Source organism: Hemiscyllium ocellatum, chromosome 12 (genome assembly GCF_020745735.1).
Source record: "Hemiscyllium ocellatum isolate sHemOce1 chromosome 12, sHemOce1.pat.X.cur, whole genome shotgun sequence".
NCBI classification, from domain to species: Eukaryota; Metazoa; Chordata; class Chondrichthyes; order Orectolobiformes; family Hemiscylliidae; genus Hemiscyllium; species Hemiscyllium ocellatum.
Genome location: NC_083412.1, coordinates 28,478,524 through 28,622,702, shown reverse-complemented (window position 1 = coordinate 28,622,702; position 144,179 = coordinate 28,478,524). Strand labels below are relative to the sequence as shown.

Sequence of the window (144,179 nt, the reverse complement as noted above, 5' to 3'; positions counted from 1 at the left end):
CCCATTGGCTGAACATGCACCATTTTCCAAAACAATCTCCCTGAAAAGTTCCATGTGTCTTTACGATCATAAAACCTCTCAATCAATGCGCTTTGGAAAGGATACGTTTCTGTACAATGATGAGTGTGTTTGATTAATTGGAATTAGAGAACGATAATGATAAAATAAGGATTAGATGTGATACAGGATTGTCACTCAAAGTTCGCCTTATTGTATGTGCTTCAAAGCCTATTATTTCAAGAAAATTCTAACTATTGCTTAGTCACTAAATCACAACAGGTTTGTTTTATATGGCAGATGATATTTATAGATTTTCATTTTCATTATATCCAATACCAAGGGGGAAGCGCAAGAACATGATGTCATCCCAGGAGTTGTTGACAAACTTTTCAGCAAACTTTTGGTATTACAAGAAGAAATGACAAAATATTGACTGTGAACAGGCAAAAATATCAATGTAAAAATTAATTACCAGAATGTTTAACCTGGTTGAGAGGGAAAACAGTATTATCAGTGTCAAATAAAGTCAACGCCTGGCTGAAAGTAAAGCTTGGTATAATCCATATAAGTAGCTTTGTTTGAATGGCTTTGACCTCCATGCACTGACTTTCACGGATGTATTTTTCCATAGTTAGTCAAACTTTTTGGTTTACTATTCAATTGGTGGCTGGCGTCATTGGCAATCTTGTAATCATTATATATTTTTAGCGTACTTAGACTGACAATTTCAAAACACTTAACCGTGAGGCGTATGAATCACTTAAACACAGTAAGAGCAATGAATTGTAAAGAATATGGTAATTTGCAATTTAACAAGCAACAGATGTGCTAGCACATTTACCTCAGAAACTTTTCTGACTGATAAAATGAAAGAAGCCTTCTTTCAACAGCTAACTGCCTCTCTATAGAACAAAGTTCCTAAAACTGTGGTGGCAAATTCTGTTCAAAAGGTGCTAACGCACTGTTTTTGCATTAATGTTCTATCAACCCATATCTGTACTAATCCTAACAATGTTATCTGGTAAATTTGATAAATTAAATAGCATGAGTTTTAAATCAACACCTTTTTTTTGACCTTGATTTTTGGAAAAGATTTAGAGGGACAGTGCAAATGACAGTCTGTTGGTACTGTATTTAGGCCACAGTAAAGATTATATTGGCTTGAACAATAAACATTGCGAAAATATTGGCATGTGTAATGAAATCATCTCCTCTGTACCTTCGGTTTGCTACACTGCAAGTTTCTCCTGGCATTAGGGAATGTTGATTGGTGAACCTGAAGGCTGGCATTATACACTGTTGTTTTGATGTTAATTCAAGTCAAATTTGGGTGATAAAGGTTTCAGTAAAACTGGAGAATCGGGAGAATGGATTAAAACAGGAATCATGCAGCCACCTTCTCAACTCTTTCAAGTTCACTGAGTCCTCTGCTTGAGTACATTTCAAAAGTGCCCAGATTCTGTATTAATCTTCCTGGTATTTAATAAACTGCTCTGGATTATTGGAAGAGTTATAGCAGAATGGCTGTGAAAGCCACAATTCGTAATATTAAAGAGTAGCAGCCTGCTGATTAATGCACTGCACACTTGCTGAAAACATGCATGCACACTGCTCCTTTGTTACTGAGTTCAGTGTGATTATCATAGAATTCAGGTTTGCTTGCTGTAAATGTTTTTCATGCAATGTAGATATCGCTGGGCAGGCCAACATGTATAGTGCATTCTTAACTGTCCAGAGGGCAGTTAGGGGTCAACCACATCGCTTTGGGTCTGAAGTCAAATGTAGACCAGACCAGGCAAGGTCTGTGGGTTTCCATCCCCAAATGGCATTTGTCAACCACATGGGTTTTTAATGACAACTGACGATGTTTACATGGTCAGCACTGGGCTAATTTTTTTATTCCAGATTTATTTTTATTAAAAGCAAATTTCATCATCTACTGTGGTAGATTTCAAACTCATGTTCCCTGGGGTTTGAGATCACTAGGCTAGTGATGTTACTGGACACTGCTACATTAAGAGTCAATATTGCCATGTGTTTGGGGTCATATGCAGGTCAGATCAGGTAAGGATGGCAAAATGCCTGCTCGAAGAGACATTAGAGACCTATTTGAGCTTTTACAATGTTCCTGGTTTCTGTACTTTTAAAACTTCAGCTAGTTTAGCTTCAGCCCTGTACTTTGAAGTACGTTTTGCTATGTCAGTAGATGGTGTACTAGAGTGAAAACCTACAACTGAAATTTGTTATTACCATAAGATTGCCGCTTTATTCTTCACATTGAGTAGGAAAGGTTAGGAAATAAAATTAAAACCGTGTGCGATGATCCCATTAGAGACTGGCAACTTGTTTTGAAATCCGAAAACATAGACACTTAACCAAAAGAAAAGTGGTTTAACATTTCACGGTTCAATTTTTTTTAAAGCAAGAAAAAATATCAAAGAATAGTCAATCTTTAACAGTCAATTACGTTAAAGATAATCAAGTATACCTCCACTCTAAAGCAAACATTTTAACTCAACTACATCGTTTTGACATACAACCCAATAAGCTCAAAAAAGACTCTTACTAGCAATTGGAAGGTGAACCATTTCTTCTCAGTATTGTATCAAAGATACATATCAGGATTGAGATTTCTTAGATCTTCTATTTAAAAAAGTATGGAACAGTACAGCATAGTACAGGCCCTTCGGTCCTTGATGTTGCGTCGACCTTTTACCCTATTCTAATCAGAATAACCTACGTACCCTTCATTGTACTTATGTGCCTATCCAAGAGTTGCTTAAATGTACCTAATGTATCTGGCTCTACTACCACTGCTGGCAATGCATTCCGCCCATCCACCACTCTCAGTAAAGAATCTACCTTTGACATCTCCCCTAAACCTTCCACCAATTATCTTAAAATATTGCACCCTTGTGATAGATATTTCTGCCATGGGAAAAAGTCTCTGTCTATCTACTCTATCTATGCCTCTCAATATCTTGTGCACCTCTATCAAGTCACCTTTCATCCTTCTTCGCTTCAATAAGAAAATCCCTAGCTCCCTCATCCTTTCTTCATAAGACATGCCCTCCAGTCCAGGCAGCATCCTGCTAAACCTCCGTTGAACCCTCTCGAAAGTTTCCACATTTTTCCTATTATGTGGTGACCAGAACTGAACATAATATTCCAAGTGTGGTCAAACCAGGACTCTCTAGAGCTGCTGCGTAACCTTGTGACTTTTAAATTCATCCCCCTACTAATAAAAGCCAACATTCCATACGCCTTCTTAACAACCCTACCAAACTGGGTGGCAACTTTGATGGATTTATAGACATGGATCCCAAGATCCCACTGTTCCTCCACACTGCAAGAATCCTGTCTTTAACCCTGCAATCAGCATTCAAATGCGATCTTCCAAACTGAATGACTTCATACTTTTCCAGGTTGAACTCTATCTGCCACTTATCAGTCAGTTTTGCATCCTGTCAATGTCCCGTTGTAACCTACAACAGCCCTCCAAACTATCCACCACTCCACCTACCTTCATGTCATTGGTAAACTTACTAACTTACCCTTCCACTTGCTCATCCAAGTAATTAATAAAAATCATAAAGAGCAGAGGTCCCAGAACTAATTCCTGTGGAACACCACCGGTCACCAAGCTCTAGGCTGAATGCTTCCCATCTATCACGATCCTCATCTTCAACGGGCCAGCCAGTTCTGTAGCCAGACAGACAGGCTTCCCTCTATGAAGAATGCTATGCTTTCCTGATGAAGGGCTTATGCCCGAAAAGTCGATTCTCTTGCTCCTCGGATATTGCCTGACCTGACGTGCTTTTCTAGCACCACACTCTCAACTCTGGTCTCCAGCATCTGCAGTCCTCACTTTCTCCTAGGTTTCCCTGTGTCCCATGCCTCCTTACTATCTGAATGAGCCTACCATGGAAAATCTTATCAAGTGCCTTGCTAAAATCCATGTACACCACATCCGCTGCTCTATCCTCATCAACGCGTTTTGTCACATCCTCAAAGATTTCAATAAGGTTGATGAGGCATGACCTCCCCCCTCACAAAACATTTATTTCCAGAAATGTTGCTCCTTCAAATCTCCTCCAAATATCCCATTGTTTCAGACTCCCAGTTCAAACTATTATCAGTAAGCATAGCCATCTCATGTCAGAACTCTCAAGTCTAATTTCTTTTACTCCAGAACCTTACATTTTAAACTGTTTTGCATATCTCAGCCCAGCCTAACGCATCTTTAACACTCTTTTGCTGAGTAAGGCTTTTACATCTTTTTAGCCAGCAGACAAATTCCTTTGAATCTTGCTTGAAAGATCTGTTTCCCGCTCTTCAGCCAGATTAACATCCTTGAAAGAGAACCAAACACAGGCCCATATTTTGACTTCCTAGATGGGTGTGCGGGATCTGGAAAATTCCTGGTTCAAATGTAGCACTTCAGGAGAAGCAGCCTCAATTGATTACAATTTTGCTTTAGATGAGGGGGATGCATGCTCCTTGCTACAGGAAAAAATGTACAGCTGAAATAATTATATCCTGCCCATTGTCTCCCTGCCTTGGAGAAAATAGGATCTCACAGAAGTAGGGGTGCGACTCCCAGATTCAGAGTCCGAGTGCTATTTTTCCCAAGGCATAAAATGTCTCCATAACCCCACAAAAATTGGGATCATAAACTATTCTTCTTATATAGTTATTGTTGATCCTTTCTCTGTTGTTTGCACCCCAGGCAACTTGTACACTTCTGGAAAAATAATCTTTTTACAAGAAATAGTCTCCCAGAGAAATGTAACTCTGAAAATGCATCAAGGCATGTAGTTTATATAATGTGGCAATAATGACACCACCTAAAAAAAATATTGGTTTCTGGTCGGGATACACAATGACTTCAGTATAAACACAGCCAGTGTGAGATCTGCCAGAAGCTACTGAAACTGAAAAACAAACTCTAGCAGTCTAATGCATTCCGTGTCTCACCATCATTAAACATTGGATGAACAGTCAGAAACTTCAATCACAGGATTAGAGATGTAGACATCACAGGAAGAGACCATTTAGCCCTTTATGACTGTGTAGGCATTTTAAAAGAGTTATCCAAGTAGTCTGCCTGCTTTGTTCTTTTCTTCATTTTCTTTTTCCTTTTCCAGCACATCTCCAATTTCCTTTGATAATTGACTATTGAAACTGCTTCTACTGATATATCAGACAGTACATGCCAGATCATCACGACTCAACCATATAAACATTTGCTTCATCTTCTCTACAGTTTTGCCTATTATCTTAAGTCGATGTCATTTGGTCACTCATCATCCTGTCAAGAACAATAGGGTCTCCTTATTTTCTCTAACAAAAGCCATCATTATTTTTCATACTCCAGGAAACCTGCCTTTCCACTTCACCACTTCAAAGGGAACAATTTCAGCTTCACAATTCTTTCCAGATAATTGAAGCCACTCAGTGATGCCACCATATGTAGTAAATCTTGGCAATCGCTCTAAAGCTTTGGCATCCTTCCTAACATCTGGTACTCAAAATTGGACAAAATACTCCAGCCAAACACAATTCTGTGATTTATTGTGGATAACAACATTCTGGAACCTGAATTCAATGCTCAATAGAGAAGCAAATATCCAGTGAAAGGTTTGATCATCTGATATACGTCCTTCCGGAATATGTTTTTTATTTCCCTCTATCGCCACCCTGCCCACCCCCCCCCACTCCATCTGGGAATGATAGTTAAAAAAATTCCTAAGCCCTCTGTAAGATTTCACTCCTCCCAGAACCTAAATACAAATAATTGATTCCACAGATGTGCAGACTGTGAATAGGAGATAAATGTGCATTCCTATTTCAAACCATTATCTTTTTCTGTTTGTACTGTGCATGGTCCAAAGCAAAATAATGGATGAGAAACATTGTGTTTCTGGCATGGATATCTTGGAATATTCATACGAAGTAACAGACACCCATCATTAACCAGCACTATAGCCATAAAGCAGTTATAATTTGTGGGGAAGGAATGTGACACACAGTGAAATACAAAGTTATGCCTTGTGACAGTCGGTGTATTCACCTTCATTATTATTAGACAGACTGAATATGCATGTTACAGTTTTAATGGATTTCAGAAATATCTTGGGAATAGATAAGAAATTTGATGAAGGGTAGAAAACATCAGAAGAATTATGTTGTGGTTGAGATAAATGGGAAGTATCTTGGCTTTATTATTGGAAATGTTACAGGTTCTAATTTACTTCATCGGCTTGGAATCTCAAAACTCAAGTCAGGGAGAGGTTGAATAGACTAGGACTATTTTTCCTGGAAGGCATGAGGGGTGACCTGATAGAGATGCACAATCCAAAGATGTGCAGGTCAGGTGAATTAGCCATGCTTAATTACCCATAGTGATAGATGCATTAGTCAGGGGTAAATATAGGCCTAGGGGAATGGGTCTGGGTGGGTTGCTCTTCAGAGGGTCGGTGTGGACTGTTGGGCTGAAGGGCCTGTTTCCATACTGTAGGGATCCTAATCTAATTTAATGTATAAACCATGAGGGGTGCAAATAGGGTGAATACTTAAGGTCTTTTCCCCAGGATGGGGAAGTCCAAAACTAGAGGGCATAGGTTTAAGGTGAGAGAGGAAGGATTTGGACAACTTCAACATTACAATTGCAACATTAAGAGGCATCTGGAGAGTATAATAATAGGAGAGGTTTAGAGGGATATAGGTCAAATGCTGGCAAACGGGACTAGATTTATTTAGGATATCTGGTCAGCATGGACGAGTTGGACTGAAGGCTCTGTTTCCTTGTTGTACAACTCTATGACTTTTTAATTGGTGATATTTACAAGTGATACCAAATTAAGAGAACCAATGAAATATGAGACATCAGTTCATAAAAGAAATTCAATGAAGTGTGTTGTTGGACAGAAAAATAGTGAATTAACAATGTAAACAAGCATAGAGTTCTCTTAAGATTTTCAAATCAGTACACAATGGAAATTTCCACCCATTGGCATTGCAGCACACATGGTCTCCCTGAAAAAACTGTGGATGTTGGGTTAACTGGAGCTTGCAAGCCAAAGAAAGGTAACTCTTTTTTTAAGGTGAAGACATCAAGGGACCTTCAGCAAGTGAATAGAGCTAAAGTAAAACCAGAAAGAGCTTGGGTAATTCAGCAGTTCTGGCAGTTCTGAAGAAGAGTCACATTGGATTTGAAACGTTAACACAGATCCTCTTTCCACAGATGCTGCTAGACTGGCTAGGTTTCTCTAGAGCTTCCTGTTTTTATTTCAGATCTTCGGAGTGGTATAGTGGTTAACACTAATACCTCACAGTGCCAGGGACCTGGGTTTGATTCCAGTTTTGGATGACGGTCTATGTAGAGTTTGCATGTTCTTCCCAATGCATGGGTGTTGTCTCACAGTCCAATGATGTGCAGGTTAGCCAATGTGAATACTCCATGTTTGGTTACAGGGACTGGGGGAGCATGATGGCCTGGGTGGGACCCTCTTCAGAGGATGATTCGAGGGATTGAATATCCTCTTTCTTCACTGTAGGGATTCTTGGATCTCTGGCATCTGTAGTATTTTACTTTTATTTGAACAGAACTGAAGTGTGGATCGACCATGATCTGATTGAATGGCACAGTAGACTGATACAACTGTGAGTCCAGATGATATAACGTCTTTGATCTTGCTACTTCTGACAGTTGTTCTCTGTTTTTGCTTACTCTCTGCTATACCACGTATCAAGGCGGACGAAGAACACGAAGAGAATTTTAAAACAAACATGCTGACTGCACCGATACTGTGATTTTGCAGCCACCAGCATGTGAGAAAGTATCTCGGCTCCTCATTACCAGATTACCCACATCAAATGTTATGAATTAGAATTTTTGTGCTCCCGTCACAGCGTTCCTCATGACAGTCAAATATCAACAATCCTGAAAGTAATGAATATGAACAACAATGCACAAGATAAATGCAACAATACACTACAAACTGAAAACTGCAGCAACAGTTTCAAGGCGGGCAGAAACTTGGCAGAAATGCCAGACCACGCAAATAGATGGCAAGTAATACTCAATTCCTGGCGGCATTAACCTTTATCCTGACAGCAATTTCTCAAGCACTACTTCAAACATGCTCCATGCTGACTGTTTGTATTTAAGCTTTGTCAAAACCTTCGAGCCATTGGCAAAGGGGTTGCAAACAAATTTGCGTATGCAAAATTCTTGCTGCTGACTTCAGTTTCTTGAATTATTCATTGCTATCCCTTAGCATTCCTTTTTACTTTATAGTCCAAGTTTGCTTTCTCTGCTAGGCATTCACAATGCGATCATGTACAGCTGATTTCAAATCTGCAATTAGTTAGATTAGACTAGAAATTCCCATTCTCAAATATCATTAGACGTCTCAATATTTAAAAATGTATTTCAACTACTTAAATTAATAATTTGAGACTAAGCATGTAAAGGCTGGATACATTATGAACTGAATTCACAATTCTTTTTAAATCATGATAAAATCAATAGAAGCTCATTTATTATGGCCATTAATTTCATTTGAAGGCAGTGCTAATGTTTGTGATAGATGAGTGCTAATTTCATAATTAATCAAATAGTACTTGCACTGTAAAGTGCCAGGCATAACCTACAATGCAGAACTAGATTAGCGTAAAAGGAAATCAGATAGGTTTAATTTTTTCACATGGAAAGTATTTAAGGTATGGTAGGCACTGCCTGGAAGGAGGTAGGTAAAACTGAGTGATGCAAGAGGTCATTAGATTATAATGTGGATAGAAATGGTATGCAGGGATATGGGGAAAAGGCAGGAGATTGACACTAGGAAACAGAAGATGCCATGGGCTGAATGACCTCCTTTCTATGCCATAGCAAATCTGTGAGGTCAGATTTCTTAGCAATTTTGAAACACTGAAAGCAGCAGAGTATGTTATCAAGTAAAACAACCAGACCAAAAGCTTGCACCAATTAAGATGCAATTTTGAAAGAAGTTATTGGGTAGAGTATTCTTCTAATCAAAAACATAATTGATAACAGCCTCAGTGCAAGGAACGTTGAAGAAAGTTGGAATTCCTCCAAGTGACAATGTCTTGTGCCTTGTTTTATTGATGGTCGGGTCGTTGTTCGCCATTAGTATTCACATTTTTGGCCCTTAGATTTCAGATAATCATATATAATCAAATCACCCTGAGAATATGAGGAGCAGAATTGCTTCTATTAGAAAAGTAGCAAACAGAAATAAATTGTCAGCCTTCCCAAGTTATGTTCTCATTTATGAAAATAGATTGATCCCAATCACAGCACTATGGTCAGTTGTGGACACGACCACATTTTAGGAAGACAGAAAGATATGGAGAGAAGATATTTACGAGAATAGTTCCAGGAATAAGACGTTACCATTTTGTCGATAGATTGGAGTAGATATGGTTGTAGTCTTTAGAACATAGAAAATCGAGAGGAGATTTGATAAAATTGTTTATATTCATGAAAGATTCAGGTAAAAGAAGGACAGATTGTTTCCAAAGTCTGAAGAGCCAGCACTAAGATTTAAGGTGCTTGTCAAGAGCTCAAGAGATGTAATGAAGAGACACCTTTTTAACACAATAGTGTTTGGATTTAGTCGGTGTGATGATACTGCTGAGTACTGATTCAATTGTGGCTTTCATTGGGCAATTGTGTAAATACCTGAAAGAGAAAAAGGTGCTATAATATGCGAGGGGTGAGGCATAGGTGGGACGAAGAAGATTATCCTTTGAAAAACTTCTATGCATTTGATAGATTGAATGGCCTTCTTCTGTGCTGTGCTATTCTGTTAGGGGGTTGGATAGCTCAATTGGCTGGCAATGCAGAATGATGCAAACAGCGCAGGTTCAGTTCCCACACCAGGTTATCATGAAGGACTTCCCTTCTTCATCTCTTCCCTCACCTGAGGCATAGTGACCCTCGGCTTAAACCATCTCTCACTCTCTGTCTCTGCCTCTCTCTTTCTCTTTCTGTCTAGTGGGAGCATAAGACCATAAGACATAGGAGCAGAAATTAGGCCATTCATCCCATCAAGTCTGCTCTGCCATTCAATCATGTCTGATAAGTTTCTCAACCCCATTCTCCCACTTTCTCCCCACAACCCTTGATACTCAAGAACCTATCTCTGTCTTAAATATACTCAATGACTTCGCCTCCACAGCCTTCTGTGGCAATGAATTCCATAGATTCACCACACTCTGGCTGAAGAAGTTTTCCATATCTTCGTTCTAAACACTCTTCCCCTTACTCTAAGGCTGTGCCCATGAGTCCCAGTTTCTCTTACTAATGGAAACATCTTCCTATCATCCACTCTCCCCAGGCCATTCAGTATTCTGTAAGCTTCAGAGGGAACAGCCCTGTAGTCAAATAAGACTCTAGCGACCTTACCTTTACTTGACTATTCCATGATATGATGAAGGTACTATAAATACATTTCCCATTACGTAGTTTTATAAAATATAAAATGTCATAGGTGCTGAAAATAAAATCAGAAAATAGATCAAACACTATAACAAACATCAGTATATTTGGTCACAATTCAGTTAAATCTTAAGCATAGACCATTACTGAGAAAAGAAAGATATCCTATGATATTGAATACAGGGCAGTCCCTGGACTGCTAACAAATTTCACTTGAGCTTGTTCACAAGTTAATTTTGTACATAAGTCAGAACATGATGCTGGACAACATAAAAAAAGACATTTGTGAATAGGTTGGGTCTTTGTTAATTTTTAAAATTAATATTCATACACCCCTAGAATTGCCTACCTTACGCTGAAAGACTGGAGCGACTGGGCTTGTATACCCTTGAGTTTAGAAGACTGAGAGGAGATCTGATGGAGACATATAAGATTATTAAAGGATTGGACACTCTGGAGGCAGGAAACATGTTTCCGCTGATGGGTGAGTGCCGAACCAGAGGCCACAAATACGGGGTAGACCATTTAGGACAGAGATGAGGAGAAACTTCTTCACCCAGAGAGTGGTGGGTGTGTGGAATGCTCTGCCCCAGAGGGCAGTGGAGGCCCAGTCTCTGGATTCATTTAAGAAAGAGTTGGATAGAGCTCTCAAGGATAATGGAATCAAGGGTTATGGAGATAAGGCAGGAACAGGATACTGATTAAGGATGATCAGTCATGATCATATTGAATGGTTGTGCAGGCTCGAAGGGCAGAATGGCCTACTCCTGCACCTATTGTCTATTCTCTATTGCCTCTGCACAGGATTATATTCCTAAATAGGAGCATTTCGTAGAGGATATATGTAAATCATGACATCTGTACTCTCTCTAAAAGGAAGAGAAAGATAAAGGAATATTATATTATTTCACATTCAGCACATTCACGGTCAAAAAGTAGGATTTAATCATCCAAACTTTTTTGTTCTGCCTAGTGACACCACTTTAATTTTTGAACTTTTCAGCTAAAAAAAAAGGAAGGCTTGAGGGAAACAGCAAATTAAGGGAAGTTAGATGTAAAAACCAAAAAGGTCAGGCCAGCAAAAGCAGCTAATGAGCTGCTGTGAGTTAAATCTGGTCGTGCCAGCTGAACACTGAGTGTTGTCCGTGATTCAGTCACTACCACTCTTACCTCTTGGGTCAAAGTGCGTGGGCTCATATTTTAGTGCAGAGACTGAACGCAAGTTCATTCAAGGCTGTCATTGCAATGCTGTACTGAGCATATGTAGGCTTTTTGCACAAGACGTTAACAGAGACTTTCTCTGTTTTCTCAAGTGGCCACAACAGATACCATGGCATTATTTCAAACAAAGAGCAGAGGAGTAATGTATCTATCCCTCAGTCCGTCATTTAAATTCAAGTCGCACTTTATAGTCAGTAATAGATGATGGAAGGCATTAAAATAGTGACTGTTAGTGGCTAGATTTTGGATAATGGGGTAACATTGACTTATTCAAATATAATATGGCTGATAGTGAATTGGCAGCCCATTTTACAATGCTCAGTCAGCTTTATTTCCAATGAGATGGAAGTAAAATAAGTTGCCAACTCATGATCACACACTTTACACAATTGCATTGGATCAATTCTATCCAAATATAGGGCAAGTCAGCAATTTGACCATAACAGTAGGAGCATTCAGCAGCCAACTACAAGTCCTGTAGGTAATTGTAAAGAATTCATTGCAGAATGCTTTCAGAAACATAACATTGTGGAACATGACTTTATAACGAGGCTTTACATAGATAATCATAACATGACTGCTTGCATAGTGTTGCAGTAAAGGCTATTCACATGTCCTAGCTACTCTTCCTAATAGAGTCAAAAAATGTGGCACTGGAAAAGCACAGCTGGTCAGGCAGCATCTGAGGAGCAGAAGAGTCAATGTTTCAGGCATAAGCCCTTCATTAGGAATTTGGGGGGTGGGGGGGAGAGGCCTTAGAGATAAATAGGAGGGTGAGAGGAGGGTAGCTGGGAAGGCAATAGGTAGATGCAGGAGGAGGGAGACAGCTATAAGTCAGAGCATATAGGTGGGAAAGAAGATGGACAGGTAGGACAGGTCAAGACGGTGGCGCTGAGTTGGAGGGTTGGATTAGATTAGATTTCCTACAGTGTGGAAACAGGCCCTTCGGCCCAACCAGTTCACACTGACCCTTTGCAGAGTAATGCACCCAGACCCATTTCCCTTTGACTAATGCACCTAACAAAATGGGCAATTTAACATGGCCAATTCATCTGACCTGCACATCTTTGAACTGTGGGAGGAAACCCACTCAGACACAGGGAGAATGTTCAAACTCCACACAGACAGTTGGCAAGGCTGGAATTTAACCTGGGATCCTGGCACTGTGAGGCAGTAGTGCTAACTACTGTGCCATTGTACCACTCATCTGGGATGAGGTGGGTGGAGAGGAGATAACGAAACTGATGGAGTTGACATTGGTGCACTGTGATTGGGAGGGTCCCAAGGCAAAAGCTGAGTGTCTTTCCTCCAGTCGTCGGGTGGCTTGGATTTGGCAGTGGAGGAGGCCCAGGACTTGCATTTCCTTGGCAGAATGGGAGGGGGAGTTGAAATGGTCAGCCGCAGGGCAGTGGGGTTGTTTTGTGCTCTCAGGAGTGTGCTGGAATATTCCCCACTTGCCTGGATGGGTGCAGCTATAACAACACTCAAGAAGCTTGACACCATCCAGGAAAAAGCAGCCCACTTGACTGGCACCACATGCACAAAAGTTCCCTCACTCCACCAGCGATGTAGTATGTAGTATCTATAAAATGCACTGCAGAATTCACTAAAGCTCCTGAGCACTTTACAAACCTATAACCACTTCCATCTAGAAGGGTAAGGGCATCAGATGGAGTCATAGAGTCAAACAGTTATTCCCCTGAAATATTCCGTGAGTTGATGCCCTATCTCCCCAATGTAGAGGAGTCTACATCGAGAACAACGGACACAGTAGATGAGGTGTTTGGATGCGCAGGAAAATCTCTGCCGGATGAAGTGTATAGATAATTGAATGGCATGTACCGTTTTCTTAAAAACCTCTAATCTTTAAATCCCCATTAAGGTAAGAGAAGAAAGATTTTAAAAAGACATGAGGGGCAACTTTTTTTTAAAGAAACACAGTAACTGGTTCACGTGTGGAATGAACTTCCAGGGGAATTGATAGCTGCAGGTACAATTACAACATTTAAAATATATTTGGATAAGGCATAAATAAACAATGTTTGGAGAGATATGAGCCCAAGCGCAAGTAGGTGGGACTAGTTTAGTTTGGGATTGTGGTCAGCATGGACTGGTTGGACCGAAGGGTCTGTTTTCATGATGTTTGATTCTGTGACTCCATCTGATGCCCTTAACCTTCTAGATGGAAGTGGTTTAGTGAGGGAACTTTTGTGGATGTGGTGCCAGTCTAGTGGGTTGCTTTGTCCTGGATGGTGTCAAACTTCTTGAGTGTTGTTAATAGCTGCACCCATCCAAGCAAGTGGGAAATGTTCCAGCACACTCCTGACTTGTGCCTTGTAGATAAGGGACAGGCTATGGGGAAAGCAAATTGGTTAATAATCCAGGGGAGAAATTGAGGACTGCAGATGCTGGAGATCAGAGCTGAAAATGTGTTGCTGGAAAAGCGCAGCAGGTCAGGCAGCATCCAAAGAGCAGGAGAATCGATGTTTCGGGCATAAGCCCAAAGAAGGGCTCATGCCCGAAACGTCGATTCTCCTGCTCTTTGGATGCTACCTGACCTGCTGGTTAATAATCCACATAGGTTTGTCCTATCCTAAAAGAAGTTGAGGACGCAAGTACTGAGTGACATAGTTGCCTTGTTTCCAAATAGTTGGATCATTCATTTGGAGATTGTCTGCAGATCTCCTTGAAGCGTAAATGACTGACTCATTCGTGACCAGGCATCTAATATCCATCGGTTCCAGGAGGCGCTGTGGTCTTTGTACGATAGTTACTGGTTTAAAAGCGTGCACAGCTAGTCTACTGGTGGTGTAATCTGATCTGCCTTATTTACTCCTCGGCACCTTTTTCAAAACAATTCAAATGAATCAAGAAAAGAATCTCAATAATTTGCTGTTTAGTGTCAGCAACGAACAGTAAGAGGAAAAGCATCACATTTACAACTGTGTGAAAGATATGTCAAAGCAATTGACAGCTGTGAAATGCAGTGTACCAAGATCATCCTCCCAAAGCAGCATTCCTGATGAAGGGCTCTTGCCCGAAACGTCGATTCTCCTGCTCCTGAGATGCTGCCTGACCTGCTGTGCTTTTCCAGCACCATTCTCTCAACCCTAAAACAGCAGCTTAGCAGAGCAGCAGATTATTTTTCATGGACGCAGTTTGATTTAATGTTGATCAGGACACCAGGAGAACTCTCATTCCATACTGTTGGGATTCTATGAAACATTATGATGAAACATAAAACGCAGCCACTCCTCCTAAAATAGCATCACAGGGCCATTCTCCAATCAAAACCCAATTACTGAATGTGCAACTTCACCATGGCGTTTCTCACGACAAAGTCACTGACATCACAGTTCCAGGCTGTCCAACAATTCAGCAGGATAACAGGTCCACTAAGTTTCTAATTAAAGGTACCGTACAATGGGTTACAAGGTTTCACTTTGATTTCAGAGGGTCCATCAAGCACAGTAAAGAGAAAGTAGATATGAAAAGGTCATTCACTGAGCCTCTCACTCATACCTGGAGGTTCTCCTGTGCAATTTAAAATGTCTCCAATGCAATGATATTTCATAAGGACAACTTCTCCAACCATGGAGGGAAGAGACTGAGGAACTCAGCAACAGAAGTGTCCTTTCTCCAATCTGGAAACAGAATACCAAGAGGATAAAGGACCTCAGGAGAGTGAGAAAGGTGAATTGTACTAAATTGTCAAGTGCCAACACCCGCACTCTACCTCTCCCTAGCATAACCCTGACACTATCCCTCAGTCACGCCCACCTTGTAGTTCAACTCTCTCCAGGCACCTCAAAATCCCACTTGAGCAACCAGAAGTCAGACTCACTCTTGGCCTTTTACCTTTTCACACTCATCCCTCACGGTCAATCTCCATAAATGGTATACTTGTGCTTTATCGTCACAAGACATCAACAACACTGTTATGGCTGAGGTCAAGGAATAAACTGATTCCTTTCTTAGGTCACTTTTCGATGAGCCACATCTGACAGAGCCAGGTTCCTTTAACAAATAAGGAACTAGTTTATTGCAGACAACACTCCTCAAGCAAACATGTAAAGGTTATGAACAAAAAAAGATTAACGTGTGCAAATATATGCAACCTTGCTAGGAAAAAGAAATACGCCCACATATGCACTCTCTCCCTCTCTGCTCCCTGCCACCCCCTTCACTCTCTCTCTCTCTCTCTCTCTCCCCCCCCAACCCCCTTCCCAAAATCTGAAGAGTTATTTCTTCAAAGTACTTTGGCAAACTAACAGTTAAATTCAGAAAAAACGAATTATTCACAAATAATCCAAATATTGGTATGTTGCTGAAGTCACTTTGGATCCAAACTGTTGATGCTGACATTTCATCATGTATCAGGTATGATTACTGAATTATTTTGATCTGAAGACAATAGTAGTAGGTACGTTAGCTCTTAAGATATGAGACACAGGGAACATAGTATTGAAGAATTCAATTAATTTTTATTACGGCATCTAGTATCTACACATGTGCGTTCCAATCACAGGCACTTACATGTCTGACCTCAATTCAGGTGTACCACAATATATTTCCCTCAGTATATTATGTTACAACAGAACATTGCTCAGTAAGATGGAGACTCAGAACTGTCTATCATTAAGTCACATATCATAATATGGTGATGACATCATTGGTAAGCCCCTTAAAGGTATATTTCATATCAGTTGCAAGACATAACATAACAGAAGGGATCATATAGGTAAAGATTGTCTGAATTAAAGCAAAATGACAAGGCAATAGTTCAAGCTTGTGATAAAGATAATGATAATCAATGTATTGCAGGAAGGGACTGCAAATGGAAACTTGAGTGTTCCAGCACAATGAATCAGAGCTTAAAAACAAATCAAAAACTGAAGTGAGGACTCTGTATCTGTACGCCCACAGTATTCCTAACAAAAGATGTATTGTCAGCTCTATAGGAAATTCATGTGTTTGCATTGATAATCATTATAAAGATATTAATACAAAGAAATCAAAGCTGAGACCTGAATATTCAACAACATGTGACATTCATCAATACAGTAAGCTGAATCAAGTTGGTGGGTTAGCTCTGTTAATTAGAAGGCATTTTCACAGTGGTGAGAGAAACCTTTAGTATTCAGGATGTAGAATTAGTTTGGGTGGTACTAAGAAAGAACAAGAGGCATAACACTTTACTGAGAATTATTTATAGGACAACAAACATTGATAGTATAAATCACAAAAATCAGGAAATTATGGTGTGCATAACAAGGAAATTACAAAGAGATTTCAATTTACATATAGACTTATTAAATTTAATTAGGACCAATGTTATGGCAAATGATGCTTGAATTGTATAAGAGAGAGTTTCATAGTACCTGACATTGAGGAACAAACCAAAGAATAGATTATTATTGATCTAATATTGTGCTGTTACAAAGGGCTAATTAATAATCTTGTCGTAGAGAAGCCTTTAGGAAATAATGACCTGAATATGATAGCATTTTTATCTAATTTTGAAAATGATGGGGTTTAGTCGGAAACCAGGATCTTAATGTCAACAAAATAAACTATAAATCCATGAGGGACAAGTCAGCTATGTGGTTTGGGAAACTAGATTAAATGGTTTAATGCTAGACAGGAAAATGCTGACAGTTAAAGAAGTCATATTAATATGATCACACTATTGAACTATAGGTTCAATGCCAAATGTAAGCATCTAAATATTTGTTATGATCAAGTTGGAGATCGAACTGTTCCCTTTTTTAGTCCTATGTTGACACTGGTCACAGCAAAGCTTAAATTTGAAAAGGGAGTCGATATTGCTAATTATATACAATTGGTTTTAACCCAGAATCAGTTCCAAGGTAGCCAAATTTATTTAGTAACAAATAAAGAACGCATTTATTGCAAACAAATCTTACCCAAGCCAATAGATAAAGGTGATTAACAAAAGATTTTAAACTGTGCCACTTCACTTCTTGGAAAATAACACATAATACACACACACCTTCTAAGAAGCTTATTTTCAAAGTATTTTGGCCAAGTAACAATTAGATTCAGATAATTATTCAGAGTTTGTACTAAATGTCGATGTTGATCACCTTTAACACAAGCTGTTGACACCATGATTTCTTCCTGAATCAGGGATGACTGGCCGGTGAGGACACAGTGATAGTCAATGTTGATACCCCTTTGGGGAGTCTCAGTTTCAATGAACATTTCTCCCTTTATGAATGAATGGTGAGTCCAAATTCCAGTGTTTTCAACTCACAGACTTTGATGAGAGGAATTTCAGAAAAAGAAAAGAGGAAGACGGAAAAGCCAGTCAGGACTCTTGTTTATCCTGAAATCATTAATGATCTTTCGTGTGCAGGAGACAATTTCAAAGTTTGCAGATGAAATAAAACTTCAAAAAATTGTAAAATGTGAAAAGGACAGTGCAGAACTCCACAAGGACAGAGATGTGTGGGTGGAGTGGGTGGGTAGGTTTCAATGCACAAAAGTGTACGATAATGCATTTTTGGAGGAAGAATACTGAAAGTCAATATAAAGAGCAAGGTACTATTCTAAAGGGGTGTAGCAGCAGAGGAACCTTGGTGACTGTGTACATGCATCATTGAAGATGACAGGATAGGTGGGGATAGAGTAAGTAAAGAATAAGAGTGTCATGCTACAGTTGCCTTGGCTCTACTGATTGAGGCATAGTGCATAAAGAGGTAAAGTTAAATAAAACTCGATGGGCAGGCTCAATGGGCAAAGGGCATCTTGCTGTACCGTTAGAGTTGATTGGTTCTGTTGGAACTAGTGAGTTATGTCTCAAATGATGTTCACTTGAACTTTCTGTTTGGAAATGTTGTAGACTAAGCCACTTCAGTTGATTATTTTGTTTGCAAATGTAACATTGTGTCCTGCTGCACCCAATCTTCATTGCTTTGCAAATTAAGTCCTTCAAAAAAGCCCAATGTTTGACTTAGTATTTTAAATTAATATTTCAGAGAATACAGCTTCATGACAATTTATGACACTGTTCTTACTTTCTTTGCAGTAGAGGAGACCACACAACCTAGCAACAGACTCCTAATAGGGAAAGTGCAGTGGATGGGACAGACCTCTTAGCAAACCAGATGTGTTTTTACAACACTTGACAGTGATTATGTGTCACCATTAGGCCAGCTTTTTAATCCTGTTTATTTTGTTTCTTTTTTCCCCACCAAACTTGCCCAAAGTAAAACAGCGACTGCTACTGAAGGGAGTCAGGCTTCTGCACAGTTTCTCTGCTCTGCTCCCTCTGAGGTTTGCTACTCTGAGTCAGTTCTGAAGGATTCTTCATTGGAAGATCACTCAAAAAGGATTCAGAGGGAGGTACGTATATTTGTTTGTCTGATCAAGGTCATAATAGGGGGCTGGATTTAACGGGGTTGATGGATGGCTTGGCACACCCCACACCCTCCCCTGACTGAAATGTTAGCCCATTCCACCCTGCCACATTATGGGTGGTATTAACAAGGCAACAGTCGAAGTTATGCCCCTTAACACATTGGAAGTCTCTCCCTGCAGAGCTGCTGGCCACCTGCAGTTCTGGCTGCATCAGAATTTGGTCATGATTGCCATCAGAACTGCAGGCAGTACCGTGAGGAAGGCAGCCATGGATTCTTGGAGGAGGTAGTCAGTAGTGTTGGACAAGGAGGGGCTGGGCATATTTGCTAAGGGGATGAAAGAGATATAGAGGTGAGTTTCACACTGTTGGAGGGAAAGATGGTAGACAGTGATGCTAGGCTCTGGGAAGGGGTGCCTCTGATGCTCATAGTGCAACCATTGAAGATAGAAACCCCCGTCCCATTCCTTGCATCCACTTTAAAAACTGGCATTCACTTTTACAAAAGCAAAGTATCACAGATGGTAGAAATATGAAATAAAGACAAGCATTCTGGAGAAACACATCTTGTCTGGCAGCCTCTGTGGACAGAGAAGAAAAGCTTTTTGAGTCCAATATCAGAATTGCTTACTCCTGCCTGCCTACATCAAGCCTGTTATGATGTGGTTAAGATAACATAGGTCAATTGAGCTTTTAACACATTCAATTGACCTGTGGTTATTTGTTTACATACTGCATTGGAGGGGTTCTCTGATTTTGGTGCCAACCCATAGCCCATATTGTTGGGGATGAGCTCAAGATTGGCCTGTCTCACCACTGGATTGATGCATTGCAGTGGTGCATAATGCACCATTTCTGATTCACAGTTCTGGAACTCCTAGACATCGATTTTTCAACTTTGTGATGTCCCCAGACAACTTCCAGTTAACTTGCACCTGAAGAAACAGTCTGGCTTCTCAGATTTCTTGGCGCAACATTGTGGTACAAAGGGCCTGTTTCTGTGCTGTACAGTTCTATGTTCTAGGTCTGATGTCTCACCCGGGAATCCAGTGTTCCAACAACAATACCCCCAACATCTCCCAAATTTTTCCAAAACCTGCAGTACTGTTTTCTTTTTCAACTGGGGACAGTCTCCAAAACACAAACTTAAAAATCATAGTCAATGCAGACAACACTTTGCAGACTATACATTTCATCATACTTACCAAATGCCCTTACAACTCCATCGAAACAAACCACTCTCCCTTGCAGCCTCCTGTTTCAGAGTACGCTTCTAGTATCAAGTGCCAATGTAACTACCTGTGCTCCATAAAACATTAAAACCACCAGCCTAACTTGAAAATGAGTCTTGTTGAATTCACATGAAGTTAATAATTGCAACAACAATATGCACAATCACTGGACTGTTGACATTATTTCCATTGTCCGGTTTGGGACATCTCATTTAAATTCTAATCTGTTTCTTCCAACCTGACTGTCTTTTGTTTGAAACGCACTGGGGACTTCATTTAGCTTTACAATAATATCTTTCTTTCTGTATATAGCATCAAGATCTTCCATTGCCTTATAGTCATCTGACATGGAAAAACCACAAGCGTTTGAACTTGTTGAGCTAACACAGTTTGAAAAGGCTGCTGATTATTCCTGATGAAGGGCTTTTGCCCGAAACGTCGATTTTACTGCTCCTCGGACGCTGCCTGAACTGCTGTGCTCTTCCAGCACCACTAATCCAGAATCTGGTTTCCAGCATCTGCAGTCATTGTTTTTACCCGGCTGAATAACCTATTCGCATTTTGCTCTGAAAGGCTGAATAATCGTAAGTAAGAGATTTGAAAAGCAGTGACTTTCATTTAAAACCAACTTCTGTGAACTGCTCATGCAGGAAGTAAACCATCAAAATCCATTGATGGTTTTGTATAAAGTAGAAATAAAATTCATAGATCTATGAAATAGGAAATAATTTGAAATTCAAATCAATAAATATCCTGAATTAAAGATCCATTATGTATAAACTAAAAGGAAAGGGACTGACTCCATTTCTCAGTGACAGAACTTTGGTATATTATAGATGCTGGCCTTGAAGAGCTGATGCCAGAAATTAAATAATGAAGGATTTTCCAAGCTTGCACTTAAGGGCTTCCTTCCTGAACATTCAAATAGCTAGTGGGATACAGCTAATGGGATGATTGTTGTCTTTGTATCCATTGTGTTCAGCCCCAGGGAAGGGTCTAACTCAACTCTCTCATAATTCTTGAGCTACCTACAAGCTAAGAGTAGCCAAATTAGTTTTTTGCTGCTTTCCTCATGTTTTGTTCTTTTTTTTAAGGGAATTATTTTCCACAGATGGGTTGCAATGAAGGCTAAAGGGCCTACCTTGTCTTTATAATGTTGCAACATCAAATGTGTCTTCCTTGGTTAAGCAAGTTCCTGATTCGTGAAGAAGGGCTCATGCCCGAAAAGTCGATTCTCCTGCTCCTTGGATGCTGCCTGACCTGCCGCGCTTTTCCAGCAACACATTTTCAGCTTAAGCAAGTTCTGCCCATTCAGTATTACTGCAGCTGTGGTTACATTGAGAGAATGTTATGTTTAATTCACATTTTACGCATTATGCCTATGCCAGTGGTTCTAAAATAGCATCTGTTAATTTTCAGACTTCAATAATACTGAATATATGTTGCACATTGCAGCACCTTTAAATTTGCCACTGTGACGGGAACAAGTTGAAGGACCTTTAAAAAAAAACTTGTACGAAATACAGAAGATACTTTTCCTCTCAGGTCTGACCATTCCACAGATAATATTCAAACCTCCTCAATCATGAACTTCATGCTACTCATTGAAGCTTCAGAGGAACAGTCTGTTAAGTGACTCTTTCACCTCCATCCCAAACAAAGGGGAAAATTGCTGCAAGATCTATCTAAGCAATTTCTACATTACTCACTGTTGGCTTGCTGCCTTCTCGGGCTGATTGCTTCCTTCTACAGATTTACAGATCTGTGGAATGGGCTTCAGTCAAAGCAGTTAATGCATTACCGTTGAAAGATCTTGATGATTATCTGGTGACGAATGAGATTAAAAGTTATGACGATAAATGCAGACACAAAAGATTGAACAAGTTGTACAATTTAATGCTCCTTAAATTGTGGTGACAATGGAGAATGACTTAGAAATTGTATGACAAAATTGTGCATTTGGCTGAGAGTCCAACTGTATTGATATTTTTGCTACAGATGAATTGAAATCCTAACTCCATGCCACATTCTCACAGTCCTTTAATCCCGTGCTTCTTCGACCTCCAGCCTAGAATGTTGACGTCATTTCTGCTTCAATCACTAACTCTAGCCATGCACTCAACAACCTTCACAATCCTCTTTGTAAATCTCACTTTATTGAATCTCTTACAACTAATTTTATATCTCTCCACCTTATTGGATTAGAGACTGCAATTGCTCCCAAAATCTGTTTTATTCTCCTGCTCAGTTATCAAAAAAGAAATGAAAGCAGGCCAAGGGAAAAGAGAAACAGTTCATGAAGAAAATTAACAAAATTTGACGCGTGGGTTTTTACTTGATTATTTAAGTTAAAATTCAAATAACATTATAACAGAGTCTGACTTTAGTTTGTCACAAAGTAGATGCTAAGGATAGAACCTTATACGGGCCTGAATGATGGGGCTATGGTGAGAACTGAAAATGTGTTGCTGGAAAAGCGCAGCAGGTCAGGCAGCATCCAAGGATCAGGAGAATCGACGTTTCGGGCATGAGCCCTTCTTCAGGCTATGGTGAGAAATATGGCAGAATTGTGTAATGTGTCCAGCAAGGTCTATCCCTGTATTGGGAACAACACGCTGCATCTTTTAACAAAGTTCTGGGAGTTGAGGTAAGATTATTGCTAGGTAGCAGTGGGTGCCTCTTCTTGGGGATTATTGCTTGGTAACAACCTTTCAATTTCAGTTATTACCTTTTTAATGTGCAGTTTTCTCCCATACCATCAGATGCTGAGAATTTTTGAAATGGGAGTCACGTAGGTACCTGGTGACTTCACCTTGCTGCTGGTTGCAAACAGCTTCCGTGTTGGTCATCACGCAACAACTTTTCTTCGCACAATCATCGAGCACCAGACACATGCACCCCCCACCCACAGATAGTGGCACCGATCATTGCCAATCCTCAAGATCCTCATGACATCTCTCCAATCCACTTGTAGCAGATTTAGGAAGTACAGATCTGCATTTTAGCTCACGCCAGCAACTAGCATCAGAAAGCTGCTGCAAGGCCACTTTACACACTGGAACCAGCTCACACATTTGAACCAGGCTGCATCTCAGTTCTGCTTGCTTGCTTTCTTCGTACTCACTCACTTAGCACCTACTTACATGCTTACAGCATCCATGCCTTGATGTGCCTTCTCATGCCATGCCTGTTAGGCCATTAGACCATAAGATATAGAAGCAGAATTGGGCCATTTAGCCCACTAAGACTGCTCTGCCATTCAATCATGACTGATAGGTTTCTCAAACCCATTCTCCAGCCTTCTACCTGTAACCCTTGATGCCCAAACCAATCGAGTACTGACCTATTTCCATCAAATACATTCCACAGCCTTCTATGACAATGAGGTCCACAGATTCACCACCCTCTGGCTAAAGAAATCCCTTCTCATCTTAGTTCTAAAGTGTCACTCTTTCACTCTGATGCTGTGTCTTTGGGTCCTAGTCTCTCCTTCTAGTGGAAACATCTTCTCCACATCTTCTCTAACCAAACCTCTCTGTACTCTGTAAACTTCAATCTTATCCCCCTCATCCTTTTAAACTCCATTGAGTACAGACCCAGAGAGCTCAACTGCTCCTCATGTGACAAGTCCTTCATCCCTGGGATCATTCTTACCAATACCCACACATACCTCCTTAGATACAGGGCCAAAATCTGCTCACAGTATTCCAAATGCAATCTGACCAGAACCTTATATAGTCTCAGTTCTTGTATTCAAGCCATCCTGAAATGAATTCTAACATTTCGTTGGCCTTCCTAACTTCTAACTGAATCTGTATGTTAACGTGAGGAGAACCCCTAACCAGGACTTCCATGTGCTTTTTATACTTCTGATTTCCAAAGCCTTTCCCATTCAGAAAATAGTCTACACCTCTATTCTTCCTACCAAAGTGCATATTCGTCCACTTTCCCACACTGTATTCCATTTGCCACATCTTTGCCCACTCTCTTAGGCTGTCCAAGTCTATCTACAGGCACCCTACTTCCTCTATACAAGCTGTCCCTACATGTATCATTTGGTCATCTCCAAACATAGTAACAATGGCCTCAATTCCTTCTTCCATTTCTTTGATGTATAACATGAATATTTGTGCTCCCAACATGGGACTCCACTAGTCACCAACTGCCATGCTGAAAAAGACCCCTTTATTCCTCCTCTCTGCCTTCTGTCAGTCAGCCAGTACTCTGTCCATGCCAGTACTTGGTTCTTAATACCTAGAACTCTACTCTTAATTAGCAGCTTCCTCTGTGGTACCATGTCAATGGCCTCCTGGAAATCCAAATAGACTTGGCATGCCTGTTAGGCCATAAGGTATAGCAGCAGAATTAGGCCATTTAGCCCATCAACTCTGCTCTGCCATTCCACTGGCTGTCCTTTGTCTAAATTGCTCATTACCTCCTGAAAGCATTTAACAGGTTTCACAGGCAGGAATTTTCCTCGATGAAGCCGCCCTGACTCAGCTGGATTTAACCAAGTACTTCTCTGCAGTGTTCTGGAATCTTATCCTTAATAATGGACTCTAAAATCATACCAATGACAGAGGTCAGGCTAACTGGCCTGTCTTCTGCCTCCCTTGCTTCTTCAACAGGAGAGTTACATTAGTCATTTGCCAGTCCTCTGGTTAAAAACAATGACTGCAGATGCTGGAAACCAGAGTTTAGATTAGAGTGGTGCTGGAAAAGCACAGCAGGTCAGGCAGCATCCGAGGAGCAGGAAAATTGACTTTTCGGGCAAAAGCCCTTCATCAGGAATACAGGCAGAGTGCTTGAAGGGTGGAGAGATAAATGAGAGGAGGGTGGGGGTGGGGAGGAAGTAGCATAGAGTACAATAGGTGGATGGGGTGGGGATGAAGCCGATAGGTCAGAGAGGAGGGTGGAGTGGATAGGTGGAAAGGAAGATAGGCAGGTAGGACATGTCATGGGGACAGTGCTGAGCTGGAAGTTTGGAACTGGGGTGGGGTGGGGGAAGGGGAAATGAGGAAACTGGTGAAGTCCACATTGATGCCCTGGAGTTGAAATGTTCCGAGGCGGAAGATGAGGCGTCGGGTGGTGAGGGAGCGGCGGTGAAGGAGGCCCAGGACCTCCATGTCCTCAGTAGGTTGTTGGGGGACGTGGACCTGACCAGGTAAACAACCCACCCTCCCGTCCTGGCACCTTCCCCTGCCACCGCAGGAATTGCAAAACCTGCGCCCACACCTCCCCCCTCACCTCCATCCAAGGCCCCAAAGGAGCCTTCCACATCCAAAGTTTTACCTGCACATCCACCAATATCATTGATTGTATACATTGCTCCCGATGCGGTCTCTTCTACATTGGGAAGACTGGACGCCTCCTAGCAGAGCGCTTTACGGAACATCTCTGGGACACCTGCACCAATCAACCACTCCGCCCTGTGGCCCAACATTTCAACTCTACCTCCCACTCAGCCAGGGACATTGAGGTCCTGGGCATCCTTCACCACTGCTCCCTCACCACCTGACGCCTTGGAACATTTCAACCCCAGGGCATCAATGTGCGCTTCAACAGTTTCCTCATTTCCCCTTCCCCACCTCACCCCAGCTCCAAACTTCCAGCTCAACAATGTCCCCATGTTGTATTACCTGCCTATCTTCCTTTCCACCTATCCATTCCACCCTCCTCCCTGACTTATCACCTTCTCCCCTCCCCCACTCACCTATTGTACTCTATGCTACTTTCTCCCCACCCCACCCTCCTCTCATTTATGTTTCCACCCTTCAGGTGCTCTGCCTGCATTCCTGATGAAGGGCTTTTGCCCGAATCATTGATTTTACCAGTCCTCTGAGATTCTCCCTGACTCCAATGATTCCTAAAAGATCACCAGCAATGCCTCTACAAACGCCCTGGCCTTCAGAATTCTGGGGTATAGTCCATCTGGTCTGGGTGATTTATCCACCTTAAGAACTCTCAGTGTCCTCAGCACAATCCCTTTACTGATGGGCACTGCACTTGCCTCTGCCCTCTGACTCTCTTGAAGGTCTGGTCTATTGTTGGTGTCTTGTGCTGTGGAAACTGATGCAAAGTACCTAGCACTTTGGTGCTTGAGCCAAAACCTAAAGGTTCTTTTGTGTAGACACATTGACAGGCTTTTGGTCACTCTCGTCTGTAGGGATCAGCCTGGGGAGGAGGGAACATCTTGCTTGATGGTACAATGAGAGGTCAATCTTACACTTATAGTGTGTGTCAGTTGCCCACACAGCAAGTAGAATGCATGTTTATTCATCATAATGGCCATGTAGGAAATTGTGTCGGGGCTGTTGCCCAGTCCAGTTGGGGGTGGGATGCTGTTGTTGGTCGGGGAGTTGGGGGTGGGGGGGGGGTGCCTGGTACTGTCACTCATGGCTACATTCTGCAGACAGTTCAGATGTTTCACCACGGTCAGTCTCTACTCATGCTGGTCACAACCAAGAGATAAAGGGCAAGGAGTGGTCAACAGTCAGTTCCCCCATGTTGGGCCAGCACAAAAGAGGTGAATTATGGACAAAAACCTATTGCTGCATTATTTAACCTGTATGTTTGATGATGGTCTCTATGAATGAAAAGAGAAGTTAAACGAATGAAGGAGGTTTGGAGTGGGAAGGGTTCAAAGCGCAGTGGGCACCCTCCTTCTGATGGAACATACAGCTCCCTCAGCTGGTGCCTTACCTTCCCCAGATTATTGCACACACTGAGGCTGTAGCTGAATGAACAATGAAGACATGTCTCTCATTATAAGGGCAATGTCTGTTTCACTGTGTGGAGGGGTGTGTATAGCCGTCAACTGCAGAGCATGACTGTTCCAGGAGCTAGGACATTTCCAGCAATAGTCCTGAACCCAGCTGTTAGAGGGTATTAGTCACTGCAGCTGCCTTCCTCAGAAGGTGATGCAGGAGGACAAGACTGATGGAAAACCCAGAGGCAGCAGCACGTAGACACGGAATTCAAGGAGCACCTCCCTCCAGGTATGACATGGACTTATCACACCACACTGACTCCATGCCAGAAATAAAATGAGCCACAGCCACTTTTTATCCCAATAGCCTGTTGAGAATATCACATGGATAAGTTCAACATTGGCCACCACCAGGAGCAGAACATAGAACATATAAAGATACAGCACAGAACAGTCCCTTAAACCCATGATGTTGTGCCAAGGATTAATCCTAATGCAAAATATAATAACTTAACCTACACACCCCTCAACTCCCTGCTATCCATGTGCATGTCCAGCAGTTGCTTAAATGTCCCCAATGACTCTGCTTCCACCACCACAGCTGGCAATACATTCCATTCATTCACAACTCTCTGTGTAAAGAAGCTACCTCTGACATCCCCTCTATACCTTTCTCCGACTATCTTAAAACTATGACCCCTCGTGGCAGTCAATCCTGCCCTGGGGAAAAGTCTCTGGCTATTAACTCTATCTATTCCTCTCAATATCTTGTATACCAATCAGGTCTCCTCTCTTCCTCCTTCTCTCCAGAGAGAAAAGTCCAAGCTAATTCAACCTTTCTTCATAAGACAACCCTCCAGTCCAGGCAACATCCTGGTAAACCTTCTTTGCACCCTCTCCTAAGCCTCTATATCTTTCCTATAGCAAGGCGACCAGAACTGGATACGATATTCCAAGTGTGGTCTCACCACGAATTTGTAGAGCTGTAGCAAAACTTCATGGCTCTTAAACCAGATCCCCCTGTTAATGAAAGCCAAAACACCATAGCCTTCTTAACAACCCTATCCACTTGCGTGGCAACTTTGAGGGATCTATGTACTTGCACACCCAGATCCCTCTGTTCCTCCACACTGCCAAGAATCCTGTCTTTAATCCTATATTCAGCATTCGAGATCGACCTTCCAAAATGCATTACTTCGCATTTATCCAGGTTGAACTCCATCTACCATTTCTCAATCCAGCTCTGCATCTTGTCTATGTTGCACTGCAGCCTGTAATAGTCCTTGATATTATCCACAGCACCTTCAACCTTTGTGTCATCTGCAAATTTATTAGCCCACCCCTCAGCCTCCTCATCCAAATCATTTATAAAAACTTCAAAGAGCAGAGGCCCAAGAACAGAGGTCTGCGGGACCCCACTCATCACTGACCTCCAGGCAGAATACTTTCCATTTACAACCACACTTTACCTTCTGTCAGTCAGCCAATTCTGAATCCAGATAGCCAAATCTCCCTGTATCCCATACTTCCTGACTTTATGAATGAGCCTACCATGGGGAACCTTATCAATTGCCTTGAAGTCCATATACACCACATCCACTGCTCGACCGTCATTGACCTATCTTATCACCTCCTCAAAAAACTCAATAACATTTGTGAGGCATGACCTGCCCCTCACAAAGTCATATTTTATTCCTGATGAAGGGCTTTTTCCCAAAACGTCGATTTCGCTGCACTTTCGATGCTGCTGAACTGTTGTGCTCTTCCAGCATCACTAATCCAGAACCTCACAAAGTCATGCTGACTGTCTTTAATCACACTAATCTTTGCCAAATAGTCATAAATCCTATCCCTCAGAAGTCTTTTCAAAACTTTGCTGAGCACAGACTTAAGACTGACTGGTCTGTAATCGCCAGGGAATTCCCTATTACCTTTCTTAAGAAGAGGAACAACATTTGCCTCCTTCTAATCCTCCGGTATGACTCCCATGGATAATGCGGAAGCAAAGATCTTCGCCAGGAGGTTAGCAACCTCTTTTCTTGCTTCCCAGAGCAGCCTAGGATAAATCTGGTCTTGCCCTGGGGACTTATCAATCTTAATGTTTTCCAAAATTTCCAGCACATCAACTTCACCATCTTGATCTGGTCAAGCCTGTATCCCAGCTCCTCAAAGTTTTCATACACAACAAGGTCCCTTTCCTCAGTAAAAATGAAGCAAAAAAACCCACTTAGGGTTTCCCCTACCTGCTCAGACTCCATGCACAAGTTCCCTACACTATCCCTGATCAGCCCTACCTTCTCCCTGATCATTCTCTTCTTCCTCACGTATGAGTAAAATGCCTTTGGGTTCTCCCTAATCCTTCTTGCCAGGCCTTTTTCATGCCCCCTCCTGGCTCTCCTCAGTCCACTTAGATGAGATTCTCTTCAGTGTGGAAACAGGCCCTTCGGCCCAACCAGTCCACACCGTGCCGGGCAGTGAGTAGACCCAGTGCAGGTTCATGGAGGTCAGTGAATGGGCCCAGCGCAGCTCTTGGAAGTCAGTTAAGGGTCCAGTGCAGGCTCATGGTGTTTGGTGAGTGGGCCTAGTCCAGCTGTATTGCCATCAGTGAGAGGGCCCAGCACAGGCTCATGGTGGTCAGTCAGTGGGTCCAGCACAGGCTCATGGTGGTCAATGAGTGAGCCCAGCACAGGCTCATGGTGGTCAGTGAGCGGGCCCAGTGCATGCTTGTGACAGTTGGTGAGATGGCCCAGTGAAAGGTCATGGCAGTCAGTGAGTGGGCCTAGCACTGTCTCATGGAAGTCAGTGAGTGGTCCCAGTGCAGGCTCATTTCGGTCAGTGAGTGGGCCCAGTGCAGGTTCATGGAAGTCAGTGAATGGGCCCAGTGCAGGTACATGGCGTTTGGTGAGTGGCCCAGTGCAAGTTCATGGAGGTCAGTTAATGTGCCCAGTGCAGGCTCTTGGAAGTCAGTTAAGGGCCCAGCACAGGCTCATGGTGGTCAGTGAGTGGGCCTAGCTCCGTCTCATGGAGGTCAGTGAATGGGCCCAGTGCAGGATTATTGCAGTCAGTGAATGGGCCCAGTGCAGGTTCATGGAGGTCAGTTAATGGGCCCAGTGCAGGCTCATGGTGTTCGGTGAGTGGGCATAGTGCAGCTTTATTGCTGTCAGTGAGTGGGTCCAATGCAAGCTCATGGCGGTCATTAAGGGGGTCCAGTGTAAGCTCATAGCAGTCAGCAAGTGGGCCCAGTACAGGTTCATGGCGGTCAGTCAGTGGACCCAGCGCAGACTCATGGTGGTCAGTGAGTGGGTCCAGCACAGGGTCATGCCGGTCAGTGAGTGGGCCCAGTGTAGGCTCATTGCGGTCAATGAGTGGGCCCAGCACAGGCTTATGGCAGTGACTGAGGGGGCCCAGTGAAGGCTCATGAACGTCGATGAGTAGGCCCAGTGCAGGCTCATGATATTTGGTGAGTGGTCCCAGTGCAGGCTCATGGCGTTCAGTGAGTGGTCCCAGCACAGGTACATGGTGGTCAGTGAGTGGGCCCAGTGCAGGCTTATGGTGGTCAGTGAGTGAGTCCAGTGCAGGATCATGGTGGTCAGTGAGTGGGCCCAGTGCAGGCTCATGGTGGTCAGTGAGTGGGCCCAGCACAGGCTCATGGTGGTCAGTCAGTGGGTCCAGCACAGGCTCATGGTGGTCAATGAGTGAGCCCAGCACAGGCTCATGGTGGTCAGTGAGCGGGCCCAGTGCATGCTTGTGACAGTTGGTGAGATGGCCCAGTGAAAGGTCATGGCAGTCAGTGAGTGGGCCTAGCACTGTCTCATGGAAGTCAGTGAGTGGTCCCAGTGCAGGCTCATTTCGGTCAGTGAGTGGGCCCAGTGCAGGTTCATGGAAGTCAGTGAATGGGCCCAGTGCAGGTACATGGCGTTTGGTGAGTGGCCCAGTGCAAGTTCATGGAGGTCAGTTAATGTGCCCAGTGCAGGCTCTTGGAAGTCAGTTAAGGGCCCAGCACAGGCTCATGGTGGTCAGTGAGTGGGCCTAGCTCCGTCTCATGGAGGTCAGTGAATGGGCCCAGTGCAGGATTATTGCAGTCAGTGAATGGGCCCAGTGCAGGTTCATGGAGGTCAGTTAATGGGCCCAGTGCAGGCTCATGGTGTTCGGTGAGTGGGCATAGTGCAGCTTTATTGCTGTCAGTGAGTGGGTCCAATGCAAGCTCATGGCGGTCATTAAGGGGGTCCAGTGCAAGCTCATAGCAGTCAGCAAGTGGGCCCAGTACAGGTTCATGGCGGTCAGTCAGTGGACCCAGCGCAGACTCATGGTGGTCAGTGAGTGGGTCCAGCACAGGGTCATGCCGGTCAGTGAGTGGGCCCAGTGTAGGCTCATTGCGGTCAATGAGTGGGCCCAGCACAGGCTTATGGCAGTGACTGAGGGGGCCCAGTGAAGGCTCATGAATGTCGATGAGTAGGCCCAGTGCAGGCTCATGATATTTGGTGAGTGGTCCCAGTGCAGGCTCATGGCGTTCAGTGAGTGGTCCCAGCACAGGTACATGGTGGTCAGTGAGTGGGCCCAGTGCAGGATTATGGTGGTCAGTGAGTGAGTCCAGTGCAGGATCATGGTGGTCAGTGAGTGGGCCCAGTGCAGGCTCATGGTGGTCAGTGAGTGGGCCCAGCACAGGATCATGGTGGTCAGTGAGTGGGCCCAGCACAGGATCATGGTGGTGGCATCAGTAACAGTTTGGATTTCCAGTGGCTCCTGCATCAACAAAACGGCCCTAACGCAGGCTCATGCCTACTGCAAAGGAGATGGGTTTGGATTCCCGGTGACATCTGCGTCCAACGCAGATAAATGGATGTGGCAGCGGAGGTGAGTTCGGGCTCAGTGCAAGACACAGCAGCTGCATTAATGTAGGGTGGAGGGGGTCTGTCCTGAAACGCACTCATGGCAGCAATGAAGCTAAGTCTGAGTTGGTGCTGTACCTGATGGCATCAGTGGTATCTGCATTAGCGAGGTCTGCCAAGGACATATTAGCGAGGCTGTCAGTGGAGGCAAGATGGCGCCGAAGAGTGGCAACATTCTTCCTGGCAGCAGCAGCATGGCAAAGAGAACTCATGACTGACCACCAGGCACATGGCCCATGGCAGACCACTGAACACGAAGGACTGGAAAGTTGAACACTATTTCTTTACCAATTTATGCTTCTGCCTTTATATTCTACAATTCGGTTTGTTTTTCAGTGTTTTAATAAGGCTCTGTAGAATGGTGATACAAAATACACGTGAAAATAAATAAATCAAATCCTACCAACCTCATTTGAATCTAGGATTCTTGCTGTGGCTAAACTTCTGAACTGACCAGCAAAAAGAAAGATATTAAATGTTCCTTCTATCATTCTGTTTCTTCAGCCCCTGCCATTGATCATATGATTCAACCAGTGCTTTTTGCAGAAAAGTAATGAAGATATTATGTGAATTTAATTAAGTCACCACTGACTGCAAAAACTGGTTTAATCAAACTCAAGTGCAGCTTATTAAAATTAAAATAAACAGGTTCAAGTTTAATATTATAATGCATCTTCAAGTGCTCAGCCAGTACTAATATAATCCAAGGGCTTATGCCAACACCAAGGTGTAGAAATAGCATGTTGGAGATATACTGCACTTCAACAGAGAAGAGAAACTTGTAGGAATCTAAAGAAACATATTTAAAACCAATTAAGCAAAAACTTTCACCGAATGTGCAATCAACACGCAAGAGGCAACCTTCTGACTATTGTTTGGAGCAGAATTTGTGGAAGCAGAGAGCTGTTTAGAATAGTTGGGATAAAGCTAAACATATTTGAGATTAAGAATAGAAAACTCAATCTATTTTAATTAGAAATTATTTGGAATAGAATTAGGAGAGAGAAGCTGGAAGAAGCATGACGCAGAAGAAAATAAATATATAAGATTAAATAGCTCTGTGGCTGTAGGTGAGATATTAAGAAATTTTAGTAATATTAAGGAAGGACCTAATAGTAGTAATTTATTAGGATATTGATGAATGTGAATGAGTTAATGAGGATGCAAACAGGATACTGCACTTTGTGGGTTAGCTGTGTTGCTAAAGTTTTCTAATAAATAGGCGACAATTTTATTTGTTATAACATCTTTCAACACTTATACTAGTGTTGCTATTTTTAGGCAAACAATCAGTGTAAAATCATCTGTGTCCTCCCATAAACAAATATTGTGGAGAGAAATGCAGAGCCCTTTTTGTTAATGCATTTACAGATGGTCTCTCTTTTTGTGCTCAGGTTAAAGTTGGTGTTGAGGGTGGGGGAGGATGTAGAAAATTTACCTGGTACAGAAGAGGATGAGAGAAGGGAGTTCCAAAATCAAGTATCTGACACTGGCAAGCGAGAACCTGGTTTGAAGTGTGTGTACTTCAATGGGAGGAGCATCCGAAATAAAGTGGGTGAATTGGCAGCGTGGGTTGGTACCTGGGACTTCGATGTTGTGGCCATTATGGAGACATGGATAGAGCAGGGATAGGAATGGTTGTTGCAGGTTCCGGGATTCAGATGTTTCAGTAAGAACAGAGAAGATGGTAAAAGAGGGGGGAGTAGCATTGTTGATCAGGGACAATATTACAGTTGTAGAAAGGATGTTTGGGGATTCGTTAACTGAGGTAGTATGGGCTGAGGTTAGAAACAGGAAAGGAGAAGTCACCCTGCTGGGAGTTTTCTATAGGCCTCCAAATAGTCCCAGAGATGTAGAGAAAAGGATAGCAAAGATGATTCTCAATAGGAGTGAGAGAGGCAGGGTAGTTGTCATGGGGGACTTCAACTATCCAAATATTGACTAGGATCACTACAGTACGGGTACTATAGATGGGTCAGTTTTTGTCCAGTGTGTGCAGGAGGGCTTCCTGACACAGTATGTAGACAGGCCTACAAGGGGTGAAGCCTCTTCAGATATAGTACTGGGTAACGAGCCTGGCCAGGTGTTAGATTTGGAAGTAGGTGAGCACTTTGGAGATAGCGATCACAATTCTGTCAGGTTTACTTTAGTGATGGAAAGGGATAGGTGTACTCCACCGAGCAAGAGTTATAGCTGGGGGAAGGGAAATTACGATGCAATTAGGAAAGATTTAGGAAGTGTAGAATGGGGAAGGAAACTGCAAGGGATGAGCACATTAAAAATGTGGAGCTTATTCAAGGAAAAGCTCCTGTGTGTCCTAGATAAGTTTGTACCTGTAAGGCAGGGAGGAAGATATAGAATGCGTGAGCCGTGGTTTACTAAGGAAGTGGAATCCCTGGTCAAGAAGAAGAAGGCTTATGTTAGGACAAAATGTGAAAAATCAGTTTGGGGACTTGAGGGTTACAAGGAAGTCAGGAAAGACCTAAAAAGAGAGCTCAGAAGAGCCAGGAGGAGACATGAGAAATTGTTGGCGGATAGGATCAGGGTTAACCCTAAGGCTTTCCATAGGTAAGTCAGGAATAAAAGAATGACGAGAGTTAAATTAGGGCCAATCAAGGATAACAATGGGAAGCTGTGTGTGGAGTCAGAGGAGATAGGGGAATCACTAAATAAATATTTTTGGACAGTGTTCACTATAGAAAATGAAAGTGTTGGCGAGGAAGATACAGAGATACTTGCATCTAGACTAGAAGAGACTGAGGTTCACAAGGAAGAGGTATTAGAAATACTGCAGAGTGTGAAAATAAACAAGTCCCCTGGGCAGGATGGGATCTATCCTAGGATCCTCTGGGAAGCAAGGGAAGAGATTGCTAAGCCTTTGGCATTGATCTTCAAATCATCATTGTCTACAGGAATAGTGCCTAAGGACTGGAGGGTAACAAATGGGTTCCCTTGTTCTAAAAAGGTAGTAGAGACAACCTTGGTAATTACAGACCAGTGAGTCTCACTTCAGTTATTGGTAATGTGTTGTAAAAGGTTATAAGAGAGAGGATTTATAACCATCTAGAAAAGAATAATCTGATCAGGGATCGTCAGCACGGTTTTGTGTAGGGTTTTTATGGCTCTCAAGTACAGTTTAGTTGAGGATGAGTAGAAGAAAACAGAACAGAAAGAGATGCTGGTGAGTCATGACCAAAGGAACAGAGGAGGACAGAGTTGGATCACTTGAGCCCTGGAGTCTGTTCTGCCCAACCCATGGCTGCTCTGTGACTGAACCCATCTGTCTTTGTTCACTTTGAACAGTAAAATCTATTAATGATTGATAATAGAAGAGATATTAATTTTAAATCTATGTGTGACACCAGTAAGGAGGTAAATGCATTACTGGAGACTGCTGTTTACATTCTGAAAGGACAATGAGCTCCCTAGAAACAAACTGGAAGATGTGAAATTTCCAATGTATTAGACTGTAACAATACCATGATGGAACTGATTAGATTTGGAGCCAGAGATGTCCACACCAGGAGGTAGGACAAGAAATAAAAGGCACTAACTAAAAGGCCATTCTGCAGTATGGACCCAGGAAATAAATCAACTGAACAGTACAAAATGACTGAGGATTTTAAAAGAAAGGCTTACAATCGTACACGGCAGGAGAACCCAGAGAGAGCAAGAGAGAGATAGGGACAGATAGACAGACAGAGAGAGAGACAGACAGACAGACAGACAGACAGAGAGACAGAGACAGAGAGAGAGAGAGAGAGAGAGAGAGAGAGAGATTGAGACCAACATTCCAAAAGATGACCCAAAAATTGTGATGTTTTGAGGAGTACCCTGCACCAGCCCTGATCAACCTCATTTGATTTGATTTATTATTGTCACCTATGAATGGGTACAGTGAAAAGTTTTGCTTTACATGCAGTACAGGAAGGTCATACCATACAAAGGTAATCAAGTGATAGAACAGTGGGAGGAACACAAAGTTATGGTGGCAAAAAAAAGCACAAAAACCAAGATCAACATGACAATTAAATTTGAGAGGTCCATTCAGAAGTCTAATAACAGCAGGGAAGAAGCTGTTCTTGAACCTTTTGTATCTTCTGCCTGACAGAAGAGGTTGGAAGAGATTATAGTTGGGGTAGGAGGGGTCTTAGATGATGTTGGCTGCCTTTCTGAAGTAGTGAGAAGCGTAGATGGAATCAATGGGAGAAAGGTTGGCTTGTGCGATGGACTGAGCTATGGTGGCAACTTTCTGTAGTTTCCTACTGAGCAGTTGCCATGCCAAACCATGATGCATCCAGACAGTATACTTTCTATGGTGCATCAATTAAAGCTGGTGAGGGTCCTGATGGACATGCCAAATCTCCTCAGTTTTATGAGGAAGAAGAGGCATTGTTGTGCCTTCTTGACCATCGCACCAACATGGATGTTGAAGGACAGATTGGTGGTTATCGTCATCCGTAGGAACTTGACACTCTTGACCATGTCCACCTCAGCTCCATCGATTGTAGAGATGCCCTCCTTCTTGATTCCTGAAGTAGATGATTAGCTGTTTAGTTTTGTTGTCACTGAGAGATTGTTATGTTTGCACCACGTCAGCAAGCACTCTATCTCCTCCCAGTATTCTGGCTTGAAACACAAACACACACACACACACTTTTCCAAATCCTGCCAGATATGAAAACTTAGACACCAGCCTATCAAGGGTTAGAAGACATGCTGGTGACCCAGAAATCTTCAAAAGGAACAAATATTGCTGATGGCCACAAACCCCTAAAACCATACATCGCCTTTCCACACAGATGTTTCACAAATTTGTCAAAACAACACAAAGTACTTCAACCTTAGCAGGAGATTTGTATGAACAGGAGAAATCTGCAGCTTCAAGACAAACTGACAGACTGCACCATGAGACTGTTATCTGTGGAAATGGCCCTGTGTTTGCGATGAACCAATTATCCAACCACACATCAAGGCTTACATGAGTCAAAACCGAAAATCACTAGTACAAAAGAGGAAGTATTAACCAGCATGGCAATTCGAGATGAAAGGGCAGAAACCTTTTAAAGCAAAGATTGCAGCTCGGACTGGGTAACACCACCATATTGCAGATGCATGAAGCAGAAGAATAGAGCTGCTAGATTTTACAATTTTAAACAAACAAAATACATTCTTACTACGCAAAAGTCAGCAAAGCAAACAATCAACAACATTTATCTTAATACACCCAGAATTTACATCAGGCTAACTGAAATAAGCAGGTGAACCAATATCGCACTTCACGTGTCGACAGGATGGTTAAGTAGGCATTCAGCACATTTGTCTTCACTTGAGACCTTGAGTTGGGGCATCATATTGCGTTTGTATTGGACATTGGCAAGGCTTCTTCTGGAGTACTGTGACCAGCTCTGGTTACCCTGTCACAGGAAGGATATTATTAAACTGGAGAGGGTTCAGAAAAGATTTACAGGATGTTGCCAGGAATGGAGGGTTTGAGACATAATAGACTGGAAAGAATGGGACTTTTTTCTCTGCAGTGTAGGAGGTTGAGGGGTGACCATATTGAGGTTTACAAAATCAGGAGGGGCATGGATAAGGTGATATAAAATGATCTTTTCCCTAGGGTGGGGGAGTTCAAAACAAGGGGGCATATTTTCAAGGTGAGAGGAGAAAGATTTAAAAAGGAAATGAGGGGCAATGATTTTACACAGAGAGTCGTTCGCATGTGTAATGAACTGCCACAGTGGCGGACGTAGGTACAGTTAGAATGTTTAAAAGCATTTGGGTAAGTGCATGAATGGTTGAGAGTGTGATGCTGGAAAAGAACAACAGGTCAGGCTGCATCCGAGGAGCAGGAGAAAGGCTTATGCCCAAAATGTTGATTCTCCTCCTCAGATGCTGCCTGACCTGCTGTGCTTTTCCAGCACCACACTCTGATCTCCAGCATCTGCAGTCCTCACTTTCTCCTAAGTGCATGAATCGGAAAGATTTGGAGGGATATGGGCCAAATGCAGGCAGGTAAGACTAGCTTAGTTTGGGAACATGGTCAGTGTGGACGGGTTGGACTGAAGGTCTGTTTCCATGCTATATAACTCTATGACTTTATCTCACGTGAGCATATGATGCTTACCTGTGCCAACACGTATTGGATAAATAGCGGCCATTATCCCCCATGCTGACTGTGTCTATAGGGATTACCTGGTCTTAGGTGGCAAAGGAGAATCATTAGATAGTCTAATAATAAGAGAATCCCAAGGCTTTTTATACACATACAAAAAGCAAGAGGATAGCCAGGGAAAGGGTTGGCCCACTGAAGGACAAATCTATGTATGGAGCCAGAAGAGGTAGGTGAGGTCCTAAACAAACACTTTGTGTCAGTATTCACCAAAGAGAAGGAATTGATGGAGGATGATCTCAGGGAAGGGAGTGTCAAATTTCTAAGCCAAGTTGCTATTAAAATGGAAGACTTAAATAAACAGGTGAACAGTCTTCACAAAGTATTAAGGTAGATAAGACACCACGTCCTGATGGGATCTATCCCAGAATATTGAGGGAGGCAAGAGAACAAATTGCTGGAGCATTGATAGACATCTTTGCACCCTCAGTAATTGGAGAAAGTGAGGACTGCAGATGCTGGAGATCAGAGCTGAAAATGTGTTGCTGGAAAAGCGCAGCATCCAAGGAGCAGGAGAATCGATGTTTCGGGCATGAGCCCTTCTTCAGGAATGAGGAAAGTGTGCCAAGCAGGCTAGCCTGCTTTTCCAGCAACACATTTTCAACCCTCAGTAATTGGTCAATAATTGACCAAATATTGAACTTCAGAAGCAATCATCCCAACATCCACAAACAAAGCTGCATTAGAACATTATTTCAATGAGCCAACACACACAGCAGCACAGAGGAACCATGCAGAGCAGAGGGAAATCACCTACACACTGTATTCAAAAAGAATGGGTACCCAATGAACACAGTCTGCCAATTTCTCAGCAACAAACCCAAATAAGCAGACAAAACACGTCCAGAAACCCTAGCCACTCTCCCCTACATCAAAGACATCTCGGAAATGACTGCCAGACTACTCAGCCCCCTTGGCATTATGGTAGCTCACAAACCCACCAACACACTAAAACAGCAGCTAATGAACTTGAAAGACCCTAAACAGACAACAAGCAAAACTAATGTCATTTGCAAAATACCATACAAGGACTGTAACAAACACTACATTGGACGAACAGGCAGAAAACTAGCCACCAGGATACATGAACACCAACTAGCCACACAACTACATGACCCTCTCTCACCAATATCCTTAAAGGACACCACTTTGACTGGGACAACACACCCATTCTAGGACAAGCCAAACAAAGACACGCATGAAAATTCTGAGAAGCATGGCATTCCAAACGGAACATTTATCAACAAACACATTGTAAAAAAGAACAGAAAGTGACCTCGCCACAGGAAATGACATCACTAACTCAAGAAACCCAAACATACAAATAGAAAGCAGGAATTAAGAGCAGTGCTTTCCCTGAGGCCCACTGAAGATGTTACCTAGTAAGATGATGAAAGGTTTGGAAATGAACCTTCCAGTTCACCGAGCAAACCTACATTCAGATCTTTGTACCGTCTTTGGTCACAGATGAGGTCCCAGAAGGCTGGAGAAGAACCAATGTCGTCCTATTGTTTAAGAAGGGTAGAAGGGATAATCCAGGAAATTACAGGCCTATGAGCCTCACATATGTGGTAGGGAAATTATTGGAAAAGATTCTCAGGGACAAGATCTATATGCAATTAGAAGCAAATTGACTTACTAGCAACAGACAGCATAGTTTTGTGCAGGAGAGATCATGCCTCACTAACTCGATTGAGTTTTTTGAGGAGGTAACAAAGATGATTGACAAAGGAAAAGCAGTTGATGTTGTCTACATGGACTTCAGTAAAGCCTTTGACAAGGTCCCTCATGGCTGACTGTATAAAAGTTGAAGTCACATGGTATCAGGGGTGAGCTGGCAAGATGGATATAGCTGAAAATGTGTTGCTGAAAAAGCGCAGCAGGTCAGGCAGCATCCAAAGAGCAGGAGAATCGACGTTTCGGGCATGAGCCCTTGCAAAGATGGATATAGGACTGACTTAGTTATAGGAGACAGAGGGTTGCGGTTGAAGAATGGAGAGATGTGACTAGTGGTGTTCCACAGGGATCAGTGCTGGGACCTCTGCTGTTTGTGGTATACATAAATGATTTGGAGTAAAATATGGGTAGTCTAATTAGTAAGCTTGCAGACGATGCAAAGATTGGTGTTGCGCACGATGAAGAGGACTGTCACAGGATACAGCAGGATATAGATCAGTTGGAGGCATAGGCAGAAAAATGGCAGATGGAAATTAATCTGGACATGTGAGGTGATGCATTTTGGAAGGTCAAGTACAGGTGGAAATTATACATTGAATGGCAGAACCCTTAGGAGAATTGATATGCAGAGGGATCTGGACGTGCAGGTCCACAGATCACTAAAGGTGGAAGCGCAGGTAGATAAAGTAGTAGAAAAGGCTTATGGTATGCTTTTTTCATTGGAGGGGCATTGAATACAAGGATAAACATGTTATGCTGCAGCTTTAAAGGACTTTAGTTGCGCCACACTTGCAATATTGTACACAGCTCTGGTCACCACACTTCCAAAAGGATGGGATGCTTTGGAGAGGGTACAGAAAAGGTTTACCAGGATGTTGCCTGGTATGGGGGAACTTAGCTATGATGAAAGGTTGGATAGATTGGGTTTGTTTTCACTGGAACGCAGAAGGTTGAGGGGCGGCTTGATAGAAGCCTATAGGATTGTGAATGGCATGGATAGGGCAGCAAGTATGAGGCCTTTTCCCAAGGTGGAGGGGGAAATTACTAGAGGAGACAGGTTCAAGGTGCAGAGCAGGATGTTTACAAGAGATGTGCGAGACAACGTTTTCATGTTACTGCCTGGAACGTGTTGTCAGCAGAAGCAGACACAATAGCAGTATTCAAGAAGCACCTGGACAAATACCTGAACAGGAAGGGAATAGAGGGATACCGATGATGTGAGTGAAGACAGTTTTAATATGGAAGGGCAAAATGTGTCGGCACAGGCTTGGAGGGCCGAAGAGCCTGTTCCTGTGCTGTATTGTTCTTTGTTGTCTTATTTTAATTAAGATGTAGTTTATTGCATGGTAGCAAACAAGTACAAGGTGGATATTGTTGACTATGAGAAGATCTAAATGGTCAGTATTCCTGGAGACGTAAAGTTGTTCTGCCTTTTCTCACCCATCCTGATGATATCATCAGATTGTGCACAGATTTTTCAAAATCAACCCTTTCAGCACCATTAGTTTGAATAACAAAACACACTACAAACTGCACATTTAGTAACAGATGCAGAGATTGATAGATTTCTCGTCATCAGTGGCATAAAAGCTTACCGGGATAGTGGGGATAAAAGGCATTGAAGTGTTTGATCAGCTATGATTGTATTAAATGACAAAGTAGGCTTGTCAGGCTGAATAGTCCACTCCAGTTCCTATGTTAATGTACAAACATAACAGATCTCACAAATGTCTCAGTGATTCACCCAAATGTCAGTGAATACTGAGTCACAGGAAACCTTTGAAAGTTTGTGTCAATCAAGAGAAATTTCAGCTCCTTATTTTCAAAGATGTAGCATTTCATTCCCCTCAAAAGCTGCTCCAAAGCCTTTAACAACTGTTCACCTCAAAGATGCTCCATTTTTCTTCTTAGACTATTGGCCTGGCTTCGAACTCCCAGTGGTTGGGTTCAAGTGCTGCGTCCAGTCTTCTTCCTATGCAAGTCGAGGGGCTTTCTGTACTGTAGGATGAACCATGAATGAATCTCAGCAAAAGAAGATTTTGTCACAAACTGCCTTATTCCCCACCCAGTGGCTGTGTGATATATGAATGCTGAGCTCCTAGATTAACCCTTTCACATCCATTACCTTGTGCAACAACTGTGTTCCATGTCATTCACAAGGCTTCATTTCAGCATCTAACTACGCAGCAGAATTCCCATTCTCTAGCTATTCTGAGGAATGCCCCATCTGCCTGGGGATTCCTTTGTCCCAGTTGCCAACTTCATTAACAGATCACTGCTGCTTACACCTTACTCTTTTCCCAAGTGCCCATTCCAGTTTGCTTTCAGCTCCACAGAGTTGCAGGACCTTGTCATGTTCCAACTATCCAGCAGCATGGAGCCAGTCATCTGGGTCAAGGGTGTCACAGCGACTCTGTGGTTAGCACAGCTGCCTCACAGCACTGAGGATCCTAGTTTGATTCCAGCCTCGGGCCACTGTCGGTATGGAGTTTGCATATTCTCCCTATGTTTGTGTGGGTTTCCTCCCACAATCCAAAGATGTGCAGGTCAGGTGAATTGGCCATGCTAAATTATCCATAGTGCTTAGGGATGTGTAGATTAGATTAGATTAGATTACTTACAGTGTGAAACAGGCCCTTCGGCCCAAGTCCACACCGACCCGCCGAAGCGCAACCCACCCATACCCCTACATTTACCCCTTACCTAACATTACGGACAATTTAGCATGGCCAACTCACCTGACCCGCACATCTTTGGACTGTGGGAGGAAACCGGAGCACCCGGAGGAAACCCACGCAGACACGGGGAGAACGTGCAAACTCCACACAGTCAGTCGCCTGAGTCGGGAATTGAACCCGGGTCTCAGGTGCTGTGAGGCAGCAGTGCTAACCACTGTGCCACCATGCCTCCCACTAGGTTAGGTGCATTAGTCAAGGATAAATGCAGAGTTGTAGGGGAATGGGTCTGGGTGGGTGACTCTTTGGAGGGTTGGTGTGGACCTTTTGGGCTGAAGGGCCTGTTTCCACACTTAAGGGATTCTATGAAAACTCTTACTTCCCAAGGAGCTACTCCAAGACCCAGCTGTACTGAGCTACTAACCAGTTGTCAGGGCATCACTGAGTCCTGGCTCTTCAGAATGAACAATAGCACTTCAGCTGTATGGACCTGCACATTTTTTGTTTTTCAATGCCCCCGACTAACCATCTGTTGTATTATGTCTCACAGTCAGTACACCAGTATACTTTTAAGAGGTATGCACATCATCACAATTTTGTAATTTTATTCATTCACAGGGTGAGGGCATCAACAATTATTGCCCATCCCTCATTGCCCAGAGGCCAGTTAAGAGTCAACCACATTGCTGTGGGTCTGGAGTCACATGTCGGCCAGACCAAGTAAGGATGGCAGTTTCCTTCCCTAAAAGATATTTGTGAAGTAGGCAGGTTTTTCAGACAATTGATAATGAATTCATGCTCATCATTAGACTCTCAGTTCCTTTTTATTGAATTCAAACTTCACCATCTGCCATGGCGGGATTTGAACCTGCATTGCCAGAACATTATCGGGTTCTCTAGATTAACAGTCCAACAATAAGACCACTAAGCCATCACCTCCTCCACAGCATGCAGCCGAAGGGTATAAAGGTCTCAGACTCCATCTGACTATGGCCACTTGAAGCATGACATGCTGCAGAAAACAGCTGCTCACTGTAAGCAAATAGCTTCATCATTGCTCTGGGTAAAGGTGAGACAATTGGAACATACAGCAAAAATGGAATCATAAGATTCTCAACACCAAATAAAAAGTCCAATTTTCCATTTCAGGTTCAATGGTTAGATCAGAGTTTTGCTATTAGGTGATGAGAGGTCTATCGGTGTGCATTATCATCTCATTTTATCTGGTCTCATCTCATTTATTTGCATGTTGCTACATGCCAAGGGACAGTGTCAATTCCTGACCTGTAGGTCTAAACCCACGCCTGTAACTCACCAGGTATCAATGCTGGCCAGCATTCCTCAACATCTCAGGGCAAATTCCATAGGCAGTGACCGATTGCATCTGACATCCACAAAGCTTGGCATCAGACAAACACCAGCCTTACCACGTCATCTCAGCACATCTCCAAATACAGTTCACCACTTCAATACTGCAGCTTAGAGCTCAGTATGTCTTATATTTGAATGGTGCTGCCAAGATGGCTTGCTTGTAGGGATAAACATTCATTTTCTGCACTGGATCAGGGTGCATCTCAAGACTCTTAGCTTGTTTTCTCACTGTCATCATACCTACTTAGACAGCTTTGTGGAGACAGAATCCAAGTATGTATTTATTTAGCTTGCCATCACTTTGTTCACATTATCAATTTTCCATTTTTTAGACTGAAACGGGCCTACATTTGTCTTCACTAACCTTTCTTCACATACCTTTGGAAACCAGTCTTTATGCTACCTGCAAGCTTAGTTTCAGACTCCATTCTCCCCCTTTTAATGAATCCATTTGTTGAAATCTGAAAGCCTCAAAATCCTTAGTTCTTCTGCTTTTTTGCCCAACTTTTATGGCCTTTCCTTGGGTCCAACACTATCCATGATTCCCCTGGTTAGCCATTGTCGGACCAACTTTCCTATTTTATTTCCCATTTTGCTTTTGTGTCAACTTCTGGAAAGAAACACTCAATAAAACTCCCCAAAGCTGACACTTCACCAACTTATGGGAACATACAGCCTGATGTGCCTATGAATCTAACATTTGTATACAATAGTGAACTGGATGACTTTTTTTTAGTGCCACATTACCCAGAGCGATGCTGCAACAAATAATAACATTGCAACTAAACAACAGCCCTGGACATCAAAACATTCAAACTACCAATGGGCCGAGGAATAGCAAGTCGAGTTTAATTTAGATAACTGTTGCATTTTGGTAAGGAAAGTCAGGGCAGGACTTATACGTTTAATGGTAGGGCCCTGGAAAGTGTTGCTAAACAAAGAGACCTAGGGGTGTAAGGTGCATAGTTCCTTCAAAATGAAGAAGGCATTTGCAATGCGTGCCTTCAGTGGTCAGAACATTGAGTATAGGAGTTAGGATGTCATGTTGCAGCTGCACAGGACATTGGTGAGGCCACTTTTAGAATACTGCCTACAACTGTGGTCAGTATTCTACAGGAAAGATGCTGTTAAACTTGAGAGTGCAGAAAAGATTTACAAGGATGTCACTGGGACTAGAGGGTTCGAGTTACTTGGAGAGGCTGAACAGACTGGGGCTTTTTTCCCTGGACCGTCAGAGCTTATAGAGGTTTATAAAATCAAGAGGGGCATAGGTACAGTAATTAGCCAAGGTCTTTTTCCTAGGATGGGGGAGTCCAAAACTGGAGGGCATAGGTTTAAGGTGAGAGGGGATAGATTTAAAAAGGACCTGAGGGACAACTTTTTCATACAACAGGTGATGTGACTATGGAATGAGCTAACAGAGGAAGTTGTACAGGTGAGTATAATTACAATATTCAAAAGGCATCGGGATGGGTATGTGAATAGGAAAGTATTAGAGGTATACAGGCCAAAGGGACTAGTCAGATTAGGATGTCTGGTTGGTGCAGACGAATTGGACCAAAGGGTCTGTTTCCATGCTGTATGATTGTATGATACTATGATTACCAGCAGAATCAGTTTTTGTGGGTACAGATCTATGCATAAGAATTTACCAACAAGAAGACGGTGTTGTGGGTAAATCACATGTTGCCTTTAATTTGGTTGTTTATTCAGCATTAAAATAATGATTTAAATTTTATTACATGTAGCAACCAAAATAAGATCCCTCAAGTAAGCAAATGAATCATCACAACCCAACTTAGCTGTTACCTGATTAATGGTTGAATCTGGCCAGAACTCCTCTTATAGCACCTGTTTCTGGAAGTGTCCAGGAATGATCCTTATGCAGTGTTACCCTTCAAAGTTCTGCTACTAACTTGTTCTGGTGTTGGATTTTAATACAATTTTCTCTTTCAGATTTGAGATGTGACATTACTGATGACTCAATAGATTCGTTCAGCCCCCATATTGATTAGTCATTTGGAGACCTCATGTCTGTGGCTTGCCTTTTTATCAGAAGAAGCTTCACTGTTCCTTGTTATATTCAAGGAACTGTCTGTTTAAAACACAGCTTTTCCTGCAAGTAACCCCTTTACTTCAGAACATTCCTTCTCTAGGCAGACTTAATTGCCCATTTGTCATGAGGAAGAAACTTATCAAGCAGTGCTATTTCCTTTTTCCCCAAGATTGTTTATGTTGCTTTAACTCCTACTTTCCAGAGATGGCTAATTCACATGTTGCTCTTAATTCCTTTGTAGTAGTTTCTTCTTACCCCTTTTATCTTGAGAAACTGTTTATTCCACAAAGATGTATTGCTAATTCTTTCCATGAATAATAATTTATCTTTGTAGATTCTTACAATCCACAAAGTTATTAAAGTTGTGAAGTTTATATTATCACAACAGATTTCAGCGTAAAATCTAAGTTCCTTCAAAATAGTAGATCCTACCTCTTTAAAAAAATTGAGTATCCGTAGCACTAGTTTTAAAAATAGTTAGGCAGGAACAATTAAACTGTCTTGAGCATAGCTGTAAAGCTCTTCTGAAAGAAGGTTCAGTACAAAAAAAGACTCAAAGATGGTTCTCGCTGATCCTTGAACTGATTTGCATGACCTATGCAAACCTCTCGCCTTTGTTTCCAGGCAAAATTAAATGCCTTGGAATATTAGCTGCTTTGAAAATTACAATCCCTCGTTAACTAACTGTCACTCTCCACTGATAGTAATTTACAGCCCATGCACTGACAAAAATAATTGATTTCATCGCACAATGTAGAAAGAGAGTGAATTTCATCCCCCAAAAATATTGAACACGAAATATGACGCATCACAAAGAGACCTTCACTGGTATTCTCCTTTCCTTAGAGTTGTGTATATACAAGTAATCACACTACAAACATAAGGCTACAAAACATCAGCCCCTAGGTTACAATTTCCATCGATTACTAACTTATGTCCCTGAAGGTTTGTGAGAGTTAGCGATGTCAGGATAAGATATGCCTTTGTAAGACAGAATAACAGAGATAAGGAGAGATGAAAGGGAGCTTTTTGAGAAGAGAGATAGAACATCACAACATAATTATTGTACAGAAATAGATCTTTATTGGAAAACAGAGTGAGTGCATCTCAAATGGATTTTGCACAGAAAAAGCTATTAACATATATTAACAAATAGAATGGCCAATGAAATAGTTGCAGCCTAAGTATTGGTCTTCAGAGTGTGTAATTCAAATTAACTGCAGCTTATGTTCTAATGTATCGACCTTAATAAAAGCCAGTTCAAATAAGGCAGTTACATAATTCATCAATAATTCAATTTATGCTGGAACTAACAACACTTATTCTTACTTATACTGAACAATTATATCAATTTCAGGCAACAGCAACTTGTAGTTATAAAATGTCCTTAACATAGTAAAACATTCAGAACCTGTTATAACAGCACAATTAAACAGAGTTTGATGCTGAGCTACAAAAGGAGATGTCAGAACAGATGATCAAAGCTTGGCTGGTCAGGTGAAACAGACACAAAGAATGCTGGAGAACCTCAACAGGTCTGGCACAACTGTGGAGGGAGAAGCAGATTTTGAGCAGGATTAGGCCATTCAGCCCTTCCAGTCTGTTCTATCATTTGACTAAATCATGGATCAATTGCCCTCGGTGGCTACTTAATTGCCCCTTTTCACCACTTCTGGAGCTCTTTTGAAGCGGGAGAATTTGGTGCACCATGTCCAGACTGGCATGTGTTATAGTTGGCCTGAGGGTTATCATGTGTCCAGTACCCTTCTGAGGTATTTCTCCCATCTGCTGCATTTTATCTGTCCCCCGACTCTATCAATCCAAGCCATCTGAACCCTTTCATCAGGGTCTACCAGCCTGAACCGTTGACAAAACTGTGAGCCTACCTGAAACTGCAAATTCCCTAGCTTCTATTCATAGTTGATGGTGCTTGAACGAGAGAAATGCCATCCCTTTGATTCAGCCACTCTCTTACCACTATTGTAGGTCTCAGACCGGGCTGGGTCCTTGATTAATTTTGATAGGAACACTGGATGAGTTCAGCTCTTGAGAAATGTGGCCTTTTATTAAATGTTGTCTGCTAACAATATCCAGATCTATATTTAACATGGGGCTTTTCACAGAACCATCACATAGTAGATTCTGTTATCATGTGATCTTGCTGCTGTAGACTGTCTACTTACACATTTGACATTAAGCTTTTAATTATGGCTTGTTAGGAAAAGGGCCAACCAATTGCAGGTTTCTCTCTTCCTTAGAAAGAATATCTACCACCTGAACAAATGTGTCAGTGCTTAAAGTCTAATCAGAGTAAGAGACAGGAATGGAGGCAGAACTGTGGAATGATTGAGTCACAATTAGCTGCTATAATGGGAACTAATGAATACAAATTGGTGAAGTAGCCTTCTTGACATGACCACACATTTCTTCCTCATTACTTGTTAATGTTGTAAATGGTATTTTTTGGCCATACAATGAACAGGAGTAGACCATTCAGCCCGTCAAACTTATCCCTCAATTCTGTGAGATCATGGTGACCTGCCTCAGGCTTCAACTCTTTCATGTCAGTTCTCATAGCCCTCAACTCCTCATTAATAAAATAAGGTCAATCTTTTTTTTAATATTTTCAGAGATCCTAGCCTCCACAACTTTCTTGGGTAAAGAATCCCAGACATTGACTATCATCTTGGGAGAATATATTCCTTCACATCTCAGTTTTAAAACAATGTCGCTTTATTCTGTAACAATGTCCTCATTCAAGGTTTGAGGGAGCGGTTAACATTGGAGACAGGACTGGCATTTGAGAGTCAAAGACTGTGAAAAATAGAAAGAATAGATCATTGGAGAACAGCACCAGCTCCAGATTGTTTCCTGTGAGCTCTGCCAAAGGGATAATTACTTCTGCTGTAGGAAAACTATGATTCATAAATCCACTCTGAAATTAATTCCTTCTTAATATATTAAAAGCCAAAATTTAAGCCAGTTAAAGAGCATCATACTAAACAGGATTAAGTTCCTCAATATCCATTTATTTCCAGCTACTGCAGGCTCAAATGTATTTGAATTAGTTAAAGGAGTTTGATGAACAGTGTAGATCTGGGCCAAAATATCCAGGTCCAAATTCCACCAGCTCTATATGAGTGTCATAACATGCCTAAATATAGTTATAACTATTAAAGTACAACAGTATATTGACAGTATACCTGCCTCTGTTTACCCAGTAGCAATAGTATGTATTATCTGAAAGATATAAGATGCACTGTAGATGTTCATCAAGACTCCTTAGACAGCACCTCCTAAACCAGATATCATTACAGCAGAAAATGGAAGGTAGTCAGGAATTAAGGTTGCAATTAAATGAAAATGAAAATCTAATTGTTTAAATATGGATGCCAAAGGTGGATACTGGTTACAAGCAGAAAGCTTTCTAATAAAGTAAGGTGTAGTGGTGAGTCTCTAAGCCTGGATCTGAAGGTCCGGGTTCTGCTCCAGAAGTATGCCATAACAGGTCTAAATCGGTTGAATGGTATAAATCGATAATGTATACATATCTGCAAGGCAACACATAGCCAGGAGGACTGGGAAAAGTTATCAGGTCAAGGACTACTGAGTAAGAAATCCAAATTAACCAGAGGTTCAGGTAAATGTAAGATTGCAGGAAATATTGCAAGTTGGAATTATGATCGATTCAAATAGTAGTACAGAGCTTGAGGACTGTTGAAAAAAAAACAAAGACACATTTTGTCAAAGCTTTTTTTGTTTTGCTCTAATCAGGACAATTTGCAAGAAATACAAATGTAGAGGGAAAGCAGCCTTTATATTGTATGGTAGGAGAGTACAGTTTAGCTGACAAGAAGATTCTGATTAATGGAGGCAATGTTGAGAGATAACCCAGCGAATTCCAATCACCATTTTACTGAGTTGGAGTAGGTGCAGTGTGTGTGCATTTTGTCTCAATTGGCAAAGAATAGAACCAACCTCTCTGGTTCAAAATTTAAACAAAGCTTGGCAGTCAATGGTCAATCATCTAATTGGTGCATTATCTATGTTAATGTTTCTATCAAGCAGCATCACTTGCTAATCAGTCAGCCCTCTTCCCTCGTACAGTATCAATGTTAGCATGCCCTGATGATCAGAAGATGAAAAGCTTCAACAAAATGAGGTTTTTTTACAACAATACTCAGGGTTTAAGTGTTATGCAGCAAACAAGAGGTAAAACAATATATTGTCACACTTCAAAAATGGTAAAGTTATGAGGCTGAAATCCAGAAAGCAAAATAACAGTCTTATTGCTTCTCCTGTGTTTTTATCTAGTCAGAAGGTTGAATGCTAGTGGTATAGTAAAACATCTTTCAATAATTCTAGTTGTGAATGTTTTGTTACTTTAACTAGAGCTAAAACTCCTGATTCAAGAAACAAGCATTATTGATAAGCAAAGAGAAGGAAACTGAAACTAGTGATATTTATTTAATGTTTGTATGACTTCTCCAAATTTGCAAGAGGATCCTGAGGAGATTGGAGACCTCACTGACAAAGAGAGATGTAGTTAATACATATTTGCATTTCAGAAAACTTATGATTAATCACAGAGATTAATAGAAACAATTAAAGAATGAAGTACTTTTGTTCATCAGATTATTCACCAGAGTCTTTCTTGTCAGCAGTTGGACAATTTGAGTAAGTTAAATTATTGTCAACTGTTTCTGAATATTACATGGAACACAAGTTAAGTTCTGACAGTCTTACACTTCAGGACAAGGCTGTAACACGCATTGTTCAGAATGCTTTTGTTGTTGGTGTCTTCGAATGTTGTCATTCAGTAGGTGTGATTTTCTCCTAGGAAACAAAGGACCAGTCTTCCTTTGTGTCAGAAAGTGCTTGCAGTGGAAAACTGAGGTTTGTTTCCATTTTCTTAGGGTCAAGTCCTTAATTAATGTGAAGTTGGGTTTCCTCTCCAATTAAATGTAATGGGGGTCTATAATGGTTACACATTGCAGACACTCAAGACCGCCACTACTGAAGCTATAACAGTCTCAGGGGAAAGACTTTGTGTCAATACCCAGCACTGCACCACAGTGAGAGAAATGTGAGAGATGGCATGGAGCAAACTGAGGATTGGTATTCATGACGGTGAAGCAGAGATGGGCAGAGGGAGGCCACTTCATCATTCAGCAAAGGCACCTCACTGCTCAGTGACATCTACTTTTGTTGTCAATTCCACTTCCTCTCTTACTTACTGCTCCTCCCCTCAAGGTCTAAACCCCTCTCCAGGACCAGGCTCTAGAGAGTGCAGCAGATCAACACCCTTGTGGGATGGTATTGAAGGTCACCATCTGACTGAACCAGATACCAGACACTAAGACCTCTGAGTCCAGTTGTGAATCTGAAACGTTGTTCAGCATCAGTAAACTGAGTAAACTGGGTCTATATCTCACCATTTAGTAAGTCATAGAGTCATAGAGGTCTACGGTATGGAAACAGGCCCTTCAGCCCAACTTGCACATGCTGCCCAGTTTTCACAGTTTAAACTGTCTCACTTGCCTGCATTTGGTCCATATCCTTTCATAACTATCTCATCCATATACATGTTTAAATGTTTCTTAAATGACAAAATTGTAATTGTGCTGTCACAATCCTCTTTAAGTGAAGCAAGATACAGATCTGCTTAGTAGAGTATGATATAGCAAAACCACTTACTGATCTCACTAGAAGTGGGTCTTGCATTGAACAGGGGGTAGTTTAATTCATGTTAGCAGCTAGATTCAAGTTACAATAATATGAAAGACACTGTTACAAGGACAATGAGGAAGGTACCAGAATGTTAGGTACCTCTCCTTCATGATCTTGAGCTGTTCTACACCATCCATAAATCAATATTCTGGGTGGCATTTAAGTATTAGATCTTGCAAACATTTAAACACACATACTACCTCTACCCCAAACTTTCAATTATTAATATCATAACATGATATTATTAGATCCTACCCTCCGTCCAGGTCTCTGACTTCACAAATTCAGGGTGTTTGGAGGGTTTACTATTTTCTCTGGACTCATTCAGTCCAGAAGATTGGTGGGTCTCTTTCTTGAAGACTATTGGCTTTGATTCTTCCCCACAGGATGGAAGGTCTGAAGGTCTCTGCAAACTGGAGGACCTACAATCTCTTTGAATTCCTTTGCTGAGCATGGCTGCTGTGCTGAAACAGAATATTGCTTCTTTGCATGAATCTTTGAATATTGGGGTGTCCCTTCTTAATGGAGTGTATGTATCATATCTTCAGTTGATATCTATTCTCCAACAGCTGATAAATCTGTACTGAAGAACATAAACCTTTTAATTACAGAAACGTGGTTCAGGGAGGGACAGGACTGGCAGCTTAATTTTCCAGGATACAAATGCTACAGCAAGAACAGAAATGGAGGCAAGAGAGGCGGGTAATGGAGTTTTTGATAAGGGATAGCATTACAGCTCTACTGAGGGAGGATATTCTGGGAAATACATCCAGGGAAGTTATTTGGGTTGAACTGAGAAATAAGAAAGGGATGATCACCTCATTGTGATCGTATTCTAGACCCCCTAATAGTCAGTGGGAAATTGAAAAACAAATTTGTAAGGAGATCTCAGCTATCTGTAAGGATAATAGGGTGGTTATGGTAGGGGATTTTAACTTACCAAATATAGACTGGGACTGCCATAGTGTTAAGGGTTTAGATGGAGAGGAATTTGTTAAGTGTGTACAAGAAAATTTTCTGATTCAATGTGTGGATGTACCTACTAGAGAAGGTACAAAACTTGACCTAGACTTGGGAACTAAGGCAGGGCAGATGACTGAGGTGTCAGTGGGGGAGCACTTTGGGGCCAGTGACCATGATTCCATTAGTTTTAAAATAGTGATGGAAAAGGATAGACCAGGTCTAAAAGTTGAAGTTCTAAACTGGGGGAAGACTAATTTTGATGGTATTAAGCAAGAACTTTCGAAAGCTCATTGCAGGCAGATGTTCACAGATAAAGGGACAGCTGGAAAATGGGAAGCCTTCAGAAATGAGATAACAAGAATCCAGAGAAAGTATATTCCTGTCAGGGTAAAAGGAAAGGCTGGTGGGTATAGGGAATGCTGGATGACTCAAGAAATTGAGGGTTTGGTTAAAAAAAAGAAGGAAGCATATGTCAGGAAGCATATGAATCCTTAGAAGAGTTTAAAGGCAGTAGGAGTACACTTAAGAGGAAAATCAGGAGGGCAAAAAGGGGGCGTGAGATAGCTTTGGCACATAGAATTAAGGAGAATCCAAAGGGTTTTTACAAATACATTAAGGACAAAAGGGTAACTAGAGAGAGAATAGGGCCCATCAAAGATCAACAAGACAGACTTTGTGTGGAGCCACAGAAAATGAGGGAGATAATAAATGAGTATTTTGCATCAGTGTTTACTGTGGAAAAGGACATGGAAGATAAAGAATGTAGGGAAATAGATGGTGACACCTTGCAAAATGTCCATATCGCAGAGGAGGAGGTGCTGAATATCTCGAAATGCGTAAAGGTGGATAAATACCCAGGACCTGATCAGGTGTACCCTAGAACTCTGCTGGAAACTAGGGAAATGATTGCTGGGTCCCTTACTGAGATATTTGTATCATCGTAGTCACAGCTGAAGACTGGAGGTTGACTAATGTGGTGCCACTGTTTAAGAAGGGTGGTAAGGACAAGCCAGGGAACCATAAACAAGTGAGCCTGATGTTGTTGGGGGGCAGGTTGTTGGAGGGAATCCTGAGAGACAGGCTGTGCATGTTTTTGGAAAGGCAAGAACTGATTAGGGGTAGTCAACATGCTTGGTGCATGGGAAATCATGTCTCACAAATTTGATTGAGTTTTTTGAAGAAGTTACAAGGAGGATTGATGAGGGCAGAGCAGTGAATATGATCTATATGGACTTCTGTAAGGCATTCAACAAGGTTCCCCATGGGAGACTGGTTAGCAAGGTTAGATCTCATGGAATACAGGGAGAACTAGCCTTTTTTTTTACAGAACTAGCTCAAAGGCAGAAGACAGAGGGTGGTGATGGAGGATTGTTTTTCAGACTAGAGGCCTGTGACCAGTGGAGTGCCACAAGGATCGGTGCCGGGTGCTCTACTTTTCATCATTTATATGAATGATTTGGATGTGAGCATAAGCAGTATTGTAAGTAAGTTTGCAGATGACACCAAAATTGGAGATGTAGTGGACAGCAAAGAAGGTTACCTCAGATACAACAGGATCTTGATCAGATGGGCCAATCAGCTGAGAAGTGGTAGATGAGTTTAATTTAGATAAATGTGAGATGCTGCATTTTGGGAAAGCAAATCTTAGCAGGACTTATACACTTAATGATAAGGTCCTAGGGAGTGTTGCTGAACAAAGAGACCTTGGAGTGCAGGTTCATAGCTCCTTGAAAGTGGAGTCGCAGGTAAACAGGATAGTGAAGAAGGTGTTTGGTATGCTTTCCTTTATTGGTCAGAGTATTGAGTACAGGAATTGGGAAGTCATGTTGTGGCTGTATAGGGTGTTGGTTAGGCCACTTTTGGAATATTGCATGCAATTCTAGTCTCCTTCCTATTGGAAGGAGGTTGTGAAACTTGAAAGGGTTCAGAAAAGATTTAGAAGGATGTTGCCAGGGTTGGAAGATTTGAGCTATATGTTTATAAAAGGTTCATAGAAGTTTATAAAATCATGACGGGCATGGATAGGATAAATAGACAAAGTTTCTTCCCTGGGGTCGCGGAAGTCCAGAATTAGAGGGCATAGGTTTAGGGTGAGAGCAGAAAGATATAAAAAAGACCGAAGGGGCAACCTTTTCACGCAGAGGGTGGTACGCGCATGAAATGAGCTGTCAGGGGAAGTGGTGGAGGCTAGTACTATTGCAACATTTGAAAGGCATCTGGATGAATATATGAATAGGGAGGGTTTGGAAGTGTATGGGCTGGGTCTGGCAGGTGGGACTAGATTGGGTTGGGATATCTGGTCAGCATGGACGAGTTGCACTGAAGGGTCTGTTTCTGTGCTGTACATCTCTATGACTCTATGACACTACACCAACTTGTTTATTACCTTGGATGCTCTCATTCACCTTCGACAATTGCATTATTGGCAAAATCAACATGTTCACTTCCTCAGTTCTATGACTTGAAGATTGCTGCTTTCTTGGCTATGATCTCCATCATGGTTAGTAAGGATCCTTCCTGGGAAGATGAGGAAATTAGTTTTTTTGCTTGAACTCGTCTCTTTCTGTTCACCTCTGCATCTAATGGCAGACTTGAATCTATTTTTTCACGTGTTTCATGCTAAGTTATATCAGCTAAAGATTTGCTCAATAGTTCAAGCAGAATATGTTGTTTATTGGCTATCTGCTTGTCCCTGCTTGTTCACACAAACTTGATAGTTCTTGCACTGTGAACTCTCTCATGTTGATAGCAGTGGGTAGCACTTCTGCCAAGCCAGTATAGTCACAGGTTTCCATCTTGCTGACAGCCTCAAACAAATTTCTTGTAGCAACAGAGCTCAATAGTGCTCTCAAAGAAAAACATATTTTTAAAAAGTCAGTTAAAAGGTTCAGCTCCAAAGTTTCCCTCAAAGACTAAGAATCAGTAAAATAAATTAATCTTTTACATTAAGAAGCCTTACCTGTGGCCTGACCACAGTCTGTTTTGTCATTTTGTTTTTCTCTACAAAATCAGCACAGAAAATAAGAAAACGCCCATGTGAAGTCATCATTCTTTGACTTGATGTGAATGACACGTTGAGGCAGAGGTCTGCAAATGTAAGAACACTGTTCTTAAAGGTGCTGTCAGTAGTTTTGAAGCTAGAAAAGCACAACAGGTCAGACAGTATCAGAGGAGCAAGAAAGTCAACGTTTCAGCATCTGCAGTCCTTACTGTCACCAGTGTCTTAAAGGAGCTGCATTTTAAAGAGAACAAGGCCAGTGGAACTGTCAGAGAAACAAAAAAGACAAACAGAAGAGAAAAACACAAAGGGAGGGAAGCAAAACAATTAGATCCCATGTTCAGGGTAATGTCTTGTTTTACTTTGTGCCCCCTATCCCTCTCTGGATGCCTGCTGTTACCCAGCACTCTGTCATTCCAGTGCACTCTGCGCTCTTTAACTCTGCTGGCCTTGAATTCTAAGCTTGCAGTATTTGTTTTTATCTGAACACTTTCCTGGTCCCCAGGTGTGGTTGAAACAGCTGTCCCAATTGATTCAACCCTCAGTTCCTTCTGGAACACTGACAACTCCCTGAGTTGACTCCTCCCTCAGACAAACTTCTGCTACTTAACTTCAAGTGGATAAGCCCATTAAACTTGAGAAAACACTTTTGCTTAGCTTTTCAAATTCCTCTCATTTAGCATGGCCACTGCCTCTACGTTACTGGTCTGATTTAGACAACTGAAAGTAGGATCGTGTCCCCTCTTGCAAAGTTCAACAAATTGTGGAAGATGCGATTTTAATGAAACCGGAATGCTGTTACCTAGCCTTTTCAAATGCATTGGTGAGTTCCAAACCCTCTGCTTGGTGAAATAGGCAAGAGCAAAAAGAGAGGTGGCAACTTCCAAACTTCCACCTTCACCAAAAACAACAATTGCTGGAGATGACAGGTCAGGCAGCATCGATGGAGAGAGAGAGAGCAAGCTAACATTTAGGCTCTAGCGAATGCTGGATGACTAAAGAAATTGAGGGTTTGGTTAAGAAAAAGAAGGAAGCATATATCAGGTATAGACAGGATAGATCAAGTGAATCCTGAGAAGAGTATAAAGCCAGTAGGCGTATATTTAAGAGAAAAATCAGGAGGGCAAAAAGGGGACATGAGATAGCTTTGGCAAATAGAATTAAGGAGAATACAAAGGGTTTTTACAAATTTATTAAGGACAAAAGAGTAACTAGGGAGAGAATAGGGGCCTTCAAAGATCAGCAAGGCAGCCTTTGTGTGGAGCTGGAGAAAATGGGGGAGATACTAAATGAATATTTTGCATCAGTATTTACTGTGGAAAACGATATGGAGGATATAGACTGTAGGGAAATAGATGGTGACATCTTGCAAAATGTCTAGATTACAGAGGAGGAAGTGCTGGATGTCTTGAAATGGTTAAAGGTGGATAAATCCTCAAGACCTGATCAGGTGTACCCAAGAACTCTGTGGGACGCTAGAGAAGTGATTGCTGGGCCTCTTGCTGAGATATTTGTATCATCGATAGTCACAGGAGAGGTGCCAGAAGATTGGAGAGTGGCAAACGTGGTGTCACTGTTTAAGAAGGGCAGTAAAGACAAGCCAGGGAACTATAGACCGGTGTGCCTGACCTCAGTGGTGGGACAGGATGTACAAGTATTAGGAAAGGCAAAGACTGATCAGGGATAGTCAACATGGCTTTGTGCGTGGGAAATCATGTCTCACAAACTTGATTGAGTTTTTTGAAGAAGTAACAAAGAAGATTGATGAGGACAGAGCAGTAGATATGATCTATATGGATTTCAGTAAGGCGTTCGACAAGGTTCCCCATGGGAGACTGATTAGCAAGGTTAGATATCATGGAATAAAGCCATTTGGATTCAGAACTGGCTCAAAGGTAGAATATAGAGGGTGGTGATGGAGGGTTGTTTTTCAGACTGGAGGCCTGTGAACAGTGGAGTATCACAAGGATTGCTACATTTTGTCATTTACATAAATGATTTGGATGCGAGCATAAGAGGTACAGTTAGTAAGTTTGCAGATGATACCAAAATTGGAAGTGTAGTGGACAGCGAAGAAGGTTACCTCAGATTACAAGAGGATCTGGACCAGATGGGCCAATGGGCTGAGAAAGGGCAGATGGAGTTTGATTCAGATAAATGCGAGGTGCTGCATTTTGGGAAAGCAAATCTTAGCAGGACTTATACCCCTAATGGTAAGGTCCTCGGGAGTGTTGCTGAACAAAGAGACCTTGGAGTGCAGGTTCATATCTCCTTGAAAGTGGAGTTGCAGGTAGATAGGATAATGAAGAAGGCAAAAGTGAAAATGCTGGAAAGTTTCAGCAGGTCTGGCAGCATCTGTAAGGAGAGAAAAGAGCTGACGTTTTGAGTCTAACTGACCCTTTGTCAAAGCAGCGTTGACAAAGGGTCAGTTAGACTCGAAACATCAGCTCTTTTCTCTCCTTACAGATGCTGCCAGACCTGCTGAGATTTTCCAGCACTTTCTCTTTTGGTTTCAGATTTCAGCATCCGCAGTAATTTGCTCTTATATAGTGAAGAAGGCGTTTGGTATGCTTTCCTTTATTGTTCAGAGTATTGAGTACAGGAGTTGGGAGGTCATGCTGTGACTGTACAGGACATTGGTTCGGCCATTGTTGAAATATTGCGTGTAATTCTGGTCTCCTTCCTATCGGAAAGATGTTGTGAAACTTTAAAGGGTTCAGAAAAGATTTACAGAATGTTGCCAGGGTTGGAGGATTTGAGCTAAAGGGAGAAGCTGAACAGGCCGGGGCTGTTTTCCCTGGAGCGTCAGAGGCTGAGCCTTATAGAGGTTTACAAAATTGTGAGGGGCATAGATATGATAAATAGACAAAGTCTTTTCCCTGGGATCAGGGAGTCCAGAACTAGAGGGCATAGGTTTAGGGTGAGAGGGGAAAGATATAAAAGAGACCTAAAGGGCAACTTTTCACGCAGAGGGTGGTGCATGTATGGAATGAGCTGCCAGAGGGTGTGGTGGAGGTTGGTACAATTGCAACATTTAAGAGGCATTTGGATGAGTATATGAATAGGAAGGGTTTGGAGGGATATGGGCCGGGTGCTGGCAAGTGGGACTAGATTGGGTTGGGATATCTGATCGGCATGGACAGGTTGGACTGAAGGGTCTGTTTCCATGGTGTACATCCCTACGACTCTATGATACTTCACCAGAGCTGAAGTGAAGTGTGGAGGGGACAGCATCTCTGCTATAGCTTGGAGGGAGGTGGGAGGGATTACTGGGTGTAGGGTGCAATATCAGTTTTTTTTAATGATATTAACCCTTTTAAACAGTTGTCTTTGTTACTGGCCCATTTCCATTTAGACCTGAGTGAGATAGGGAAAATTGGCCAATGAAATTGGCAAACAGCAAAGAACCACATCATTCTACTCAATTTAAACACCAGAATCAATTACCAACATGCACATTTCATGTAATTAAGAGGACCGTAATTAATGTAATTAATAGGACCGTAAGAAATCGGAGGAGGACTAGACCATTTGGTCCTTTGAGCCTGTTCTGCCATCCTGTGGGATCATGGCTGATCTGACATTCCTTATGTCCACTTTCCTGCATTTTCCCCAAATGATTCCCCTACTAATCAAAATTTATGTATCACAGCCTTAAACGTGAACAAGGTCTCACTCCCACAGCTCTCTGTGGCAAGGAATTCCAAAGACTCAGGAAGAAGAAATTCTTCCTCATCTTAGTCTTAAATTGGCACCCCTTTATTCTGAGACTATGCCCTCTGATCCTAGACTTTCTTAAGAGGGAAGTGTTCTCTCAGCATTTATCCTGTCAAACCATACTAATTCTTATAAACTCCAATAAGTTGAGTCCCAATTTCTTTAACTTTTGCTCATATATCAGTCCCTCCCTATCAGGGATCATCTGAGTGAACCTTCCCTGAACTATCTCCAATGAAATGAAGTCTTCCTTAAATGAGGGAACCAAAACTGCTCACATTATACCATATGTGGTCCCACCAACACCTGATACAGTTGCAGTAAGACCTCTTTACTCTTATACTCTAACTCTTTGAAATAAAGGCCAAAATTCCATTAGCCTTCCTGATTAACTACTGCATCTATGTGCTAGCTTTCTGTAATTCATGCACAAGTACCCCAAAGTCTCTTTGTGTTAAAATTTTCTACAGATTTTCTACATTTAAATAATACCCCTGTTCTTTTGTTCTCCCATCCAAAGTGAACAAATTCACCTTTTCCTTCATTGTACTCCATTCACCAACTTTTGCCAATTTACTTAATCTTTCAATATCTCTCTGTAAACTGCTTGTACCCCTTTGGCAACTTGCCTTTCCACTTATGTTTGTATCATCTGCAAATTTGGGGCTTGTTATACATTCTTTTCCTTCTTTCAAGTCACAAATGCATGTTGTAAAGATTTGCAGTTCCAGGACTGATCCCTGTGGAACACCAACCTGAAAAAGAACCTCTTATCCCCACACACTGTTTCCTGTCCATTATCCACACTAATATACCACCTCCAATGCCATGACTCTTGGTGATTGATATCTACAAGGGTGGACAATGAGCTTCAACAATATATCCAATTCCACTACCAGTTGTAGAACTATTAGAAAATGCAAGGTAGTAGTTCACTACATGAAAATTGCTTAAATATCAAGGATCAATTATAGTTAGGGCATTAGTGTAGAGCAAGTGCGATCTTCAGAAAAGCAAAGTTTGCAATCACTCCACCCTTCAGGCTCTCTGCCTATATTCCTGATGAAGGGCTTTTGCCCGAAACATCGATTTTACTGCTCCTTGGATGCTTCCTGAACTGCTGTGTCTTTCCAGCACCACTCTAATCTAGCCCTTGCAATCAATATTGTCCTATTTTTTTTTGCCCCTAATCCACCTACTTTACAACGTTATTGCACACCTCCACAGCAGGTGGGACTTGAACCCAGGATGCCTGGCTCAGACCTAGACATACAACGCAGTACCACAACAGTCCCCTACAACAGGCAGTGTCGAAGGCTAGGACTGAACCCATAAGCTGAAATCAAATCTGCAGAATCACAAACCCAACATTTTCATCCCATGACAACATCAGTGGGGCTCTGATTGTTTTTAAAGATTGGTTTATGAGGTTTCTTTTATTCATTCACATGATGTGAGCATCACTGGCTAGGTCAGCATTTATTGCCATCCCTAATTCTCCAGGGAGCAGCTAAGCATCAATCACATTCCTGTGGGTTTGGAGTCACATGTAAACCAGATCAGGTGAGGATGGCATTTTCCTTCCCTAAAGGACATTAGTGAACAAAATGGAATTTCTGACAATTGGAATTAAGAGTCTAATGATATCAGATTTTTATTGAATTTAGTTTCCACCATCTGCCATGGTGAGATTTGAATCCAGCTCCCTGCAACATTACCTGGGTCTCTGGATTAACAGTTCAGCAATAATACCACTGGGCCATCACCTCCCCAGTGCAGCCCAATGAATGTGTACCCATCTTCTGAAGTTGCAGAGATTGTATTGCTATATCTGATATATTCTAGTAGACCAGAGTACAATGGAATGGTTCCCATAGCGACTCCTTGGTCTCATTATGATTCTCTAGATAACGGGATTAATGAAGGTGTATTTTGAGAATGTGAGGTTATCTTTCAGGAGTGGTCCATTATACTGAACCTAAGAAAATCTAGTGTAAAAATGTAGCAGTTACCAAGTGGGATGTGAAGAATGGCACTGGTATGTAAATTGGCTTAAAAGTGACAAACGCAGGTCAATGGTAACCTGGGACTTTGCCGATGTTTAAAATAGTTCACAAGCAAAGCTTTCTAGAAATAAGCACTGGAAATCTTCAGATCTAATAAATAATTTTAATAATCTGGATATGTTTAACAAAATAAAGTCCAGGTACAGATTTTTCAGCCAGGAAAATTATTGAGTAACAGTTTAAAACTTTTGGCCGATAAATTCCAAATACCACCCAGTTTTAAAATACAAAGTAATTAGTCTGGACATGAGAATAAAAGCATATCTTGAAAAGACCAATTTTTATATCTCACTTAGGCAAGATGTCAAAATTAATTGCGGATAAATCTGTGAAAGCATCAGCATAATGCAAGGAAACAATAATTGATGAATCCACTACCTTAGTATGTCAGTCAAAAAGATTTAGATTGTATTTATATGAAGTTCTGCCTGCAGTACTGTTAATAACTCACTGAAAATGTTAAATGATGCTCAGGAGGCTCCAGGTCCATACTATAAAATAATTCTTCACATTAGTAAACTGTGTTGTCTTGGTATATTATGCAAAAATTAGGTTTAATTTTGTTAAATAACATAAAGCATTGTCACAGTCTAATTTAAATTGTTGGATTATAAATGGATTATGATAAAATTAAGTGCAATTAAAGTCATAGGTATCGAGAACAGACATTAAATGCTAGCAAAAGTTATCTGAGAGAAATGCTTTCATCCAAAGGGTATCAGCTGTGACAAATAGGTAAAAACAATGACTGCAGATGCTGGAAATCAGATTCTGGATCAGTGGTGCTGGAAGAGCACAGCAGTTCAGGCAGCATTCAACGAGCAGTTGGATGCTGCCTGAACTGCTGTGCTCTTCCAGCACCACTGATCCACAATGTGACAAATAGGTTGTTAGGAAGCCATTCAGGAATATATGAATGGGTTCAAGGAAGAATGAAATGTGTTTCTTGAGCAAGAACACAGGTAAATGAGATTAGACTTTGTTGATAGGTGATGGGCTTGCTGGGTATAATAAGCTTTTTCTGATGCTTACTTCTTATACAAGCATATGACAATATTTATGCCATGCTCTCTAGAATGAATACTACAATATGAAGAAACATCTAAAGGAATAATGTAATACTTAATATGCATTTGTTTGAGTCCAGCTTTGATTTTAATTATCAACTTTGTTTGATATATAATGCTTGGCCACAGATTATGCGAATCTACCATGCTTTTGAAATTTATTTTTAAGTTTACTTACAATACTTACAGAAATGACTGCTACATGGAAAATAAGAAATGGACTGAGATTGCGGGCAGTATAATTATTAGATCTCAAAGATTGTTACTAAGTTTTATTTAAGATTTATACTAGGAAAACACTCTGCAACCAACTTTAAAATGCTAAAAACATCATATAGCTAGATGATAGTTTCCTACAAATTCATTGTGGGAGCTGAAAATCAATACCTTATGGAAACATATAAGAGTGTGCCAAGTAGTTGACATAATTTGGTATTTTTTCGAAGGAATTCCACAACATGCATTTGCAGAGTGCACCAAAACTGCTTAAACAAACTGCAGCCTATCATGAGAATATGGTACTTCTTGAGCCTTTGTGGCAGAACTCCAATTAGTCATATTTCTCAGCTCGTGCCTGGCTTCAGGCATAATATCTCTGATTTGAAACCAAAGGATCTTGCATTGTAATCTACAATAGCTTTTGGACCAACTGCATTGGACAATCAAATAACATGACATTACAACAAATATTGCTGCCCAGGAATTTGCTCTCATCGGGCATTTGGCCAAGAAGATGAAATGTCTTGTACAGAATGCAAGGAGCTGGGACATATAAGAGAAGTATCTCTCAGTGTGGCATTGTGTCATGCAAATGACTACAGACTTATCTTTGAATCTAACAAGCCGGAGCCATTGTAAATGAAGACTGAGCTGTTGGAGGATCACATCATCATATTATTCGGAAGCAAAAGACGCAAATCAAGGAGATTTCTCTAAGAAGATGTGTTGGAGGGGAGAAGGGGTCGAGGAAAAGGCTAATTACATCTACATACGCAACGTAAGGGATAATATCACAAACTGGTGTCTAACAGGCAAATAGTGTGGAATGAACTTTGCATTATCAGTCCCATTATTTTGTTCAACTTTGTCTTCTCTTCCTGCAGCGCCACACGCGTGCACCCACAGCACACATACACATGTGAAGAGTTAGAGAAAAAAATAGTATGTGGGTCAATCAAATTCATAGTAGGTGGTAAGTACATCCCTGATAGTATACACAGTTGTATATAAGATTTTTTTTCTAACAATGTTGTGTCAGGATCTATCAATGCTTCCTAATAACATGCAGAATTATCAATATTAGAATTACTATTAGAATCAGCCCTTCAGATTCGATATATCAAAGATTGAAAAATTGGAATATGAGTAGAAAATCAAAATCTCAAGAAAAACCAAGTTATTACCAAAATCATTGCTAAATACCAGTCTTTTAACATTACCTTACACAATTATTGAGTCTGATTACATCGTCTAGAGACTCCTGAATGGAATAATGAGGATTGGATTTAATGCAGCTCATTGCAGCAGAAAGCATGAGAGCCAAGCCCAGTTCCTCCTTGGAGACGCTCTGCATCAATGTCCCAGTATTGGCAAAATGTCCCCAAAGTCAAAGAGTGGAAGTGGCCGATGTTGCTGATGTAGCATCCTCAGCCTTCACCAGTCGATGTTAGGCTCCTTAATGAACCAGTGACGTCCCCATCCATTTTCTCCAAGTGTAACTCAACTCAGTAATGGTCCTGAGATTAATCGGAAATCGCACTGCATTCCCACACTCCTGGATGGCCTCTATGTCTGATTGAAGGACCAAGTACTGGGAAGGAGTACAATCAGCATGCTGTACCTGACAGTTAACAATCTGAGTGGCATTTACACAGTTCTGCTCCCTCCATTCCCATCTGGCCTATGATACTGACTCCTGGCCTTCCAGCTGTCAACTCCAGCTTCCTAACGCCTCCTGCTGGCGTTCTAAAGCCCGAAAGTGACCTTGAACCCGACCCCCCCAACCCAGGTTTCCCAACTCCTGGCTTCATTTATAGCAGCAATAGGTTCATTTCATTGTCGTCTCTCCTGGGGTCCACTATGGAAGATACCTCAAGACTCACAATTCAGTCATAGAGAGAAATTCCTACTGCCTAGTGCTCATTAGAGCCAAAGCTACAGTTTGGAATTGGCTGGAATGGAACCCTACAAATCTAAGCCTCCTCTCTCCAAACCAACCTTGCCATCGCCTCTGATTGGATATGGCACAATAGGTTTGTCGGATAAACAGAAGAGCTTGCAGTCTGAGATATTCAACCGTCTCTCTGAAGCATCTCTACATCCGTCAAAAATAATGTCAAATCTAATGCACTGACACCTCCCAAGGTAACTCTACTGCCTGTTATCAAATAAAGTTTAACATTCGTTCCGGTGGACCACAGTTTAGTCAAAGAGGTAAGTTTTGAGGATTGACTTTTTAAAAAGAGGAAACTGAGGAGGTTTATGTCCCGAATTCCGCAGTTGGATCTAGACAGTGGAGGACACGGCTGCTCACACTGGAATGAAGATAAGGGGGTCAAAAAAAAATGAGATCACAATCACATTAGCTACGATACCTCAACAGGGTGGTGGGGTTGGAGCAGTTTTTAGAGACTAGGGCGAGCAAAAAACAGGGAGAGATTTCCCACATTCAAATGAGACATTCAGATACCCGCCCCCTGCCCCCCAAGACCCTCGCTTCCAGTCCACATGCAACAAACAGCGTGGATATACCAGATCAGTAATTCTTCAGAGAGGGAAACAGCAGGATTCCCAGCGTAGTAACATTAAGCGGGAGATTGCAGGATTGGTGGTGGAGACCAACAATTGAGAGAATGGGTTTCTTCTTGCTATTGATTGGTGTATTTTGCAAAACAAACTCTTCAATGTCCTGCCTGTGGCAGTCCCGAGAGCCCAGCCTCTCTGTGTGTGTGAGGCGCCTCCACACAGCGGAGTTTAATTCCTCCAGTAGGTGGCTATTTGCGCCGTGTACTAGGATGTGTTTTATGTGGAGCTCTCTCAATGACAACTCCGGGGGAGAGAAGTGACGCCAGTGCGGTAAAGGCTGGCCCGAGAGCTCACACTTTAAATCTTGCCGCGACCAATCTGACAGACACACATCAGAGCAAAACATTTGGGGGGAAAAAAAAGAAACAAGAGAGGAGACCAGGCGAGAAAAAAGTGCGGAACTCCCCATGAGGAGCTGCTGAAAGAGGGAAACTCCTCTCCCCAAGCAGGTGGGGAGAGACAATAAAAAGCGAAGGAAGGAGCAAACTTCTGTCCGTTCTCCCAACTGTTCGAGCACAATGGCAGCATGACTGAAGACAACTTCCCGCAGTTGGACTGGGAGTTGTTGACTCAGTCCCTCAATGGTAGCAGCCAGGAGGCTGAGCCCGAGAGCTCGGGTTTGCCCTTCCTTTACGCCGTGCCCGCCGTCTACGGCCTCCTCATCGTGATCGGGCTGGTCGGCAATGTGACCCTCATCAAGATCTTCTGCACCGTGAAGTCCATGAGGAACGTGCCGAACATCTTCATCACTAGCCTGGCGCTGGGAGACCTGCTCCTGCTGCTGACCTGCGCACCCGTCGACGCCAGCAAGTACGTGGCCGCCGAGTGGCTATTCGGCCGGGTGGGCTGCAAACTGATCCCCTTCATCCAGCTCACCTCGGTAGGGGTGTCGGTGTTCACCCTGACAGCGCTGAGTGCAGACAGGTAGGTGTTTTAGCTGGGAAATTCCCTCCAGTCCCCTTTATCCCCTCCAGCTCCCGGGTCTTTAAAGTGTAATTTGTGTGTTTGTGCAAGGTCCTACACAACGGGTCGCCCAAACAAAAAGAAAACGTTTTATCTGCAAATGTTACTTCCTGCACAGATTAAAACGGAAAGGTTACTCGTCCCCGTCAGTAAGTAGCAACTACTGCAGTGTTGAGAGTTCCCAACAGGTGCTGTTTGTTTGTACAAAATATTATGGTAAACGGAGATCAGAGCAACTCTGAGCCGAGTGCTGGAGAACTTGGTAGGGGGTTGAGATTAGAAGGCATCTTGCCTGCATTGTGTACTCTGTTTGTCCTGAATGAGCCCAGCCCCTGCCTGACGGCGAGGTACCCCGGGTGGGAGTAATATTGAAAAATAAATAAATAATAAAAACAAAAGCATCATCCAACTCATCTTCTCACTTTAACTAGGCAATGATGAAGGGCTTTTGCCCTTCGATTCTCCTGCTCCTCGACGCTGCCTGACCTGCTGTGCTTTTCCAGCACCACTCTAATCTTGACTTTCTTCTCATTTTAACTTCCAACTCTTTCCAGGTGGCTCAGTCCCGGAGAGGACGGAGCTGAAATTTTCTAGATCGAAAACGACGCGGGGAATTTAAGTAAAACGAGCTCATGTGTCGTGATTTGGAGATGTCTGTGTTGGACTGGGGTGTTCAAAGTTAAAAATCACACAACACCAGGTTATCGTCCAACAGGTTTAATTGGAAGCACACTAGCTTTCGGAGTGTCGCTCCTTGATCAAACCTGATGTTGTGTGATTTCTAACTTTGAGCTCAAGTATATAATTTCCCGCCCTGTCCTTCAGTCAGTAGTGAAGCGTCTTCAATGCCCGACCCATTGCTCAACAATCTAAAGCGGTGGGTTTTGTTTTTCACGTTTTCATTTTAAATTGAAGCCATATTTGAGTCCATATGCAGTCCACAACATGCACTTTGTGTAGTGCACTTGGGGCAAGTCTCCGCTTCTGTTGCATTGAGGGATGGACCAGCATTTCGGGTTCTCCACCCCTTCCTGCCAACCCCCTTTTGTAATCAACACTTAACGGGTTTGCGAGATACACCTGTACCTCCAAAATCCGTACTCGTGTGGGAACGCTGTTGGTAGCAAACAAAAGGAAAATACCCCAATTTGGGGGGTCTGCAGTACACCAGCCCAGTGCACACTGCGTGAGCCTGAACTGGCTCAATCTGAATGTAATGCTGTGGCTAGTGAGATCCCTGCACACACCAACCCCGTCATCAAATCAAACAGGTTTCTGCGACTCAAGCCTGTCCGTTTACTTATTTTGATGCAATTACTGAACCATGCAACGTTCGGTCTCTTCGGAAATGACATTCGGCTCAGTATGACCAGGTGAAGCAAGTGGTTCCTCCAAGGATTTGTGCTGAGGCGATGTCTTCCTTACAATGTACAGTGTGTGCTGATGACATGATGTTTAGTGGTAGTCTAGGAAAAGCTGTATAAATTTTATATAATATATAAATTCAATATTACCACTCGAGATAGTGTTGGCATAATTTGAACAAATGACAATAGAAACAGTGCAGGATGGAGTTATTAAGATCAGTTGAGCTCCAGATAAAGTTAAAAGTCACACAGCACCGGGTTATAGTCCAACAAGTTTAATTGCAACCACTGGCTTTCAGAGTGCCGTTCCTTTGCCTTTGTCCACCCTAAGTCAACACCTACACCACCACATCAGAGCTCCAGATATGTAGTGAGACTTCAGAAGCGAACACTATTTTTCTCATTGTAATTGATAAGGGGAAACGTTTAAGGGTAGTCAATATTATGCATAGCTGGGATAAGATGAATGTGTTTTTTTTCTGAATTACTGAGTAGGAGAGTAAAAAGAGTCACAAATTTCCACACAATCAATAGTTAAAGAAAAGCTGGAAAAAATACTTACGGAGAGAGCATTTTTATGAAGAAGTTTACAGCCTGGCGCTATTATTGACACACAGTCATTTATATAAGAAGGAAAATAAATAGTAACTTGTAAAACCCCACAAAAGAAGGTTCAAGAAGTGAATATAGATAGACGGATTAGGGATTGTAATCCTGACAATTTAAAAATAATATTAAGAGTGTCCCATAAGATCAAGGGCTATGCGGTTCAAGGAGAAAGCTCATCGGCAACTTCACAAGACAGCTCATAACGAGTAATAAATGTCATCTTCTCAACATTGCTCCCAATAAAGTTCAGAACTAAAGGGTTGATCTTGACTTCATATATGGGTGTGTAAAATGGGTAACATGGAGTAAACTTTTACTTCTATTGAAGGCAATGGGGCAGACACAAAACAGGTTGTTCATTCCTTATTACCCATTGACACCACTGCACACATTCAAGATCTACCCATTTGCCTTTATTTTTCCTTTGTAGACAAACTTGCATTGATCATCATAATGATCATGTTTGTTTGTTTTATATGCATTCAATATTATTCATGTTCAGTTCCAATAAACAAAGTGTCAAACCAGACATTTTATTATTTTCTCAGGTAGTGGCAATTCAACAAGATGGTCAGATTTTAACAGATTAATTTATGTGGTCTGCTCTGAACTTAATATTTGATAAAGATTTGAATGTGAGATTGTGCAAAAATATAACTGCGAATTTCAAGTTTCTGGTAAATTCATCTTCTGTCAAAACATGAGTCAACTGTAACATCAGTATCTATAATGATCAGGAAAATCCTTTGGCATACAGTATAAAACATGCACTTTCTAATGTCATTTCACATTAAAATGCTAAAACATAAAGGCACTTTTTGTCATGGCTGCAAATTCCTTGATTACGCAGTGAATAACAACAGTTATACACCAGTTTAAAAGGATGTATCTGTGTCAAACAAGCTGTGCATCTCAAGTTGCTGATCTTATTCCTCAGTGCATTAAATGTAGAGAGTCATGAAATTTTCTTGGCAGAGGGTCCCACCTCAATTTAGTGCACACTAAGAAATTTACTGACATGAAGATGATAAATGTAGCTTTCAACACTCAGTGTTTGAAAAAGGTCATTGCCATCTATGCCATTCAAATATATGTAATGAAAAGAATACTGCACATGTATCTAAGTTTGCATGCAACAAGCCCCCTGACATTATGTTCACTTTGAGATTCAGTGCACAGCAGACTTCTGACTTTAGTAGCTGAATCTTGCACTGTGCCTATACCGACAGTTTGAATTAATGGCATAGAAACAGAAAGTGCTGGAAACACTCAGCAATCCAGGCACTGTTTGCGGAGACAGAAAATCTGACCTGCTGAGTGTTTCCAGAATTTTTGGTTTTTATTTCAGGTTTGCAGCTTTCACAATACTTTTCATTTTTGCATCTATCTGCATTTACAATCTTACCTCGTAGCTTATGGCAAGCAAACTGCATCAGAAGTGACTTCCTTTTGGCAAAAGGCCAGTTGCTTTGAACATATTTATTGATTAAGGATGCAGAATTTATGAAAAACCTCCTGACAGCATTACACACAAGACTGTGTGATTTTGAAGTTAGGAATGTGGCTCAACAGTTAAGTGTATATTAAGCAAAAAATATGAAAGTACCTCTAGCGGCTACTGCTTGGGGTATACGCCCCATTGACTGTAGTTTAACTCCATGGGGCACTTTGCAAGTTGACATTCCAATGTTCTTATCTACACTTTATTAGTATAAGCTATATAGACTGGGTAAAGATAGAGTCGCTATTGTCTCAGAGCATCATAGGGCTGTTTATTCATTAGACAGAGATGACTGATGGTGAATTTAACCTGAGGGTCACCACGCCTCAGATGGGGGGCAAGGCTGCGAAGGTAGTACCTTCTTGGTGACCTAATAGAGTTAAGGTAAGAGAGAGACAAAAGTTCCTACATTATGTTAAGGATCATTTTCCACAGCAATATGTTGTCACTCCAAAACTAAAAAAGACACTGCCAGATCTGATTTTTGGGAATGAATTGAGCCAAAGGGATGAAGTGTCAGTAGGTGAACATTTAGGGGCCAGTGATCTTTGTATAATAAGATTCAGGCTGACTATGAACGAAGAACAACCCAGTGTAAAAATGATTAACTGAGGGAAAGCCAAATTCAATGGGGTAAGAATGGATTTGGGTTGATTTGTAAGTCAGTGATTGGCAGGACAAACAGTAGCTGAGCAATGGATTGGCTGCAAACAAAATGTATTTTAGGCACAATCAATGTAAATTCCCATGAAAGGGAAAGGTCAGACAAACAATACTAGCGGTCTCTGGACGATAAATAAGATAGAAAGTAAGGTAAAGAAGAAAAAGTGTAAGTATGACAGCTGTCATGCAGAAAATACAATTGAGGATCAGGAGGACTACAGAAGGTTAAGAAGGAAGGTAAAAAATAAACAAGAGAAACACAGACTGTGTATGACAAGAGACTGTCAGCAAATATAAAGAGGAAAACCAGAGTCTTCTGTAGGCAAATAAATAGTAAAGTTTGTTCCATGTGCAAGTAGGACAAATTGTGAAAATAAAAAGGGACTTACACATGACGTTAGAGGGAACGGCTAAAGTGTTAAATGTCTTTCCCCAAGAAGATGCTACCTGGGCCATGGAGGAACAGGAGATAATGTAACCATTGAAAAGGTTTAAATTTTGAAGGGAGCTGTATTAAATAGGCTGTCTGTACTCTAAGTTGATAATGCACCAGATCACAAGATGAGATGCATCCAAGCATACTGCGGAAAGTGACAGTAAACATTGCAGAGACACTGGTCATCATTTTCCCCACCTCAGACTTTTTTTTTGCTTTGTCAAAAAGGCTGTAAAGGCAAGCCTAGCAATTATAAGTCTTGTGGAGTAAAGGGATTTATACCTTTATTCCAAGAATAGCTATCAAGCATGCGTGAAAGGAGCTATGTTGAAGAGTGCCATGTCACATGGACCTGGAGCCTGGGAATGTCAAGCTCCAGATAAAATAACTTCTCTCATCTTCTGTATATAGCTATGTTCACAAAACATATTGCTGCTGCCCCCCAATATGTGGAGAAGAGTGATTATGAGCTAGTCCATTTACCCTTGCTAGCGGACAAACCTTTGGACATGAAAATTCAGGACAAAATCAATAGTAATTTGCACAAATGTGATTAATTGAGGGAAGCCAGCATGGCATTATTAAGAGGAAATTATATTTAACTTACTTGCTGGAGATTCTCTGAAGAGGAGAAAATTAATGAGGACAATGTGGTGTGCATGGACTTGTGGGTAAAGTTATGGCTCTCGGAAAAACAACACGGATAAAGTAATGAAACCAAGAGTCATGGTTAATGCATGGCTTTTGGGCTGGAGGATGTGTATAACAGACTTTTGGGACCTTTACTTTCCTGATGTATATTAATGACCAAGACCTTGGAGTACAGGATACAGTTTCAAAATTTATGGATTATATTAAACTTTAAAGCATTGTGAATAGCGAGGGGGTTAGTGTAGGACTCAAAGGACATGACAGGTTGGTTGAGTGGATGGATAGGTTGTAAATGACATTCAGTGTGCGAAAATGTAAAGTTATCTATTTCAAAAGTGAGGACATGGACAGACAGTATAAAGCATAATTTTAAAGGGATTACAGGTGCACAGAAATCTGGTTGTACATTTGCATGAGTCATCATATTTTTAAAACAGGTTGACTACTGGTTAACATTGCATGCAGTATCCTAGGCATTATTAATAGCGGCACAGAGCACAAGAACAAGGAGATTGTGTTGAATTTGTATAAGACATTGGTACATCCAGTTTTGGGTATAACATTTTAGGAAAATTGTGAAGGCATTCACATGGATTCACAAGGACAGTTCTAAGGATGAGAAACTTCAGTTATTAAGATAGTTTGGAGATATTTTGAACAATGTTCCTTAGAGAAAACGTGAGGAGGAGATTTGATCATAGAAGCATAGAAGAATGGAGCAGAAGAAGGCCATTTAACTTGTCAAGCCTGCTCAGCCATTCAATATCATTATGGCTGATCATTGAGCTCAGTATCTTAATTCCACACCCACATTCCTTGATTCCTTTTAACTACAAGGGCTATATTACCTCCTTCTTGAAAACGTATAAAGTTCAGTTCTCAGCCATATTCTGTGAAACTGAAGTCCACAGGCTCACTGTTCTCTGGATGGAAAAAAACTTCTCTTCTCATTCCTAAAAGTTTACCCCTCGTCTCTAAACTAAAACTCCAAGTTCTGGGCTCCCCCACCTGGCTAGTGTTGTTAGAATTGTATAGGTTTCTATGAGATCCCCCACCATCCTTGTAAACCCCAGTGAATACAATCCTAACTGACTCAATCCCTTCTCATGCATCAGTCCTACCATCCCAGGAATCAATCTGGTAAACCTTTGTTGCACCCCCTTTATAGCAGGATAGAGATTGTCTAAATCATGTGGGAGGAGTTCTCACTCATGAAAGAATCAACAAAAAGAGGGCAAAGAATAAAAGCATAAGAGGCTCGCTACCTGAAAAAAAATCATGTAACAGTTAACATTTGGAATGCACATCTTGAGATAGTGGTAGAGGGAGATTCAATCAAAACATTCAAGAGGAATTAATTAGACTATTATCTGAAAAAAGCAATCTGCAAAACTACACAGGAAAGGAAGGAAAATGACACTTAAACATTCAAAGAGCAGTCCAGTGATGATGGGTGGAATGGCCTCATCCTACATTGTAACAATTCAGTGATTCTGTGATTAAAATATAGTTTCATAGGAAGCTTGATGCAAAACATTGACATCAACATAACCTGAGTCTGTTGGTCGAACATCGCACTTCACATGTATCAGTTAAGACCAGCATATTCCTCATGGTTTGGATAATTGGGTTTTTTCTCTTATCTGATTCCTGCTTTGATAGATAGATTCCCTACAGTGTGGAAACAGGCTCTTTGGCCCAATAAGTCCACACTGACCCTCCGAAGAGTAACCCACCCAGACCCATTTCCCTCTGACTAACGCACCCAACACTATGGACAATTTAGCCTGGCCAATCTACCTGATCTGCACATCTTTGGACTGTGGGAGGAAACCAGAGAACTGGGAGGAAACCCACACAGACAGGAGGAGAATGTGCAAACTCCACACAGACAGACACCTGAGGCTGGAATCAAACCCGGGTCCCTAGCACTTTGAGGCTGCAGTACTAACCACTGAGCCACCGTGCTGCCCTTCTGAAGGGAAGCACAATGGGGGTGTCAGATGATATACATTTTTGAAAACATATGCCCTTTCCATAAATAACACCCATTTCAAATATATTTAAGTGCATGTGGACTTGCATCGCTCAATTTAAGTTTATTTCTATTTTCAGGCTGTCTTCCATTATTGTCAATCTATTGCTATTATATGTTGATTTAATGTAGGTGGGAGCTTTACAGTTTGCTGTAAACACAAATAAACTGGCTGCCACATTGAAATTCAACACAGGCAATTCTTGCATAATTTTCAGAGCAAATCAATGCCGATTGAGGATTCATAAATACATCGAGATCAAGTTAACTCTTATTGCACATCACAAATACATTTCTTAAATTGTGAAATATGTGCAAATTGCATCCCATGTATGAAAGCATCTTTCATTGATATACATATCATTAAATTCCAAACACATAACATCTTAGGAATTTCTCTTTTGTCTAAATACTGGAGTATCTCCAGCAGCATTGGAGTTTCATCTACAATAAGGCTGTACTCCTCACCCTAGCTGATATTTTGGGTTCTTAGTTGTTTCAATTTGGAAAACACCGAGACTGCAGGGATAGAGATTGGTGGTAGTTGCTCTTGATGTTGAGTTACAGTGTAATGTCTTTTGGATCGGATGTTAGACCCCATCTGCTCTCTCAAGATGGATGCAGAAGGTCAGCCGGCACTATTTCAAAGAAGGACAGGAAATTTTCACATCATATAAAGCAAGGGACACTGCAGTGGCAAATTATTGCAATGGCACTGGCAGGGGCAACAACTTTCAATATCACCCAGAACAAAACATCCCTCTTGATTGTACCCATCAGCTTAAGCAGCCAACTTCAAGGTTTGCTTGGCTGCACTTCCCAGAGCTGTAACATCGAGAAGGATAGGAGTCTCAGGGGCATGAACAACAGCCCATCTATGTTACTATTGAAGCAATCCATCATCCCAATTTGGAAATTTATCATTTTTCTTCTTCATTATTTAGTCAAAATCTCACAGCTCCTTCCCTTACGACATTGTCCATATGCCTTCAACAAATGGACTAAATATTTCTGAAAGCCCTGAAAGCAGCAGTTTAAGAAAAGCCAAGGCTAATGGGGGATGAGCAATCAATATTGGCCTCACCAGTGATCTCCACATTCCAAATAAAAAGAGATCGAGATTATCTGACAATTTGCAGCTTGCTGTTAAACTGTTAAAATACATTTCCTGTCAAAGAGAGCTTTTATCTTGTCTACTCTTTGATCATAGAGTGAGTGACTAATAAATCAGATAAATCCTTCAAATTCTTTCTCAAAATCAGCTGTAATTAATTCAGTCTGTATCTGACAGCCTCAGTGTCATAATCTGGTACAATTTGCTGACCATTTAATTGCAGCAAAATTGTGTATATTACCCAAAAGGGAGGTACATGTTGCAGGGAGTAAAATATTCATTTGTTTCAAATAATCATTGTTTGCACTTTTATTTTGTGCTTCTTGATGAATTGTGAATCCTTTGACTAAAGTTAATGCTTTGCCTCCCTCAAAGTGGTTATTATTTCAAGCAAAGCTTGTGTGCCTTGTTAACATATGGAATCGCCAATAGATAATTTAAAGAGCCAGGATGCAACATTTTGAAGTTTGTACAAAGCTGATTGCAATTTCAGCTGACTGAATTTCTTCAGTACTATGTAAAGCATCCATTTGTTTTCATTGCTGAGTACATACAAATGTTTTTTTTCATGCAATTAAATCATTGCACAACATACTATGGTAGGCAAATCTAAATATTTGAATTTAAAGCTATTATATCAAAACACGCATGGTATGTGGGAGAATTTTTGATTTTCATGTTGTCTGATTTGTTTGTGAAAATATTTAGATTGACCATTGTAAATTAATGGTCAAAGCAATTTTATACAGATGCATACTAATATTATGAGGTATGTTCCCAAGGCCTACATGTATTCTGATGAGTATAATCGGGAAGGAATCCACCATAAGAGAATGTAGGCAACATCAAACTTTTATCTTCCTTTGTTTTTCAGGAAAATGGATGGTAATTTTATGTTGTTCCCATGAATTATATTAAACAGAATGTTCTTGGTGAGATAAAATTGGCCGCTGTGTTTCCTTATAACAGTGACTGCACATCAAAAATACATTATTGGCCATAAAGAGTTCTGGAAAGCCCTGAGACAACGTAATGTGTTATATAAATACAAATTCTTTCGTTTACTCTCAAAGTTATTTGATGTTCCAAGGTGCGTACAGCTTGGAACATTATGCTTAGAAAACCAGATAAAGAGAATTGAGGAGATTATATTACATCTCAGCAAATCTTTGACAAAGTAACACATTCAACACATTGAAGAAGAAAGGGATAGAAGATTGGATTAGAAACTGCCTGGGAATGAAAAAGAAAACAACAAAACAGAATATCAGGGCTTTTAGAAATATTTAGAAATGAGTGGTGGTGTCCTTCAGATTGCTTCAGTTCACTGCACTTTTTGTTTAGTCATTCATGGGATGAGGGCATTGCTGGCTTGCCCAGCACTTATTGCCCATCACAGACAGCAGTTAAGAGTCAACCATATTGCTATGGGTCCGGAGTCTCATGTCATAGATTCATAGTGATGTACAGCAAGGAAACAGACCCTTCAGTCCAACTCACCTATGCTGTCTGGCTATCCTAAATTCATCTCGTCATGTTTGCCAGCATTTGGCCCATATCCCTCTAAACTCTTCCTATTCATATACCCGTCCACATGTAGGCCAGACCAGGCAAGGATACAGTTTCCTTCCCTAAATGACATTAGTGAATCAAATGGGGTTTTCCCCAACAATTTGCAATGGGTTCACAGTCATTGCTTGACATTTAATTGCAGATTTTTATTGAACTCAGATTCCACCATGTGGCAGGATTCAAGCTGAGGTCCCCAGCCCCTTACTTGGGTCTCTGGATTAACAGATCCAGTGATAATGGCACTACGCCATCACCTCCCCAATGAGCAATGAGAAAGGTTTGGGTAGTAATTTTCCCAATGCCCAGTGTAGCCCAAAAGTCTCTCTATTGTTCAATATGCAACCATCACATACAGGAAAGTTTTGCAAATGGTTCAAACCATTCACTTTCATTTAGCATGAGCAAAAATAGATTTAAAAAAGACAGAATTTGTATTAGCTTCTCAGAACAAAAATGGACTCTTTGCCTTTTGAGCACCAACAAACTTACAGTAATTAGCGATCACTGCAACCAGTTAACATCCATTGGAACTGAGTATCAATGAAATCCTGTCTGGCTTGTTGAATTCCCTCATGCAGAGGGTGAGTTGTTCCTGCTCAATGTCCTCATCTTCCTCCTGGGAAGAGTGCTGCAGCTCTCCATTTCAACCCCTCTTTGCCTGCCTCAGTTTTTCAGAGTACAGCATGCAAGGATTATGTGACACACTCCATCCAGAGTGTACTTCAGGACTCCTCCAGACTGATCCAAGCATCAGAACCTTACCTTCTGCAGGCCCATGGTGAGCAGGCCCATGGTGAGCAGGCTCAAGGTTGGCCTTGGTCAAAGAATAGGCTGCATTGTATCTACACCCTGCCTTGGTCATTTTATTTGATTTGTTTTGATTTATTATTGATCTATTATTCTCACTTGTAACCTGTTTACGTACAGTTAAAAGCTTTGTTTTGCACGTAGTACAGGCATGTCATCCTCTACAAAGGACACAGGGTGATTGAATACACAGAGCGAGGAACACACAGTTACAGCTGCAAAAAAGGTGCACAAAAAGCAAGATCAACATTACATTTGAAATTTGAGAGGTCCGTTCACAGTTTAATAACAGCAGGGAAGAAAGGTGTTCTTGAACCTATTGATCCATGTATTTAAGCTTTTGTATCTTCTACTGAACAGAAGAGGTTGGATGAGATTATAACCAGGATGGGAGGGGTCTTTGACGATGTTGGCTACCTTCCCGAGGCAGCAAGAAGTGCAAATGGAGTCAGTGGTTGCAAATGGGATTGCGTAAAGGACTCATCTGCTGTAGTCACAGGTGATAATTCCTGTTTCCCATCCTTGCAAGGCATCTAGCCCTTGAAATGCAGCAGGAACGTGAGAGTTTTCCAGGACATAGGCATCATGGCAGCTTCCAGGTCACATGGCACAGATCTCTAAGATTTAGTGCTGACGATCACAGATAATTTGCACATCGATGGAAATGGATGCCACTTCTGTTGATGATATCTACTGCATGATAAAATGGCACTCTCAAAATGTGATGGGTGTGAAGTCCCTCATGCTCTGCACCAGGGGAAGCCAGCTATTTCAGAAAAGCCTGCTGTCTGGGCTGTAACACTGACCCCATCACAGGGAGATGAGATGAGATGAGATGAGATGAGATGGTGTGATCTACTATCAATTGCATTGGTAACAGCCTTGGTACATTTGAGGGACAAGGATGTGACATCGTACACAGGTCCCCTGTGGCTTTTTGGAAGCAGCCCGTTGTATAAAAGTTTCGCATAGCAGTCACCTTGACAGCTACCACGATAGGATGGCCAGTCATGCCTTTAGGACACAGCTCCCTGACTAAGCTTACCACATGCTTACAACACACCTACAGGGCTGATTATGGCCCACTCCCTAGACTGTAGTAATATGCATCCCCTGAGTGTGACGATTCCAAGTGGCTGACGGATCAAGCCCCTGGACAGATAATCAGGTGCTGCCTCCCATTTACTGTGCCAGAACCCCCTGAAAGAAGATGCATTCCTTGGCCTGACTGAGATCTACTCCCCTTAGACTTGGCAGGTGGTAATTTGGTTGATGCACATGCAATATTTTGCTACCTAAGCTGCTTGAGTTGGGTTTGAGCTTCACATAAGACAGCGCTGTACACCAACATGTGGGTCATAGTGTAAAAATAAGGGGACATCCATTAAACAGAGAGACCTTTGTCTCTCAGAGAACTATGCGTCTTTGCAATTCCCCTTCCTCAAAAGGCAGTGGATGCAGTGTCTTTAAATAGCTTCAAGGCAGAAGTAGATAGATTCTTGTATATCAATAGGGGTTGAAAGATTATTGAGGATAGCAGGAATGTAGAGTGGATGTTAAAATCTGATCAGCCATGATCTTATTGAATGGTGGAGGAGGCTCAAAGGTCCTAGTAGCCTACGCTTGCATCTTGTTTGAATGTTTGTAGTATCTCCAGCCCCATGACCAATAACTGCTGACAACCATTGACAAATTCCTGGCTTTGTGTCTGCCAAGGTCCATAGATCAGTTGAAGAGAGAAGGGAGGTTGGCAGTACCTGGAGGTGTCGGCAGTTGCTGTTCATGGAGTATGTGTTTAGATGTCAGTAGAGGCCCAGAGGAGCAAGCAATGAGCTAATGTCACCAGGTACCCCTGTTCTGATTTTCATGTCAGGAATTGTTGCCATCTAGTTTCTATCCAGTGGCTGGGAGAATTGGAATCTGCATATAATTGTGCATATAATTACACAATGGAGATATGCTAATACATACTAATACTAATTATGATACGAAGATTGGTGGAGTTGTGGACAGTGAGGAGGGCTGTTGTCGGCTGCAAAGGGACTTAGATATGATGCAGAGCTGGGCTGAGGAGTGGCAGATGGAGTTCAACCCTGCCAAGTGTGAGGTTGTCCATTTTGGAAGAACAAATAAGAATGCGGAATACAGGGTTAACGGTAGGGTTCTTAATCAGGTGGAGGAACAGAGGGATCTTGGGGTCTATGTGCATAGATCTTTGAAAGTTGCCACTCAGGTGGATAGAGCTTGTAAGAAGGCCTATGGTGTATTAGCGTTCATTAGCAGAGGGATTGAATTCAAGAGTCGTGAAGTGATGTTGCAGCTGTACAGGACTTTGGTTAGGCCACATTTGGAGTACTGTGTGCAGTTCTGGTCGCCTCACTTTAGGAAACATGTGGAAGCTTTGGAGAGGGTGCAGAGAAGATTTACCAGATGTTGCCTGGAATGGAGAATCGGTCGTACGAGGATAGGTTGAGAGTTCTCGGCCTTTTCTCGTTGGAACGGCGAAGGATGAGGGGTGACTTGATAGAGGTTTATAAGATGATCAGAGGAATAGATAGAGTAGACAGTCAGAAACTTTTTCCCCGGGTACAACAGAGTGTTACAAGGGGACATAAATTTAAGGTGAAGGGTGGAAGGTATAGGGGAGATGTCAGGGGTGGGTTCTTTACCCAGAGAGTGGTGGGGGCATGGAATGCGCTGCCCGTGGGAGTGGTAGAGTCAGAATCATTGGCGACCTTTAAGCGGCAATTGGATAGGTACATGGATGGGTGCTTAATCTAGGATAGATGTTCGGCACAACATCGTGGGCCGAGGGGCCTGTTCTGTGCTGTATTGTTCAATGTTCTATGTTCTACTCGTAAATAGGTGTGTTGCTGAGTCTCGCCTTGTCATTCAACACTTGATTGGATAATCAGGCCTTTCAACATTGAGAAGCTCCTCATTGGTCATGTCACACAATTTTCCCAATTTCCTTGCCAATGCCACCATCATTCAATTTCTGGAAAGATTTCACTCAACAGGTTCTTTAAGAACACAGATCCTGAGAACATGGTGGGTACAGAATCATGGCTGTCTTCAAAAGGGAACTGAATAAACACTTGAATGAAGAAAATTGTGGAACTATAGATAAAGCATTTGAAAACAGATTAGTTAGATTATTCTTCAAATGGTCTTCTTATGTACTGACTATTTATTTATTTTGTGAAATACAATAAGCAAAATTAGGATTGTTTCCACTAGAGCAGAAGAAAACGTGGTGTGTTTTGATAGAGGTGTCCATACTTATGAATGGATGGGACTAGCAGGTAACAGGCAGTCTCTGGTGACTGTGGGGTCTAGATCAAGTGGACAAAGATTGAAAAGAAGATAGATTCAGGACAGAGAATGAGAGAAGCTTTTTTTTCAGTAATGCTCATGATATCAAGATTATGTCAAATTAAAAATAAGGACTTTGCTTAGGCCACTTTTGGAATATTCTATGCAATGCTAGTCTCCTTCCTATGGAAAGGATGTTGTGAAACTTGAAAGGGTTCAGAAAAGATTTACAAGGATGTTGCCAGGGTTGGAGGATTTGAGCTGTAGGGAGAGACTGAATAGGCTGGGGCTGTTTTCCCTAGAGTGTCAGAGTCTGAAAGGTGACCTTATAGAGGTTTGTAAAATCATGAAGGGCTTGGGTAGGATAAATAGACAAGACCTTTTCACTGGGGTAGAAGAGTCCAAAACTAGAGGGCATAGGTTTAGGGTGAGAGGGGAAAAATTCAAAGGGATCTAAGGGCTAACTTTTTCATGCAGAGGGTGGTACATGTTTGGAATGAGCTGCCAGAGCAAGTGGTGGAGGCTGGTACAATAACAACATTTTAAAAGGCATGAGTATATGAACAGAAAGAGTTTAGAGGGATATTGGCCAAATGCTGGCAAATGAGGCTAGATTAGGTCAGGATATCTGGTCGACATGGACGAGTTGGACTGAAGGGTTTGTTTCCATGCTGTGCATCTCTATGATTCAATGACTTTAAGTCAAATAAGCTGTGATAAGGAAGGTGTGTAATGGGATATGGAAACATGGTGGACCCGTATGGGGAATAAATATCAATATAAACTGGTTGAACCCAATGGGCTATTTTAGTGTTGGACTATTCTTGCAATTCTACATAACTTGAAACAATCAACTTCAAGTCACTATACACCCATCCGATCAATATAGCTTCACAAAATGCTCATACTTTAAGACAAGGAAGAGTACAATTGTGAAGGTCATTTCTAATTACAGTACTTGTATCATTTCATTGCTTATTGCATTCATATTCACTTTCTCAGCTGACAATATGTGATAAGAAGTGATAAATTAATTGTACATCTATTGAATCACAGAGTATCCCAACATCAATGACAAGTTAATGATCATGTCATAATATTTTTTGTGAATAAATATTCAATTGAGAAAATGTCACAAGATTTTAAGATTTGTTTAAAAATTTAAATGCACTGGAGAAATAGACAAGCTTGCTCTGTACTGTGCATTTATTCATTAAGATGTGAGATTTAGGTGATGTTCCATTTCAATTCTCTGCTATTTTGTGCTGCTGACTGATCTCGAGCAACAGGCTAAGTATAAAACCCACACTAATCTTTAGATGCAATCATCCGTCATCAGTAACATCCATTTGAACAGATTATATACATCAACTGAATTAGTTTTTATTGCAGCTTGCTATTTTAAGACAAACCAGTGTGAGCATTTTTCTTGCATAGTGATGATTAATTGCAGCTTTATTATCAGTTTAGCAAAGATTATCACAACTAATTATTTTTTAAAGGAATTATAGAAGACAAATCAATCCAGTCATTAAATTTATGCCAGGTACAAGATGTACTTCTGTGGAGGAATTTAAAAGTTTTCATTAACCAGTTCCACAGTTCTGAAAAGATTCCTGTCTTGTATATGCTGATGTGGCCATTGGTTGAGGTTCCCAGGATTAACACTAATAGGGCCTTGTATTATTTATGGAATATATGGAATTATAGAATAGTACATCATATAATATAATTTGTCCTGTCTTGCTTAGGCCAGCTCTTTGAAAGTGTCATCCAATTCATCTCACTCATTCTTCAGAGCCCTTGAATGTTTCCCTTTCAAGAATTTTTCCATTGGCTTTTTGGAAGTTACTATTATATCTGCTTCTCCCATATTTCAGGGCAGTTCATTCCAGGTCATTTACACACTGCATAAAACGATGCAATCACTCCTCTGGTTCTTTTGCCAATTGTCTTAAAAATGTCTCTCTTTTACTAAATTTTCTGCTTATGGAAAGAGTTTATTTACTCTATCAAAGTGCTTGAAATTTCTAAATAAGTCTGTTCAATTTTCCCTTAATTCTCTGAGGAACATTCAAAAAGGAGTAGGCCAATCAGCCCATTGACCCTGCTCTGCACTTCAGTTAGATCATGGTTTAGCATCTACCCACAATGTCACTTTACTGCGCTACCTCCACATCCCTTGAATTGATTAGTTTCCAGAAATCCATTGATTACTGTCTTGGTCTTGCTGAATGGTGGAACTTTCAGACACCTGATTCAGCACCGTCTGAGTAAATGAATTCCTCCTCATCTCAGTCTTAAATGTCCTGCCCCTTATCATGAGATTTTTCACCCTGGTAATAATGTCAACAGCCAGGCAAAACATCCTGTCTGTATCCTATAGTGCTGTGTGAGAATTTTGTAAGTTTCCATGAGGTTACCCATCTTTCTTTGAAGCTTTAAGGAATGCAGACACAGCCTCCTAAATCTCCTCATAAAATAATCTCACTGTTCTAGGGATTAATCTGATGAACCTCCATTACACTCCCTCCATGGCAAGTATTTCCTTCCTTCGATCAGGGGAACAAACTGTACACAGTACTCCAGGTGAAGTCTCACCACAGCTTTCTACAACTGTAGGCAAGTTATCTTTACTCCTATACTCAAATCCTCTTGAAATGAATACCAACATGCCATTTGCCCTCCTAATTGCTCTCTGTACCTTTAATACTACATTTTAGTGACTATTGAACAAGGTCACCAGGGTTTCTTTGGGTCCCTGAGCTTCCCCACATCTCACCATTTAAAAAAGTATTTTGTCTTTTAGTGTTTTTGTACCGTTTCATCCACAATTGCTACTGTTACCTTCTTCAACACCGTGGAATGAAGCTCATTTGGTCTAGGAGATTTAACAAACTTCAGTCCAGTTAACTTTCAAGTACGACTTTGTCACCACATTTCTTTTAGTTCCTCAGTTTCACAAGTCCCTTGATTGTATCGTATTTCTGGGAGGTGGTCTGTATTTTCTTCTGTGAACTGTTCTCCATCTCCATTTTAAATTGTCCAACATCCACTTGTAATGGGCCCATATTTGTCCTAGGAGAAAAGTAAGGACTGCAGATGCTAGAAATCAGAGTTGAGAGTATGGTGCTGGAAAAGCACAACAGGTCAGACAGCATCCGAGGAGCAAGAGAATTGACGTTTTGGGCATAAGTCCTTCATCAGGATGCTGCCTGATCTGCTGTGCTTTTCCAGCACTACATTCTCAAACCTCATATTTGTGCTAACTTTACACATACCTGAAAACATTTTTCCAGTCCTTGTTAGTTTGCATTCATTCTTTATTTTTCCTTTCCTAACCAATTCTGTTGTTCTCTTTTACTGGGTTTTAACTTGCTCGGAATCCTCAAGTTTTCCAATTTTTTTCTGGCATCTTTATATACTATTTCCTTTGATTTACTGCAATCTTTGGCTTTCTTCATTAACCCCCACTGATTTATGTTTCCCTTTATGCCTTGGAGGAATTTATATCTATTGTAGACCATGTAGTATTTCTTCAAATACTAATCATTGCCTAATACACCATCACATTTTTATTGTGTATTTTGCAGCAAACTTGGTTATCCTATCTACATAATTTTCTTTCTTCACATTTAAGAGCCTTGTTTCAGAATGAACTATATCATATCCATATTTAAGACAAAATCCTCTTATCTTATTTATTGTTTCTATTTACAAAGGCTTTTTTACAACAATTTTACTAAGCAACCCTTCCACATTACACAGCACTAAGTCCAAAACGCCCTGAACTCTAGTTGGTTCCTACCTTCACTCACTGGCCCTAGTGCATTGCAAATAAAGTTTCATTGGAATCATCACACCAGTGACAATTTGATTAGGCATTACCTATTTCCCTCTAACAATCTAATTCAGATGAAAAGAATATACACATCTAGTTTTTCTCATTAACAAGAAGATAACTATTTATTTTTACAAAACTATCTTCAACCAGTGGCAAAACAAACATGAGTTGCTCATTTATAACTCTATAACTTAACTCCAAAACATTTGCAAATTCCCTTCACACATGCATACAGACGTTCAAAGACAACCAATGTGCAAGTGTTATAGGTGGATAAAAGAAAACTCTCAGTGAATTACACTGTGAATTACAGTTCAACAGCAACATCTCAAACCAAAAATGTCAATGAGTTGTTTTCTTTCAATTCATTCCAATTCTTTACAGATGACCTTGAGATTGAGGGTTATGCCAGTTCTCAGTATTTCATTTGCCTTTCAATGTCTGTGGAAGCGGTTTCCCCTTATTCCTTTTAACAGGGATTGCAGAGAGAATAACTCACAGATAGGTGAGGGAAAGTAACTAGCTATTAGCGGTTTTCTTTTATGTCTCCACACAGAAGAGAGAGAAAGGGAGATCAATGCTTTTTCTTTTGCAAGCTAATTGCTTCTGCTGTTTTGTTCAGACACTAGGCTACAGTCCCTTGCACAAGAACCAATCAGTAGGTTATTACTGAATTGGGTCCTCCGATGCTCACAGCAACTGATGCCAATTGAAAAGTCAAACAAGAGACTGTTTCTGAGCAGAATAACTTCTAATACTGATGAGCTGTGCCAATTTATCGGGAATTCTGTCTCTCACTGCTCCTGTAGAGAACATTGAATGCACAATTTATTTTTAAAACTGTAAACATTTTCATGCACTGTTTCCTTGGTTTAAATCAGTATCTTTTCCCAATTTTTAGTGCACATTCCAAAACGAAATGATATTTATACTCGTCAACATGCTGTTTTGGATACAAGGACAAATACTCAGTTCTGATGAAAGGCCATATTAGCCTTGAAACTTTAGCATTGTTTCTCTCTTTTCAATTGCTGTCAACCTGCTGAGATTCTCCAGTATTCTTTGTTTTTCTTCCTCAAGGTAAATGTTGACTTAGTTAACCCAGTCTGCATGATAATCAAAATGCCCATTATCACTGTATTACCTACATTATGTTTATCTCTAATTGCTTGATTTACAAAGACCCACCCTCATCCTACTAGTTGATGTCCATTAGATAACTACCACCAATGCTTACTGTTCTTCTGGTTTCATATCTTTGCCAAACTGATTCTACATTTGGTCCTCCAATCTCAGATCCTGTCCTACTAATGCACTGATCTTATCTCTTATTATCTTATTTCCTTTCCCATTCACCTGTTCCTCCTAAATGTCAATTGTACTTGAATAATGCCTGGTGAGGGTCACTCTGATGTCACATTTTTGTAATAGCAATTAAATAATACCCATTTACAGGAGGTCCCCAATTTATGAATTCTCAACTTAGAAATACTCATATTTACAGGGACATAATTTTAAAGATCTGACATATAAATACTTCCTGCACTTATGAATGGCTGCTTTATATTTTTCCAACTTGATTACAAATTTATTTCTGAACAGACTCAAGAACCCTTTCACAACCCAGGGACTGCCTATACCTCAATTTGTGTATCAAAATGGACAGCACAGTGGCTCAGTGGTAGGCACTGCTGCTTCACAGCATTAGGGAACTGGAATCTATTCCAGCCTTGGGTGTCTGCCTGCAGGGAGTTTACACATTCTTCCCGTGATTGCGTGGGTTTCCTCTGGGTGCTCTGTTTTCCTCCCACAGTCCAAAGATGTGCAGGTTATGTAGATTAGCCATGGGAAATGCAGGATCAGTGGGTTGTGTCAGGATGGAATGCTCTTCAAAGGATCAGTGTGGACTTGATGGGCTGATTGCCTCCCTCCACAATGTAGGAATTCTATGAAATCATTAACCTTTTTGCGAGTACTATGTGCGTTCAGAGGTTAAAATTTTTCCAATGAGACAAGACTGATACCTTTGTGAGACATGACCTACTCTGATACTATGAATGCTTTTACTGCTTAAGAATAGTTGGCTTGAAAAGTTTTTGTTATCAATTTTCTTTGTTAAGTTGCATTGTTAATTTTTTAATGGAATTGCACAGTCTTTATTTAATTTTATTGTATTTCCATTAATCCTTATTTCTGACTACTATTGTGTCCATATATGCCTTTCCGATCATTCTGATCAGTGCTTCTAAACATGTCTTCCTTGATGTGAAGGAGTCTAAATAATGCCAAGTTGCTGTAGTCACTCTGATACCTCCTACACTTCATTGCATACTTCCACATGTTTCTATGGATCAGACAACTTTGGGGCGCTTACATTAAATGAACAATGCTATTTTGAACATTTTCTGTGCCTCCCAGTGGTACGGACTTGCAGCCTGATGAAGCAAGCAAAGAATTTGCAAGTCCCTCCTGTAAAATAAGGTTTTCTTTGCATATTATTACTCCCTCCACCACAGCTATAATTATTCAATGTACGTGTTAATTCAAGTAAAGTGAATTGGTGGATGGACCATGAAAAGGACATTGTGTTTATTGCTGAAATGTTTTAATAGGTTAATCAGTGATTGAGCAACATTAATCATACAGGGATCAGACTTTTATGTTCTGTGAGTGTGCAACAAAAGCGTACTGTTTTAATAAATTCCACATACAGATGCCATCCTTCTTTGATATTGGTATTTAACTGATGTTTCAATGGTAATATTAGTGCATCAATTACTCTGTAAAGGACCTTCGATTACAGTGGTTTTAGCAACACATCCATGTCTAAGAACTGCAAAGCCCTTTTACAAGGGCGGCATGGTGGCACAGTGGTTAGCACTGCTACCTCACAGCACCAGAGACCTGGGCTCAATTCCCACCTCAGGCAACTGTCTGTGTGGAGTTTGCACATTCTCCTCATGTCTGTGTGGGGTTTCCTCCCACAGTCCAAAAAAAGGTGCAGGTTAGGTAAATTGGCCATGCTAAATTACCGTAGTGTCAGGGGAATGTGTCTGGGTGGGTTGCTCTTCAGAGGATTGATGTGGACTTGTCGGGCCGAAGGGCCTATTTCCACATTGTAAGTAATCTAATCTAATCACTTTCTTCAGGACTTATGCAAAGTAGATGTTTAATTTGCCACCCATGTGTGTCTCTGAGGCATAAGAGTATAGATTAGAGGTGACAGAATTAGTTTTGAACATTCTGTATATTGAAGGGATGAAGTTTGGGTCAGTGTTTAGGGTAGGAATACAGTTTTCTGCCAATGTGACAATTTCACTTCTATTGTTGGCTTCAAAATATTTTACATGCTGCTTGCTTCTCAGTGACAGTTTCTAATGTTTGAATGTCTAAAATTTAAAGTGGACTGATTGACTCTATGATTACAATTATGTTATATATCAGGAAGCACCAAACTGGGAACAATTGTATTGATGTGAAGCACAAATGATCACTTTAGATTATCTTAATTGGACTCCACTGAAAAAAATATATTGCAAATTATTTCTGTTTAATCATTAGTATCCAAATGCCTCTAATTTTAATATTGATACATACTTTCCATGTATTTTTTGCAGGTATAAAGCTATAGTCAGACCCATGGACATCCAGACCACCAATGCCCTGATGAAAATCTGTGTGAAAGCAGCCCTCATCTGGGTGTTTTCCATGCTACTGGCTATTCCTGATGCAGTGTTTTCTGATCTGCATTCCTTTTATGACCCACACATCAATAAAACGTTTAAGGCATGTGCCCCATACCCACATGGTGATGAGCTGCACCCTAAAATCCACTCCACAGCATCCTTTCTGATTCTTTATGTCATCCCACTCTTCATCATATCTGTGTACTATTTCCACATTGCCAAAAACTTGATCAGGAGTGCTTACAACATTCCAGCAGAGGGCAATCAGCACATTTTGAGACAGGTAAGCTGATAGATTTCAGATTGATGAACCTCAGGGATGATGGTACTGTATTATAATGTCATGGAGCTCATTCCGAATTGACACTGAGGGCACGGGAAGCTACTTGAAATCTATCATTCCAGGTGGACAAATCAATTTGCATTCTTTGGGTTTTTAAAGTATAATGATCATAGAATGCTTGAATCCTGCTTTATATTTAACATTTTAGATCAGAATTTATCACGTGACCTCAAATATCTCATTCTCCTTGTTTCCAGTGTTTTCACATATTCAGTGAGTCCGGTAAAGTTAAATATTGCACAAATAGCTGGCTACTTACTTAAATCACACAATTTGATGCCGGATAGATGGTATTACTGAAACAATTAATTGTTTGTTATTAATTGGTGATTGAAGGTCTTTTAAATCAATTTTACTCCATCCACCCTGGAAAACAAAAACAATAATTTACACCACCCACTCTGCAGGCAGCCATCTTTTATTGTTTTGCCAGTTTACTTTGGACCCAAGATAGCAATGTTGTGTCCTCGCGACTGACTTGCAGGCTCTGGATAAGATTCAGGATGATCCCTATCCTCTATGTTCTCTTTTGTATCCCTGTCCCTATGTTTCTAAAGACCTTTCAACCCCTCTCTTCTGAGTAGTATTAAGCCCTTTTATAGAATCATTAACTTACCCTTAAAATCCCACAGATTTGCAACTTTCTATAACCTCATTGGCCAGTTGAGCATCCTCAACCAACGATGGCCCACCACTCAGACTGATGTCTCCATAGCACCCTGGATTAAAGAATATGTAAATCCGCACTGATTATACTTGACCTGCAGGACTGACAATGGCCCAACCCCTGGACTTGGATCCCCAGCTTCTGGCAGGTCGAAGTACCTGACTGATTGTGGCCAATCCCTGGAATCGGAAGAGGCCCCTGACTGACTGTAGTGTCCCTTCACCCTGAAGTGACTGCTCCCCTCTGACTTCTTGACCATTTCGTTGAAGCACCATGCAGTGTATTTGCTGTGTAAGCTGCAGGCACCTTCTGTATGTATGACATCTGCCTGCCTAAGAAGAACAAGGGGCCCATGTAGTCATTTGGGCTCTGCTGGCACCTCAGCTCAAAATGTAATCATATCGACCTGTAAATAGGAATGATTACTCTGTTTCGGTATGCAAAGAAATGGAATGTTTACTTATGTATGGCATGTCCAGTTGTATAGATCAAATTACTTATGAATAAAGTATATTTTTGAAATTAAAAATATGTATGACACTGACCCAACATTGTGTCATATAAGGACATGAAAATGTGTTGCTGGAAAAGCGCAGCAGGTCAGGCAGCATCCAAGGAGCAGGAGAATCGACGTTTCGGGCAGAAGAAGGGCTCATGCCCGAAACGTCGATTCTCCTGCTCCTTGGATGCTGCCTGACCTGCTGCGCCTTTCCAGCAACACATTTTCTGCTCTGATCTCCAGCATCTGCAGTCCTCACTTTCTCCCCAAATAAGGACATGTCCAAACCCATTCAAGAACAGTGTTCCCTGCCTGCCTTTGGCTTTGCACGAAAATTTGAATGCAAGGCACAGAAGCTGGCAGGTTCCATGTAAGTGCTAAGTGAGTGAGTGCTGAGAGCCAAAGGAGAGAGTCTGTTTAGATGGATGTGTTTCATTGCAACCTGCAAAAGCATGCAGTTCTGGGCGTGTGCGAGATTTGGCTGAAGACCAGGCATAGTGATGTGGTGAGACTGCTGCTTGGCCCATCCTGAATTGCACAGACAATAGGGTGAGGAGAAAAGTGGCTGTGGAGCACATGGTTAATTGCTGGGTACAAGCTGTGAGGCTCCAGGTACCCACTCAGCCTTGGATTGCAGGAATTTGAGCCATTTAGTTTTCCTCATGGAAGGAGAGGGCTCCCCTCCCCCAAAATCAGCCCATTCAGTAATGTCTGGAACAGATAGGATTTGAACCCAGGCCTCCAGGCTCAGAGGTACAGACACAATCACTACACCACTACAGGCCTCTGGGAAAGGAGAGAATATCGGAATTACAATTGAAAATCAACTGAATTGGGCCACAGTGGAGATGCAAATACATGGAAATTAGATGTTCACCACTAAATAGAGAGACTCTGGAGTCACTCTGTAAAACTTAAGGAGAAAAATCCAAAAAAGGTTTTTTTTACATCAAGGTTCTGATAGTTTCATTATCGTCATATTTTCCGAACTTGTTTGCTATTAGCTACACCACTGTAGGGGGGGGGGGGGTGGAATCTACCATTCCTGAAAGCTTAAATTTTCAAAATTGTTTGTAGATACATTTCAAATGGATTCTCATTCTGGCGTGCTGTCTTAAAGACTAGTTAACTCGAATTGTCACGGCTCACACAGGAACGAATGTAATCTGGGCTAATAAAACTGTAATTGAAACAAGTGATGCTGATCCACCAGCATAAATCGAAACTTGTACATGAAAGGGAATAAAATGCACCCCAAACATTCTCCTCTGGTTCCAGTGTACAAGACAGAAACTGTGGATCTCTAAGCTTACGCAAGGCAGCAATACCCCTCATTCCTGACATGCCATGCCATGGTGAATTCTAATGGTTATAACAAATGTCCAAGATTATCAAAGTATAAGAGAAATGCATTCTTTCAGGAGTAAGCGGCTTGTTCCCTCATAAAATACTTTTAATGAGCATATTTGTATGAGAAAGCCTTGCTGTGGGAGAGGTCACGCGGTTATTGAGAAGCTTTGCAGTAATGCCCAATACAGTATTCAGTGGATGGGAGACCAGTGATTTAGCATCTGCTGATTTCGGCATTTTCTGCAAGAGGCATTTCAAGATGTAGCGAGGGATGATTGCTATCATAGAAATATGCTGGGGGGTGCTGGAAAAACAGCGGCATTCAGTGAACAAATGTTGTGAGTGTTTTGTATGTTAATCAACGTTTATTCAGGTCTCCGCGTCAACTGTAAAGAGCCTTTTTTTAAAAACCCATAAATGTGTGAAATCAATCACCTTTATAGTTTGAAATGCAGTGAGTTTTACAATGGCTATCCTTTGTTAAGAATGTGCAGAGTAAACTAAAAAAATGTATTCACGTAGCACCTTAACCGTGTCAGATACATTCCAAAGTGTGTCATACCCAGTAAAGAAACTGGAATGCAGTGGTATGGTGACAACTAGTATTTCAGAAAATCTTACAACAATGATCCCATAAAAAGAGATAAGATCAGTGATGGCTTAATTGAGGGAATAAATGTATCTGATTTACTGGAAGAATTCCCTGCTCTTCATCATTGGTCCAGCGAGCACCTATTGGTTTCTTTAATCATTTAAATCAACAAGGCCATAGATTTAACGTCTCACCTATTTTAAATTTTTCTCTCATTGTTCAGTTCCCCTTTTTCTTTAAGATGGTGATCAAGTTACTTGCTCCTTTTTTTTGTCAGTGCCACTCTGACTTTTTTTACTTTCAAAAATATACTTTATTCATAAAATTATTTTGATATCTATACAATTGGTGATGCCCTACATATGTATACATTCCATTTCTTTACATACAGAGATCGGAATTAATCAGTCGTATGTGTAAGTCTGCACATTGACTATCCAGGTATTCTGCTGAGGCGTCAGCGGAGCCCAATTACTGAGTGAGCCCCCTGTTCAAGATGTGCTGTATAACCTTTGATCACTCTGCAAACTCCGTTCTCATGACACTAATTCTGTCCTGTTCCCTGGCAGCTGTTTGAGGCTGAGCGTGACTATTTGCAACTTTGATATCATATTTGAGCCTGCTGCTGAAATTCACCCATACCTTTGCTTTCTTGAATTCTTTCAATTCCAACACACCCCTAGCTTCTATCTTCCACAAGCTCAAATCATATTATAACTCTGCATCTCATCCCATCATCCATCAGCCTCATTTAATTGGTCTGCAGTGACTCCTGGTTAAGTTTCAATTTTAATATCCTCAACCTAATTTTTGAATAATGCCATATCCTTATCTTCCAATCTTTATATACACTTCCAGCCCTACACTCCACATTACATGTTAGATTAATTCTGGCCTCTTGCACATGTCCAACTTTGGTAGCCCCACTATTGGACACTGTCATTTTTGAAACTTTGGAACTCTTCCCAGAACATTTCTCATCATCTCTTTCCCTCTTCTAAGTCATACTTTAAAACTTAACTCTTTGGCCAAACTTCTGATCATCTGATCTAATATCTCCTGCTGTAGCTTGGTGTTGTATTTTGATTGACTAGGTTCCTTCAAAGCAAATGGGGCACTTTATCCTGTGAAGTCTCTGTAAAAAATTCATGCTGTTGTTTGCTCATATTCAACTGAGTTGGAGTTAATGGGGTACCATAGTCTCTGACCCTCCAGTTAAAAGTACAGGGGGGACTTGCTCACAAATCCATCAGCAGCCCTATTGAAATTAAACATTTGCATGGCCTTTAATTGAGTTGAGGCAGAACTCAAGATGTCCTGCTGCAGATATCTGCTAGCCAGTCATAGGATGGCTGCTCTCCAGTGCCAGCAGCTCCACCAAGATAGTGGCCGCTGCTGGTACTGCAGCAAGTCTGAAAGGAAGGTGTGCCGTGCACAATCCTGACTGGCAGTCTGGGTCCCACTGCATCTCAGCTGGAGAACATGGGGAGGGAATTACATCCTTTTTGAGGGATGTGGATTACCCTTCAATGGATCCAGATGACTGTAAGCCTATCCAGGTCAAGCTGCTGAGGTGCGAGCCTGACCTGGGTCGCTCATGCCACCAATACAATTCCAAAACTAACTGGACAAGGCCCTCACTTGGGCGATAATTGCTCACTTAAGGACTTCAGTTCACCTAGAGGTTGGCAGGTCACAAAAACCCACCCATACCAATGGTAAAATCGTGAATAGGGCAGGGTAGGATTGGATGCAATGATGATGACATGGTCCTTGCTGGATTTAATGTATTCCCCCTTCAAACCAATCAGCAGGTAGCTCTAACTCAGCAGTAATTGGTGTCTGATCCTGATTTTAATCCAACTATCCAGTTGAGAATGAGGCAATTTAGTGGTATCATTTGTGAAAATTGACTCACAATACTATTCCTACTGGAAATCTCTGTGGAGTTTTAATTCCAGGCAATGCATTAACTAGCAACACTTCCACCGGAAATGAGTAGTTGCCTGATTAATATATTGAGATGCCACATGCTTTGGACCCCCAAAGCAATTTTAATATGGCGAGTCATTTTAAGGGTGGCATAATGGCTCAGTGGTTAGCATTGCTGCCTGACAGCATTAGGGATCTGGATTAGATTCTGGCCTTAGGTGACTCTCTGTGTGGAATCTGTATGTTCTCCCTTTGTTTTTATGGGTTTCCTGCAGGTGCTTTGGTTTCTTCCCACAGTCCAAAGATGTACAGGTGAGGTAGATTAGCAACAGTAAGTGCAGGGTAAGACGATGGAGTGAGTCTGGGTTGGGATGTTCTACAGAGAGCTGGTGCAGACTGGAACCAAATGGCTTCTTTCTGCACTGTAGGGATTCTATGAGTCAGTTAAAAGTCTGGTAGAGTGGCAAATTTACAAAATAAAACCTGCTGGGATTGATTTTCCAAACCGGATATCATGAGAGCAATCTAGTTTTAAAGGAATATTAAACTTCTAGTTAGTTGGGATCTTGGGATCAAAAACATATACCAGTTGAGTCATATATTGTTTTTTTTCATGGGATGTGAATACCATGGAAAAGAGCAATATTTGCTACCCTATCCTGATTGCTCTTGAACTGAGTAGTTCTCTCGGCCATTTAGAGAGTCGTTCAGAATCACCCACATTGCTGTGGGTCTGGAGTCACATGCACACCAGACCAGGTAAGGATAGCAGATTTCCTTCCCTAAAGAACATTAATAAACCAGAGTTTTAACAGAAATTAATAATAGTTCCATAGTCACCATCACTGAGGCTAATTTTAGTTTCCAGATTTTATTAGCTGAATTTATGTTAAAATTCAAGTAGGATTTGAACCCAGCACATTAGCCTGGAACTATTGGATTACAAATCCATTTTGTCACCATCCTTCCCTATTTGCTCCTGTGACTCAGTTGGTAGTTCTCCCCCCTCTGTTTCAGAAGGTTAAGAACAGATTTGCAGTATCGAGGTAGTGCTCCACTTTTGCAGGGGGTCATCTTTTACACAACATGCTAAACTGAAGTCTTCTCCCACCTTAAGTTATGGAAGGCATTACATACATGCAGGTTTTTCTTATTTTACTGCATGCTTCTCGACTATAAAGCATTCAAATCATTTAGCTGTACTTTAGCTTGGTAAATTTCTGACAGTGAATGCTAAGATGTTGTACTCAGCACTTTTCTTCAGAGCAAGTTGATAAAACTTGTTGTACCTGCAAGTTGCTCCTGCAGTGGCTTAGGCAAAATGGTCATAGCCAGTAAACTCTGGAACTGGAGACTCTGAGAAACTGGGTATAGCATTGATATATAAGTGATTTCCATTAGTATGGTTGGTATTAATTGAAATACTGGTGGTAGGACAATCTATGATTCTCCTATGGTACTGTCAGCCCCACAGGCCTGGGTCTCAGTGTTTAAACCCATCTACTTGTGGGTAGACGGCATCTGGTAACTGGCCTTGTGACAGCAGCAGTCCCTTTAAGGCTGAGGTACACACTTCAAGGTAGATCACAGGCCTCACTGAATTTTGGACAGCAGTTACTTCAGCTGCAACTCATATGCGGCCTCTTCCAAACTAGTTTGATGTCTTCCATGGGCTGTTTTCAGGAAAGACAGAAGGGACAGGAGTTAAAATGGGATCGGGGATGTGGAGTGAGAGGATAGTAGATGACAGGGATCACAATGAAGTGTGGTTTTCTCTAGCTGCTTGAAAACACATCTGTCACAAATTTGTGAGGGAATGCATCGAATGGTAAAAGATTATGTTCATTCCAGACTCAAAACCACCAATTTTGACAGATCTGGACAATCGCTTTGTTGCATTTTCTGAATAGGTTAATTCCCTTGGATAATGGTAACCCAATCTTAAATATCTTCCCCTTAACCTCCTTTTGCACACTTAGAAGGAGGGCAAGAGTCTGTGAGTGTCTCTGACCAAGGAAAATGCAGATATGTGTGGCCTGTGGATTTTTTTTGTAGATGCTCAGGGCAAGAAAAAAAACATATGAAATCTGGATAGGAAGGTGCTGAATGGAAAACAAACACGGAGAATCCGAAATGAGGGGAGAGGAAGCTCATTGGTGATCGTGCAAATGCCAGGAAGGAAGAATAGAATGATGTTGGTAGCTGTTGTGAAAACACCAAATAATTTGTATCTTTGCATTTCGAATGAGATGTTCTATACTGTGTGCTCCTGCCAAGCAATAGAGGAAGGATAAGTGTTGAGTGTCAGAGGAAGGGGAGAAAGAACAGTTGCCTTGAATTATAAAGTAAAGTGGAAAAAATGAAGAGCTCCTTCCTCTTGCAGGGTTATTGAAATAGTTGCTATACTGTATCAACTTCCAATGTGTGAATATTCTGGATATAGATGATTTATTGTACTTACAGACTGCTCTCCTGAAGCTGGGAATTACCCTCCATGTAAAACCACAAGACATAGGAGCAGAAATTAGGCAATTCCGCCTGTTGATTCTGTTCCACCATTCAATCATGGCTGATAAGTTTTTCAGCCCGTTTCTCCCACTGTCTCCCTGTAACCCTTGATTCCCTTGATAACTCAAGAACCTATCTATCTCAGTCTTAAACATACTCAATGACCTGGCCTCCACAGCCCTCTGTGACAATGAATTCCATAGATTCACCACTCTCTAGCTGAAGATGTTTCTCCTTGTCTCTGTTGTAAAAGGTCATCCCTTTACTCCAAAGCTGTGCTCTCAGGTCCTAGACTCTCCAAAAATGGAAATATCTTCCCAACGTCCACTCTGTCCAGGTCATTCAGTATTCTGTAAGTTTCAGTTAGTTCCCCCGCTAAACTCCCTTGAGTATAGACTCGGAGTCCTCAAACATTCCTCATAAGTTAAGCTTTTCATTCCCGGGGCCATTCTCCTGAATCTCCTCTAAACACGCTCCAGAGCCAGTACATCCTTCCTAAGATATAGGGCCCAAAAATGTGCAATACTCCAAATGTGGTCTGACCACGTCTGGTGGATTTGGTGTTCAGTTGTGGCTGGGAGCCAAGAGAACTCCCTACCAGCTGGAACCTCAATCTCTGCAAACATGAGCCTACATGAACTTTACTCCATGATGTGTCAGTATTTTTTTTTAAATCAGCACAGTTGGTATTAGTTGAGATGCTAGTGTGTGTGCAATCTGTGTTGTTCCTGCTGTGGTGAGACCATTCTCACAGACCTGGACTCATCATTTCCACCTACCAACGTATGGATAGACAGCACCCAGTAACTGTGTTGCTGGAAAAGCGACCTGCTGTGCTTTTCAAGCAACACACTCTCAACTCTGATCTCCAGCATCTGCAGACCTCACTGTCTCCATAACACTGAGTAACTGGTGGGGCAATCGATTCAAGGCCGAGGAACACACTTCAGGGGTGGGGGGTCTGCCTGATGCTGTTTTTCCTCCCTGTGGTCTGAAGGGGTAGCAAGTGAGGCCTTCAATTTGATCTCAGCCGGTGGACGTCCCATCAGAAATTTAATGGTGCATTAGCAAAACCTGCTTCTGCAATGATGAAGCCGAGGAGCCAAATACACAGGCTCTGTTTTCTGGATGGCGAATGGATTTCAAAAGCCTCACAAAAAAATAACGGCGCAAACTTTAAAAGCCGGGCCTTTTAAGAGAGCTTGTGAGTTTGCTTTACATCAGTGAGCTCAAGACAACGGAAGTATCTCAGGCAGGCTCAGTGAAAAATCGTGCAGTGGGTTTAATAATCCGACGCAGCAGCCTGAGATCCTGAATCATCGCCTTGGTTAGTATTTAAATTCGCGCCGTGCTTTCTTCATCAGCTTGAACGATTTACGACAGCACCAGTCAACGGATCATTTCACAGCACATTCATTCCACCTGGGAGAAAACTCCCAACATCAGACGAAGTCAATCGCATGGATACGTTTCCTGTCAAGAAATCACAGCAGTCGGTAATCCGAACTGCCAGCTCTTCCACCCATGTGGCTGATGCCAGGGTTGAAATAACTAAAGATGGCAATAGGAACATTTTAAGTGGGAACAATATACACAGAAAGTATGAGGTTATTTAGCTGTGAGAAAATTGAACCAGTTTCAATGTGGCAGAAATGCCAATTACAATATTTATGGAAGAAAAATCATAGGTTTCACGATTCAGACGATCATTGTGAAACTACAGCAAAACCTTAATTGTCAAAATGGGATTGGTGACTGTAGGGTTGTATATACAGAGATTTAATCGTATGCTTTCTGGTATGCAATTATTTCATGTCAAGCAACAAAACCAGCAGGGCAGATTCAATATCTGCATATTCCAAATGTTAAAGTGAAGCTATATAACTATTATCTGATTCTCAGACCCACTTTCCTGCTCAATGCTGGGGATGTGGGAGTAGAAATTACCCTCAGCACTCTAAACACTGACAATCAAAATGAAATTGCAGAGAACTGAGCATGTCGCTGCATAATAGCCAGTCTAATCCATACCTTCAATGGAAAAAAGATACAAAAGTAGCTGCGAATCAGTGCTTTAGTGCCATACCACCAGGAAAGTTCAAATGATGCTAATCAGCAATTAGAATCAAAACAGCAAGCGGATACCAGAGTTTCAAATAGACATGTCTCTCAACATCTGTTTTAAAAAACTATTTCATGGGATGTGAGCATCACTGCTAGCATGTGTTGCCTGGTCCAAATTGCCCTTAAACTACGTAGACCATCTCAGAATCAATTACATTACTGAGGGTCTGCTGTCACATGTAAGTCAGATCAGTTAACAATGGCACAATTCCAGTCCTAAAGGACATTTGTGAACCAATTGGTTTTTACAATAATAGTTAGTTGGCTACTTTTACTGAAGCTAGAATTGTAGTCTAGATTTTTATAGTTTAGAATTAATTTCACCAATGACCCTATTGGAATTTGAACCCAGAGCCCCCAGCAACATTAACATGCACCACTGATTTACTAGCCTCACCATGTTACCACTATACCACTACCACCCTTCTCTGTTGCATTGCTTTCACTAAAATAATATACATACTGCTTCCCAATGTATGACTTTGTCCAATTTCCAGAACTGGTCTCCAATCTGCAATACATGTTTTATGCCCAGACAACATTTGGAAGAGGATCTCAATCTATCTGTAGATTTAGGTACTACAAAGAATTATAAAATATGGTCTAATATTTATTTGTTTTGTAATTCTATGGTAAAAAGGGCAAAGGAAAGGCAGATGCAATATAATGCAGTTAACTGTGAAGTAATGTACTTTGATAGGAACAACAGGGAGTAGCAATATATTCTACATCACAGAACAGCAGATTGACTACAGGAGGCCATTTGTCATATCATATCTGTAATAGCCCTCTAGGACCAATTTACCTAGTGCCACTGATCTGCCTTCATCTTGTAACATTCTTTTGAATAATCTAATTCTCTTTACAATGTCTCAATAGACCCTGTCTCCACTATATGTTTTCATCACGCATTCAAAATCCCCATCGCTTGCTATGTGAAAAGGGTTTTCCTCATATCATCATTGCATCTTTTGCCAAGTATCATAAATCCAATTCTTAATCCTTCAATCAACAGGCATTTTTTTTTCTGTACCTCACTCTATCCGGATGCTCCATAATTTTGAATACTTATATTAAATTTCCTTCCAACCTTCTCCTTAGGGAAAAAAATTCCCAATTTCTCCAATCTGTCAATGTAACTGAGGCTCCTAATAACTGGGAGCAGTTCTTGTGAATCTTTTCTACACTCTTTCTAATTCTTTCACATCTTCCTGGAAGTGTGGGTCCTACAGCTGTGTGCAAAGCTCCAATTGAGGCTGCACCAGTATTCTGTAGAAATCCAGCAAAATACCTTCGCTTTTACGTAGGTTGAAAGACCTGCAAAAGCTAAGGATGCTCAATTTATAAAATAGCAAATCTTTCAAGATGGTGGGCAAGTTTTTACAGCATGTTAAAAATAGAGGTGTTTGGCTATTTAGATAGGGCATTGATTGCAAAGCAAGGATGTCATATTAAATCTTTGGTTAAGCTTCAGTGGGACAATTGTGAATGAAAAATGTCAAGATATTGGAAAGAGTACAGAGGAGGAGGTTTGCCAAGTTGTTACTAGGGATGAAACAGTTCAGTTATGAAGAGAGGTTAGAGAAGGGGGCGGCACGGTGGCAAGCACTGCTGCCTCACAGCGCCTGAGACCCGGGTTCAATTCCCGACTCAGGCGACTGACTGTGTGGAGTTTGCACGTTCTCCCCGTGTCTGCGTGGGTTTCCTCCGGGTGCTCCAGTTTCCTCCCACAGTGCGGGTCAGGTGAATTGGCCATGCTAAATTGTCCGTAGTGTTAGGTAAGGGGTAAATGTAGGGGTATGGGTGGGTTGCGCTTCGGCGGGTCGGTGTGGACTTGTTGGGCCGAAGGGCCTGTTTCCACACTGTAAGTAATCTAATCGAGTAATCTAATCTAATCAGAAGCTGCTCTTGCACAGCTCTGAGGTGCTGATTCAAATATTGAAAATAACTTCTACCCTAAAGCATGGCTCAGTCATCTGAAAAGCATTAAATGTAATATTAAACTATAAATCGTGAACAACATCATTTTAAAAGTATCAATTTTTCTGATCATATTTGTGCACAAATTGACTGCTAAATTTTCTACATTGTAACATTGCATACTTCAAAAAGTACTTCCTTGGCAATAAAGTGCTTTGAGTTATCCTGAGGTAATGGAAGGTGCTTTAGAATTACAGGCTCCATCCTTTCTTTCCTCATAAAGCAATCATAATTACATATGAGGTGTATTTCTTGATGCTATTGTCTGTTATGTACAGCTTTCTGATTTATCTCATACAGTGGCATATTAATGTAAATTTTCTGAATCAGTGTTTTTGGAAGCAAGTTGTGTCTTCAGAAGATTTTTCTGATTGGGATTGTTTATGTTTGGTCACTAGGCCAGATGGATTATCAGCTGTAGCTGCAGGGTCCTGCACAGTCCCAGTACTTACATTTATCCAAAAAGTTTCAATTTAAGCCAGCACATTGTTGCAGCTAATAATGCCCATCTCCCTGAAGTCTGCAACAAAAAGAATCAAATACTGCGCAGAGCTCTTGTCACTGAATGGTGTGTCAAAATTAATTTCACTTTCTGAATGGAAGAATATTGAAGGGAACTCACATTGCAAGTCAATTCACACACTGCAAGGAACACTAGTTATCTAACTAAAGCAGCAGTGCTGCCCATTGTAAACTGCAGATTTACTGTTGAATGGGTTCATTAGGCATTCATTGTTAAATCCTCTGTACATTAGTTTGTAATCTAATGGTATGGGAATCTGTTCCAAATAGTGATCCTTATTGTGACTGAATTGGGTTGTCTGTATCTTGCAGACATGACTGCAGCCCATAGTAAAATCCTGCAGCTGAATGAGCGATCTCAATGGCAGCCCATAGTAAAAACAAGACCTTGCACAGAATGCTTTAAGTTAATGTGTGAACTAAGCCAATTTGAAATTTTCACAGCAGATACTGGCACACTATTCTAGTTAAAAAGATCAAGGATTATACAGCAAGAGCAGATGGGTGAAGTTGAAACATAAATCAACCATGATTGAACTGAATAACAGAACGATCATGAAAGGCTGAGTAACCTTCTCTTTCTTAACTGTTATCTTGTCTGCATTCAATGACACTGCAGCCAATATTACTGATAGTTCTTGCAAATTAACTTTGAAAATATCAAAATGCTGTGAATATTGAAAATAGCGGAGGCATAAATTAAACACAAAATATCATTGATAAGTGTAAACAATGACGCAAAATCTGAATGCCACTGTATGTGACAAAATAACTATACATAGTTTAAGCATTCCTATTGAGTTAATACACTTACAATTCGTGCAAAATGCTGAACACATTAGAAATCCATATTGTTTATAGCTAATCTTTTGAATGGATAAACCTACTCACAATAGATTCATATTTAAAATAAAATAACATAGCATCTGATACAAGCTACTGAAAGGGTTGACACCCTCATTGGTATTCTTGCTGAAGAGCTATTGGTGTAGGACAGCAAATCACAAACTCCTGAAGGTACAGCTCCTGACTGAGTCAATTAAATAAATACCTCCACAATTTCCTGGCCTGAATGCCAATTGTCATTGGAAAGACTAGAATAGGGGTTCAGCCTTTTGTAATGATCCCAGCAGATAGTAATGCTGGACAAATCTGATTCCAGAGTGAAACCTGGCCTGATAAATCAGAAACTATATTCTTGTAATTTGGTTACTATAGTGACCAATCACTGAACATATTCACATGAGGCTGCCAATGTACTTTAACAAACGAACATAAGCTTTTACATAAAAGAAAAATATCAATGTATATATGATAATTTGGAACAATTCATCATAAACAGCAAAAAGAATGATACACCCCTTTTTCTCAGTGATATCCTTTACAGACATCTAACCCCAATGAACCTCTGATCTTCACTTTAAAATTTCTTGCTAAACTGATGAGTTGCAGCATTTCCTTTCAGTAATTTGCAGCATAATCACCGATGGGATTCTGTCTCTTGCAGTCTCTCCCTGAGACACAAAGGCAGGCTAACCCGTCTCTGACTTTGATTATTTTGAGGCTGCTAACCAGTCTCAGGCCTCTTTCCACCACTGGTAGCCTGAAACCTTGCACAGACTAAAAACTGTTGATCTGCTGGAATGGATGTTATCTTCCTGACTCAATCTGCTTATGTATCAGGTCATTTGTCATCTTCTGTGGGTCACACAAATTCAAGTCATCAATAAGCACAACTAGCTCCCCAGGTAGCTGGCAGAATCATTTGGTTTTAGTCATATGCTTTATTGAAACAGTTATTATTGTTTCAAATGACCTTCTGGCCCTTTTCTTTGAGAAGATCAGAACTTGATAGCATTGGAAATCAAAACATCAGTAATTCTAGAATCCATGTTCCCAATAAAAATAACACATTCTAAACTTCCATCACATTTTAGGTATTCATATAATAGCATCACCACTGGCAATTTCTTAAATGTTATACCCTTCAAACTGTATTAAGTAAATTTGCAGGCTTCTTACCGTTTATCACTCATCTATTTCCTGCTCAGTCACTGGACCCTTCTGTCTTGCAACCTCCAATAACCCCACTGTGTGAACTGCTACATAATAACCTGCAGAGGGACTAACTAGAATTAAACATTCTGATTTCCAGATGTCGGTTAAGTTCATTAGTTGCAATGATTTGACAGTGAAGTAATGACAAGAGCTTCAAGTAATCCCAGATCAGATATTACATGGGCTCATTTCACAGTAAAGCTACTTCTGCTATCACTTACAACTTACATTGACCTTGACTACAGAATAATCCCCAATGCTGACCATGCTACATTCATTTTCCACAGAAGATATTCTTATCTAAAATGTGACTAAACTAAATTAATGGAAATTGTGACCAGCTTTGTGTTGTGAAGCAATGACAGCTCTTAATTCTGCCCTGACTTCTGTGAACTTACTTCATGTAGACCTCATACGGCTAGCAGAAAGAGATTTTCAATCTCCTCGGTGCAACTGCATTTCAATTGAGATCTCAGACATGAATGATCTTACTAACCTCCTTACTTTATACCCTATCAATTCTATCTCATTAGTGTTGTTGAGTACAATTCATTTTTCTTTCCGAATGAGATGGAATTACATTTGTGTGTACCGAAGTTACTAGTTTCTCCATTTGAACTGGGGCTCAGGATATGTTTCATCAGAGCTTTTCCTCAGGAGTTTAAATAGGCAAAGTATAATCTAAATGCAGCATGTATTGTGCACTCTCTGAAAGGGTGTGAATTTGATGGCTTAGCTGTCCCTTGCAGTTTTGTACTCTTATTATTTTAGGATATATGTTGGCTGTCAATTAGGGGGGAGAAAAAGATTCTACATAGTTGCCTAGAGTTTATCCCTTTCTGGCAAAATTGTGCTTTTCTACTTAAAATGACTGATTCCAAAAAATACTGCGGTCATACTGAGTTATCGGTAAATCCTTGGCTCAATTCATATGAATGCTCAGATTTGTTTGTAGATTTAACATTTCTGACACAGAGGTTTGGGTGACAGCAGTCTCTGTTGGGAGTTTGAATGCAGGGACTAGTGAACACGGAATATTACAGCACAGGAAGAGGCCCTTTGGCCAACCAAGACTATGCTGACACATGCTGCCTTTCTAAACTAAAAACCATTTGGCTCTACATGCTCCGTATCCCTCTATTCTCTGCCTATTCATATAGCTGTCAACATACCTCTTAAACATTGCTATTGCATCCACGTCCAACGCCTCCTCTGGCAGCACGTTCCAGGCATTTATCACCCTCTGTGTAACGAACCTACCTGTCACACCCCCTTTAACCTTAATGCCTCTTACAATTTTGTAAACATCTATCGGGTCGGCCCTCATCCTTCAAGTGAAAACCCTGAGTTTGTACAATCTCATATGAAAGCTAATACACGTCAAACCAGGCAACATCCTGCAAACAGCCTAGGTTAGAATCCCTTCAGTGTGGAAGCAGGCCAATCAACCCATCGAGTCTGCACTGACTCTCTGAAGGGCATCTCACCCAGACCCTACCCCTCTAATCACCATGGCAAATTCACCTAACTACGTAGCCCTGGACACAATGGACAATTTTCCATGGCCAGTCCACCTGACCTGTATATGTTTGGACTGTGGAGGAAACTAGAGCACCTGGAGGAAACCCACGCTGACACATGGAGAATGTGTAAACTCCAAATGGACAGTCACCCATAGCAGGAATCGAACCTGGGTCCCCAACGCTGTGAGGCAGCAGTGCTAAGCACTGAGCCACCATGCCACTTCTGTACCTGCTTCATTGCCTCCACATCCTCTGGGTAGACCAGAACTGTATGCAATATTCCAAACGTGGCCTAGTTCTATATAACTGCAACACGGCATGCCAGCTTTTATACCTTACGCCTTAACCGATACAGGCACACATACCATATGCCTTCTTGGCCACTTTAAGGGGATTTTGGACCGGAATCTCCCCCGTCCAAGTCCCGGTATTAAACAAGTCCCAGTCAATATAGGGAACTTAAAATTACTCACCACAACAATCCTGCTGTTTTAGATTTTTCCATAATGTCAACATATTTGTTCCTTGTTCCTCTATCACTCATTGGCTGTTGGGAAGCCTATAGTACAACCCCATTAAATGTTTGCAAATTTCCTATTCCTTAGCTTTATCATGTGACCTCACTGGATGATCCCTCCAAAGTGTCCCTCCTCAGACTAGCTGTTATATTCTTCCTTACCACAACAGAACTTCCTTATCTCTTTTACCTCTCTCTATCTTGCCTCAAACATCCAAGTCCCAGAAAGTGAAGCTGACAGACTTGTCCCGCTCTCAACCAAGTCTGTGTAATCATGACAACATTGTTGTTGCATGTATTACCCAAGCTTCATGTTCATCTACCTACTTGTCATAGTCCTCCCATTAAAGCAAATGCACTGCAGACTGTCAGTCCAGTCATATTCGGCAACTTCCCCATGCCTGTTCTTCCTCTTAATCTTACTGGCCCTGGTCTCTAAATCCTTCTTGATCAATTTACTTGCTGACCGATTGCAGTGATTCCTGCCCCCCTGTTACACTTGTTTATACCCTCTTGAGTGGCACCAGCAAGCCAGGATATTAGTGCCCATCCAGTTTAGGTGCAACCTGTCCTTCTTATACAGGTCCCACTTGCCCCAGAAGACAAGCCAATGTTCCACATACCTGACACTCTCCCTCCTACACAAACTCTGGATCTTGAAAAAAACAAGTTAACACAAAGCTACAGCGTTTGAGGTGAGAGCCTTATAATTTGTCTTTGTTGCTTGTGCCGTGAACTGCTTCCTGATTCCAAACATGAATGGCCTGGCTGTAATTTAGCATTGCACCTCCTCATTCTTGGTTGATTGACCAGAGAAAATGATCCACACAATGAAATAATCTTAACATTTTAAATGCCTATACTTAAAGGAGAACAAGTCAAGCATATGTAACCAGCCCTATTGTCATGTTTGAGCTGAATTTGTGCTGAAACCCCTGAGTTACAGTATCCAAGGCTGAATACTACCTGACAAAGCTTTCACAAAATTGAAGCATAATGCTGTCTCCTTTGTTTTGCAGCTCACTTGAAATAAAGGTTAACGTTCCAACAGCTTTTTTGATTATGTTTTATGTCTGAACAAGGACCTTTCATGGTTTGTTTACTGGGTCTCACAAAGTTTTGTTGCTTTGTCAACTGTAATCACAAAACATGCCCCACAAATTACTGAACTGAAGAATTTCATTTATTTTATGTCAGATTTAATATAACCTTGCAATCCTGGATATGGTTTTCCCAAAGGTAACAAGAGTCAAGTTTTCAATTGAAATTCTGCCCCACAGTTCCCCTGTTGACCCATTGCTTAAGTGCATGTTGGACAACTGAGACCTGAAGAGTGCTAAGATCAACCCCTGATCTCTGCTGAGTTACACAACTATAGCTACGAGGGCAGTAGAAATTCAATTTTGTCTTTACGCTCTCAGATAAAGGGAATACAATAAATCATGCAAGTTTCTGGACAGGTTTGTCAAAGGCATGCATGGGAGAAAGTCAGGGTGAGACTGTGATTGAGATAGTCCACCATGATTGAAAAGGCTGTCAAAACTCATTGCCTGAAGTCAAAGATGAATAGAGAACTTTCTGGCAAGTGCACTCGGAAAAAGGGAATACCTGTAAAACATAAATCTGCTGTTCCTGCTTTGGATTTCTCAAACCTTTATGGCAATTAACTTGTAAGTCAACAAGGGTCTTTCAAATATTCTTAAGCCAGTTGGTCATAGGTATGTTTAAAGCCTGTTTAGTATTTCCCCTATTATGTGAAGCTCCTTCAACTCTTCATAACTCTTCATCTTGTTCCTGTAATGTTGAGCATTTATGCTTAAACATTTAACATTCCCATAAGACTGTTTAGATAAAATACCTGGCTTTGTTTCTGTCTGACCAAGACATGGCTCAGTAAAGTTAAAACCAAAAGACCATAAGATCTAAAAGCAGAAGCAGTCCATTCAGCCCATCGAGTCTGCTATGCCATTCAATGAGATCATGGCTGATCTGATAATCCTCAGCTCCACTTTTACAGGGCTTAAACCCAGCCATGACAAAATATTACCAATACTAAAATGTAAAATTACTTGTACAACCCAAGTGCAGACACACAGTTGAACTAACCATGCCAAAATGCAAGCTACAGAGAAGAGGAGGTAAACTTTGGCCAAGTTACAACTCAATAAAATAGGAAAACTAAGCATTCATTGCATGTGACAATTGAAGGCTTTAGCCCTTTGCTGGCCATTTAAGATTGTAGCTGATGTGTTGTCCTTCTTCTGGAAATGTTGCTATGGCAACTGCAATCCTCCTTTAAAGGTTCGCTGGCCCCTTGCAAATATCATGGTACAATCAAATTCAGTGCCGTCTCTAATGTAGCCAGAGAGACCAGCTCTAGCATTTTCCGAGGTCTAACTGAGGTTCTGTCAGTACTTGACTTGTTTATGGCACAACCAAGGCATTCCGCAGAATATTCTTTCAGGCCATCATATTGATTGTTGTGCTCTTACTTGGTGATACCTGGATGACTGTTGTGGAGTCTTTGCAGGATCTCATTTCCCATTGATTTCAAAATCACCAATCTTTCATTGAAGAGTAACAAGTTGTCCACTATAATTAAGTGTTTGTGCTGCACATAATACTGTCTCAAGACAGAATGTGGTGGTTGTCCCTCAGTCTCTCCAAGCTCTCCATTTTTTTTCTCAATCTCCCAATGCTGTTATTTGCAAGCAAACTCCATCCTTATACTGAGTTGCTTGGATTTCAGCTGTTTTTTTATGTTGCTGGTTTGATTAAATGTTTGTAATTGAGGGGGAATAGTTAAGTGTTTGTTATCGTGGGGGATAATTAAGTGTTTGTTATTGTGGGGGAATATACTTCAATTTCAGAAAATGCACTGTAGAAATAGGAGCAAACTATTCAGGCTCTGTCATTCTGTTATATCATAGCTAATCATCCACATCAAATCCCCTCTCCTGCACTAACTCCTTATCTCTTGATGCTGTTAGTTTCCAGAAATCTATTGACTTCTATCAGGAACCTGCTCAGTGATTAAAATTTTACAGCCAAGAATTCCCCAGATTCACCACCCTCTGAGTGAAGAAATTCCTCATCACTTCAGTCTTAAATGGTCTGTCCCTTATTCTAAGATCATGCCTCCTGGTTTTAGGTTCATCCACGAAGGCAAACATCTTATCCCCATCCCAACAGTTTCACCTTGTAAGAATTTCGTAAATTTCAATGAGATCACCCCTCATTCTTCAAAACTGAAGGAAGTACACACCGTCTACTCAATCTCACTTCATATAACAATCCCACAGTGCCAGGGATTATCCTAACATACTACCTGCCTTCTGATCGCTCGCTGCATCCAGATGCTAAGTTTCTGTGACTGATGACCAAGGATGCTCAGGTTTGGCCAACACTTACATTTCCCAACTTCATACTATTTAAGAAATATTGTCTTTTTGTTTCGTTTTTCAAAGGGAATAATTTCACACTTACATTATATCCAATCTGACATGCTCTAGCCCATTTATTTTGCCTATGTAAGTGCTCTTGAAACTCCTTGCATCCTCCTCTTTGTTTCCACCAAGTTTGGTGTCACAAGTAAATTTGGAAATACCTTAATTGGTCTACACATTCAAATCTTTAGTTTTGATTGTGAACAGTTGTAGATTTGGCACTGATCCTTGTGGTGCCACATGGATAATAGCCTGCTATGATGAGAATGAATTATTTGTTTCTAACCTCTGCATTCTGTCCGTTGGCAAAATTTCAATCCACAGTAGGATACTCCCTCCCCCAACAATTCCATGCAATCAAATTTTATTTGCTAACCTTCTGCCTGGGAAGAAGTCTTTCTGGACGTCCAAATAAAACACAACAGCTGGTTCACCTTAATGAATGCTGCACGTGAGATCTTCCATAAACTCTAACAAGATTGTCAAACATGATTTTGCTTTTCGAAATTTTACCACTCTTTTCTAAATATCTGCTTATTACATACTTTATAATAGATTCTAACAGTTTCCCTATTGCTAATGTCAAACTAACAGATTCTCCATTCTCACTCTTCCTCCCTTCTCAATAGTGGTGTTACGTTTGCTAGTTTCTTGTCTGAAAAACAAGAAGAAATAGGAACAGAACTAGGCTGTTTGGCCCCTTAACTCTGCTCCACAATTTGATAGAATTGTGGTTGATCTGACCTTCCTCATGTTCACTTTCCTGGCCTTTCCCCATGATCCTTGATTCCCCTACTGATTAAGAAGCTATCTAAATTAGCCTTAAGTATCTGTGAAGAATTTCCTCCCCCACCACAGCTCTCTGTGGCAAAGAATGGCAGAAACTCTCAACTTTCTCAGAGAAGAAATTCCTCCTTACCTCAGTCTTAAATTGGTTATTCTGAAGTGATGCCTTCTGGCCTTAGACTTTCCCAGTGTTTACCTTGTCAAGCTCGTTAAGAATCCTGTACGTTCCAATCAGAGTACCTTTCATTCTTTTAACTCCAGAGAGTACAGTCCCAACCTGCTTAGACTTTGCTCATAAGACAGTCCATCCATAATGGGGATCAACCTAGTGAAGTTTCTCTGAACAGCCTTCAATGAAATACTATCTTTTCTTTAATAAGGGGACGAAAACTTCTCCAGATGTAGTCTTACCAGTATCTTGTACAGTTGCAGTAGGATTTCTCTACTCTTATGCTCCAAACCCCTTGAAATAAAAGCCAATATTCCATTTGCCTTCCTTATTACCTGCTGTAAGTTTATGCTAGCTTTCTCTGTTTCATGTACAAATACCTCAAAGTCCCTTTGCATTGCAGCTTCCTGCAGTTTTTCTTCATTTATGTAATACTGTTCTTTTAATCTCCATTCCACAATGGAAATTTTCAGATTTTCCATTTACCAACTTTTTGTCTACTTACTGAACCTATCACCGTCTCTCTGTGAACTGTATGTATCCTTCCCACAACTTGCCTTTCCACCTATTTTTGTGTCGTTTGCAAATTTGGCTTCAGTACGTTTGCTTTCTTCCTCTAAGTCATTGATATGTATTGTAAATAATTGGTGTCCCACTTTGACCTCTGTGGAACCCCACTGGTTACAGGATGTCATCCTGAACAAGAACCCTTTATCCCTACTCGCTGTTTCTTGCCTATGAGCCAATTTTCTTTCCACACCAATATATCACACCCAACACTGTGGACCCTTACAGTATGACTTCACCTTTTGTGAGGTACTTTGTCAAATGCCTTCTTGAAGTTCAACACACCTACTCAGTCCCCTCGATCCATTCTGATTGAGACTTTCTCAAAAAGCTTTAATAAATTCGTCAGGCGTGACTTCACTTTCATGAAGCAATACTGATTCTGCTTAATTAGGTTGCGATTTTCCAAATGTTCTGCTATGACTTCCTTAATAATAGAGTCCAATACTTTTACAAATATGGATATTAGGTTAATCGGCCTACAGTTACCCGCTTTTTGCCTGCCTTCCTTTTTAATTAAGGGTGTCAAATTGGCAGTATTCCATTCCTCTGCTACTTCTCCAGAATCCAAGGATATTTGGAAAATTACAACAAATGTATCCATTATCTGCGTAGCTGCCTCTTTTAGGATTACCAGATGTAAGCCAGTAGTCTGCAGGAACTTTTCCAGAGTCTACAGAAATTTAGAATCTACGGAATTAAGTTGCTGTGTAACCTCGTCAATTTTATTTCTTGACAAGAGTATCTGCTGTTGGTTGCATCTTAGAAAAAAGAACAAGGAACATTGCAGCACAGGAACAGGTCCTTCAGCCCTACAAGCCTGTGCCAATCCAGATCCTCTATCTTAACATGTCACTTATTTTCTAAGGATCTGTATCCCTCTGCTCCATATCCATTCAGGTATCTGTCTAGATACATCTTAAATGATGCTATCATGCCTACTTCTACCATCGCTGCTGGCGTTCCAGGCACCCACCACCCTCTGTGTAAAGAACTGTCCATGCATACCTCACTTAAACTTTTCCCCTCTCACATTGAACTCGTGATCCCCATTAATTGAGTCCCCTACTCTGGAAAAAATGCTACTTGCTATCCACCCTGTCTGTACCTATCAAAATTTTTTAGACCTCAGTCAGATCCCCTCTCAACCTCCATCTTTCTAATGAAAATACTCTTACTTTACTCAACCTCTCTTCATAGCTAGGGCCCTCCCTACCAGGCCACATCCTGGTGAAGCTCTTCTGAAGCATCCACATCCTTTTGGGTTCAGGAGTTCGGGGGTGGTGGGGGGGCTGGGGTTGATGGGGAGAGTGGCAACCCTCAAGTACCTTCCCCTGCAACTGGAAAACATGCAAAACCTGCCAGTACACCACCCCCCTCACCTCCATCCAGGTCCCCAAACAGTCCTTCCAGGCGAGACAGAGATTCCCCTGCCTCTCCTCCAATCTAGTTTACTGCATTGGGTGCTCCCGTTACGGCCTTCTGTACATCTGGAAGACCAAACATAAACTTATGGAATGGTTCATCAAGAATCTCAGGCCAACCGGACCTCCCAGCCACCGCCCATTTTAATTCCCCTTCCCACTCTCTGTCCCACATGACCATCCTTGGCCTCCTCCATTGCCACAATAAACCCAACTGCAAATTGGAGGAACAACACCTCATCTTCCACCTGCCTACAGTCCGGAGTACTCAATATTGCGTCTCCATTTTCAAATAACCTCCCTTCCCATCCCAGACTACCTTGCCAGCAAATTCTTCTTTCTTCCACTCCTCCCTGCCACCAACCAAATTCAGTCCTCCTGTTGACCAACACAGTCATACCCTGTACCTGCCTTCACCTATTGCCCACCTCACCACCCTGCCTCTGTCTCCCCCTTTATCTGCAGCTCCCCCTACACCCACCCCATTCCTGAAAAAGGGTTACACATGAAACATCGACTTCTCTACTTCCTGTTGCTGCCTGGCTTGTTGTGTTCTTCCAGTCTCCTGCCATGCTCAATTAGACATATTAGATCATAGTGTGCTGAAACTTTGAAGGGAATGCACATTAGTTTAATCTTCTTAAATGCCTTTCACTTGTTCTATTCCCCAATTTCTTCAATAAGTTCTATTGTTCTATTCCCCAATTTATTTAATAGATCTTGTAGTGGCTCATTAATGGTTAGTAAGTTTGATATGAACTTTGATACTTGGTTGACTATATCACATGGACTACAGGGAGAACTAACCATTTGAATACAGAACAGGCTCGATGATAGAAGACAGAGGGTGGTGGTGGAGGGTTGCTTTTCAGACTGGAGGCCTGTGACCAGTGGTGTGCCACAAGGATCGGTGCTGGGTCCATTGCTTTTTGTAATTTATATAACTGTTTTGAATGTGAACATAGGAGGTTTGGTTAGTCTGTTTGCAGATGGTACCAAAAGTAAAGCTGTAGTATACAGCAAAGAAAGTTATCTCAGAGTACAATGGGATCTTGATCAGATGGCCCAATGACTGAGGAGTGGCAGTTGGAGTTTAATTTGGATAAATATAATGTGCTTCATTTTGGAAAGGCAAAACATACACTTAATGGTAAGGTGTGGGGAGTGTTGCCGAACAAAAAGATCTTGCAGGTTTATAGCTCCTTTAAAGTGGAGTCCCAGTTAGATAAGATAGTGAAGAAGGTGTTTGGTATGCTTTCCTTTATTGGTCAGTGCATTGAATATAGGAGTTGGGAGGTCATGTTGCAGCTGTACAGGACATTGGTTAGGCTATGTTTGGAATACTGTGTGCAATTATGGTCTCCCTGCTATAGGAAGGATGTTATGAAACTTGAAAGGGTTCAGAAAAGATTTACAAGGATGTTGCCAGAGTTGGAAGATTTGAGCTACAGGGAGAGGTTGAACAGGCTGGGGCTGTTTTCCCTGGAGCATCGGAAGCTAAGGGATGACCTGATAGAGGTTTATAAAATCATGACGGACATGGATAGGATAAATAAACAAAGTGTTTTCCCTGGGGTTGGGGAGTCCAGAACTAGAGGGCATAGGTTTAGGGTGAGAGGGGAAAGATATAAAAGAGACCTAAGGGCAATTTTTTCACTCAGAGGGTTGTACGTGTATGCAATGAGCTGTCAGAGGATGTGGTGGAGGCTGGTACAATTGCAACATTTAAAAGGCATCTGGATGGGTATATGGATAGGAAGGATTTAGAGGGACTAGATTACTTTAAATTATCAAGTCGGCATGGACGAGTTGGACTAAAGGGTCGATTTCTGTGTTGTACATCTTTATGACTATGACTGTGTCAAGGAATCTCAGTATGTTGTAATATATCGAGGCTGTGCACACTCCTAAATTAGAATTTGAATTGCTTGGGGGCCACCTTGTTGCTGAATAAGGTACCCCAAGAAATGGTTTAGTGCTCTTGTCAAATTTCCATTTCGCATTCACAGTAAGTCCAGCTTTCTGTCTTGCCCTTCTGTTTCGTAGACCCATTGCCCACCATGCTCTTCCTTAGTAGCACCATGGATAATCACATTAACCATATGGCAAATTACTCCTCCTCTGTCTTCAAGAATGTTGGATATTGTGAATCGGAAAATATCTGGTGCTGAAGAAGTGTCAAGTGAAAATTGATTTTGGAAAAATCAACCAAAGTGAAGTGCTGAATGTGATCAACAATCATGATGTTTGATCAAGTGGTGTATGTTATAACAAGTCTGAATCCATTTTGTGCACAAGTGTTTTGTTTATGTAATCAGTTACTGTGGTCTGTGCAATCCATACCGCTGCTCATCAGATTGTATGGGCAATTTCTCACTGTATGGTAGATTTTCTACTGCCATCCTCTTTCAGAATAGGATCTACAATAAAACAGAACAGTAGGTGATAGAGAAACTCAACATGTCTGGCAGCAACTATGGTGAGAGAACAGAGTTAATGTTTCGAGTCTGATATAACTGTTCTTCAAAACTGAAAGGAGTTGGAACATCATGGTTTTCCATGCTTTTGGCAGAGGGGTAGGAAGCTTGAGTGCAAAAGATAGTAAACATGCCCACAGTGAAAGACAAAGGGACTGATAGCAATGCAAAAGAAGAAGTAAGGATAGTGTTATGATCAAAGTGGTGAACGGCGATCATACTTTAGAGTTGGTGAACACAATGTTGAACACCGAAGGCTGTAAAAATACTGAGCAGAACATGAGACTTGTTCCTCCAGCTTTGGCTGAGTTTTGTTGAAACCCTGTAGCAGACCAATGATAGAAATGTTAGCATGGAATTAAGAAGGTTTATTGAAATGGCAAGCAACTCAAAGGCTGGGGTCATTCTTATGATCAGAGCGGACCAGTTTGACAAAGCTGTCTGCATTGGATCTCACCAGTGTAAAGAGACCACATTGTGAGCAGCAAATACATTAGGCTAGATTGAAAGAAGTACAAGGAAAATGCTGCTTCAACTGGAAAATGTGTTTGGGGTCGTGGACAGTGAGGAGGGAGGAGATGAAAGGGCAAGTGTTAAGATCTGCTTGGTCTAGTGTGGTGGAGGTAAATGACTTGGTAGTCTCATGAGAAGAGGATATTGTCCTAAAGAAGATGTGCTTTATTGCGTGTTAGCAACTATGAACAAGTTACATTGATGTGACAGATATTGTTACAGAGTGTATGAGAAGGGCCCAGATGCTAAATCTTACACCTTCAAGTTCCAAAGCTAATCTCTCTTCCAATTCCTCAGAGATATCAATCGCTTCTTTTATCCCATGGTGAGATATGACTTCATATGCTGTGCTCCCAGTTATATACAGAAGTGTATTTACTTGTTCAGCTTCTGGTTTAGTATCTAATTGGAAGCTATTTTGTATCTTAAGAAATGTTTTCTCAAAGATTTGTACAACTTTATGTTATATTTGATCTATTTTTGAAGTTAAATCTTCCTGGCAATATTATTTCTGATATCATGCCTCCTGATGTGATCATTTATTTTCTTAGCTTCAGAGGCTTTTAACTTTGCAGTAATTTTGCAGAATGTCTGTATAACTACCACAATGCTCCTTCACACAGACCCTCAAACACACACGCTCTCACCTTCTCATGTACATGTAGTATATGATTATACAGTATTTTTGTGGTCAAAACGAATGATTCCTGGTTTCTGCAGATAAAACCAAGGATTTTTGGCTTTTCCATGGCTTCTCTGGATGAATCTTGACAATCTTGCACTTAATGACTGATACGCTTTTCTTTAAAGCTTCACTTGATTAATCCCGCTTCTTGTGCCTTTAGTAACTTATTGCCATTCTAAATACATTTCCAGTAAAAGACTGCTGCTATTTGCAGCTTTATAAGATGAACCCTATTTCTTTATTTGTTTTTCATGGAGAATCCCATTGACAGTGAATTGAATAATGCCTTGACTGCATTTTTATAATGCAGCCTTCACCTCCATAGTTTGCCATCTTACTCCTTTCATTGAACTTTGTCTTCTTCGGCTTCTAAAATGCTCCTTACCATGTTAATTCTAGGTCTGTGATCTAGTTTTGAATTGCTTTTTTCCCGGTAGATTTCCCTTCTGCAATCGTGCCATTAAGATGGCAATATTTGATCTGAACTGAGACCACCTGTCTTTATTTTTTGCTTCTCTGCATCTCTCCAAAGAAACTGGCAGAACTGCTGAGTTTCTCCTGCATTTGTGTTTTATTTCAGATCCAAGGCATCAACTGTATTTTCATTAGTCGGTAGGTGACTAATATTACACCTCCAGGGAATACCAAACACTCTCCTCCTGCTGCTGCTGCTGCTTTTACCACTGATTGTAGATTCTGTCTTGTTGAATTTTACCACTAGACTGTGCTCTGTCAGGTTCATGACTGGCCAGCTCTTCCAAATCCTGACTGTCTGCACAAAATGCCTTCTTAAACTTGTGAGTGAAGAAATCTCAAGCCCTACACTGTTGCCAGTGGGAGACAGCTAAATGATATCCTCCACTTGCCACTAAGTTATAAAAGCAATCCTCTTTGCTGTTCACTGTGTTGGATAAGCTCTCTATGGGGCAGATTTGCTCCCAAAATCTACATCAGAGTAGGAATCTATGGGGGGGTGTTTGGTCTACCATGATAAAGGAATATCACTTGGCAATCTAATAAGAGAAGGCTTATGTCTGAAACATGTCGTTATAGATTAGATTACTTACAGTGTGGAAACAGACCCTTCGGCCCAACAAGTCCACACCGACCCGCCGAAGCGCAACCCACCCATACCCCTACATTTACCCCTCACCTAACACTACGGGCAATTTAGCATGGCCAATTCGCCTGACCCACACATCTTTGTGACTGTGGGAGGAAACAGGAGCACCCAGAGGAAACCCACGCAGACATGGGGAGAACGTGCAAACTCCACACAGTCAGTCGCCTGAGTCGAGAATTGAACCCGGGTCTCAGGCGCTGTGAGGCAGCAGTGCTAACCACTGTGCCACCGTGCCGATAGCAACTATTTATGCTACACTAATGTGATAGACATTGTTATAAGGACTATGAGGAAGATTCAAATGGTAGATCTTAAAGCTCCTTTGAGATTCCACACAGTTCTCCCCGTAAGTCCATATAACATCATTAATAGTGAGGGGTTTCTAAGGCTCTCACCAACATTAACCTTGTCAGAGCCTTACACCCTAAACAAGAAAAGATTGGTTTATATCAATCTCTTACTGCATCTTAACTGCAAATACTGATAATGGATTAACTACTGTAAAATTATGCTGAAACATCATCCTTTCATGAACAGTATTTATTTTGGCATCTGATATCTTTCTTCTATGTTCAATAAGATTGAAAGAACCTCATAATCCAGACAGAACAAGCTGTACCCTGTGAGGTGATGTACCGGAAAGAAAAACACTCAACTTTTTAAATATGACTCTTAGTTAATAAATGTCACGAGTGAAACCAAAAGACCAGTTGAACAAATCTACAGATATTTTTAAATGGAGCAATAAAGTAATTGACTCATGCATTCAAAATTTAAAGATATTTTATTCATTATTTAATCACGGCCACAGTAAGTTCTGTTTTGAGAGGGAAGACATGAGAATGCAATTAGAATGCTCAGTGGAATGTGGGAACGGGATCTTCCTCTAAATGTCATGGATATACTCAGTACAAATTAAAACTGGTCACTTTGATAATTCATACCGTGTCTAATTGAATTTTCAAGTACCATTTGGACCCTTGAATGGATTACTATGGTTTCAACTATGAGGCAAATTCCCCTGAGGGAATTCAAACACCTTCAGGTGAAAACAATAGTGTTCTCTTTTCCACGTTTCATTAAATCTTAGAATCAAGAATTGTACTGTATAGAAGGACACCAGTTAGCCCATTGAATCTATGCCAGCTCTTTAAAATAGCATCTCGTCCTACTTCTCAAATGCTTTCCAGATTCTCTGCAAGTATTTTTCTTTCAGGTTCCCTTTCAAAAGCGACTAATTATCTGTTTCCAGAATAATATTACAATCCACATCCAAATCCACACATTGAGTAAAAGCCCTTTTTTCCCTGTCGCCTCTATTTTATTAGCCAAACACTTTATATCCCAGACTTCTGGTTCATCATTATTAAGCTTTAGGCAACAATTTCTCTTTATTCAGTCTATTTAAATGCTTCATGATGTTAAGTTCAATCAAATCTCCTCAGCCTTCTCTCCTCAAAGTAGCAGGTAGAGCTGAGGATCAGTGGTGTAGGCCTCTTTTCAAGGGACCTGTTGGGTGTCAGCCATGATTGCATAAGCAAAAAAGAGGCGATTATTGATCTTAAGAAGGATCAAAGCCTCTGTCAGTTAAGAATGAGCTAACTCTGGCATTAATGGGAGATCAGCACAGTACAGTGCACTGAAGCTTATTGAGGTTGGTTGGACATTGAGATGTCCCCATTCCCACATGGTCATGCTCTTCAAATTGACTCGGATGCTGCCTGTCCTGCTGTGTTTTTCCAGCACCACATTTTTCAACTCTTCAAATCGAGCACTTTCTCCTCAAAAGGAGTGAGGATCCTTTTGTCCAAATGCAATCACTAACCATCCACCTCCCCCCACCAGCACAGTCTGGTAGAAGGTCAGTTTTCTTTGAAATCAGGCAAAGGAAGGGGTGGAGCATGATGGAAGTAGATGGAAACACAGTTAGTGGTGATACAGGAGGAACAAGAGAGGAGTCGCCAGTGAATAAGCTGGAATCACGAAGGGTGGGAAGAGTTGATAGCTCAAGAAAGAAGATGGGTCAGAGCCATTGAGTGGAAATGATTAATGCAATAGCAGAAGTTGCAGACAATGAGCTTTGGTGAGAGGAGTGTGCAGAGGCAGAGTTAGAGTGAGTGGTTACCCTGTGAATATCAGGGAGCCAGGAGAAAATGGTGATACCCACCCTTGCAAAACACAGTCGGTGATTGTACATTTTCCTGCATAGCTGTGCATTCTGTTTAAGCTGGGACATAACACTGACGCAGGCCTCGATCTGGATCCAGCCTGGCTGGGTCTGCTGCTGTGGCCTCCTTTAACAGTCAGCAGAAAAAGGGCTAACCCTCCCCTCCAGCTCCTCTGTACATCAGCACATCCAGAATCCCTGAGTATCCTGCTTTTTTGGGCCATCTCCTCAGTGATTATAGGTCAGGCACCAGAGCCTGTGAAGGGTGGGGTTACAGTTCCCGGCTTACAGTCTGAAGCGGTCAGCAGCTGGTCTTTCAATCTGACTGCAACTAGGAGGTGTGAAAGCTAGGAGGGACCAACAACAATGAGTACCTCCACCTGTCCTGCTTCATGATGCCATGGGGCAGACACCAAAGAGCCTTTTGTTGTGTGGAGAACAGAAAACTGCTTGATAAAATTGTTCTGAGCCATACTGGACTGGACCCTGTGACGTTCACTCACAATATCACTTTACCTGCGGATGGAAAAACGTCACATCTTGTTTTTGTGTTCCTTCCTCTGCTAAGCTGCGAACTCATTTCTTGCAGGGCTACGTTTTAAAAAGTGATCAGCACAGAATGTCTATTAGGTTTAGAATGTTGGAACTGGACTTGTAAACACCTAAAGGAACAGGTATGATTATGGAAACTCATGCCAAGTCTCTACAGTCACCTAGTGGACAAAAATAGTGGCCGTGTTGCAGAGTAAAATCCAAAGTTAATGGTAGGGCACTAGCAGTCTGCTGCATGCTACCCATAAAGAAACAAGTAGGCAGTTCACATTCAGTAAATCCACTTCTGCCAGTTTCTCAACAAAGGTCCATTCTCTGAGAGAATTAAGTCTCTCAGGTGACAACAAGGTCTGTCGAAACAATGTGTCTGATGAACTGATTATCATTATTTTCTTCCAGGCACCTTTGTGATTTATCCCAGTCTTTTTATCCAGATTGAATCAATTAGATTTGATCCGTTTTGAGTGCTCATTACAAGCTTTAAGTGTTGCTGTTGCTTTCGAAAGTTTCAATCTTCCCGTTTTCTTTCTTTGACAGATGGAATCCAGGAAAAGACTTGCAAAGACAGTGCTGGTGTTTGTGGGTTTCTTCGCTGTGAGCTGGCTCCCCAGTCACATCATCTACCTGTACCGCTCCTACCATTACAGGCAGGTGGACACCTCCTTGGCGCATTTGATTGGCAGCATCTGTGCCAGGATTCTTGCTTTCAGCAACTCCTGTGTTAACCCCTTCGCCCTCTACCTGCTGAGCAAGACCTTCCGAAAGCAATTCAACAACAACCTGTTCTGCTGCCGGAGCCACCTCCTCATACGCTCGACCAGCATGGGCAGGAGTACCACAGCTTCACGGATGACATCACTCAAAAGCACAAACCACTCCGTGGCAAGCTTCAGCCTCATCAATGGGAAGTTTGTTCAGCAGGAAGGTTACGTATAGGAGTGCCGCTTGGCACCAGTAGACAATGTACATTCCGCACTTTTTTCAGCAATCACAATCATGCCCGGGGGGTCTCGGTCTCAGAGAAAAGAACGTAAGCGAGAGTGACGTGGGTTGGTGAGAGAAATTCAGAGTTCACGGAGCAAGGGTGTAAGCTGTGATTTTGTTAAGTAAATACGAGGCTCAGATTAAAATGTGTCTTTTAAGATGTTGGAAACAATCTTGACATTCAGCAGGCCCTCTGTATTTAGCAGGGCAGCCATCAGGGACGTTAATGGTGTACCAAAGATATGCCACAAAAGGTTGTGGTTTGTCAGACATGGTCTCAGGGCAGCTTATGGTAGACAGTAAACAAAAGCAGTGTGATGAGAGGTGTGCTTACAGATGGAGAATTTTGTTTTCTGTCAGAAATAGGCTGTAAATAATGTGTGTTATATCGAAGATCAAAAAATATGTTAGAGAGGTGCGTTATACCTAAGACTGTGGTATATAAGATACCTATAATTAAACTGGAGGATGTGGTAGCACAGTATTCTGTGAGATCACTACCTACTCATATGACCGTGTAGTGGGTTGTAGATTGGCACTTGTAGACCTACACTGAGATTCTGAATCAAATTGAGCAGTGGTCAAATGTTGCCCCAAATGAGAAAGAATTTAGTGATCACGATGGACCATTGGTTGATGTTTTCCCAAGACAAAGGGGAAGAAGAGTGAAAATAAATTAAATAGGAGAGAAAATAAAATCAATTTTATTACCCAAGTGGCTGTAATATTTACAGGTCTTGATCTCAATCCAACTACTCCTTGAAAGTGACCTTGCATGGACCCTTAGTAAGGAAAGGATTGGAATAAACTAGTATGGTCACTACAGTCATACAGCTCTCTGAAACTCAGTGTTTAGGTGGAGGTATAAAAATAGCAATTGTTGAGGTAACAACTGGTCATATGATGGTAGCCCAACAAGTCTTTCAGGTTCCAAGGAGGAACACTGGAAGAAAAGTTAAAAAGAAATAAGACTGTGGTCTTTCAAAAACAATTTGGTTTTATTTCAAAGTTGCAGTGTATCTGAGAGATGCATTCAAACAGGGATTGTGAGTTATTAAGCAGTACCATAATAAGGATTTCCTGGATTTCCAAAAGTGCTATTTTGGTCACAAATACCATTTTTAAGTGAATTAGGTTTCAGCTATGATTTTGTATCCAGTAAAAAACAAAGGTAGGTTGTGCTTCCTAATATTAGGATAGGATTCGTTGGGATAGGCGTTTCAGAATAGTGTTGAGCTAGGAAGACTCAGCATCATGAATGGCTAAGAGAAAAGGCTTTTGTATGAAACCGGTCCAGTTGGCGTCATGCTGCAGGTATTTTTCACTTCCAGTGTGAAAACACGTTAGAAAATTTAAATATGCTGCCAATGGCATTGTGTTAACTTTTAATATCTGTTATGAAGATTCTTCCAAACAAGGATGTAAAACCAGTCTGGTGATTAAATCTTAAAATAACTTTGTTCAAATAATACCATGAGGTTAGAATTTCAGGCTAGGCATTTTTGGAACTGGGACCTTAAATAAAGTGTCTTTGTTCAGCATACAAGTACTGATGTATCCAATATGCCACCCAATGGCTAGTAATTCCAGCACCAGACTAAATCAGACCTGCCTGGTAATTCCAGCATGGTTAGTTGATCTGGACACCAGTGAAAGAATTTTTGATTAGATTAGATTACCGACAGTGTGGAAATAGGTCCTTCAGCCCAACAAGTCCACACTGACCCTCCGAAGAGTAATCCACCTCCCCACCCCCTCTGACAAATGCATCTAAAACCTATGGACAATTTAGCATGGCTAATTCACCTGATGTTCTGATGCAGGGCCGATTAAAACTCATGGAGGTGGAATCTAGAATGTGGTGACATCCTCACATCCCGGTGGCAAACCCAACAATAGACTTTCACCAAGTTTTGGGACACCCGTTTTGATTAAATGTTGATTTCAATCCTGTCGATACATCATAACCCTCCAGTTTCAGCGCAGGATGTAATAGATAAGCTGTCATGTTTGAATCTGGTGATCATCCTCATTCACTTGTGGCAGTTTAATATCTTCGCAGAAGTTCCAGCAAGAAGAAGAAACAGTATTCATCTGCTACTTTCCCACGGCTGTCTTTCAGGAGTTATGAGTGATGCTAGCACATAAAGTGGTATCTGAATAAATAGGCTGCCTGCTCTTTTGCTTTAAAAGTACTGTGTTGTTTCTCAATCATGTTAATTTAAACATGATGGAAATTTTGAATGAAGTAACTTTTGAAATAAAACACATAGACTGTCCACAATGGCCCTAAACTTGTATTTAATTTGACAACATATTTCCCTTTGATTAGGTGGAACATCAGATTGCACAGAAAAAGGTGTTTTAAAATGTAGATATTTGGTCATTCTATTTCCTGCTACTCAATGCACTTTCATCAATGCTGAACCGTGCTGTACATTTCTCTAAGAGAAGCAGATAAGAAACCACCTACATGTGGGAAACAAAAGCATCTATTAAATACTGATGATATCAAAGAACTGCTTGCCATCCTTGTTGTAAATAACTCTGAGATTAACGAGATAGATTACTTGAAGCAGGTTCAGTATTAGAGAAGACAGTTATAGGAATCAGCAAAGAGCAGTCAGAAACAGTTAAAGGTAGTCAGTGCTAATCGTTTTCCCATTGGGTTTATAGATGGAAAATTAGGAAGGTATCCATTGAACGTGTCTTTAACTCCATGGCAACTTTACATCAGCATTGAATGTACACAATAGCACTTTCTCAATATTATACTCTGCGTGTATTTTGATATGTTGGATGTTATAAATATATGATACAAATATGCCATGCTTGAATGATAATTTTACAAACAAACCTATTGTCCACATTCTATCACCGTGAAACTAGCAGTTCCAGGTCTTTTCTGCTATCTTACTGCTCAGTGTTTTAAAGGCCCAGAACTGCTTCTCATACTATAAAATGCAAAAAAAAAATTGTTGAAGACTTAATATTTCACTGCTTACTTATTTTCAAATCATGGAACTAAATAGCCAAACAGGAGCAGCTGAGCTATGCTTTGAATGAGTGCATGCAAAGGGCTTTTCAGTCATGGAGGTGTGAGATAGTTCACGTCAAAACAATGAGTATTAAAGTACCCCATAGAGCCCATTCAAGATGAAAAAAAATTCAAAATAGCTTTACTTTGTTACAATTCCCACATATCACATAGGAGAATGTACAACAGGAAGAATTATAGTGCCTTGTTTAATCCCTTTGTGACGAAGGACTTCATAACTTTCATGCGTGCCTTTGTACTTGGTGAGTTCTGATGTTTCTCTGTCACTTGGGGAATAAATTGCATATTGTTCCACTGCAGCTTGAGATGCTCTAAAACATTTTGAAAACTTCATACCTGAAAGGAAAAAAAAAGTCTCTTGATATTTTTCTTCAATGCAAAGAAACAGTTGATTCTACATTTTGTAAATTGGCATTTTTTTTCCTTTAATGAACTTGATACTTTGATGGAATACTATGTGCAAGCAATGGGATACTGTCACTTGTGTATTGAATACTGTATGTTGTCAGTTTTTATTTCAGTCTTAAAGTACTATTCTAAGTCTGAACATTGTTTACCTTTAATCTCATTAGTACAAATAAACAGCATGCTCAGTTGTCAACCATATGTTTTTTAAACAGTAATCTGCTAGCCACTAAGTAATGACAATCTATGTGCCTGATGTATATGACTATTGTGATAATCTGTAAATAAGTTGTGTATATTTGACTGGAGTAAGTTCAGGTGAAGAGGTGTTCCGGCAGATTGTGATGATCAAAATTTGCACTGTTGGTTTTGCTGGACCTAACAATCACTGACAACCAAAACTATAATTCTAACATTTTTAATTTTAGCATCTAAAAGTCACAGTTACATGACATTGTAAAACTAATTATGAATTCTACCATTCTTTGTAAGCGTGAAAGTTTCATATGGAACAGGAAATTCGACGTTTCGGGCCAGAGCCCTTCATCAGGAATCATTCCTGATGAAGGGCTCTGGCCTGAAACGTCGAATTTCCTGTTCCTTGGATGCTGCCTGACCTGCTGTGCTTTAACCAGCAACACATTTTCAGCTCTGATCTCCAGCATCTGCAGACCTCACTTTTTACTGAAAGTTTCATATATTGAATGTGTTCCAAAAAAGAAAATACAAATCAAGGTTGTAAAAGAAGTTCTTTTCTTTGAGAGGTCGCTTCGGACATTTTGGATAGCACATTAGATTTCACAGTCCTTTCCCTAAATTATTTATTTTCCCAGTTCACCTCCAAATCTTCAGCATTTTCCTCACCACCACTTCCCAACTTCATCCACCAATGACAGCAATGTCTCGAGCTATCTAGACAGTCTAAAATTGTCTTCTTAAACTTTTCCACTGCCTTTGTAAAGTCTTGCTTAAAGTGAACCACTTAGCCAAGCTTGTGGTCATCCTAGCTAATATGTTTCTTTGGACTGGCTTTAAATTTGTTTGGTTATGCTCCGGTAAAGCTTCTTGGGGTATTTTCTTTGGTTAATGGCACTGGATACTTAAAAAAAAATGATATTGTTACTATTTAACAATGGCACTAAAATTGTCAATTTCAGAAAAGAAATGCATTATAATGCTTAATGCAGGCAGTAAATATATCCACTGGTACAATAGGGATTGTTGTCCTTACATATGGCTAAGGTAGACTTTTTCAGTGCAATGAGGAAAGTTTTGAAGACCTAAAGAAGGCTCATTGGACCCAGAATGTTAACTCAGTTTTCACTCCACAACTGCTGCCAGTCCTGCTGCATTTCTCCAGCATTTTCTGTTTTTGCTTCAGATTTCCAGCATCCACTGTTTTGAATGTCTATAGGAGAAAGTGAGGACTGCAGATGCTGGAGATAGAGTCGAAAAGTGTGGCACTGGAGAAGCACAGCAGGTCAGGCAGCATCCAAAGAGTAGGAGAATTGATGTTTCGGACATAAGTCCTTCATTAGAGACATCTACACCTCACTAGCAGTGTACAGAGGAACCTCAATTATCCGAGTTTCGGGTTATCCAAATAAGAACGCAGGGTCCTGATGCTTGGCTAAACCATGTTATCTGGCATTCGATTACCCGAACAAAATACCCCCAGCCTGTGTCGGATAATCAAGGTTACTGTGCATTGGTGCTGATAGGCAGTGTCTAAAGCTGATTAGTGGTCCTATTCTTCAGAACTGACCTTTTCTTCCCAATGTAATTAAGTCCATTAGCAGAGAATCCTCTCCCAAATCTGCCTGATAGAATTAAGCTAGTTTACAATAAATTCCATCAAGTCACTTTGAAAGTACTCACATCTTCATCATAAGTGGAACACTTCACAAGCAGTCTTGTTTATGCACAATCTTTTGGAAATATCAGTATTAGACTCTGGGTGTAATTTCAGTCGTACAAGTGATAGTGGCCAGTTTGTCTCTGTAATGAGAAGGAAACCTGCTTGCACTCCTGTAGAAATGTGTTGCTTTGAAACATTTTCTGAGAATATGCCACGACAAAGAGCCATTTTTCAATTCCAGCTAGAAATGCCATATTTCCCTATTTCTATCTGTCCAAGAGAGACAGCTTTATAAAATGTATGGGTTTATATCCCAGTTTTGGATTTTGTACTAAGTCGACCCGCACACTAAAAGGATCTAGGAAAACTTAGCCAATAGTCATGGTCACAGGAAGGTAAAACCTTATTCGTAGAACCTCCAGCTGTTTATTCTCATCATTTGCTTCACTGATCTTTTACCAGAAGGCAGCAAATGTGACAAATGCATTGTGATTGTATTCTTTGTGAACAGTTTTGTTCTGCAGCAAGCTTTTGATGAACAGAAAGAAAATTCATATTGTTTTAAGAAGTGCAGTAATATTTTGTCACTTTGAACTTCAAAGGATGTCATGTCTGTGTTCAAACACTAACACAAAGACAGGCTCATCAAAGAGGCTGATGTTCAAATGTTATGGGTGACACTGAAACTATTTTAACCAATCTCTTGGTGGCTAAAAGTCTTTTATTTCTTTATTCACTCATGGGATGGGGACATCACTGGCTGGGCCAGCATTTATTGCCCATCCCTAATTGCCTAGAGGGCAGTTAAGTGTCAACCACATTGCTGTAGGTCTGGAGTCACACGTAGCCAGACCAGGTAAGGATGGCAGATTTCCTTCTCTAAAGGATATTAGTAAACCACATATGTTTTTTCCAACAATCGACAGTGACATCAGGATTATCACCATTCCAGACTCTTTAAAGAATTCAGATTTCACAATCTGCCTTGGTGGGATTCGAACCCGGGTCCCCAGAAGATGAGCTGAGTTTCTGGATTAATAGCCCAGCAATAATACCACTGGGTCTCCCCAATGTCTGACAGACATTAACTTCTGAATTCCAGTAATAATATTTCATTCTCATCTTCCTATATTGTGTTCACTGGGACACCCTCCATCAATTCTAGTTCCATTACATAGAGCTCTCCAGTTTGAAAAGGCAAGTTTGTAGTTACTGCCTGAACCCACAACAAAACTGATCAGCATTTGACCATAATACCAATGTTGAATATTGGACAATGCATGAAGATTTAAAAAATGACAAAGAACTGGATTGTATTTTATAATAAGGACACCAGGAGTGGTACACAATCAAAAATATGATGGGATAATAGTAGAATTTGGAAAACAAGCTCATTGTGATGTATTATTTATATGATGCATGTCACTCAAATGAACCGAGCATCTGCAATTCATAATGTCCTGCGTGTCTGCTCCCCCTCTTTGTGGTTTAACACAGAGATCAATGCTTAAGACAGTTGCAGTTATAAAATTTTCATGGTAGCAGAGACTTGATCTTTTGACAGCCATGCATAGGATAGGAGAAGCTACCAATAAAAGCGTCTCTCCCTGTTTGCAATGTTTCCCTTCCCAAAGATCACTAGTTGCTAAAGACATTTTCTTTCACTGTAATCAAAGCTAAAAATATAAGTACCTTTATTGTCAAAAAAACCTACGACAAAATATATTTATTGCTATGAACATTTGTGTACTTGTCGTAGGCAAAGTGGTTATTGTCATACAATAGTGAATCAGTAGCATTGCATCTGATGTGTGCTTATTATCCTAGAACTGTTTGCACTGAAGTGACACCGAATGTGTGATGCTTTCTTGTTTACATTGTGCCTGTGCTTTGTTTCTTTTCCCAATAAAGGAGATAGCATCACGGGAAGTGGTATTCGTGTGTGATTTTTTTGTTTCTCTTCATTCTTATTTTTTCCCTCTTCCAGATGACTTAGTATTGCCATCCAGCTTTTCTTGTTATTAAACATGTTTCACTCAGTTCCCTCCAGGGATACAGGCTCCTAATGTGCATGATATAATTTAGACTAGTTGATGCATTTTCATTCATTCTTTAATGGGACTGCAAAACAGTTTGAACCTGTTAAATCTTAGAGAAATCCATAGAAATAACTGATTCACTAAGCAATGACAGCTTTATGAGTTAATACAATTTTTGAGGCTGGACAATTGCAACATTTAAAAGGCATCTGGATGGGTATATGAACAGGAAGGTTTTGGAGGAATAAGGGCCGGGTGCTGGCAAATGGGACTAGATTGGGTTGGGATATTTGGTCGGCATGGACAAGTTGGACTAAAGGGTCTTTTTCCATGCTGTACATTTTTTTTTTGATTAGATTAGACTTACAGTGTGGAAACAGGCCCTTCGGCCCAACAAGTCCACACCGACCCGCCGAAGCGAAACCCACCCATACCCCTACATTTACCCCTTACCTAACACTACGGGCAATTTAACATGGCCAATTCACCTGACCCGCACATCTTTGGACTGTGGGAGGAAACCGGAGCACCCGGAGGAAACCCACGCAGACACGGGGAGAACGTGCAAACTCCACACAGTCAGTCACCTGAGTCGGGAATTGAACCCGGGTCTCAGGTGCTGTGAGGCAGCAGTGCTAACCACTGTGCCACCGTGCCGCCCATTTCCATGACTCTAATAAACTGCAAGAAAAGACAGTTTAATAAAATCAAAGAGGAAAGCACTTACACCTAGAAATTTCTTGTCGCACTATGTGACTGTCTTTTCGGCAGAAACTTAAAGATGGATTTTGTCATGGAACGGAGATGAGCTTGAAACATGTATAGGGAACACTATGGTGTTCCAGTACAATGCCATACTAGTTCCAGGGATCTAGTTTCTGGAGGTGGGGAGGGGAATGTGACCAGTATACAGTTAGGGAATTTTCAATGTCAGTGTACAGCTCTCTTTACGTTGTGTCCGGAATTTTTAGTACGCATGGATACTTCCTCACATGCTCCACTCTCTCTCTCCTGTCCCGACATGGCTGCAGTCTACTGTATTCATAGGAATTGGGCTGGAATAGGCGGTTCGACCATCTGAACCTACTTGGTCATTTAATTACTTTATTACCTATTTCAGTGGCATCGTTCCTCACATCCAAGTCAGTGATATAAATTGTAAATAGTTGAGACTTCAGCACTGATCCCTGTGGCACTATATTAGCTGTAGCTTACAGGCCTGAAAAACACGCTCTGCTTACTGTCAGTTAACCATTCCTTTATCCATGTTAATATATTATCCCTTTTTGCAATGAGTTCTTATTTTGATGTGGTACTTAACATATAAGATATAGGAGCAGATTTAGGCCGTTCAGCCCATCAAGTCAGCTCTATCATGGTAAGTATCTTTCTTAATCCCATTCTCCTGTCTTCTGCCTCTAACCCTTGATCCCCTTACTCATCAAGAAATGTCTTTTGAAATCCAAGGTCACCAAGTCCGCAGGTTCCCCTTTATCTATTCAGCTTGTTACTTGCTCAAAAGGCTCTAATAAATTGTTTCAAACACAATTTTCCCTTCACAAGCCAATGCTGACTCTGGAAGACTGACAGCCTTGTAGCTGTCAGGCAGTGACCATTTCCATGGAGTCTGACAGAATACTCCCAGCTTGCCAGGATGGGAGTACACAAGAAACCCAACACCATCCAGGGAAAGATTGCCCAACTGACTGGCAGCACATTCACAACCATCCACACTCTCCACCAGCAATGCTCGGTAGCAGCAGTGTGTACAATTCGCAAGATGTGCTGCTGGAATTTGCAACAGGCTCCTTAAACAGCAATTTCTAAATCCACAACCACTGCCAACTCACAGGACAATGGCAGCAGATACATGGGAACACCTCCCTCAATAGATGTGAATCTGGAAAAGCACAGCAGGTCAAACGGCCTCCAATAAGGAGAGTCAATGTTTGGGGGTAAAACCCTTCATCCAAATGTTTCAGCCCAAAACATTGACTTTTATGCCCCTCAGACACTGTCTGATCTGCTGTGCTTTTCCAGTTTCACATCTTTTGTCATTGGCTTCCAGCATCTGCAGTCCTTACTATCTCCACCACCATCTGCAAGTTCCTCTCCAAGCTAGTCATTGTCCTGACTTGGAAATATATCATCGTTCTTTCACTGGATCCAAAGTCTGGAATTCTCTCCCTAATGACACTATGGGCCTGCTTGTAGCACATAGATTGCAGGGTTTCAAGAAGGCAGCTCACCCCACCTTCTCAAGAGAAACTAGAGATAGGTAATAAAGACTGGCTGGTTAGCGGCAGCCATATGCTATGAATGAATCAAAAATGTCAAAGCTACATCTTGTGACAGAGCTAAGCGCCGATTTGATGGGCCGTGAGGGTCACAGCCATGGGCATTGGTCACCTTGTGGAGGTGGCCCTTCCGCCCACATTGATGGCCTGTCATCCGTGACCATCATCTATTAAATGAGCAGTTCTAGAGATGGCACCTCCACATTTAGGTGCCCTTTTGATTCCTCTGCTGCCTCAGCAATGAGCACCTGTTCAGGTGACATTGTCAAGGGTACCCGCCTGCTTCATGGGTCAGCAGCATCAAGAATGTGCCTGCCATCCTCACTAGAAGGGAGGCCAGTTGGGAAGATGCCTCTAAATGGTCACTGAACCTGTCCTACTGCATAAAATTGCAAGCTCAGGAACCCAATTTGATTGAGTCATCAGGGTTCCAGGACCCGTGAGAACATCCAGACCCTTGTTTAAAACAGCTGATGTCAAATCTACATCAGGCCTTTCACAATGTGGTTGAAATAACCCTGAACAAAATACTGGCATTTAATTCATCATAGCCTTTTCAGTGTTACATTCTCCATCAATCATTTTTTTCCTCCCATTATAGTCGCTAATTTTCAAAGAGCTTGATTTTATTCTTACTGCTCAGAGAACTGTTCAGCACTGAAGGTGACCATTTGATCTACCAGGTCGGTGTTGCACATTGAAAACCTGACTAATTACCCTCACTCCCTGATCCTTCCACATAACCCTGAAAATCTTGCCTTTTCACGATTCCACACTGCAAATTATTAAAGAATCTGCATTTGATATCCTTTCAAGCAATGTATTTCAGATCATAACAACTTGCTGTATGCAAAAAAACAATCATTTGCTAATTATTTTAAATCTGATTTGAGTAATAATTGTTGTTCTGTCACCCCATGAGTTGGAAGATTGTGTGTTCAAATCCCACTCCTGAAAACTGAGCACCAAAAAACATCACTTGACATGCTAAAGAAGCATGAAGTGTACACCGCACTGCTGGAGGTGCCATCTTACAGATAAAATGGCATGTCAAGGTCCTGTCTGCACCCTTTTGTGGATGTTTTGAAGAAGAGCAAGATGTGATGAGCAAGGTTGGATTTCATGGAATGCAAAGAGAACTAACCATTTGGATACAGAACTAGTTCAAAGGTAGAAGACAGAGGGTGGTGGTGGAGGGTTGCTTTTCAGACTGGAGGCCTGTGACCAGTGGAGTGCCACAAGGATCGGTGCTGGGTCCACTACTTTTCATTATTTATATAAATGATTTGGATGTGAGCATAAGAGGTATTGTTAGTAAGTTTGCTGATGACACCAAAATTGGAGGTGTAGTGGACAGCGAAGAAGGTCACCTTAGATTACAACTTAGATCAGATGGGCCAATGGACTGAGAAGTGGCAGATGGAGTTTAACCTAGATAAATGTGAGATGCTGCATTTTGGGAAAGTAAATCTTAGCAGGACTTATACATCCAATGATAAGGGCCGAGGGAGTGTTGCTAAACAAAGAGACCTTGGAGTGCAGGTTCATAGCTCCTTGAAAGTGGCGTCGCAGGTAGATAGGATAGTGAAGAAGGCGTTTGGTATGCTTTCCTTTATTGGTCAGAGTATTGAGTACAGAAGTTGGGAGGTCATGTTGCGGCTGTACAGGACGTTGGTTAGGCCACTGTTGGAATATTGCATGCAATTCTCATCTCTTTCCTATCGGAAAGATGTTATGAAACTTGAAAGGGTTCAGAAAAGATTTACAAGGATGTTGCCAGGGTTGGAGGATTTGAGCTATAGGGAGAGGTTGAATAGGCTAGGGTTGTTTTCCCTGGAGTGTCAGAGGCTGAGAGGTGACCTTATAGAGGTTTATAAAATCAGGAGGGCCATGCATAGGATAAATAGACAAAGTCTTTACCATGGGGTGGGAGAGTCCAGAAATAGAGGGCATAGGTTTAGGGTGAGAGGCGAAAGATACAAAAGAGACCTAAGGGGCAACTTTTTCACTCAGAGGATGGTATGTGTATGGAATGAGCTGCCAGACGAAGTGGTGGAGGCTAGTAGAATTGCAGCATTTAAAAGGCATTTAGATGGGTATATGAATAGGAAGGGTTTGGAGGGACATGGACCAGGTGCTGGCAGGTGGGACTAGATTGGGTTGGGATATCTGGTCAGCATGGACGGGTTGGACCGAAAGGTCTGTTTCCGTGCTGTACATCTCTATGACTATATGACTCTATGTTATCTCAAGCATTCGAGTCAATATTTGTCTCTTTATTAAACTAACAACAACTAAAATCATTTTCTGAGGATTATTACATTTCTCTTGGTGAAAGTTTGCTGTGGGCCAATTAAATGCTATGCTTCCAACATTATAACACCATTTTCATGAATACATGTAAAGTGTTTTAGACAATCATAAAAGGTGCAAAACAAATGTAAGTCATTTGAATTCTTTTTCCTTTCTTCTGATATCTACCCTATGAAAACAATTTCTTCCTATATAATCTAGCAAAATTACCCAGGGTGTTAACCGCTTCTATTAACTTTCTCCTTAACCTCTCTGCTCTATAAAGAGCAACCCCACTTTGAATTCTTATTCCCCTACTGCAAATCATTATGATTGAAATTCTGTGAGACGCTTTCATCATTACACTTGACAAAGCATGTTAAGCACTAAACACCATGGAGAGTCATCAGAAAATCCAAGCAATCAAACCTAATTGGTCATGTTTGAAAGATCTTTGCTCTCAGGTAGTTAAAAGCCAAGATTTCAAAACTGGACAAGCTTTCACATGTCGAAATAGGAAGGCTGTTCCAACAACAAATTAACTCATCCTCCAAGTGTTTGTATGGGTTAAGTTGTTTCCAGCACTCAAAGGATTAATTCTACCAATGCCAGTGCCAATGAACAGAGACAAACCTGTTAACTTCTATCAATACTCAAGTGAAGGAAAAAGAAATTTAATTTTAAAATTAACAACAAACTCAGACTAATGAATCAAAATACCCTAAATTTTATTTTGAGGATAAGAACTACTTTAATGAATTTCAAATTTAAAGCCCTTTTTATTAACATCAAGCTCAGAGACTCATATTATTGAGATTCAGGACTATCAGTGCAGTCAGAGTTCATCACCGTTCATTAATACGCCTCATTTTTTCATGTAGCAACCATGATATCTGTTGTGGTTGTGTCCACTAGAACCACCTAATGCAATGGCTTGGATAGAGTTACTGCCACTGATCTTTTGTATTGTTATTATTGTAAATTGCTGATACCCACAAAAATACCCACACAAGATCTTTGGCAGAAGTGAGGCTCAATCTTAATAAACAGAGTAGTTTTATTACATTGTATTTAATAGTTAGTTATGATAAATCTGACTTACACAATATCCCTTTGTGAGAATTCAAGCTATACTTTAATATTAGCTGGATAGACTTAGCACTGAAGACCTTTATTTGCAAAAAGTCTTCGAACCCTGGTTAGCTCCTCCTAGGAACAGTTCTTCATCTCCTGAAGGGGAGAGATTTTCTTATGATGTGACTTAAGATTTCAGGTGCTAACCATCTTGTACAACAATTCCCCTAAGTTTCTATTTTCTGGTTATTAATTTATTCATAAAATTACTTCAATGAGTAAAGTGGGTTTATCAAATGGAGTTGCCAGTACCCCATCTGCTCCCAATTTATAGCTGAAGAAAGGTTACACCTGAAACATTGCCTCCTCCACCTCCTGATGCTGCCTGGTTTGCTGTATTCTTCCAGCCTCCTGCTTGTCCACCTTGGATTCCAACATCGGCAGTTTTTTGTCTCTTTTATAAGTGTCCAAGTCATTGTTTGGATTGAAAGTGTGCTGCTTAAGAACATAATTTTCGGGTTCAGTTTGTTGGTATTCAGGAAAATTGGTAGAACTTCTATTTTCTGAATAACCTATCCAAGGTGTTTCTCACGCTGATGTTAATGTTTAAACATTATCTCCACTTGAAGACTCTTTAGTTTCATCAAATTGTGTCAGAGAAGACAGCTGAATTTCTGACAGAAGGAATCTTCTCTTTTTAAGATTGTAATGAGATTTGTGAGTCATTCAATCTTGCACATCACCATTTTATCAGGATGAATCACTGACACTAAAGCTAACTGTTCAGTCATCCAGATGAAGAGTTGAGTAATCCTTAACAAATTATGCTTTAATACAAACACAAAACATGGAGTCATTTTGAGTGACCTGATATAAAGGCTGCAATCTAGTTGCTAGTGGGTGAGAGTGGCTGGTGTTGCATGGATGAAACCAGAGTGCTAAATAAGTGCATTGAGATCAGCAATCAACTTGGCCTTCCAGGTTTCACATTTCCAAATTATGCAGTGGGTGTGATACATACACATATGATGTCCTGGCTATATTTAAAGGAACAGTGGAAATAAGGAAGATTCAACGTTTCAGGAATCCAATGATGGAGGTAGAGCAAAAGCATCAGCCAGATGCTATGATATTTTACCCCAGCACTAAGGGAAAGATACCAATGCTATCAACAAGTAAATGTGTTTGCAAGTAGCTGAGAAAATGAGCGACAGCAGTAGTTTTAGACTCAGGTCATGGATACAATGGAGGAAACAGTTTAGTGAAATATGCAGCTCAGGTATGTTTGGTGTTTCAAGTATATCCTGGGCAGTGAAACGAATACCTGATGCCACTTCAAGCATTGCTACACAGAACCTTTTCTATCCCCAGGGACAAACAATGAGTGTTAGAGAAAGAGTAACACTTCTTCAAAGAGCATAGTAAGCACTAAAGACGGGCCATTTCTATGTCTTCATTCTAATCCTTGTTAAAGTGGCAGTCACTTAGATCATCAATGATTTAAAGTACCAGCGTATTTACAAATGTAAAATTCTATTTACAATGGAGTGTCACTCCTTCCAACTATGTAGCCTCAGAAGGTTTTCATTATCCTTGCCCTCGCATTATAACTAGACGCCGTCCTGGGTCCGGAGCTGCAGTAGAGAGAAACCGTCCTGTTGGTCTTGAAGATTTGGGTGGACAGTCTTGAGAGTATTTGTGGCTGGAGGCCACAGACATCTGGAGAGTGTTCTATCGATAAATACAGCTCACCTTCTTCAGCTTCAACTTCCACAAAGAATCATAGGCAGGCAGGGTAGAATTGGGGTGGGGCGGGTGGGGAGTTGGGGAAGAGGGCAGTCACCTCTGGAGACTCTTGAGGGGAGAATTCTAGGGAGCCCTGCCCACATTATCACCAGCTGCTCTTGTGCTTGCTTGTACATTTGCACAAAGTTATGGCAGGCTGACTCCATGGGAGCTCTCCTACCTAGAGCTGAACAGGTGCCTGGTCTCCAGCAGTCCTCTGAGTGCCAGTGATCTGAGGCCCACAGATGCTGTGGTGACACCCAGTTTGCTAGAGCTCATTGATGCCTCTGCACTCAGCTGAGAAACAATCATTGTTATTACAGTGCCCATTTGAAAACCTGTCCCCACTTATCAAATTCTGTCCATTAGAGTCTTGTCCATGTTCCCTACTATTTGCCTTGTGCCATCCACTCTATTTTCTAAGGCCAATAATTTGCCTTAGATGAGTTTGCATGCATTACACGCTTTCTCCTGCCTGTCAGGCAACTTTCATTTTGTGCATTTTATTGGTTTCACTTGGATAGTTTACACTTGGCGTTTCAGCTCAAATTTAGCATGAGCAGACATTGGTTCCTCACAACTAACTGTTACCAAACCACTTCTTGATGGTCAGAGTTTCCAACATATTTTCCTCTAAGCACGATTCTAATTGGTGCAGTATTTGTCATTAATGATTGACTGTAGGTGACTTGGATAATCAGTCTGAACCAATGAAATGAAAACAAATAAGTGAACTCGAATGGTTTAATGCTTTATTGGAATGAAATTGGTTCTGGGAGATCAGCAGAAAAAAAAATGGGCTATGAATCAGAAGTATTTTTTTTAATCCCCAAGGGATCCTTTTCTGCAGGGATTTTTATAAGAAATTAAATTGGACTGAGCAGCAAATGGGCCGATTCCCTACGGTCCCAAGTCTATTTCAGCCCCATTGTTTTCTGAATACAGAAACAAATGCCTGCTGAGTGTTGTTGATCTCAACACAGACACCATAATGATGTTTGTACTGCCCTCTCAACTGAAAAAAAGTTGTCAGCTGACAAATGACACCAGCTACAGGGCAACAGAGAGAGAGATATAGAAAACCTGAAGCAAAATAAAGATCCTGGAAATGTCAACATTGTTCTCAGATAATTCCCTTGCCACCTGTGAGAGAGAACTTTCTTTACAAATCTGCTTTGGATGTACACTTGGGCTTTCAGATGAGAAGTGTAAATCTCCCCTGAATTCATCAAAGTTCTCCACGTTCTTCCATCAAGTACTTTGATTTCACACTTGTGCCCATTTTCACAATCTGATCTGCAGAAATGTCAACATTCCAGCACGATGTGCGACATAGGTTTGACATTTTCATCATTAAGTAATTCTGACAGGAGCCCAGAAGTTGACAGCGCCACCATTTTCAAATATGTTGTATAATGATAAGAGAAAGGTCTACTGAATGTGCCTCTGGTGTGACGGTAAGGCTTACTGTATTTTGTCTCATTTCTGCATTATCATTTGCCAGTTCAATCCATCTGAAGCCTTTGAAATTAGCTTCTCTGCTCATTCCCTTTGTAGAACCATGAATGTGTTTTATTGGAACAAGCTGACAATTCCTGTCTACAAAGATTGCTCTGCATTTTCCAACTTCGTTTAAGGAATACGCTGTCAAAGCACACAGTATTCATTCTTCTTGCATTGCAAAGACATTCGACATTGTTTAAAATGTCTGGCAGAAAACCCAAACCAATAATTCAGTGTTTCTTACAAAAACGAACCTCTCGTAGCTCATTCCTTGTCAAATCTGCCCTCAGGAATTATCTCCTAAGTCATAGAGTCATACAGCACAGAAACAGACCCTTCAGTCCAACTTGTCCATGTCTTTAGCTGCAGTTTGCCCATATGTTTCTAAACCTTTCCTATTCATGTCCAAATGTTTTTTTAAGTTTTGTCACTATATCTGCATCTATCGTTTTCTCTGGCAGTCCATTCCACCAGTGAAACCGTGTCATTTGAATAGGTCTCACTTTGCAAAATCCCTGAGCTATAGTAATTTTTTTAAAAAAAGGTTTGTAGTTCAGGTGGTGGGGGTGCTTGTAGATTTGTTTGCCAAGCTGATGTGTTTTTCTGCATATGTTTCATCATCCATCTTCCATGTGCCTCTGGTGAAACATTGGTGGTCTGTCCCATCTGGTATTTCTGTCTCTTATTTCTGGTAATTCCGGTTCCATACCTAAATGCTTTGTACATGGGAGAAAGTGAGGATGGCAGATGCTGGAGATCAGAGTCGAGGGTGCGGTGTTCGAAAAGCACAGCAGGTCAGGCAGCATCTGAGGAGCAGGCAAATCAACATTTTGGGTTTAAGCCCTTCATCAGGATTTGTATATGGGGTCCAATTCAATGTGTTTATTGATTTTAGAAGCTTCTCAAGCCTTTTCACAACTTTTGTCACTTTCTTTTCTACTCTCTTTAATCTTGGTCTGCTCAGTTAGGTCACTGAGCAGCAAATGTGAAGTCAAAAGCAAGGGTAGTGTTTGATGGAGGCTGGCGGATCTGGCACCTGGCTGCAGAGCTAATGAGAGCCCTGCATCATATAAAAACTAGCAGCAAAAGTCGAACATTCAGCTCCTTAAAACTACTATGCCATTCAATAGGATTATGGCTGATCCTGCTGGTGTTTTGAATTCCAAATTCTCACCTACTCCTGGTAGCCCAATCACTCCCAGCCTAACCAGAATCTGTCCACTGCTGTTTTACAAATATTCAATGACTTTGCCTACACCATCTTCTGAGGCAGAGAGTCGCACACGGCCTCAGCGGGTAAAGTATACTTCCTCAACTGTCCTGAAAGGGTGACCAATGCGCAGGAAGATCTGTTACATCATGCACCAATTGGAGATCAGCAACTCTATTGAACAATAGCAGCACTGAAGAGAGGGAGTTGGTTAGCTCAGTTGGCTCGACAGCTGGTTTACAATATAGTGGTCTCAATTCCTAAACTGTTAAGGCTACTGTGAAAGACTGGCCTTCGCAACCTCTTCCCTCAGCTTGAACCACCACTAACCATCTCTCTCTGTCCCTCTCTCTGCCTATTGAAGAAGCAGTCTGATAGTCCTCTAGGACTATGGCACCCTTAACTTTACCTTATCTTTAACACTGGAGTGACAGTGGCTTCTGTTGGTACTACACTTACCTGAGGCTAAACATCGTCACTAAACTTGGGCCATAGGTCTTAGGTGAGGGCACTGGCGATGAGGATATGGAGGTGTCTGTCAGTAACTCCTCTGATGGCAGCAGAGTAGCAAAGCCAGAGCTCCTCTGCTTTGCCAATTCCTTGTCCTTTCTTATTTCTTCTCTTTTCTGCAGTTTTTCTCCCGCTCCTGCCAACTCCACAACTTTTAACTTTTTAACTTCTTAAGCTTACACAAACGGAATGGAGGGGAGGAGTCCGAGTCCAGACTTGGGGACGAGTCCCCGGGGTGAATTGCAGGCTGGAGCCCAGTGCGGGAGGCGAGTCTGGGTCCAGGTCAGCTTGGGAGATGGGTCCTGGGGCGAGTCCCACAGGTGGGTCCTGGGCTGGAGACCAGTGTGAGGAGGTAGCGAGACCTCGAGGCCTGAAGCAGGCTGAAGTGGTGCTGGCACAGACTTAGTGAAAAGGATAGCAATTTGAGTACTTTTTTAAAGATACTTTTTATTCTTATACTGGACGTTGACTAACTCGAGTACCTTTTAAAAGCTTTGGATTCCTATACCAGACTTCTTTTTTACTCTTTCAATTCTATAACGAACACTTACGTATCTGCACCTAGGTATCCTAAAATGGTGACATTACCAACTATCACTGCACTTTTTTGAGTGCACATGACAATAAACTCTATTCCATTCCATTCCATTCCAGCTGCCTGCTTCCTTGATCAGGTGCTGAATCCCTTTGAATACAAACTTCCTTGGGATCCTGCAAGCAACGAAGGTTTGTTTATTGTGGTCCCCATGAGGTGACTGTACAGACTCAGTGAGAAAACAGCAGTAACAGGAGGTGTTATAGATACACATTAAGGTTATCAATTGTTGGTAGTGCATGAAAGACATCAACATACATACCTTAATTGGAGTGGATAAGGAAAGATCATGGCATCACCACTGCCACTCACCTATGGTTATAGAGTCATAGAGATGTACAGCACAGAAGCAGATCCTTCGGTCCAACTTGTCCATGCTGACTAGATGTCCTAAAGTAATCTAGTCTCATTTGCCAACATTTGGCCCATATCCCGCTAAGCCCTTCATGTTCGTGTACCCATCCCGATGCTTTTTAAATGCTGTAATTGTTTCAGCCTTCACCACCTCCCCTGGCAGCTTATGCCATACATGTACCATCCTCTGGGTGAAAAAGTTACCTTTTACCCGTCTCGCCTTAAACCTATGCCCTGTAGTTTTGGACTTCCCTACCCTGAGGAAAATACCTTGACTATCCACCCTATCTATGCCCCTCAGGATTTTATAAACTTTTAAGGTCACCCCTCAGACTCCGACACTCCCAAGAAAATAGCCCCAACCTATCCAGCCACTCCCCGGAGCTCAAACCTTTCAAACTTGGCAACATCCTTGTAAATCTTTTCTGCACCCTTTCAACTTCCACAACAAGTTTCAATGGTCCCTTTCAACTCACAATGGGAAAAGCATTTAGGTTTTTTCACAAAAAAATCATTGAATTATTAATAGGATCTCTTCAGGCGCAGAGATGGTTTTCTTTTTGTTTGTGTTGGACAATTGTTGTAGGAATAAAGGGGAAATTAATTGTCACTTACCCTATGAGTTGTACTTGATTAAATGTTAAATTAAACTAAAACATTTAAAGGCAATTGTGGCAAGCTTCTGCCAGAAACAGGAACAATAAAGAAAAATTTGTAGATTTTTTTTGCGATGTCTGAGCAATCTCTGTTGTGTTAAAAATGTTTGAAAAGAACTTTCAAAAGTTGGTATCATTTCCTGATGAAGGGCTTTTGCCCGAAACGTCGATTTCGCTGCTCGTTGGATGCTGCCTGAACTGCTGTGCTCTTCCAGCACCACTGATCCAGAATCTGGTTTCCAGCATCTGCAGTCATTGTTTTTACCTCATTTGCAATGTTTTCAATTTGAATTTCTGGACAAATATGACAGGTTTGTACACCAGTAAGCCTTGTAGTAGTACCAGCCGGAAAGAAGTCAAAATGCAATTGAAGTGTAATTGACAGACTTGAAGAGAGGCTCAAGTCAAAAGAGAACTGTAGACTAAAGACAACAATCATGTAGATGCAGAAGCAAAGAGAAAGTAAACAAGAGACAGAAATAAGAGGAACACAGTATTTGTATGAAGACATGGCAACAAAACTCTTAATGAAAATGTTGATCCTCAGCTTTATAGTAAGAGGAAAACAGAATTCCAAACACTTCTGACCAAGTGATCTATCGGTGAACTTAAAGCGTCTGAATGCGAAATAGTGTTGCAAATAGATTAGGCATATTGAAAAACAGTTTGTTGCAGAGAACTGCAACAAAGGCGGTGGCACAGTGGTTAGCACTGCTGCCTCACAGCACCAGCGACCTGGGTTCAATTCCCACCTCAAGCGACTGACTGTGTGGAGTTTGCACATTCTCCCCGTGTCTGCGTGGGTTTCCTCCGGGTGCTCCGGTTTCCTCCCACACTCCAAAGATGCGCGGGTCAGGTGAATTGGCCATGCTAAATTGTCCGTAGTGTTAAGTAAGGGGTAAATGTAGGGGTGTGGGTGGGTTGCGCTTCGGCGGGCCGGTGTGGACTTGTTGGGCTGAAAGGCCTGTTTCCACACTGTAAGTAATCTAATCTAATCTAATCTAACTAGGTCATGAACCAAGTGTTAATCAGTTGTGATATATGGAGTATGATTTATACAAATTTAAAATCATATATCATTTTAGAAATTGGATATTAAATTAGTTGTATGTGGTTTGGTCTCTGCATCTATGAAGAGGTTTAATGACTTATTCATAAGTAAGTGATACGTGACACTTGATTTCTTTCAAGCACAGTATTAGAAGTCTTAGAGAAAAATGGGGTTTTGTTTACCTTGGAAGAATTTACAAGTAAACAAGGCAAATAGTAATCACATTAGGTGTCAAGTGGAAAATGCTGGAATTGTTCTCTTTTGGATTTAAGGAAAATATGAACAACTTTGGAAGAAATACCTTTTTTTAGTTTAAGTTTGGGCATTTTCAGAAGACAAAGCTGAAGGTAGATATGTAAAATTGATGCACCTGAGAAGTTGCAGTGGACTGCTAAAAGGTTTAGTTTCAAAGTTCCAGACCAGAAGTGTTTGGTTAAAACCCTGAAGGGGTTACATAAAATCCTGAAGGGGTTATGTGAAACTGAGAAAGTATAAACTCAGGTAAATGACAAATCAAGGATGAGGCTTTCAGATTCTCATGACCAGGAACTGAAGTCATAGTCCAATATGGGATTTTGCAGGGAATTATTTCTTTTGAGTTTTGTAATGGGCTGGTGTTGAGATTAATTGGCTTGTGTTTTTATCATGTATTTCAAAATCATTAAGCATGATTTTGAATATGCTATTTATCCTCACCTTTTTGAGTAACAATCTTCTGCAGCATTACACGCTTGTGTTTTAGTGGAAGATGACATTGTTAAAATCAAAACGAACAACAACATATAATTTAACAAACCAGACTTCATTCTGGGAACTGACTATTCCCACAATGGCATCAGTTTGAATCGTAACACAGTCAATTGAAAAGGAACTCTGGAAAGCCATACTGTCAAAAACATGAGAAAGTGAGGACTGCAGATGCTGGAGTATCAGAGTTGAAAAATGTGGTGCTGGAAAAACACAGCAGGCCAGGCAGCATCCGAGGAGCAGGAGAATCGACGTTTCAGGCATAAGCCCCCTGAAGAAGGGCTTATGCCCAAAACGTCGATGCTCCTGCTCCTCGGATGCTGCCTGGCCTGCTGTGTTTTTCCAGCACCACTTTTTTCAACTCTATCAAAAACATGACATGAGTGAGAGATGTGCACAATGCCAATACGGTGCACATTAGGAAAGCTCAGGTAGAATACATTTGCTAATGAATGCAACTGAAGGGCCAAACAACTGAGTTGGAAAGTCTGAGATTTCACATGATGCTACATTAGTACAAGAAGCAGTATAGGTCCTTGTCATAGCATAATACATACTTTTGTTATGTTGACTACTTAAAGTGATTTTTCTGTTTGAACCATCATATTCCTGCTAATTCATGTTGGTTTGTACTGGTTCTAAATTGTATTAAAGGAAAAGTCACAAGGATAATCTTTGGTGATCTCTTTATTTGCTATTTCTTTGGTAAAGTTTGCTTCACGTTATCTCCCATGAAATTTACATTTGAAGTGTGGTCATTTCTCTAACATGGGGACATTCATCAGCCAATGTGCACTCAGCAAGATCCAACAGTCCTCAATGTGATAAATAACCAGAAAATCTATTGACTGTCAATATGGTTCATGAATAACTTGTGACTAGCTCATCTGGGAGAATGCCTCTGGATTTCTTCAAATAGTCCCTTGAGGCATTTTCATGTTTCACGTATACTCCAATGGATGTGGAAAATGAATACACTAAATCATACCTTTGTACCAGTTAAGCCACATAATGCTGATCACTATCTTTACTTGAAGTAAGTAGAGTTTGCCCTGAAAGCAGTAACCTAGTGATTGTTACGTGGAAAATCTGCAGTCATGGGTAATAATGTTATTGTAGGTAGTTTTCTTATTGACTGATGAGAAGACCAGCTTTATATGAATCACAACACACTAAGCATGAAGAACTAGTCAGCTGGGGGATTTAATCCAAGACGTATTTCCATGTGCATAGAGCTGGAAAGATTTCTCTTGGTGCTGCATTAGTATGGGGAATGTTACAACTTCTTGTCATACAATAACACATACTTTTGTTATCCTCCAAATACTCTGAATAATAGCCGAACAATTGAACTAAGGCTCTAGCTTCCTTTTCAGGTCAATGTAAAATATCCCGTGGCATTAAACAGTGCAGGGAAGTGCTGTCCAATGTTTACTGACCAACCAACACGACTAAGGAAACATTATTTTATCGTTATTTCATGCTGTCTTTGCCAACTTGTTACGTGCAAATTGGCTACCGCAATTCTAATCACAATATTGATTTCACAATTTAAAAGTACTTCATTAGTTGTAAGAAGATTTATTGTGCCTTAAAGTGTAGAGGGTGCTATGTAAATGCGAGTTCTTTACTTCTTTTATTTTAGCTGAATTCAAGCGCTCCATCAATTCCCAGAACTAAGGGCTTCAAGTACATATACTTTAGTTGTGCAATGGCAACAGAATTTAAATTGCTGAATAAACTGATGCATCAGCACATTTAAGTTGACTGGATCACATTTATGTTAAGTGCCACTGAAGTTGAGTTATGCCCACCTTTATTAAGCTTGTCCTCAATACAGTGATAGTAAAAAAGCAAGATTCTGATTATCTATATACAGCCACCCTGACACATAGCAGAACACATTTAAAGTGGTCAACTACCTTTGATACAGTAAATTAACATTAAAAATGTGTCAACGTTTGAATGATTTGCAATGCAATAAAACTCCTTATTTGCCACAGGCATGTCCTTGAGTCCTATTTATCATGATTCATTCTGTATCATTTGTGCAATTTTATCATATTCAAATATTTTATCTGATTCCAGGTTAGAATCCAACAGGTTTATTTGAAAGCATGAGATTTCAGAGCCCCATTTCCTTCTTCAGGCTACCTTAGGAAGCAGAGGGCTTCCAAAAGCTTGCGGTTTCGAATAAACCTGTTGGATTCTAACCTGGTGTCGAGTGATTTTTGACTTTTGCCCACTCCACTTCACCAATATTTTATGATTTTGAAAACTTCAATTCTCTTGTCTCTCTCTTTTCTCTTTTCTCTAAAATGGAGCAGCACGGTGGCTCAGTGGTTAGCACTGCTGCCTCACGGCACCAGGGACCCGGGTTTGATTCTGGCCACAGGTAACTGTCAGCGTGGAGTTTGCACATTTTCCCCAGGTCTGTGTGGGTTTCCCACTGTCCAGAGATATACAGGCTATTTGGATTAGTCATAGTAAATGTGGGTTTATGAGGATAGGGTGGAGGTGTTCTTTGGAGGGTTAGTGTGGAGGGACCAAATGGCTTGCTTTCACACTGTACACACCCCTTTCTGCACTGTGAGGGTTCTCTGAATAGTTTTTCAATTCCAACATCATAACCAAGTGACCTAAGTCTAAATATTTTCCATGTTATCATCTTCTGTACTCAAAATTTAGCACCATATGTAGGAGCAAAATTACATATGCAGACATACCAACACCAAACGCTGTATTAAAATGTGTGTTTTAAGTTCCTTAAATTCTCCAACACATTCCAGTCCAGTTAACTACTTGAAACAGAGATGAGAGTACAGGAAATGGACCGTCAAGGAAACTATTGCAGAGTAATTGGAAGGAGTTGATGAAATAACTGGAGGTTAAGAAATTTGGATAGGAGGCCCTCTTGTGGTGCAATGATAGTCTCCCTGCCACAATGTCATCTGCTGCAGAATGTACATCATAATGTTTCTCTGAACAGATTGGTTTGAAAATATTTAAGAGACTTGGTGCCATGTGATAGTTGCCAGAAACTGAACCTGCCCTAACATTTCACGATGTTCTTTCCAGTCCAATAGTTTTAATGATGTTTCAATTCCTGACAAGAGATGCTTTCATTCTGCCCATTCTGAAAGTTGCAGCATGGGTTCAGGATCATTGCGTTTTGTCAAACTCAAAATGATATGGAGCAGGATAATACTAAGACAGAGTGTGAGATCATAGCATGTGGTCTTTTGTTTATTCAGCAGGGAATGCAAAACTTAACAAAGTAAAACTTCCACATGGTCTTCGAGAATTCACATTGAAGACCTTAATCTCAACTGACACCTTCAGAGGTTTTGTTCCAACGTTCAGGCTTGTGATCCCTTGTTGCATTTAATATGCAACCACAGTTTTTGAGGCGTTCTTGCTCTATACTGATATGCTCCATCTCAAAGTGGGGCTCTCCTCACAGCTCACAGTACA

The 144,179-nt window shown here is 41.1% G+C and overlaps 1 protein-coding gene across 1 annotated transcript; it reads left to right on the top strand.

Moving 5' to 3' along the window:
- The first annotated feature begins 65,409 nt into the window (after positions 1-65,409).
- Positions 65,410-119,691, top strand: grpr (gastrin-releasing peptide receptor). Its single transcript, XM_060832960.1, has 3 exons — positions 65,410-66,124; positions 87,695-88,046; positions 118,825-119,691. Exons 1-3 carry the CDS (start codon positions 65,727-65,729, stop codon positions 119,221-119,223), a joined length of 1,149 nt encoding a protein of 382 aa, XP_060688943.1. The 5' UTR covers positions 65,410-65,726; the 3' UTR covers positions 119,224-119,691.
- The last annotated feature ends 24,488 nt before the right edge of the window (positions 119,692-144,179 follow it).

What these genes read in the sequence shown, in the direction of transcription:
- grpr (XM_060832960.1), top strand. Translation starts at nt 65,727, where the DNA reads ATGACTGAAGACAACTTCCCGCAGTTGGACTGGGAGTTGTTGACTCAG. An exon ending in ACAGCGCTGAGTGCAGACAG is followed by an intron (nt 66,125 to 87,694) that starts GTAGGTGTTTTA and finishes TATTTTTTGCAG; the next exon opens with GTATAAAGCTATAGTCAGAC. An exon ending in ATCAGCACATTTTGAGACAG is followed by an intron (nt 88,047 to 118,824) that starts GTAAGCTGATAG and finishes TTTCTTTGACAG; the next exon opens with ATGGAATCCAGGAAAAGACT.